The sequence below is a fragment of the Melanerpes formicivorus genome, unplaced genomic scaffold (genome assembly GCF_026170545.1).
Source record: "Melanerpes formicivorus ecotype bairdi unplaced genomic scaffold, bMelFor1.0.p_v2 SCAF_37, whole genome shotgun sequence".
Lineage (NCBI taxonomy): Eukaryota > Metazoa > Chordata > Aves > Piciformes > Picidae > Melanerpes > Melanerpes formicivorus.
The window spans coordinates 1,757,961-1,873,571 of record NW_027142389.1 but is presented as its reverse complement, the minus strand read 5'-3'; the positions used below and the strand labels follow the sequence as shown (position 1 = coordinate 1,873,571).

Genomic DNA, 115,611 nt, shown 5'->3' with positions numbered 1-115,611 from the left:
GAGGGGGTATCCCCAGAGAGGTGGTGAGAACCAGCTCCATTCTGAGTGAGGGCAACAGAGAGCCATCACCAACCCCATAGACATGGGGTGCTCCTGCACAGAGAGCCCATGGGGCTGGGATGCTCTCAAGGACATTGCCAGGCTGGGCTGTGCTGCACAGGGCAGTGAGACACTGGGTTCCTGCATTCTCTGGGATTGCTCCTACCCAGAGGGCTCAGCTCCTATTTTCTGTCCAATCCCCTACCAGTCCCATCTGCCCCACACTAAGGATTCATGTCTGGAACCCCCAAACACCTCTCTCTCCACTGTCCCCACCATCTGCCTCTGTTGCCCAGGCACCAAGAGCTGTCACACAGATGGCTCTGCACACACTGGGACTGTCACCCCAGGGGTCACCACCCCCCCTGCACTCTTCCTGCCCTCCAGCAGCATTGATAGGACATTTCCCCATCTTGCCTGCCCAGCGGATGCCCCTGTTACAGGAAGGATCTGGAGGTGCTGGAAGGTGTCCAGAGAAGGGCCATGAGGATGAGCAGAGGGCTGGAGCTGCTCTGCTCTGAGGACAGGCTGAGGGAGTTGGGGCTGTTCAGTCTGGAGAAGAGAAGGCTCTGAGGAGACCTCATTGTGGCCTTGCAGTATCTGAAGGGGGCTACGAGAAAGCTGGGGAGGGACTTTTGAGGGTGTCAGGGAGTGATTAGGATGGGGGGAATGGAATAAAACTAGAAATGGGTAGATTGAGATTGGATGTTAGGAAGAAGTTCTTCCCCATGAGGGTGGTGAGAGCCTGGCACAGGTTGCCCAGGGAGGTGGTGGCAGCCTCATCCCTGGAGGTGTTTGCAGCCAGGCTGGATGTGGCTGTGAGCAACCTGCTGTAGTGTGAGGTGTCCCTGCCCATGGCAGGAGGGTTGGAGCTGCCTGAGCCTTGAGGTCCCTTCCAACCCTGACAGCTCTGTGATTCTAAAGCATTCCTCCTCATCTTCCTGCCTTCTGGAGCCGAGGGACAGGCACTTGCTGGCGTGTGTGTGAGCACAGCTGTGCCTTTGGGGCAGAGGGGAGCAGGACTTCCTGGGCTTTTCAAAAGAGATCACTGAAAATCTCTGAGTTTAAAATGGGAGAACTATGTAAAAAGGTTTCACTGCCTCTTCTCTGAGCTGGGCTGCAGGACCCTGGGAGCAGAAGAGTGAGGAGCAGCTGGTGGGAAGGGGACTCCCCAGAGATCACTTCAATCCCCTTCCTCCCATGTGGCTCAAAGCAATGGTGTATGGCTAAACCATCACAGCTTGGGGTGTAGGCACCCAGGGAAGAGGGATATACCCCACCTGTGTACATGCCTGGGGGCATCCCTGGCTCTTTGCCCATTCCAGCCCTGTTCCTGCAGATGGAAAGCGCTCTGCAGGCTCCCAGCAGTAGGGGCTCCTGCTTTGTAGCAATAATCCATCTGCATCCTGGAGGCACATTTTCCACTAAATCACCATTCCCACATGCTGCACAGGGCTAGCAGGGACAGAAGGCAGCTACTGGCTCCCTGGTGGGCTTCAGCCCCAGGTACGAGGGCAGACTGACCTGCTGGGAAAATAAAAGCTGCTGTAGTCTGAGCAGCAGCAGGGTGCTGGCCTGCAGCTCGCTCTCCTCCTTCCCTTCTGCAGTGAGAGGGAAGGTGGGACCAGGCAGAGACCGCACCTAAATTCCCCTTCCTCTGCAACCCTCCCTTTCCCCACCTCACTCCCGGACAGGGGCCAGAACACAGAGCCAGCTGAGTCCTGCAGGAGAGCTTACTACTGCGCTTGCCCTCCCTTTCCTTTTGTTTTTTCCTCTCCTCTTGTCACTGCCACCCCAGAGGAAGAGAGGGAGAGTCCATTGTTTGCATTAGTCTGCTCGAGCAGTTCCTCTCCTGATGTTTTTGAGGCATTCTCCAGCACTCTGACGGAGCCTGTGGGTACTGCCTTTAAACCATCCTCTCCTGTGGATTACAACAGCTGGATGAGAAGATAAAGACTTTTCTTCCTCCTCTTTCCTTTCTCATTCCTTCCTTTTCACTTCTCCTTCTGAAGCCAGAGCGGCTCCAAGCCGGCAGGCACGATGCTACTGGGAGCCTTGCACAGCCTGCTGCTCTTCTGCCTGGTTGAGGAGAGCATCAGCAAAGTCAGAAGATACTACATTGGTGCAGTGGAAACCACCTGGGACTACATGCACAGCGACCTGCTCCCCGTGCTGCAAGCACCTGCAGGGTAAAGCTCTTTCTATTGCGATTCTATCGTCCTGCTGTGGGTGTTCTCCCACCCTGGCATCGCAGCACTGCGAGCTTGGGTGCGGGCAGGCAGGTGCCTGGGGACAGCCTGACAGAGTGGGTGCACTGAGCTGCTGGTACAGCTGGTAGTGGAAGTTTCAGTGCAGTGAGGAGTCATTAAGGGCAGCCCTGGGTAAAGCACAGGTGGAATAAATCTGCAGAGGGAGATGCAGACCTCCACTGCTCTCTGCTGCTTTATCTTAATGTGGTTGGCCTGGGATGCTTTAAGGGCTGTGCCCAGTGCCAAGAGCTGGTCCTCCATCTTCTGCTTTTTCTTCTGCTCTTCATCCTGGAAGCTTTGGGGAAATGCAAGGGTCCTGTGCCTCTCTGCCTGGGGACTGCAGAAGGAGGTTGGCTGTGCTCCCCTGACATAACTCAGAGCAGCAAAGGCTCTCCACTGCCTGCCCCAGGTAAAATCCAGCTTTAATCATTTACATCTTTGTGTATGTTAGGTTGCTGGGGCTGGAATTTTTCATTCAGGGCATTACAGCAATGTTTAGTGTTTGGGCAAGGAAAGGTGCTTGCACACAGTGCACAGGAGAGGAGGGCATGGTGGTTTTGTCAAAGTACTTGGGAGTTGGAAGGAAAAGTGGCAGGTTCATTGCTCAGGTATCAGGATGGTGTCTGGAGGCTCGGCTGGCTTGGACACATGGCAGTGGCTGGGCTCTTCTGAGCTCAGCATGGGGAGCACAGCTGGACAGCTACATCCCCTGCCTTGCTTTCACCTGCCCTTCCCCAGGCTCTGTGCTGGGGCAACGTCAGCCCACATCTCCATCTCAGACCCACGCTGGCTTGAGCGGCAAAGAGCTGCGGTCAGGCCCTGGCAGCCAGGCTCTGGGGATGAACCAGGTCAGCTCAAACACTGCTGTGGTTGCTGTATCACAGCTACTGCCCAGTTTTCCTCCCTTTGGCTACCTCAGTGAGAAAACTGCATCCAGCACCCCCTAATGTTACTAATGCCCCCTGCCCCCACACACTTTTACTAATGCTGCACTCTGCTCCATTCAGCTGTGGTGAAGGCAGAGTCACTCACGCTGTTAATTCAAGGCTGTGGCTTTCCATTCCAGCATTGGCTTTACTGACACACTTGAACAACGTTTCTGACCTGGGAGTGACTCAGGGCCTGGGCTGTGCTCTGGGGATGGGCAGGGCAGCAGCAGGCATTCTGAGGGCCCTTGTTCTCCCTTAAAATGGGGAAATTGATTTCTCAGAGGGACTTCGTGGCATGAGCCATCCTAGAAAGGCAGAGCATGCCTGGGCACCCTTGCTCAGCCTGCCTGCTGCCAGCTGGATAATTGTGCCACTTTCCTGGCCCTGCAGCCTTGGCTTGGTTCCCCTCCTGTGGGGAGGGCACAGGAAAACAGCTGGGCTGAGAATAAGTGGCATGCAGGAGCAAGCCAGGAGAGCATGGCAGGAGCACAGCCATTGGCGGGACTGGGGTGCCTCTGAGCTGTGTGCAGGGTGTCTTCAGCTCCACCTCTTCTAACCTTCTGATACCAGCATCTTAATGGCAGCCCCCAAGGGTGCACCTCCAGGCAGGACCTCCAACCCCCTTGCTTGTATCCAGTGGTCTCTCTGGCACGTGTGTGGAAAGCTTTGCCAAATTAAGGGGCTATGGCACACCAGGCAGAGCTGCTGACACCTTCCCCATGATTTCAGTCTCTCTACCTCCCAAACACAGCCCTGCTCACGGTGTGGGAGTCAGGACAAGCAAGTCCTGCTATGGCCATAGGGATCTCGGCTCCAGCTTGGAACTGGTGGCCACATAGCTGCAGCCTGTGTGAGAGAGCTCCAGCAGCACAGGGTGTTTACCTTGGCTGCCTCCCTGCTTGGGAGATGAGACGATAGTGCAGCTAACAATGCTGATGGAAGGCGCCAGGATCTTATCTCCCTGCCTCGGCTTCAGCTTGGGGTAGGAAGTTCACGGGGACCCCAAGTGCAGAGGCCAGAAGCACTTGAATTAGATGTCCCTGTGCCAAACTCTGCCTCCTCAGCTCCTGCAAAGGCTGTCAGGCTCTTCCATGCCAGCTGGAAGCAAGTGCTGAGCCCCAGTGTCACTAAGTCTTCTCCCAGCCATGCCTCTGCATGCCAGCAAAAACCCCCTGGCTCCAGAGGAGTTCTGCTTTGTTTACTGCAGAACTAGCAGGACCAGACCCTCCTATCTCAGGGGTGTTTTCCTGAAAGCTGGGGGGTGCAGACAATTAGAGGTTAAGGTGCAGCTTCCCAACAGTGACGAACCCAGTGCCAGTGACCCTGCAGCAGTGCCATTGCCCAGCATGGGGTCACCCTGGAGAGCAAAGCATGGCCCAGAACTTCTGCCATTGAGCCAGGAATGGCTAACAACTCATGGGCAAAGTCATCTGAATGCAGTGGCCCTGCTCACTGGGGCTGTGTCTGCTGGAGGCTTCCTGCCAGCCTTCATGTGGGTTTATAGCTGTGGAAGGAAAGGCACACATGGGGTTTTCATAGCTGCCTGTCCTGCTCTGTCCCAGAGAGGGTGAACCCCTCTCTACCCACAGCACAGTCCAGGTGCAGGTGGCTCCCAGCCAGCAGCAAGGGGATGAATGTCCATCACTCTTTCCTAAATTTGAGTCACTCTGGCTCCTTCCTCTTCCTTTTGAGGAAAAGTCACAAAAGGAACCTTGAATTAAGGTTTAGTCAGAGAGGGACAGCAATCCTCCCCACTTCTTCACAGGGAAGAAAATACCACCTGGCTTTTGCTCCAAAACAAGGCTGGAAGCAGTGCTGTGTGGTTACTGGAAGTGGTCTCAGTCCTGGGACTGATAAGTCAGCCTCTGAAACCTCTGGAGAAATTCATGGGCTTGTCATCCTGATAAACCAGCTGCTGACTGCAGCAGGGTACAGCACTGTGACTCCTGCTCCTGCATCAGGGCAACAAAGCTGGGGAGGGGTCTGGAGCACAGCCCTGTGAGGAGAGGCTGAGGGAGCTGGGGTTGCTTAGCCTGGAGAAGAGGAGGCTCAGGGCAGACCTCATTGATGTCTACAACTACCTGAAGGGAGGTTGTAGCCAGGTGGGGGTTGGTCTCTTCTCCCAGGCAACCAGCACCAGAACAAGAGGACAGAGTCTCAAGCTGTGCCAGGGGAGGTTTAGGCTGGATGTTAGGAAGAAGTTCTTCACAGAAAGAGAGATTGGCCATTGGAATGTGCTGCCCAGGGAGGTGGTGGAGTCACCATCTCTGGAGATGTTTAGGAAGAGCCTGGATGGGGTGCTTGGTGCCATGGTTTAGTTGATTAGATGTTGGATGATAGGTTGGACTTGATGATCCCAAAGGTCTTTTCCAACCTGGTCTGGTCTATTCCATTCCATTCCATCCCATTCATCATGGCTAAAGTGGTGACATCAATCACTGCTATACTGTCATCTATGAGCGAAGCAAAACAGTTACCTGGGGGTGTCAGGAAACCCAAAGGCCACAACAGGGTGGGTGATCCCTGGGGCTGGCAAGCTGGTGGGGAGGGGATGGGGCTGCACAATCAGCTTTGGTTTTTCACAGAATCAAGTTAGGGGTTGGAAGGGACCTCGAAAGCTCATCCAGTCCAAGCCCCCTGCCAGAGCAGGGTCACCTAGAGCAGATCACACAGGAACTCAACCAGGTGGCATTTGAATGTCTCCAGAGAAGGAGACTCTGCAGCCCCTCTGGGCAGCCTGTCCCAGGGCTCTGCCAGCCTCACAGTGACAAAGCTTTTCCTTCTGTTTATGTGTTCCTTCTGCAGCACATCGAGGCACCCAGGCTCACAGCCCCCCGTGCCTGCTGTGGCCCCCCGCTACAGGAAGGCCGTGTTTGTGGAGTACCCTGATGGCTCCTTCACACAGCCCAAGCCCAAGCCAGCATGGATGGGTAAGATGAACCCTCAGCTCTCCTTGTCAGTGGCCAGATTCATCCTGGGCTGGGTGCTGGCAGCTCCTCAGTCAGGGATGGTGAAGCACCTGGGTAGGGTCCCAGTATGGCGGAGCTGCTGGGGATGCAGGGAGCCTCGCTGGTGCTGGAGCAGCTGTGGTGTTTTCCTTGGGAGATGCACCCAAGAGAAGTGTCTGCAGATTTCACAGACCCTTGCTTGATGCTGGATGGAACCACACTGGCAGGAAGGCAGTGATGGTTCTAACCCCCAAAAGTGGCAATCTGAGCTGCTCACGGGGAGGCAGCACTGCTGTGAAAAGGGAGGCACTGGAGCACCTCCCAGCTCAGGTCTCTGTGGGAGGGCAGAAGCTAGGTTCCATCTGCCCCACAGAACACAGAGCTGGAAATTCAGCTGGAGATGAGCCAGCTCAGCTGTGAGATGTCTCTCTGTTTCCCCTTCCAGGTCTCCTGGGCCCCACCATCCGAGCAGAGGTCTATGACAAAGTGGTCATCACATTTAAAAACCTGGCCTCTCGCCCATACAACCTCCATGCTGTTGGGGTATCCTACTGGAAGGCATCAGAAGGTGAGTCAGATGTTGCAGACCCTTGTGCAGCACTCCTTGCTCTGCTGCCTGCCTGCCAGGATGGAGCAGGTCCCTCCCTGACCTTGCTGTTCATGTCCCTCTCTGAGGACAGATGATCACAGAGATGGCTTGGCCTGAGGGAAGAACAAAGCCATGCCCAGCTCAGCAATGGCCTGAGCTGAGCCAACAGCCCAGAGCAAGTCCATATTAGTTATGGAGGTGATCCATAAGTGTTATGGAGGCTGGGGTGGAGAAAGGCTGTGCTCTGGGGTGGGGGAAGAGGCATTTCTTCAGCTGTGGTGCCTTGGGGGTGAACTCTCAGTGACATCTGGTTGTTCTTTGCCTTTAGGTGCAGGTTATGAGGATGAGACCAGCCAGCCAGAGAAGGAGGGCGACAGGGTGGATCCAGGGAAGACACACACATACATCTGGGAAATCCAGCAAAACCAAGGCCCAACAGATGGTGACTCACCATGCCTGACCCACTCCTACTCCTCCAACACAGACAGCGTGAAGGACATCAACTCTGGTTTGATTGGAGCCCTGCTTGTGTGCCGACCTGGTAAGGAGGGCACAGGATGGGGACAGGTCACAGACAGTTGTGAACTGCAGAGCAGGAGAATCAGACACCTTACAGCAAGCTGTGGTCACCAACAGCACTTCTGTGGTTTGACATTTTCCTTGAAGAGCCTTTTCCCAGTGCAGGACCCAAATGTGCTTTGGATTTCCCTGCTGGAAGGGCAGGAGTGCTTCTTGCCTTCGCAAGACTTAAGACCACAGATGAAATCTCCCTTGTATCTGAACCTTATCTATCCATAGTAAGGTGAATGGGCACATAAATGGTGTTTGTCTTTCCTTCACCAAGCTGTGATTGCTCAGTGCCAGACAGGGTGATTGTCAAACAGGGTTTTATCAGAAGAACTCGAGGGAAGTTTGTGTCAGAAAGGGAAGAGGCAGGACATCAGGAACACTGCCTGCTCCACAGTACCTATGCCTGCCCTCCTTCCTTCAGTAGACATGGAGGTGATGGAATCCTGACTTAACAGGCACTAAGAAGTGTACCTGGGGTGGGATTGGTCATCCCTGGCTCACCCATCTCCTGGATGTAGTTGTCCTTCTGTAGTCACTGAAGAGGAATGGGTAGGAGTCACCTCCTTCCAGGCCACTGTCTGCAGGCTCCAGTGATTCACCATGAGCAGTTCCTCCACTGAGCAATGTCTAGACGATTGTGCTGATGAGGGGGCTAAATACAATAGGCTCATCCAGGTGACTAAATGGGTCCTGAGAGCCTGCAGGGGGAAGGTAGCACAAACTGACCTTGTGATGCCTTCTAGGGGCAGCTGCCTCTCAACCCTGGGCTTTTGGGGATGACAATGCTGGAAACAGGGCTGTGACAAAAACAACCCACAGCCTGGCCTTGATCTACCAGCTCTTGGAGGGCATAAAGGGGATTTGCTGGGTAGATGGGCATGGTGCTTGCTAACCTTTAAAGAGATCCATCCCATGGCATCTTGCAGGGACTCTGCTGAGTGATGGGAATGAGGACAGGCAGCAAGAGTTTGTGATGCTCTTCGCAGTGTTTGATGAAGGTAACTATCCTGTTGCCTGGTGTCAGACCCTGAATTCAGCCTGGCCCGGGGTGCATGCTTTGGCCATGGTGTGAGTGCAGCTGCTCAGCTCCCACACTGCCTCCCAGCAGTCTGAGCCTCATACAGCTCCCCCAGCCACTGTGCTCCTCGTGCAGCACTGCCACTCCTGTTCCCTGGGTGCCAGGAGCTTCTACCTGCCCCTGCCAGCTCTCCCATCCCGTGCTCAGGCCTTGTTCCCACCACACAGGCTGCAGGGGAGTAATGTCCTGGCACAAGCACTGGTCACCACCACATTCATGCAAAGCTGTGGCTGTGGCTTTCCAACAGCCACCACATATCTGGGCTCCCTGGGGTTTACTTCCATTCTGTTTCCCCTCAAGTGGGAACATTTTCTTTTGCTTTCAAATGCTCTCAAGTGAAAGCTGACTGCCTCCTCCTTTCTGCACAGGGAAAAGCTGGTACTCTGAGCCTGGCTCTTCAGCAGCTCCTCAGCCCCTGCCTCACAACAGAACAGAGCTGCACACCATCAATGGCTACATCAATGGCTCACTGCCTGGTGAGTGCTGGTGTGCTGGGAACACAGGCAGAGGTCAGGGGAGGTGTGAGGTGTGGCCAGGTCTGGAAACTCAAGGCAGGTTGTGAAAGGATGTGAGAACAAACATCAAGAGAAGTTTCCAGGTGATGGATCTGTCAAGCTGTGTTCACCTCAGAGGAACTATCACAAACCCAACTCCTTGATCTGCCTTGCCCATTTACAGTGGGGCAGGACCTGTTTCTGGCTGGCTGTGTTACCAAGTGCAGCTGACCACCTCCTCCTTGGACTCCAGGAGCAGTGCTGGCAGCAGAGAGTTTCATCTCTTGTAGCCCTGTGAATGAGGCTGGAGGGAGTGTTGAGGGGAAAATTCAGCTCTGGCTCTGACAACACACCTCTGTAGGATTTGGGGAATAGGATGATGGGATGGTTTAGGTTAGGAAAGGCTTTTAAGACCATCAAATCCAATCATAAACCTACCACTGCTAAGTCCATCACACAGCTATGTCCCTAAGGGTCACATCTACACAGCTTGTAAATTCCTCCAGGGATAGTGACTCAAGCACTTTCCTGGGCAGCCTCTTCCAGTGGTTGAAAACTCTTTCAGTGAAGAAATTTTCCCTCATATCCAACTTAAATCTTCCCTGCTGCAACTTGAGGCCATTTCCTTTAGTCCTATCCCTTGCTGCTTGTGAGAAGAGGCTGAGATCCACCTCATTACAACCTCCTTTTAGGCAGTTGAGAGTGATAAGGTCTCCCTCAGCATCCTTTTTTCCCAGAAAAGCAAAAGATGAGGCCATTTCTGGTCTCAAGGAAGCCAAAAAAAAGTTGGAATTTTCTTATATTCTTCTGAAGGATGGTTCAGAGCTGCCTGAGGGTGACAACTCTCCAAGGCAAACTGGGAAACACTGTCAGGAGGGTTGTCACCATCAGAGGCCTCAGTGAACCACGCTCTGAAACACCCCTCCTTGGTCTGGCCAGTCACCAATAAATGGCAAAAGAAAACTCCCTGAATTCCCTGTCCTGGTGGGTCCATGGAGTTTAAGAGCTGAGCAGCCCTCTTGGTCAGCTGCTGTGTCTTCACAGTGGGTTTCTCCTCAAAAAGGTATTCACCTCCAGCCAGCAATCCCCTGTCTGGCCTGAGAGGTATCTGACGGAGGGGTGGCAATGGAAAGCTGAGGGCCTCAGGACAAAGTATCACAGTATCACAGTATAACTAAGGTTGGAAGAGACCTCGAGGATCATCGAGTATCAACACAGACCCCCTGACTAGGCCATGGCACCAAGTGCCACGTCCAATCCCCTCTTGAACGCCTCTAGGGACGGTGACTCAACCACCTCCCTGGGCAGCACATTCCAATGACGAACAACTCGCTCGGTGAAGAACTTCCTCCTCACCTCGAGTCTAAACCTCCCCTGGCACAGCTTGAGACTGTGTCCTCTTGTTCTGGTGCTGGTTGCCTGGGAGAAGAGGCCAACCCCTTCCCGGCTACAGGCACCTTTCAGGTAGTTGTAGAGGGCAATGAGGTCACCCCTGAGCCTCCTCTTCTCCAGGCTAAACAATCCCAGCTCCCTCAGCCTCTCCTCATAGGGCTTGTGTTCAAGGCCTCTCACCAGCCTCCACCCTGTCTCTCCTGGGCTCTTGGGATCTGTTCCACCATCACCTATCACACTCAGTGCCAAAACCAAGTGCTTGACATTGTTTGTCTCCAGCTTCCAGGAACTTGTCCTTGTTATTCACTTCCCTGCTAGATTACAGAGCCCTTCAGTGCAGGTTCGTTTCTCCCCAGGAGAAATATTTTGACAATGCAGTCAAGTCCTCTCCCATTTCCTAAGCACACTTGAGGATCTCCAAGGAAGACATTTTCTCCAGCCTTGAAAGAATCCTGGTGACCTCTCTCTGCCCTTTTTGGGGGCATTTCAACTACTGCTGAGGACTTGACGGAGCCCTGCCCCAGGATGCAATGTTTTAGTATCAGGCTTGCCAATGCTGTGAACAGAGAAAACATTCTCCCTTTTCAGTGCCCACTTCCCCTTTTCATAGAGTCATGGAGCACACCTTCCTCTTTGGCCACTGCATCCTGCTCTGAGCTCCCACCAGCAAGCTTCCCAAAGCCCTTGCCAACGGCTCCCAGTCTGTAAATCTAGTCTTGTTTTGCTTAGACTATCCACCTTCACTTGCAACTTCTGCTTGAAGCCAGCACCTTGTGGGAGCTCTACCCAGCACTTGCCAGGCTCTGAGTCAATGGCACCAAGTGTGGGCAAAGGGGATGGACGCAGTGCTGACTCCTAAGTGCTTTCCTTTCCTCCCGCCAGGTCTCACGCTGTGCCTCAAGAGGCAGGTCCGCTGGCACGTGATTGGCTTGGGCACGGGGCCAGAAGTCCACTCCATCTTCTTTGAAGGCCACACATTCCTGGTGAGGAGCCACCGGCTCAGCAGCCTGGAAATTTCCCCTGCCACCTATCTCACAGCCCAGACCACGCCAGGAACAGCTGGCTGGTTCCGGATGTTCTGCCAGTTACTGTCTCACCAGCAAGGTAACCTTATAGAGCTTGGGGGAAAGGAAGTTCAAGGGATGGTCTGGGCTCAGATCTCTGTGTAGTGCTGCAGCTCCAAGACCCCTCCTGCTCCATAGTGCTCCATCCATGTGTAACCAGGATGGCCCATTTGATGGGGACAGCAGTGGAGAGCACATCTCCCAAGCAGGGCCTGGGGGACCGTGTGCCTGTGCTGGCTTATCAATGTGATCCTTTCTGCCTGGCTTGTCCAATCCCAGCTGGCATGGAGGCCATGGTGAAGGTGGAGGAGTGTATGGAGGAGCGCCTGGTGAAGATGGGGATGGTGGCAGATGAGCCAGAGGAGGTGGATTACCCTGAGGAGTATGAGGAAGATTTTCATGTGATCCAAGTGCGCTCTTTTGCCAAGGAGAATCCTGTGACCTGGACGTACTACATCGCAGCCGAGGAGATGGACTGGGACTATGCCCCTGTGAAGCCACCATCTCTGGACAGGTGAGAGTGGGCATGTGTGTCCCTGCACCAGGGGAGGTTTAGGCTGGAGGTGAGGAAGAAGTTCTTCACAGAAAGAGAGATTGGCCATTGGAATGTGCTGCCCAGGGAGGTGCTGGAGATCCCATCACTGGAGGTGTTTAAGAGGAGACTGGATGGGGTGCTTGGTGCCATGGTTTAGTTAATCAGATGGTGTTGGGTGATAGGTTGGACTTGATGATCTTGAAAGTCTTTCCCAGCTTGGTTATTTCTGTATTCTGAGGCTGCTTCTTGAGGCAGACCAGCCAGCTTTTCCCTACCAATTTATTTCCCTTCAGCCCCACTTGGATAGTTTTGATCTTCCTTCTTAATGCTAACACCATGGACAGAAATGGTCCTGGGGAGGCCATGGGTAAGGCAGGACCTGGCTTTGCTCCATTTGCCAAAGGCATTTGTGTCCCTGTTGACCAGGACTCTGGGGTCAGCCCCTTCTTAGCAGGTAGCAAGGCTTGGTAAAACCTTCTCATCCTTCTACCAGGAGGCCCTGCACAGTGAGGGCCTGTGCCCACAGCCCCAGAGTGTGGGTGTTCTTGCCATGTCTGGGAGGACCTAGGTGTCAGAGGTGATTAGCCCCTGCTGCTGACCTGCATCTTGGAGGGAGAGGTGATGCAAGTGTGATATCTCAGCAGACATACCTATGCCATGGTGGTGACACTTGTCACCAGTCCCCCTGCTGGTGCAGGCTGTGTGAACAGATGGAGATCCCAGCCAGCAGCCGCTGCAGCAAGGCAGGCAGGGCAGAAATCCCAACCTGCATCCCTTCAGAGGGTAAGGCAAAGGAAATGTCCTCTCCAGCTCAGGGCTGGCCTTGCTCCTGGGAAGGAGCTGTGATGATCAAGGAAAGGCAGTTTGCTCTGTTGCCTTATATTCACATACTGGAGGTGTCCCTGACACAGGACAGCTTGCCATGCTCTCAGCTCTCACAGTCACCACTTCCCTGTAAGACAAGGCCCAGTGTCAGCCCAAGGCTGCTGCTGTGCAAGCTAGTTGAAGGCTTCTCCATTAAAGAAGCACTGAATCACTTGAAGCTTTACTCCCCAGGATGCATATTGTGATTGCAGGGATCAATGTCCCCTCTGTGCACTGGTAGCTCCTGATCATCTGTGTAGGTCACAGAATCACAAAGTCACAGAACCTTCTGTGTGAGGAGAGACTGAGGGAGCTGAGGGCTCTTTAGCTTAGAAGAGACTGAGAGGTGACCTCATCAATGTTTATAAATATGCAAAGGGTGAGTCCCAAAAGGATGGAGCCAGGCTCTGCATGGACAAGGGCAAGGGGCAATGGTGGAAGCTGAGGCACAGGAAGTTTCACACAAATATGATGATCTTTTTTTTCCCTGTGAGGGTGACAGAGCCCTGGAGCAGGCTGCCCAGGGAGGCTGTGGAGTCTGCTTCTCTGGAGATGTTCAAGACCTGCCTGGATGTGTTCCTGTGTGATCTGGTGTAGGTGATCCTGCTCTGTCAGGGGGGTTGGACTGGATGAGCTTTCAAGATCCCTTCCAGCCCCTGAAATTCTGTGAGAGGGACCTCAAAAGGTCATCCAGTCCAACTTCCCTGCCAGAGCAGGGTCACCTAAATTAGCTCACCCAGGAACTCATCCAGGAGGCTTTTGAATGCCTCCAGTGAAGGAGACTCCACAGCCTCTCTGGGCAGCCTGCTCCAGGGCTCTGTCACCCTCACAGGGAAAAAGTTTTCCCTTCTGCTCACATGGAACCTCCTCTGCTCCAGCCTGCACCCACTGCCCCTTGTCCTATCGTTGGACAACACTGAGCAGAGCCTGGCTCCATGCTCCTGACACTGCCCTGCACATCTTTACAAACATGAATGAAGTCACCTCTCAGTCTTCCTCCTCCAAGCTCAAGAGCCCTCAGCTCCCTCGCCCTGTCCTCAGCAGGGAGATGTTCCTCTGCCCTCAGCATCTTTGCGGCTCTGCGCTGGACTTTTTCAAGCGGTTCCCTGTCCATAGAGGATGGAAGCTCTGGTTCTGGCAGAATCATTTGGTCTTTCTCTGCCTTTCCTGCAGAAACCTGTCGAGGCTGTTGCTGGAAGCTGGCCCCCAGAGGATCGGTTCAAAGTACAAGAAGGTGATGTTTGTGGAGTACGAGGACGCAAGCTTCAAGAAGCGCAAGATGTCAGACCAGACGGACAAGGGAATCCTGGGGCCTGTCATTAAGGGGGAGGTTGGAGATCAGTTTAAGGTGAGTGAGAGGGACTGCTTGCCACAGAATGGGCCTGGAAAGGGGAACTTCAAAGCTTGATGCTCTTCCTCCTGACAGTTCTTGGCTTGTGGTTAAGATCTGGCATAAGTTCTCGAGGCACTCTACCACATTTGGTGATGTCCAAAGGTGATCAGAGAGGCAGATGCTGCTGAAATAGTCTTGGTGAGATCAGGGGAGATGTACAGCATATGGCCCTGTGTCCTTGATTGCAGACACCCTAGGAATCATGTGAATTGATCCATGACACATGGCATCAGCACCTTCCTCTGGGGCAGGAATGTCCTCTCATCCTCCACTCTTCTCCATCCGTGTGCTTTTCCCATGCAGTGCTGGGAACTGCTGCTTGTGTCTCCCCAAGTGCCTCTACTGACCACTTGACTTGTTTGCTGCTAGGAGCAATGGGGTGGTTTCCAGGGGCTTCACATTTCTGCTCCCTGCCTGGGCATCCCTGTGCAGTTGTGGGGATGGAGCTGAAGGTAATGTCTCTGGCAAAGCCCCAACAGAGCTTTTTAGAGAACTAAATGAAGGGCTTCATGCAGTGAGGTGGGAAGCACTTTAAAGCTGTTAACTGCTGTGCAGACCTAGTGCCTTGGTCCTGGGAAGCCTCCTGGACTGACAGACCTCTTCTGTCCCTATGCAAAGTGAGACTAAAGACAGCTTTCCCTTTAATAAGTCTCATTTTCATGGCCTCCCTAAAATGGGCATCTCCTGGAAAGGTGGACAGCATGGGCTAGCAGAGAAGGACACAATCGTTTCTCCTGCTCTGACTCCTGCTTTGTGGTCCCAGCTGTGTCTGGGTTCCTCCCTGCTGGGCACTGCCAGGTAGCCAACCCCAGAGTGCCGCTGCCCAGCGTCTCCTTCCCTGAGCACACTGAAGGCAGTGTGCCTTCAGCCTCGAGGGCTCAAGACATTCAGGAAGCACCAAACATTGCTGTTGGCTGTCCTCATTTCAGATCGTGTTCAGGAACCTGGCAAGCCGGCCCTACAACATCTACCCCCATGGCCTCACCAGCGTCCGTCCGTACCATGCCATGAAGGCCTCTCAAGGTAAGGCAGGCCAGGAGAGTTTGGGACACCACTTCTTTTGACTACTGCCTTTCTTCTGGGCCAGGAGAGATTCCTGCAGCCCATGGTAAGGCTGGTTGTCAAACCCATCCACCCGAGTGCCTTAGCCCTGCAGTCCCAGAAACGATGATGATGATTCATGTTCCCCTGGTGCTATGTACTCCTGTCTGTGAGGATGGCTTGGGTGATGGCTGGAAGACAGGGAGATGTCAGCTAGGGAGCTGGGGCCATGTTTGGTCCATCCTGGAGGCCTCCACTTTCTGATGAGGCTGGAACCACTTGGGTGATCCTGCCTGTGTTTGACATTTTGCTTATGGTGCTCATTCCCCAGGGTCTCCCCTGCCCTGCTTTAAAGCAGGGGCTCATTTCAGACTCACTCCCTCTCAGCTCTGGGGTTGTTGAGTTACCAGATGCCTTTCCCAGAACTGCTTTCACCTCCTGCCAGCTTGTTCCCAAGATCATGACTTGTGCAAAGCCACATCCCACCAGGGCAAAACTGTGCCCCATGTCTCCTCCTCTCTGCCCTTCTGGGTGCATCACAATGACAGCAGCAATTGCAGAGGTTAGAGTAAAACTGCTGCTGCTGCAGCAGAGCTTGGCAAAATCAGGATGACAGCTGCCAAGGAGTTCAGGGGATTAGGTCAGCTTTGTGATTTTCCTTCAGCACAGTCAGAAGGGCCAAGTGGCCCATGGGCTGGCAGAGCTGGAGGAGCCAGGCCAAACAGAGTTGCTGGGAGTCCTGTCCCTGCCCCTCTGTCAACAGCTCCCAGCCAGAAGTGGCTCACCAGCTTTGTTAACAATTCAAGCCTGTGAAAGGCAGGCAAGTTGTGGTCTTTGAGCCATGGGGACAATGCTCTTCAGGGGAGTGCAACTAAAAAGAGCTATTCCTACCCTGTCTGACACATGAGCCTTGCAGGCTATGCTTTTCACAGCAGCTCAGCTGGGCACTTGGAGCAGAGAAAAGCCTTTCCCTAAGGCTATGTCAGTGCAAGACCCTGCTAAATGCTCAGAGGATTTATTAGCATTTGAGTTTTCCTTCTGGATTTCCTCCTTGCTTTTCTCATTGTCTAGCTGCATTGTCTTGAAAATCTCACTTTCCTTGCTTTGTTTTTCACCCACTTGAGCCCTGTCCAGCTCTGTGCCTTCATCTGCAAACTCCTCTAGACTGCCCAGAACCCAGCTGACATGGGGCAAATTTCCCAGCTGGCAGGAGTTTCAGGGGCTATCAGAATTAAGCATATGCCTCTCCATCCTCCCTTGCTCCCTGGGGCTCCTTTTGCCCAGATCAGCTTTCCATGCCAGCAAGCAGCATGCCATCGTGGTGTGGGCATGGCTTTGGGTCGTTTTCCACACAGTTTGTGTGAGCAGGAAACCTCCTTCCTGAGAGGTTTAAAACGTGGGATCCACCCCTTGCAGGAGCAGCCTCAACCTAACTGATCTGCCCTTGGGTTGTGTGTTGCCAGATAAGAATGTGAAGGACATTCCTATCCCCCCTGGCCAGTCATTCACCTACAGCTGGAAGATCACTGCTGAGGATGGGCCAACACAGGCAGATCCTCGCTGCCTCACCCGGTTCTACTACAGCTCTGTCGACCCAGTCCGAGACACAGCCTCAGGCCTGATTGGGCCTCTCCTGATCTGCTTTAGGAAGTCCATGGATCAAAGGGGAAATCAGGTGGGTCCTTCCTTTGTTGCCTCAGCTGCCAGGCTGGGATAAGTGTGGCAGGTGAAATACTTCGGTCAAACCAGACTCGCCTGCTCTTTTCAAGCCTGCCATCTGTCCCAACACCTCTGTGTTCCCCATCCTCCCTCCTCTCCAAACCTGGCCCCTAACTCCTGTGAAGCAGCACTGAACTGTTCCCCATGCACCCAGGCTGGGACCTGGCAGCTGCACTAGGTCCTGTGGGCACTCTGAGCAGCCAGAAGCACAGAATCACAGAACATTAGAGGCTGGAGGGGACCTCCAGAGATAATCACGTCCAAACCAAGACAAACTTGCCAAAACAAGATCACCTAAGGGTAGTCTGTACAGGAACACACCCAGGCAGGTTTTAAATGCCTCCAAAGGAGGAGACTCCACAACCTGCCTGGGCAGCCTGTTCCAGTGCTCCAACAAGCTGCTTCTCTTGCAGATAATGTCAGACAGGACAGGGCTGCTGCTGTTTTCAGTCTTCGATGAGAACCGCAGCTGGTACCTGGAGGAGAACATCAGGAGGTTCTGCACCGATGCAGCCCATGTGGATACCCAGGACCCACAGTTTTATGCCTCCAACATGATGCACAGTGAGTGCTCAGCCAAGGGGCTCCCTGCAAAGCCCCAGCAGACACAGGCTAATCCCTGCCCCAGGCAACAAGCAGCCTGTCCACAGCCGTGGTGGAATCAGATGCTAACGAAACATTCCACCCCTGCTCTCTTCCAGCTATTAATGGCTTTGTGTTTGGCAACCTCCAATCAAATCTCTGCCTGCATGACGTTGTGTACTGGTATGTCCTGAGTGTTGGGGCCCAAACAGACTTCCTCTCCATCTTCTTCTCTGGGAACACATTCAAGCACGACATGGTCTTCGAGGACGTGCTCACCCTTTTCCCGTTTTCTGGAGAAACGGTCTTCATGAGCCTGGAGAAGCCAGGTTTGTGGCACAGGCTGTTCTGTCAAGCATGGGCAGAGAGCAGGGGGCACCCCCCAGCCAGGGCTCTGGTACCCCTGAGAGCAAAGGGATGCACAACCTGCTGGAACAGCATGAGAGAGAGGCAGGGAGGAAAGCCTTCCAGAGCTTAAATCAAAGGAATTCAATTGCTGCACTTTACTTCACTAATGGAGAGCATAAAGGTCACACAGGCTGCCAAGGCAGGAAGAGGGCTGCAAGAGTGTAAGGCCCACGGACATTGCATCTCCAGCCTTGGCTTCGTGCTTGGAAGCCAAGAGGAGCTGTCCGTGCTGCAGCTTCAGGCGCTGCCCCTGCTGCAGCTTCAGGCGCTGCCAGCGCTGCCCCTGCTGCAGGTTCGGGCGCTGTCAGCGCTGCCCCTGCTGCAGCTTCAGGCGCTGCCAGCGCTGCCCCTGCTGCAGCTTCAGGCGCTGCCCCTGCTGCAGCTTCAGGCGCTGTCAGCGCTGCCCCTGCTGCACGCTCAGGCGCTGTCAGTGCTGCCCCTGCTGCAGCTTCAGGCGCCGCCCCTGCTGCAGCTTCGGGCGCTGTCAGTGCCGCCCCTGCTGCAGCTTCGGGCGCTGTCAGTGCCGCCCCTGCTGCAGCTTCGGGCGCTGTCAGTGCCGCCCCTGCTGCAGCTTCAGGCGCTGTCAGCGCTGCCCCTGCTGCAGCTTCGGGCGCTGTCAGCGCTGCCCCTGCTGCAGCTTCGGGCGCTGTCAGCGCTGCCCCTGCTGCAGCTTCAGGCGCTGCCCCTGCTGCAGGTTCAGGCGCTGTCAGCGCTGCCCCTGCTGCAGCTTCAGGCGCTGTCAGCGCTGCCCCTGCTGCAGCTTCAGGCGCTGCCCCTGCTGCAGGTTCAGGCGCTGTCAGCGCTGCCCCTGCTGCAGCTTCAGGTGCTGTCAGTGCTGCCCCTGCTGCAGCTTCAGGCGCTGTCAGCGCTGCCCCTGCTGCAGCTTCAGGCGCTGTCAGCGCTGCCCCTGCTGCAGCTTCAGGCGCTGTCAGCGCTGCCCCTGCTGCAGCTTCAGGTGCTGTCAGTGCTGCCCCTGCTGCAGGTTCAGGTGCTGTCAGTGCTGCCCCTGCTGCAGGTTCAGGCGCTGTCAGCGCTGCCCCTGCTGCAGCTTCAGGCGCTGATGGCAGCCTCCCGTTTATCTCCACACCTTTACAAGGACACAAATTGGAGCCATGGAGGAGTTTTAGGAAGGATTGGCTCCAGAGTTCAGTCTCATTTCCCCCTGTTCGGCGTTTTGTCCACAGCAAGAGGAGATTGGACGTGGCACTTGGTGCCATGGTCTAGTCATGGGTCTGTGGTGACAGGTTGGTCTCTTCCAACCTTGGCAATACTGTGATACTTGCAGAAGCAGTGCTGTTAACCATTTCCTCCCCCAGGGGAAACACAGGATTTCCCATGTCATTGCAAGCACTGATCTGCTGGCCTTGAGTGCTGCACCCTGAGCAAAGCTGTCAGGGTTTCTAGGTGTCCCAGGAAGCTTTCTTAAAACCCAGCCAAACATTGCATCTGTTGGAGCTCTGAGCTGTGCCTGCTCCTCTGAGGCCAGCAGCAGGTAGCAGCTCTCTCCAGAGTCACAGCCTGGTCACACACCTCCCCACCCACTCTTTGGTGCTAAAGAGGCAATCCCTGCAGGGAGCAAACACATTGGCCAGGGATGTGAGCAAGAGGCAGCCTTTTCATGTCTTTCTCCTTGAGTGGGAGAGATGTGAGAGGTGTGGGAGGGAGGTGTGTTTGACAGCACCAGTGAGTGCTGCTGATTACTGCTGGCGATAATCCTGGAGGCTCTGTGGGTCCTCAGTGTATTAAATGTTCTCACCAAGCCATCCCTGGGGCCTCACAGGTGTGTGTAGCTCTCTAAGCTCTGGCAGGGAACACTGGCCCTGCTGATGGTGCTTGTCAGGGTGGGGTCTGGTGTTGTGAGCCCCGCTGTGAGGTACTCCAGAGATTGGGAAAGCAAGAAAACACTATGATGAACCAGAGACTGCCAGAAAAGATGGACTGCACTAAGCAAGAGAGCAGCATAGGGATGGTAGGTCCTCTGATTTCCCACTGTGATGGGCTGATGGTGTCCTCTTGTCATCTCTTGAAACAGGCATCTGGGCACTGGGGTGCCTGAATCCTGGTTTCAGAGACCGAGGGATGCAAGCCAAGTTCACAGTCTTGCAGTGCCAGCAGGAGCAGTACCCTGATGAGGAAGATTATATTGATGAGGACACCTTTGACTTCCAACCAAGGAGCTTCTCTAAGAGAAAGAGATGGCAGAGGCCATGTGTGAATGAGCAACTGAACAATGGGACCTCTTCCAGAAATGAGACAGGGAACCCACGACTCTGCTTGACAGAACTCAGCCATGGGGCCCTCCTGAGCAGCAGTAGGAATTTGGATCCCACTTCCAATGGCACAGCAACACCTCAAGGAACAATCCCACATCCACCTGATAGTTCCATGTCTTCTCTGCCAGAGACAAACTATGAGCCAGTGTCCTACGAATCCTTCCTGGAGGATGCAGAAGAACTGTTGAAAAGCAGCACCCAGGATGAAGGGTTTGGTGCTCTCCCACCTGGGGAGCACTTGGAGAGTGTCAGTGGAAGGGTCCATCCTACTGTCAGCTCAGAAGCAGGTCAGCAATGGTTGCACCGAGCCTCACCAGCTCCAGAAGATGTTTTGGCAGCAAAGGTGATAAAAATCCCAGAGGTGCAGGAGCCAGTAAAGAGGACCATGGTCCAGCATGGTCATACATTAGAGATCCTGGAAACAGAGCCTCAAAAGAGGACTGCTCCTACAACAAGCTTGTGGGACTCACTTGCTTCTGCTGCTAGCAGGGCTCCTCTTCAAGAGAACAGGAGCTCACCTCACCAGACTGACCTGGAGCACAATCTGGGACTTCAAGACACATCTTCTCAGGGTGCCCAGGATAAATTGCTAAGAGGCACTGATAAAATATCCTTAAGCCTAAATGAGTCAAAGGAGACAATTAATACAGAACCAGCTTTAAGTGCTGACCATCACTCTTCCTCTGCACTGGACCATCCTGCACCTTCAGATGAGAAAGAAGACAACAGAACCTCTCCCAGTCACACCAGAGAGAGCAATTACCCATCAAAGGAGCTAGATGCTAGGCTGAGGGAAAGACCTCACAAAGTGGCTTCCCAAGGCTTTTACCAATCTTTTGAAGGGAAAAACGTTTCTCTCTCAGATGTGGGACCCAGCAAACCTGTGCAAGAGCAAATCCCCACAGATGTGAGTAACTCCTTGCCTGACAAACTGGGCACAGAACAAGAGGACAGTGAGCTTGCCAAGGGCACAAGCCTTCTAGAAACCACCTCTGCACACACCAATGAACTTGAGCCTTCCAACTATGTAGTGACAGAAGAGAGGGACCAATTAGTCTTGGAGGCAGTGCTTCAGGAGGCTACAGCCACTAAGGAATTGCCAGCAATGGACAGTCTTGCCTTTCCTGAAACCAATGTTGTGGCCTATGGTGAAAGGCAGTTGCCAAATGCTTTCTTCAACAGCCCTGAACAGCCTTTGAGAGACAGAGACACAGCCCCAAGCGTGGGAAGCTCCAGCTGGAGGCCTCGACAAGCCAGGTCACTGCAGAGCACAGGCTTGAGGCACAGTTTGGGTCTTCCCAGCACCAGAGGGCCTGGCAGCAGAGAGCCTCTCTCTGAGGGTAACAGAGCAGAGCAGGAGCTGTCCACCCAGACCCCTGAGACAGCAACGAATAAGGCAGTCCCAAAGACCTGTGGACCTCGTTGCCCTTTCTGCAGCACCCTCCTCCAAAAGAGGTCCCTCCAACCCAATGACACTTTGCCTGAGGGGATGGTGGCCCAGCAAAACCTGGAAGGAAAATCAAACATGGTTGAAGAAAGACTGCACTCGGGTGGGGGTGTAGGGGGTAGCAGTGAGGGGGCCCTGCAGGGAGCACTAGGGAGCAAGGCAGGGATGGCAGCAAGCAGCTCAGAGATGCTGGCTGCTGCTGTGGCTGCTGACCTGACCTCGAACTGGAACCAAGTCTCCCTGGGGACAGAGAAACACACTGGGGGCTTGCAGAGCCCGCCTTTGGCTGAGCTGCATCCAGGCAGAGGTGCTGTCTGGGGAGCTCCTGGGAGTGAGCAAGATCAGGAGAGAAGAGAGATGGAGGAGGAGACAAACTCTGTGGAGCAGCTGGGTCAGTTCAGGCCTCAGTCTCAGCAGCTCAAGGTCAATGCCACAGAGGACTACACACCTGAGAGCATGTCTAGGCAGAGCCCAGGAGAAACCCCTCTGAGAGCAGCCTCCAAAGAGAGTTATTCCCCAACTCCAAACAGCCCTGCTCACAACCACAGCATTCCCCAAAGCCCAGGTGGATGGCAGATACTCAGTGAGGGACATGTCCAAAAAGAAACTGGGAAAAGGGAAGGGCAGAGTCTAGGAGAACCCAAAAAGGCTGAGAAAAGCAACAGCACAGCTGGGAAGAGGAGCCATGCCCCAGGACCTAGGGAGAGACCAGCTCTGAACAACAGGACCCACACCAGACCCTCAGGGCCAAGGGCTGACAAGCCAGACTACGATGAGTATGGTGAGCCAGAGCAGACCATGGAGGATTTTGATATCTATGGAGAGGAGGAGCACGACCCTCGCTCCTTCCAGGGGGAGGTCCGGCAATACTTCATTGCAGCGGTGGAGGTGATGTGGGATTATGGGGACCAGAGACCACAGCACTTCCTGAAAGCCACGTAAGTAGGACTGTTCCTCAGGTATTCCTCCAGCACTGAGGTGTGCAGCTGGCCTCTTCTGGCAGGCAGGATCACAGGTCTCTGACTGTATGATCCAGCCAGGCTCCCAGTGCCTCCCCTTCACCTGGGGAGTGTGGTAGCTCCAGCAGCGTTGAGCTTCCTTGCAAGCGGATCAAGGATGCTCTGGGCTCTGCATCACCCCTGCCCTGCAGCAGCCCTGCCACAGCTGTCCTCCCTGTGGGAGAGTATCAGCTGAGTTGCTAACTGCCCTCACCCCAGCAGGGACCCCTGGCGAGGCCGGAGGAAGGCTTTCCAGCAGTACCGCAAGGTGGTTTTCCGGGAGTACCTGGATGACTCCTTCACACAGCCGCTGCTGCGGGGAGAGCTGGATGAGCACTTGGGCATCCTCGGGCCCTACATCAGGGCAGAAGTTGAAGATGTCATCATGGTGAATTGCAAGTTCCTGTTCCCTATAAAACCTGACATCTCCTCCATTGCTGGCAGTGCTCAGCCAGAGGGAGTGCTGAGGTGGGCTCCACGGGTTCAGCTCCAGGGCTTGGGGGCAGGAGTTTCCCTCTTGGCACCTCCTGTGCTATGTGGATGGCACCAGGGGGCAGAGCCACCATTCAGAGGGCAGGAGGAACCTCAGAACGTTTATATGCAAAGCCCTGTGCCTGAGACAGACCCAACCCCTTCAATTGCACAGCCAAAGCATCTTCTGATCTCCATGGAGAGCCCTTTGGATGAGGGGATTTTAAAAAGGGAGTGAGCTAAGCAGAGTCCAGTAAAGCTTCTATGGGTCTCTATATGAGGGGAGGCCTGGGCTTCCCTCACCACCAGAGGTCCTTCAGCATCCACCTAAAAGGAAGAGGTGAAAGGCTATTCGCTAGGCTCAGGGTTTGTATGCCTGGAGAAGTTGCCCAGCTTTCACTGACATCTCCACCAGGATGGATTCAGTGCCTTTGGGCTCCAGAGGCAGTAGTACAGCTGACCTTGCTCCCATTGAGAGGGACTCATCCTGCTTTCCACTGGAGATCACACTGCACAGCCACAGCTTATGGTTCAACAGGGGTTGGCCACTGCATGGGGCTCAGCTGGAGGTGTGGGCACTGGGAACATAGCTGCCTCCTTCCCATCAGCTGTCTGGACCCAACCCCAGGGTCCGTGGCACTCTTGGCACTGCAACAAGCTTTTCCCACAGTGTCTTTGCTTTGCCTTCCTTCTGGTGCAGGTCACATTCAAGAACCTGGCCTCACGTCCCTTCTCCTTCCACTCCACGCTGCAAGCCTATGAGGAGACACAAGATGCCACACAGGGTGGAGAGGTGGTGTGGCCTGGTGAGCTCCGGAAGTACTCCTGGAAAGTCCTGCCCCAGATGGTGCCCACCACGCAGGAGTTCGACTGCAAGGCCTGGGCTTACTTCTCCAACGTGGACCTGGTAGGTGGAAGCCTGCTCCAAGTGCAGCCCGGGAAGGAGAGACAAGCAGCATGGCTGGGTCTCAGCTTTGAGGTCAAGGCTTGTCCTGGTATGCTGTGCTGAAAGCTGCCTGGAGCTGTGTGGGTTCTCAGGTGTCTGCTAGAGTGATGGATGCAAGCTGGCACTTTCCCTTCCCTTTCCTTAGCTGGGTTTCCCCTTCCCTTTCCTCAGCTGTACCAGCTGATGACACCTGTAAGGCACCAGTGTTCTGCACTTCCCTACCCCTCTGCCAAATCTGCCTGAATTTGGCCCTTGGGCTGCAGTGCTGGTGGGACAGGGACTGTAGGGCAGTTTGGCAGACAGGCACCGCTTCTCTTGGAAGCTCATGGCAGCACTTGCTGCACAGCCTGCCTTAGCTTGGGGCAGAGCAAGGGTCCCCCAGTGAACCCAGCCTGTCCTTCCCACCGTGCGTGTGCCATGCCCTGTGTGCAAGCAGGAGCCGGGCCAGGGATCAGATGAGGCCACCAGCTGCTCGTGGGCATCACTGCTGCCTCCTCCTCTGAGGCTCAACCTTCCTTCCTGACTCCCTGGCAGGAAAAGGACCTGCACTCGGGCCTCATTGGGCCGCTGATCCTGTGCCGCCGCGGGGTGCTGAACCCGGTTCTCCGGCGGCAGCTGGCTGTGCAGGAGTTCTCCCTGCTCTTCACCATCTTTGACGAGACCAAGAGCTGGTACTTCCAGGAGAACATGGAAAGGAACTGCCGCCCGCCCTGCCCCATCCAGCAGGACAGCCCTGACTTCAAGAGGAAACACTCCTTCCATGGTAAGCACCCACCTTCTTCCTCCCCCTTCTTCTTCCTCCTTCTTCCCCCCATATCAGGCTGGAGAAACTCTGGAGCCTTGAGCTGCTCCTGACTGCTGCCTTCCCCCAGCCATCAATGGCTACACGAGTGACACACTGCCCGGGCTGGTGATGGCTGAGCAGCAGCGGGTCAGATGGCACCTCCTGAACATGGGCAGCACGGAGGATATCCACTCCATCCACTTCCATGGGCAGCTGTTCAGCATGAGGACCAGCCAGGAGTACCGCATGGGAGTCTACAACCTTTACCCAGGTGAGATGTGGCACAAGCACTGCTGCTGTGGCCTCATGTCCGTGACTGTTAGGAGGAGCCAAGCCTGTGAGGGGATAGCAATGAGAGGAAATGGATCTGGAAGAGTCTGGCTCTGTGTTTGCACAGTGCTTGGTGCTGTGGCATCCCATTTACAGCCATAACTCCTCTCTGCTCTGCTTTCCATTCTTGGCCAGGTGTCTCTGGGACGGTGGAGATGTGGCCCTCGCATGCTGGGATCTGGAGGGTGGAGTGCAAAGTGGGGGAGCACCAGCAAGCTGGGATGAGTGCTCTCTTCCTCGTGTACAACCCCAGTGAGTCATCCTCCTTGCACCTTCTCCCACCTGCTGCCAGCATGGTTTTCAGCTTCCTCCTCCAGGGGTCTCAGTGTTTCCCCAGGTGGGGTCTCCCAGGCTTTCAGGCTGAAGGAAAGTTACTACTTCAGCCCTTGTCACCCTACACAGCCCAGCAGAGAGCACAGGGTCAAGAGACACAGCTGGGGAGAAAGTTGCTTTCAGAACTCTTCCTCCTTGGACCTCCTGCAAACTGCATTTTCCCCAGCACTGCATGCACAGGCTGTTGCCTGCCTGCACCTTCAGGAAGGTGCAGTGCCCAGCTGCCTAACCACATGTCAAGAGGTGAACTGAGTGATGGCAGGAGGCAGCTAACAACCTGACTACAGATTGTTCTGATAGGAAGAGCCCTAAGAGCAACTGCAAAATCCACAGGAAACCTCTGACTCCATACATTTCTGCCTCCCCTTAATTAAAGTGCTGGGGAAAAGTGGTTTGTGAGAGTAGTATTTTTGTCTCACAGTGACCATATCTTGCCTCTTCATAAATGAGTATTAAATGTCATCCAGAAAATCCTTCTTTAAGTTAAAAATCTGCTTAAGATTACAAACTGGGCCCCTCAACTTAAGAAGGACACTGAGACTCTTGAACATGTCCAGAGAAGGGCAACGAGGCTGGGGAGAGGTCTGGAGCACAGCCCTGTGAGCAGAGGCTGAGGGAGCTGGGGTTGCTTAGCCTGGAGAAGAGGAGGCTCAGGGAGACTTCATTGCTCTCTCCAACTCCCTGAAGGGAGGTTGTAGCCAGGAGGGGGTTGGTCTCTTCTCCCAGGCAACCAGCACCAGAACAAGAGGACACAGTCTCAAGCTGTGCCAGGGGAAGTTTAGGCTGGAGGTGAGGAGAAAGTTCTTCCCAGAGAGAGTTGTTAGCCATTGGAATGTGCTGCCCAGGGAGGTGGTGAAGTCACCATCCCTGGAGGTGTTCAAGAAGAGATTGGATGTGGCACTTGGTGCCATGGTTTAGTAGTCATGAGGTGTTGGGTGACAGGTTGGACTTGATGATCCTTGAGGTCTCTTCCAACCTTATTGATTCTATGAAACTCACATTACCCCTAGAAGCATTTGCCCTGCAGGGGAGACACCAAGATGTGACAAGTGGCTAATAGTAACAGTTATTTTAAGAGACAAACAGCCCTGTGCTCAGCAGGCCAGAAGGGAGATGCAGGGAGACAGGGGTGTTAAGCAGACTTCCCCTTAGCTATGTGATACTTGTTTGTAAAAGATGCTGCCTAGCAACAAAAAGGCCCAGGAGTAAGACATGGGTGTAAAGAAGAGACACTTGTCACCATTGCTGGGAGATAGGACATGGGAATGAGAGGTCAGGGCATGAGTCTGGCAAGAGGCTGCTGTTGGTTGATGCTGGGAACTCTGCTGCTGGCATCTGGGTCAGCAGCAAGAACTTCCAGCACCACTGAAATTCAGGGTTGGATGTGGAAACATCTGAAACCCACCTCTTTGTGTGAGACAAAGAAACCTGAGGGTTCCTAGAGGCTTGGGACAACCCCCCTGAGCCTGGGGGTTGCTACTCCTTCAAAAGCCTTGTTATCTAATCAGCTCTCCCTGGGTTTTGTCCCCCTTCTCCCTGTCTGGCTGCAGGTTGCCAAAATGCCCTCGGCCTGGCCTCAGGTCACATTGCAGACTCCCAGATCACAGCATCAGGGAAGTATGGTGAGTAGGAGCTGCTGCTGCAAGGAGGGCAGATGAAGCTGGGGCAGCCTCAGCCAACACAACTCACATGCTTGCCTGCTCAAGGCTCTGCTTCACCATGTCCCTAGCAGTGTCCTTCCTCCATCCATCCATGCCCATGTCAGCATCCCACTCATCCCTCCCATTGTGTCAGTGCTCTCCCACACTGTATGGGCTACTAAACCCCAGGGTGATCCTCAGGCCCCATCCTGCAGATAGGCTTCTCACCACTGTGGGCTGGGCAGCTCCTGGAGCCACCAGCAGCCTCACATCTGTGTGCTCTGCTCACAGGGCAGTGGGCTCCTTACCTGGCCAGGCTGGATAACGCTGGCTCCATCAATGCTTGGAGCACCGACCAGAGCAACGCCTGGATCCAGGTGAGAGTGGCCTGTGCCTGAAGGTACAGCTGGGGGTACTGCAAGTGCATGCTCATGGCTGAAGCACTGTGCTTAAGGATCCACATGGATGGCCCACACAGATGGCCAGTGTCTCCCTGCTGCATCCTACCTATTTCCCCTGCTTCCCCTCTGGGAGGGGAGCTGTGAGACCCTATGGCAGCTGGTCTGACCATGGCTGTTGCTGGCCTGATCCCTGCATCCATCCTCAGTGCAGCAATCACCTGGTAGCCTGGCAGCAGCATCAGATTGTGCCAAAGTCCATCAAAGACCCAGCCAAGCTCTCCAAACAGCTCTTCTCTGCCCTCTGCCAGCTGTTGGCTCTCTGTGTCCTTAACTTGTTTCACAACCTGTGCTCAGCTATGTTATGAGGAAGTGAGTTCCACAGGTCTACAGTGCACTGCCTGCACGTGGCTTGAACTTTCATCAGAAATGAATCCCTGACTTCTGTTCTCAGGTGGACCTCCTGCACCTCATGATTATTCATGGCATAAAAACCCAAGGGGCCAGACAAAAGTTCTCCAGCCTTTATGTCTCCCAGTTTGTTGTCTTCTACAGCCTTGATGGGCACAGGTGGAGGAAATACAAGGGGAATACCACCAGCACCCAGATGGTAAGGTGAACAGCATCTTGAGGAGAGTGATCCCAGAATGGGGTCTCTTGGGGGTGAGGCCTGCAGTGATAAGATGAGGAGCAATGGTTTGGAATTAAAGAGTAGATTTAGATGGGATGTTAGGAACGAGTTCTGCATCATGGGGGTGGTGGAACACCGCAACAGGTTGGTGAGACCCCATCTCTGGAGACACTCAAAGAGAGGTTTGACAGGGCTCTGGGCAACCTGGTCTAGTTGAGGATGCCCCTGATGCCTGCAGAGGGGGTTGGACTAGCTGACCTTCGGAGGTCCCTTCCAACCAGGACCCTTCTATGACTCTAGGGAGCGCTGTACAGGAGGCAGAAATCTCCTCGGCTCCTGAGATATTTGATTAGGATAGGAACAGTGAGCATTCACTGCCAGGATGACTGAATCACAGCTCACAGATCTGCAAGGGACTTGCTGTCTCTGTCCATCTGTTTCATGTTAAATTGACTGAGCTATTTCCTTCCACAGTCCCAGGTGGCTGTGACATCCCCTGCTTGATGTTATGGTACATGTTACTTGGAGCTAGCTGTAAGATTCTGCCTGCATACCTTTTTATTTTTGACCCCCAAAGCTAATCTGCCTTTCCAAAAACATTGCACAGATGCAGGTGATCTGGGAGGTCTCTACTCATTAGAAGAATCCACAGCCTAAATATACATAAGCTGATCATTCCAACAGGGAAAAAAAGTATCCAGAAAAGCCTCCACCATGTACATGAGTCGTGGCCAGGTTCAGAAGTCCCAGGACTGACTTTTTTTCCCCCTTCTTTTTCTTTCCTCTCTTCTGTAAAAATAAATATATCCCCCACATTTATAATAGCCCCCAGGTTTCTCCTCCTCCTGTTTCTCAGTGGTTCATCCTGAGCTTGCCCCATCACACTTCTTTGCTCTGAATCATAGAATTGTCAGGGTTGGAAGGGACCTCAAGGCTCAGCCAGCTCCAACCCCCCTGCCATGGGCAGGGACACCTCACACTACAGCAGGTTGCTCAGAGCCACATCCAGCCTGGTCTTAAAAACCTCCAGGGATGAGGCTTCCACCACCTCCCCGGGCAAGCTGTTCCAGTGTCTCACCACCCTTAAGGTGAAGAACTTCTTCCTGACATCTCCCATTTCTAGTTTTGTTCCATTCCCCCTAGCCCCATCACTACCCAACACCCTAAAAGTCCCTCACAGCTCACGTCATTTCCCTGGGCTGCTGTTGTCCTTGTAAGGATGGTGATAAGATATAGAAGTGCCAGACAGAGAAGTTCTTCTCCCCACTAATCCTTGACCTCTCTCTCTCTTGTGTTTTGTTTTTTTTGCCACTGGTACAACCACCTCTTTTTTTCCCTCCCTTCCCCTGCAGCTGTTCTTTGGAAACGTGGATGCAACAGGAGTGAGAGACAACCGCTTCCAGCCCCCGATCATAGCCCGCTACATCCGCATCCACCCCACGCACTACAGCATCCGCACCACGCTGCGCATGGAGCTCCTGGGCTGCGACCTCAACAGTACGTCTGGCCTCCAGGCAGCAAGCACCCACGCCAGGGCCTGACCCCCTGGGGTGCTGAGCAGCAGCTCCACGTCTTTCAGGGCTTCCCCAAGCAATTGTGCAGCGGGAAGGAGGAGGAGGAGGCTGGGGATGGCACTGAGGTGTTGGAGGGACACAACTGGAAAATCATAGAACCAGTGAGGTTGGAAAAGACCTCAGAGATCATCAAGTCCAACCTGTCACCTAACACCTCATCAGAACTAAACCATGGCACCAAGTGCCATGTCCAATCCTTTTTTGAACACTCCAGGGATGGGGACTCCAAAACCTCCCTGGGCAGCACATTCCAATGGCCAATTACTCTTTCTGTGAGGAACTTTCTCCTCACCTCCAGCCTAAACTTCCCCTGGCAGAGCTTTGAGACTGTGTCCTCTTGTTCTTGTTCTGGTTGCCTGGGAGAAGAGACCAACCCCCACCTGGCTACAACCTCCCTTCAGGTAGTCATAGAGAGCAAGAAGGTCTCCCCTGAGCCTCCTCTTCTCCAGGCTAAACAACCCCAGCTCCCTCAGCCTCTCCTCATGGGGCTTGTGGTGGTTTTAGAGATAGCAATATCAGAAGGAGACCATGGCACAAGCTCTCATCACCAGAAACCTCCAGCAGTAGCCAAGCTGATAGCTGGAGAGCTACTGCCTCAGTCTAGGGGTGCAGGGAACAAGCAGAGACAGACACTACTTGGTTTTCTTCTGTTTTTTGCTACTCCAAAGTGAGATTGCTGTAGTCTGGGGCAATGGTGCTTTGGGATCCATTCTTTAGTCTTGCACCCCAGCAGAGTGGACTCTCCAGCAGCTGCAAGCAGCAGAGACTGTGCTGATGCCCCATGCCACAAGCCTGAAGGCCAGCTGTGAGGCAGCTGTGCACATGTGCACCTGATCTCACCATGTGCAGAGTGACTTCCTGAAGGTATTCTTGTCCTTCCCATGGACACAGGTTCTCCTCATGTCCTGGTACAGGCACAAATTCTTCTCATTCCTCCTAGATAAAACCCCCAGGGAGACAAGAAGGTGAGACTAGTGGCAGGTGCAGTTTGGCACTCCCCTGTGCTGCACCTAGGGCCCCTGAGCAGTGTAGGGACGATGACAAAGCACAGGAGAAGCTGTGACCAAGAAAAGCGCAGGGAGGGTGGCTGGAGCAGTGAGCAGCCAGAAAGCATCTCCATGATGGGTGTTTTCCCTGTCTGACAAGCATCACTCCTCTCTTCCAGGCTGCTCCATGCCCTTAGGAATGGAGAACAGAGGGATCCCTGACGAGCGCGTCTCGGCCTCCTCCTACAGCACCAACGTATTCTCCAGCTGGTCGCCCGCCCACGGCCGCCTCAATCTGCAGGGGAGGACCAACGCCTGGAGGCCAAAGGTAGCCCGTGCAAGGAGATCCTCAGGCGGGCAGCTAGGGTGTGGGTGGGATCCCAGCAGGCAGGCTGGGTGATTGCAGCCTCCTCTAGCCAGGGCTGTATGGGGAGTGTGTGCAGCCACATGCACTGTGCCCTTCAGCGGCAGCGAAGGTGTCCTCCCCATTGCTGCTGAAGGGCTGAAGGCAGTCTGTCCTTCCCCAGAGCAACAGCCTCAACGAGTGGCTGCAGGTGGACTTTGAAGTAACCAAGAAAGTGACTGCAATCATAACCCAGGGAGCCAAAGCTGTCTTCACCCATATGTTTGTGAAGGAGTTTGCAGTCTCCAGCAGCCAGGATGGTGTGCACTGGAACCTGGTCCTGCAGGATGGCAAGGAGAAGGTAGGCAGAGGCAGCCCATGGCCACCCCATGGCCAGCAAGCACAGCCCTTGGCAGCAAACCTGCTCACAGGATTGCTTACAGAGCAGTGAGCTGGCCAGGCTGTGCTCATTCCTCCCTTTTCCCTCCGAGCTGATGCTGTCCTCAAGTCAGTGGACTCTCTGTGGAGCACACCCCTGATTTTTCTCTCCTCTTCAGGTTTTCAAGGCAAACCAAGACCATACCGGCACAGTGATGAACACCCTGGAGCCGCCCCTCTTTGCCCGCTACGTGAGGATACATCCCCGGCAGTGGCACAACCACATCGCCCTGCGGGTGGAGCTGCTTGGCTGCGACACTCAGCAGGAGTACTGACGGCCGTGGGGCCAGCCGCGGGCAGAGCCCTCCCGAGGACCCACATCCAACCACACACTGAACTCTCACCGGGGCTGGAGCCAGTCCTCCAGGGCCCTGGCTGCTCCTGCTGCTAGGGAGGGGAAGGGAGAGCTGTCACAGGGGCTGGCTCGTTATCAGCCTCTTCCTGCCCCTCATCCACCAGATGCCATAGTCAGACGTAATGCTGAAGAATTAAACAGTAATTTTCCAGTGTAATGCTGAAGAATTAAACAGTAATTTTCCAGTATCTCTCTGCACTTTCTCCTCTGCCACAGCCTTGGAGGCCCCAAGGGCTCAGTCAGCATTACCAGCAGCTAGTAATTAATTAGCCCTAGGGCTTCTCAGTTTTATTTTGCACAAGCTCCCACTGCCCGGGCACAGTCCTGAAGGAGGAGGAGGAGGAAGCAGCAAAGATAAGGGCTAGAGAGGAAGCCCTGCTCCAGGCCCCAGCATCGATTTCACAATCAGTGGTGAACTGTGGCTTGAGGGAGGCAGTACTCGCTCAGCCTGAATCAGCTCTGGTCTTTGACCCTCCACTTCCCTTCATCTCCTTCCCATGACGTTCCTGCTGCCATGGCTGGGCACCATCATCCTGCTTGCCATGGCTGCCCTCCTGGCTCACTCACTGGAGGAGGTGCCTTTGGCTCCCAGAGGTCCTGGTGGGACACTGACCACTGAATGAGCTGCTGCCTTGCCATAAACCCCAGAAAGATGAATCGTGGGCTGGAGCCATCCTTCTGCCACGTGTGGCTCTCCCTGTCCCTGACACCTTCCCCACTCAGTGGCAGATTATTCTTCCTCCAGGAATGGCAACAACCAGGGTGATAACTGTCTCATGCCTCTCGTGGAGTGAGGGCCTTGTAGAACAATGGCCACCTCATAAAGGCCTAGAGTTGTGGATCTGGAGCAGGGTCATGCCTGCCAGGCAGCATCTCTCCACCATGGCCCTGGTAGGGGCCAGTAACAGCCAGCAACTGCCTTGTGAATTCCCATGGCATCCCCCTGGAGTCAGTTAGCTTTTGCTCACACCTGTGAAAGATGCAGCTGGGGACAGCTCTGAGGAAATCTCTGCCAGCAGCACCAGGGGATTGCCATAGTGGGGATCCCAGGACCCTGCCAAGAGACAGAGTGGTTGTGTGAGCAACAGTTGTTCCTGAGTCACCCAGCTCCTGCCCACCCTCAGGTGGGATGGCTGTGGTACACACAGACAGTCCCCTGCATGGCCTGTGTCCAGAGGAAGCAGGGACATAATGCAGATCAGCCTGGTGGCATGACCTGTCCAGGGACACAAGCCTAGCAGAGATCAGAAGCTGGTATCTCAAATGAAGCAGGGCTGGAAAAGCCTCATGCAGCTGTCAGGCTCCATATTGCTGCAGAAGGAGCCTTTGCTGTGGCACTGGCAGTGATCACATCAGAGCCCCAAGCAGGAGATGCAATCATCCTTTGGCTTAATTGCATCCTGACAATGACCAGGCACAGATGTGAAGAGAGACTGGCCTGAAGAGAGGGATTGGAGCCGTAAACTACTCACAGGGGAGCACCCCTGCCTGGGGGTAGCCTTCAGCCTGGGAGGACAAAACTGCCACCTTGGGCCCTTCTCAAGGCAACCTTCCTCAGCTCCAAAGCAACTCCATCTCTCCTGAGCACAGTAGCCAATGCTGAACAAGGACAACCAAGGCCTTGAGCAACCTCATCTAGTGGAAGGGTTTGGAATTAAGTGATCTTTAAGGCCCCTTCCAATCTAAACCATTCTGTGAATCTATGACAGCTGGTTGCAGTCTCTGGACTAGCAGTGCAGAGGAACATCCCAGGCACAGGAGAAGAGCAGCGTTGCCAGACCTTAACAACACTTTCCATACAGCACAAGTGCTCTTGAGCCCCAGGAGTAAGGAATCCAGCAACAAAGGGAAGAGACCAGCATGGCTGAGCTGAGACCTGCTGGTCAAAGCAAAGGACAAGAAGGAGATGTGCACACACCCCTGAGGGGTTCAGACTGCAGTAAACAAGGCAGTCAGCAACCCCAGCCAAGAATGCTATTTTTGCTGCTTCAGATGACCCTCTCATCACCTCTGTGCCCTCCAGACTCACTCCTCCAGTTGCTCTGCACACAAGTAAAACCAGTTTGCACAGAGGTTTTGTCCTGGGGCTGAAGTTCCTTATGTTAGCTCTAGAGCAAGGGAAGTGGCATATGTCTGTGAGTGGAGTGAAAGGGGGCAGATGCTACACATCAGCACAGGGAAGAAGGCCTGACTCTGCCTCAAAAAACCACTCAGATCCCAGCAAAAGAAGAGTTTCTAGTGCTCTACCCATTAAGAGTTTTGCTACAAGATTCAAACAGCTTCTGGGATCAGAGGGATTCCTCCTGGCAGCATCAGGTGTGTGAAATCTGAGTCAGTTCTGCCACCAGCAAAGCCTCAGAGCCGAGCAGTCCTGACTACTGCCTGTCCCACAAAGACCTCCTGGGAGCACGAGCTCTAGCTCATATCCCTTTCCCAGTGATTATCTTGAAGATTCCATCAGAATTAATTTCCCATCCTCGAACAAAGCTCAAACTTCACCTGGGCTCTGGCGGCAGTAAGGCTTGCAGGGAGAGAACAATGAGTTTGATAAGGGCCCTTCCCACCAGGCAGAGATCTGCCATCCCACCCCAGCCTGGTGAGTCACAGGCACACAAAGAGGTGGACGAGCCAAGGCAGTCCAAGGAGAGCAGGGCCATGCCTGCCACAGCACAGAGAAACCCCTGGATCTCCTCACCCCAGAGCACAGCACACCCTGCACTGCACACCAGTGTGAACTGGGAATGCCCATCAGCTGGTGAAAGCAGCTATGCATCAGTGCTGCCTTGGGGACATGCTCCCCGTGTCACTGCCGGGTTCTGCTCTGGCTGTGAGGGCACCAAGCCTTCCTCAGGCGCAGTGTCCTGCCCTGGTTTTGGCAGCTACATGAGTGGGTGCGAGGGGCACGGCCAGTGCCTCCCATGAGGGTCCCACAAGCAGACAAATGTGGCAGCTCCTTGTCCTGCACAGGTCTGCCCAGGAAGACAAACTGGCAGCACCTTGTCCTGCACAGGTCTGCCCGGGCACACAAACTGGCAGCACCTTGTCCTGCACAGGTCTGCCCGGGCACACAAACTGGCAGCACCTTGTCCTGCACAGGTCTGCCCAGGAAGACAAACTGGCAGCACCTTGTCGTGCACAGGTCTGCCCAGGGAGACAAACTGGCAGCTCCTTGTCCTGCACAGGTCTGCCCAGGGAGACAAACTGGCAGCACCTTGTTGTGCACAGCTCTGCCCGAGCAGACAAACTGGCAGCACCTTGTCCTGCACAGGTCTGCCCAGGAAGACAAACTGGCAGCTCCTTGTGCACAGGTCTGCCCGGGCACACAAACTGGCAGCACCTTGTCGTGCACAGGTCTGCCCGGGCACACAAACTGGCAGCACCTTGTCCTGCACAGGTCTGCCCAGGAAGACAAACTGGCAGCTCCTTGTCCTGCACAGGTCTGCCCAGGAACACAAACTGGCAGCACCTTGTCCTGCACAGGTCTGCCCAGGAAGACAAACTGGCAGCACCTTGTTGTGCACAGGTCTGCCCAGGGAGACAAACTGGCAGCTCCTTGTCCTGCACAGGTCTGCCCAGGGAGACAAACTGGCAGCACCTTGTCCTGCACAGGTCTGCCCAGGAAGACAAACTGGCAGCACCTTGTCGTGCACAGCTCTGCCCGGGCACACAAACTGGCAGCACCTTGTCGTGCACAGCTCTGCCCGGGCACACAAACTGGCAGCTCCTTGTCCTGCACAGGTCTGCCCAGGAAGACAAACTGGCAGCTCCTTGTCCTGCACAGGTCTGCCCGGGCACACAAACTGGCAGCTCCTTGTGCACAGGTCTGCCCGGGCACACAAACTGGCAGCACCTTGTCGTGCACAGCTCTGCCCGGGCACACAAACTGGCAGCTCCTTGTCCTGCACAGGTCTGCCCAGGAAGACAAACTGGCAGCACCTTGTTGTGCACAGCTCTGCCCGGGCACACAAACTGGCAGCTCCTTGTCCTGCACAGGTCTGCCCAGGAAGACAAACTGGCAGCTCCTTGTCCTGCACAGGTCTGCCCAGGGAGACAAACTGGCAGCTCCTTGTCCTGCACAGGTCTGCCCAGGGAGACAAACTGGCAGCTCCTTGTCCTGCACAGCTCTGCCCGGGCACACAAACTGGCAGCACCTTGTCCTGCACAGGTCTGCCCGGGCACACAAACTGGCAGCTCCTTGTCCTGCACAGGTCTGCCCAGGAAGACAAACTGGCAGCTCCTTGTCCTGCACAGGTCTGCCCGGGCACACAAACTGGCAGCTCCTTGTGCACAGGTCTGCCCGGGCACACAAACTGGCAGCACCTTGTCGTGCACAGCTCTGCCCGGGCACACAAACTGGCAGCTCCTTGTCCTGCACAGGTCTGCCCAGGAAGACAAACTGGCAGCACCTTGTTGTGCACAGCTCTGCCCGGGCACACAAACTGGCAGCTCCTTGTCCTGCACAGGTCTGCCCAGGAAGACAAACTGGCAGCTCCTTGTCCTGCACAGGTCTGCCCAGGGAGACAAACTGGCAGCTCCTTGTCCTGCACAGGTCTGCCCAGGGAGACAAACTGGCAGCTCCTTGTCCTGCACAGCTCTGCCCGGGCACACAAACTGGCAGCACCTTGTCCTGCACAGGTCTGCCCGGGCACACAAACTGGCAGCTCCTTGTCCTGCACAGGTCTGCCCAGGGAGACAAACTGGCAGCTCCTTGTCCTGCACAGCTCTGCCCGGGCACACAAACTGGCAGCTCCTTGTCCTGCACAGGTCTGCCCAGGAAGACAAACTGGCAGCTCCTTGTCCTGCACAGGTCTGCCCAGGAAGACAAACTGGCAGCTCCTTGTCCTGCACAGGTCTGCCCAGGCACACAAACTGGCAGCTCCTTGTCCTGCACAGGTCTGCCCGGGCACACAAACTGGCAGCTCCTTGTCCTGCACAGGTCTGCCCAGGAAGACAAACTGGCAGCTCCTTGTCCTGCACAGGTCTGCCCAGGAAGACAAACTGGCAGCACCTTGTCGTGCACAGCTCTGCCCGGGCACACAAACTGGCAGCTCCTTGTCCTGCACAGGTCTGCCCGGGCACACAAACTGGCAGCAACTTGTCGTGCACAGCTCTGCCCGGGCACACAAACTGGCAGCTCCTTGTCCTGCACAGGTCTGCCCAGGAAGACAAACTGGCAGCTCCTTGTCCTGCACAGGTCTGCCCGGGCACACAAACTGGCAGCTCCTTGTCCTGCACAGGTCTGCCCAGGAAGACAAACTGGCAGCTCCTTGTTGTGCACAGCTCTGCCCGGGCACACAAACTGGCAGCTCCTTGTCCTGCACAGCTCTGCCCGAGCACACAAACTGGCAGCACCTTGTTGTGCACAGCTCTGCCCGGGCACACAAACTGGCAGCACCTTGTCCTGCACAGCTCTGCCCGAGCACACAAACTGGCAGCACCTTGTCCTGCACAGCTCTGCCCGAGCACACAAACTGGCAGCACCTTGTTGTGCACAGCTCTGCCCGGGCACACAAACTGGCAGCTCCTTGTCCTGCACAGGTCTGCCCAGGGAGACAAACTGGCAGCTCCTTGTCCTGCACAGGTCTGCCCGGGCACACAAACTTGCAGCACCTTGTTGTGCACAGCTCTGCCCGGGCACACAAACTGGCAGCACCTTGTTGTGCACAGCTCTGCCCGGGCACACAAACTGGCAGCTCCTTGTCCTGCACAGGTCTGCCCGGGCACACAAACTTGCAGCACCTTGTTGTGCACAGCTCTGCCCGGGCACACAAACTGGCAGCACCTTGTTGTGCACAGCTCTGCCCGGGCACACAAACTGGCAGCACCTTGTGGTGCACAGCTCTGCCCGAGCACACAAACTGGCAGCTCCTTGTGCACAGGTCTGTCGGTGCTTGGGCACGTCCGGGGGCTGGCAGGGGCCAGGACTGTTCGCAGCAGAGCCATGAGGGGGAGGATACTGTTGGAAAGACCCCAGGCGGGCAGCCGTGGGGGTCAGCCGGCGGTGCTGCTGTGCCGGCGGTGCTGCTGTACCGGCCGTGCGGGGCCGCCTTGCTCCTCCCTGCGGGTTCTGGCACCCTGCCCCGCGCCCCTTCCCGGGCGCCGCCCGCTCGGCACCACGCCGGCAGCGGCGGCGCGGCCGCAGCCCCCGTGAGGCGGCGCTGCCCGCAGGGTCGGCCCCGGCCCTCCCCCGGCCGGCTGGCTCCGCCCGGCGCCGCGCCGCCCGCCCGCCTGCAGGCCTCTCCCCGCTGCCACTCGGGCGGAGCGGTCGGGCCCCGCGGCGCTGCTGGAGCCGGGGCCGTGCGGTGCGGGCGGGACCGGGCCGCTCTGCTGGAGCCAGCGCAACCGGCTGCAGCTGCTGGCGGCGGCGGCGGAGCGGCAGCGGCAGCGGCAGCGCGGCGGCAGCATGACCCTCAAGTCGGGGCGCAGCGCCAGCGCCGGCAGCATGCGGACGGCGCTCTCCGACCTCTACCTGGAGCACCTCCTGCAGAACCGGGCCAAGCCCGAGGTGAGCGGCGGCTGGAGGGCAGCGCCGGCCTCCAGCCCCGGGGCGCCCCCGCGGCGGGCCCGGCAGCCCCAGCCAGAGCGCTCCCCGGCCCCCCACCCCCGTCCCTTTCCCTGCCGAGGGGCATAGTCCCCCGCGGTGCCTCCCTCCATTGTACATCCCTTGTGCCCCCCTTGCCCGCGGGCCCAGCTCGGGCCCGCACAGGGTGCCGAGGGTCCTCCTCCATCCCGGCACCCCCGCAGGCGCAGTGGGGAGCAGTGCCGCTAAGGCACAGACCCCGCGGAGGGCAGAGGGTGGGCATCCAGGTGCGTGCCCTGTGTGTGCCACCGCCGGTCCGCAGCACCACAGGAGCGGGGCTCCACGCTGGGGGACGGGGGGCGCCCGGGGCGAATGGTCAGCGAGCGTGGCTGGCACAGCATGGCCGGGCAGGGAAGAAGGAGCTGGGTGCACGGGAGGAAGCTTCAGCGCCCTGCCATAGGGGAGCTTGTGCTTGTTTTGCTGCAAAGTTATAGCTGGTCTGAACTGGAACTGCCTGTCACATGAGCTGATTCAGCTGCTGAGCAACCTCCAGGTTCACAGCACGGGCTGGAGGGGCGGTGGGTCTCAGCCCCAGAGGAGGAGGATGCGACCAGCCCTCCTCACACCTACCGCACGGCAGGGAGTGGGCTGGAGGGGACACAGTGCACCTCATCTCCAAGGGAAGGAAAGTAGGCTGTGCCAGCCTGTCCTGCTGGGAGGGCTCCTTCCCCAGACAGTGTCATTTGGGGTAGCTTGGGTGCAGCTGGGAGAAGGTCAAGAGTTCCCAGTGCTGAGCAGCTGGTGCTTTTCTCCCAGCAGAGGTTTCCAGCTTTGAGCAGGAGTCCCTGGCAGAGCCATGGCAAAACATGTCTGGGCTGAGATTGCCTTGCAGTTATGGGGAGCTTGCTTCTGGGAGCAGGGAGGAACTTTCCTAGAAGCGCTGCCCTTGGCCGATGTTGTTGGACACTCCAGCATCCAAAAGAGGCTGGTCAGATGTATCCCACACCAGTGGCTCATGCTATTTTTATGGCTCAACCCTGGTAGAGTCCTTTTAAAAGCAGCACAAAAAGCTTTTAAAGCACAGGTAGCTGCAGAGAGGAGCTCTCCCATCCCTTTGGCTTCAGGATGCAGGCAGAGAGTCTGCCTGGACTCTGGCAGAGCAGGGATAAATTGCCAGTGGCAGTAGGACATGGAAGGCGTAGGAGCTCCCTGGCATTATGGTACATGTATTCCAGCAGGGATGAAGAGAGAGTTGGTGAGCTGGGTTCTGCCCTGGCCTTTTTAAGAGGAGCTCTGTAGGGCAGGCACCCAGCTGGGGTTATGTGTCCTGGGCTTGTCAGTCACAGTGGGACATCAGCTAGCAGCACCTCTTGGGAGGGTGCTGGGCCCAGCTGGCTGCTCCTTGGCTGGCTGGGAAGTTTCTCTTCCCCATTTCCTCTGGCAGATCCACGTGCTGGGAAGTGTCGCCCTGCCTTCCTCCTGTGACAGCAGGGCATGCAAACCCTCACCAAGGGGAAGCCATTGCTAAAAAAACAAACCAAAGTGGAGGAAGCCTCTTGCTCCCTTGCCTTGAGCCCCATCACATACCTGCATATCTTTTCCTTATCTCCTGACTGGCAAACACAGATTTACCAGAGAGGTGTGGGCTATCTTTCCAGCTGTGCACCTGATTGGCAGGGTGGCCCTGGGCATGTCTCTTTATCAGCTGTGATTCAGTTCCCCAGCTGTAAAATGGGCAGCAAGTGTGACCTTTGGGAGTCCAGTGGAGAAATGAGGGTGGCTGTGGAGAGAGGTGAGCCCTAGGATGTGTAGGGGACACTGCACTTCCCTATGGGCAGCGGTTCCCAGCAGCCAACCACTGCCAGCTGCAGAGCAGACGGAGGCCACAGTCCTCAGGGACCACGTCCTAAAATGACCATGGCATGGTTGAATGCCAAGGAAAACTCCTGGGCTTGACCAAAATGAAGTGGGGAAGGCTGTTCCAACTTCTTAATCTGCAGTGTATGTTGCCATGTTCCAGTCTGTAAGAGCTGCAGGGGGAAAGCTGTTCCTGCAGGCCTTGTTGTGGGAGGTGGGGATGGAGAGGCTGGGTGGCTCCTCAGGGTTTCTCCTTTCAGTGCTGTGCTTTTACTGGCTCTCCCTTGGAGGGGACCAGTTTCACAAACACATCTGGAAGGCTGCATCAGCCTTTCCTGGTGGGGAGATCATGCCTCAGCAAAAGTGGTTTGTGTTCCCTTGACAAACCTAACCCTTCTCCATCCCAGCACTCCATGGTCTGGAGTCGGTGTGAGGGCACGCGGAGCCAGCGGCGTCTCCTGGCCTCCACCACAGCTTGCCTCCCTCCTGTTTCCCTCTTCCCCTTCCCACTACGACCTGTTGGTGTTGCCAGGCCTTTCTCCAGTGTCAGCAGTGTAATCCTATTTGATTTCTAAACGTTGCTTTTCTTTGGTTTAAGCCTGGATCATGCTGCCAGAAGGGGTCTTGCCAGGATGAATTACTTCTGAATGCTTACTTAGCTCTTCTCCAGGCTGCTTGAGCAGCTCTCAAGCTCTTTTTTTTCCCCCCTTTTTATTTTCCTTTTCCTTTCCTTTTTTTTTGGGGGGGGGAGGAAGGGCTTTTTTATTTGTTTGCTTGGGTAGGGTTTTTTGGGCTGTTTTTTGTGTGTGTGTGTGTGTTTTGGGGTTTGGTGGGGGGGTCTTTGTGTGTGTGTTTATGGGGGTTGGGGGATGTCTTTGTGTGTCTGTGTGTGTTTGTTCTTTTGGTTTACACACTGCTGTGGGTTTTTTTCTGAAGCTGTGCTGACCATGTCCACACATCTGCTGAGCAGTGGGGAGGTGAGGTTGGAGTCCTAGAGGGCAGGAGGATGCATTGCTGAGCCAGGATCTCTCTGCACCAGCATGCTCCAGCCTCCCTGTGCACGCCCGCGGTGATTAGAATGTGATGGGTGATGAGTCCTGGAGGAAGCTGTAATTATCTTGCTCACTGTGGGCAGCAGAGCACATCTCCCTGCCAGCCCAGACACCACCAGTCCCAGGGGATCCCAGCTCCAAGGTTCCTTCCTGCATCTGAGCTGCTGTACTTTGGAGTACAAAGCTGGCAGCATCCTGCCCTCTCTCCGTGTGCTCGCCAGCAGGCTCTGCCCTCCTAAGGCCACATGATACTGGGCAGAGCAGCAAGGAGAACCCAGGAACCAAACCACCTAACAGCACTACAGTGCTGCTTCCCTCAAGTGCTGCTTCAGCCTCCTGCAAACAAGCTGCCCAGTTAATGTTTGATTTGCCCAGTGGCATGCAGCCTGCCTCGGCCAGAGCAGCAGCAGAGGCAACCCTGGCAGATGAGTGTGACCCTGCCGGGGCGCAGGGTGCCAAGCCCTGGGCTCCTCTCTGAGGATTGCTCCACACTCAGCAAATTCCTTGTTGGCAAACACTGCCTGGGAAGCTGGTGCCTTCCCCTCTGCCCTGGGATATGGGGCAGAACTCTGGAGTCTGGAGGAAAAGGCAGGCAGGGAGCTGGGGTGCTCGTGGTTTCTCTGTGCGTTGCCCCCTGGAGCAGGATTTGTGTGTGAGGATTTGTACCCTCACCATGCAGCCAGCTGCAAGGCTCCTGTGGGGCTGCTGGATGCTGGGCAGCCCTTTTTGCACCCCTTGCCTGCCCCAAAGCTGTCCTCAGCTATGACCAAGCCTGGGGCTGTGCAGAACCAGCTGTGGCTAGTGACCATGGAGCCAGCTCTTGGCAGCCCTTGCAGATGTTCCCTGCAGAGCAGTGCATAAGTAGCAGGGTCTGGCCTGCTGCCAGCACGACTTGAAAGGCTCTTGAAGTCATAGGCTGGGATGGAGTGAGGCAGCTGAGAGTGTGGTGGCTGCCAGGAGAGTGCAGGGAAGGTGATCTGGCCAGCCTGCTCACTTGCATGGAGTGTGAGAGTCATGCATGCCTCCTGTCTCTGCCTTCTGGATGCCCAGCGCCGGGGCTGGGATCTGCCAGCTCGTGGGTCTGGTCCTCCTTAGGAGCCAGGCATTTTCCCATTGCTCTCCACTGGCTGCAGCGTGGTCAGCAAGAGCCCAGAGCATCCTGGAGTGGCTCTGTCTAGGGCAGGAGGAGGTGCTGAAGGACCCTGCTGGGTTCAGAGCTGCCCTCAAGTGACTGGTGGCCATGCTCAGGTAGAGCAGAGTCTCTGGCAGCAGGGCTTGCTCCCTGGGAGTCGCCAGGGTGACACTGGTGCTGCGTCAGCATCCAGAGCTGGGTGTTTTCTCCACCTCTCAGCAAAAAGTAAAGGTCAGGGCCAGGAGGCTCGTTGGCAGGGCTGGTGAGGATGGCAGGGACGGGAACTCCTAGGCCCTGGAGCACACTGTCCTGGGTCATGGGGCTCTGCTGAGCCTAGAGCTTTGGAGCTGAGGGGAAAGGACTTCCCCAAGGCACAACCCAGATAAGTGTGATCTCTGCTGACTCAGACTGCCTCGTGGGCACTTTGGCCTCAGGCAGGGCTGAAGAAGTTCCTGGTCCTCCTCTTTCTTCTCCTACTTGCTGGCTCAGCAGAGCCAGGACCACTGGCAGAGAACCAAGGGCCAGCTCTAGGCACCCACAGTGCTGGCTCTGTCTCTGTGCCCTAGGAATGGCATGGTAGAGATGGCATGGTACCCTGCTGGCACTGGCAAGCCAGGCTGAGGGGCTGCAGGTCGCTCTTCCTTCCACCCTGTGAGTCCTTGGTCTGGTTGCTGCTCTAGGCTGAGATTCAGCCTCCTCCATATTTAAGCTGTTGGCAGCTGGAGCCCACGCAGTTGCCTTTTTCCTCTGAGGAGGAGGTTGATTGGCTCTTCTGCAAGTAGTTGGCTTAAAAATAAACCACACATCTTGCCTGCCACTGCAGCATGGCTGCACAGTTCCCTGCACCCCTCCCACCCTGGCTCTGCACTGTGTCCATCACACTCTGCTTCATCCCTCTGCCAGTGCCTCTCCCACCGACCTGCCTGGTGCTGGCTCTGCTGCCTCCGGCTCCCTCCCTGCTTTTGGTCTCTCTCTGGGCCTGGCAGTGCTCTGGCACACCCCTACCAAAGCCCAGTTTGTTGTTGTTTAGTGACACAGCTGCACCCCACACAATCTGTCCCATGGCCTGGCTGGATCTTGCCTCTTGGCAGCCTTTTCTCCACGCCAGACCAGGTACAAACCGGGCATCAAAGCCAGCAGCCTGGCATCTAGTGGGGCAGCTGGGAGGGTTTGCTTTGCCTGGCTTGTCTTTCCAGTGCTGGCCAGCATGGACTGCACTCTGTCAGTTGCCCACTGATGTAGATGAGGAAAGGTTGAACTTTCAGACTGAGCAAGGGCAGACCCTGGTCCCAGCTCTCACAGCTGAGTCCCAAACAGCTCTGTGCCCTGGGTGAAGCTGTCCTGGGCAGCGTGCTCCCCACGAGCCAGCTGCAGCACACAGGTAGTGCTTTGGGACTTGCTGCTGCAGATGATGAGCTGTAAACAATTTGGCCTTCTGCTACCTGAAGCTTTTCCAAAGCTTTCTTATCTCATGTGACTCCCAGGGTGGAAAACAGCAGATCAGCTCCACATCTTCAAGGGTGAAGCTCTTCTTCTTCCCTTGCTCACACTCTCCTCTCCCATGGTTCTCACCTTCCACTGTGCCCCACCAGCACCCCAGGCACCCTCAGGCACCCTAACATAGAATCAGAATCAGTCAGGGTTGGAAGGGACCACAAGGATCATCCAGTTCCAACCCCCCTGCCATGGGCAGGGACACCCCACACTAGATCAGCCTGGCCAGAGCCTCATCCAACCTGGGCTTAAACACCTCCAGGGATGGGGCCTCAACCACCTCCCTGGACAACCCATTCCAGGGCTTCACCTGGTGAAGAACTTCCTCCTCACCTCCAGCCTGAATCTCCCCACCTCCAGCTTCATTCCATTCCCCCTAGTCTTATCACTCCCTGAGATCCTGAGCAGTCCCTCCCCAGCCTTCCTGCAGCCCCCTTCAGGCCACAATGAGGTCACCTGGGAGCCTTCTCTTCTGCAGACTGAGCAGCCCCAACTCTTTCTAACATGAAGTAGCTCAGCCCCACGGTGCAAGCTGGCATGCCAGGCCCTGTCCAGGTGGAGCCCCTGAAGGCCAGTGTTTGCTTTGCCCTGACAGGCTGTCCCTCAGGCCCAGAATGCCATGACTGAGGACATCTACACCAACGGCTCGGCGACTCCGGGCAGCCCCTCCCACAGCAGCGGCCGTGAGGTGCGGAAGATTCGCCTCATCCAGTTTGAGAAGGTCACAGAGGAGCCCATGGTGAGAGCTGGCAAGAGCCCAAGCCTGCTAGCACCCAGGGGTGGAGGGGCAGGTGGAGCTGTGCCAGCAGCCTGGCCCTGGGGGAAGCAGAAGATCAAGGGAGGCTTTGGCCATGGGAGCGAGGTGCTGCCTCCTGCCTGGGGACCCACAGTGAGCCCCATCCAAGGGCAGTGATGCTTGTGCCAAGAGGAGCTGCAGCAGGCCACCCACCAGGGGCATGGGTCTGGAGAGGACTTTGCTGGCAGCTCAGGAGCTCTCCCCTCCAGCAGGCAGTGATGGATTTTCCTGTCTTCCAGGGGATCACGCTGAAGCTCAACGAGAAGCAGAGCTGCATGGTAGCCAGGATCTTCCACGGGGGCATGATTCACAGACAAGGTAACCAGGCCCTCCCAGAGGCACTGTGTGGGCTGTACCTCTGCAGATGCTTCCAGTGCAGGGAGGAGGCAGCTCCCCAGCACTGCTGCCTTTCCCCTGGGATATGGATATCTGTGTCCATTCCTGCTCTAGGAAGATGTCAGGACCTGGCTGGCCTCTCTGCATGGAGGCACTGGGGAGAAAGGGAGGACTGGGGGAAGGGCTCTCCATCTGTCTCTGGCTCGTGGTGAGGTCACTGCAACAAGATGGATCATACCCCAGAGACTAGGTGGGAAGCTCTTCCCACTCCTGAAGTGCACAGGTGGACAGGCTTGCTGGGGACTGGCCCTGGAGACCAAACAGTGCCTAAGTAATCAATTAGGTGCTGCTTTCTGGGTTGGAGTCTTGCCAGGGGGTCATGGAAATGAGATGTTCTGTGCTCAGGAGAAGAGGCCCCTTTTCCAGCCTTGGATCCAAGTGGGAAGCATGAGCTTACCCCTGCCAAAATGACCCAGGAGGCACTCCAGTAATGCTAGTGCAGCTTGGTTTGCAGCAGTCTGTCTGAGGCTGTGGTCTGGCTGGGTGTGTGAGCTGAAAACACACATAGTCAGGAGTGCTTGTGCCAAGGGCTCTGTAAGGAGGCTGCCATGTGGCTTCAGGTGAGGTGCTTGGAGCTGGGGTGAATGGCTCTGAACCAGGCTAAAGCACTGAAGGGTGCATGGTGGAAAGAAACCTGATGACCTGCAGACTGGTGAAGTGTGTGCTGTGATGTACTCCCCTGTGCCACGGGTGGCTGCACAAGTGTTAACCCACAGTGTCCTGGGGGCACTCCCAGGGGGTAGGGAGGCCAAAGGACCTCTGTGGTTTGGGTTTAGTGCCTGGCTCTGTCCTGCATCTTGATGTTTCTCCCCTTGCTGGCAGGCTCCCTTCACGTGGGGGATGAAATCATAGAGATCAATGGGCAGAGTGTCAGCAACCACTCCGTTGACCAGCTGCAGAAGATGCTGGTAGGTGTTTGTGCTTGGTAGGGGTGTTCCCCAGGAAGGGCCTCTTTGGCCTGCAGATGTGCATGCTGCGTGAGCCTTCACCCCCTCCCAGAGCCAGCACACAGCTGTGAGGGAGGCTGTGCTGAGGTGCTGTAACACAGCCAAGGGATGGGCCCTGTGTGCAGCCTTGTGGTCCATGTTTGCTGCTCGTTTCTGACCTCCTGAGAGCAAGAGTGAAGGCTGTTGGCCGAGTTCCTGAGGTGCTGATGTGTGTGGGGCTTGGAAACCACCTCAGCCTGCCAAGGCTGGGGTGCAGCTCCAGCTCTTGCAAGGCTGAGCTGCTCCTGCAGGTCATCTTGCTGCCATTTCTCTGCTGCTGAGATCACAGCCATCCTGCCAGCTCCTTGCTAGAGACAGCTTTGGAGAGGATCTCAGACCTGCCTTGTGTTCACACTGAGGTCATCCTGATTCATGCCTAGCTTGTGGGACCTGGCAAGAGGGAGCTGGTGGTGGGGCTGAGGATGCCCACCAGCAGCTTAAGTAGGGTGCCTGGCCCTGCTGCAGTGCCATAATCCTCTTCTGCCTGGTGGCAGCATGTCTGCTCCAGACAGTGGGACCTGGGAGGGTAGTTGGCCCAGGAGGCCTCTCCAGGGCTCCAAGTGTGGTTGTGCCCATGGGAGCATGTAGGTGTCATGAAGCACATGGGGCAAAAGTGCATCTGTCCTGTGGCAGGCAAAGGAGTGTGGTGCCTCTGCTGTCACCAGGAGGGCAGGAGTGAGAGGCCAGCATGGAAGGGACCTGGCAGAGCCACCCTCTCCTCCCAGGCTCCTCACTGGGATGATACAGATGTTCATTCTGGTGAGGCTTAGCAGTGCCTCCAACCAGCCCCTCGTTGGGGTGTTGGTGTCCTCCCATGGGAATGGGACAAGCACTGCAAAGCTGTGCAGCCATGGCTCTTAGCTCCAGCACAGCTGGTTCTGGCCAGGCTGTGGTGTCCCCAGGCATCACAGCATGGCTGGGAGCACCCAGGAGCTTTGCCTTTGTGAGCCCTGGCACTCAGCAGCTCCCTGCACAGGTGGCTGCTGTCCTGCCTCTGCCTCCTCCAACATTTCTTTCTCCCCTTCCTTTGTTCACTAGAAAGAAACCAAGGGGATGGTCTCAATAAAAGTCATTCCCAACCAGCAAAGTCGCCTCCCTGCTCTGCAGGTAAGTGCAGCTGCAGGCCTGCAGGGGACAGGACCTGCCTGGGGAGGGCTGGGTGGGACCAGAGCAACCCACAGGAGTCCAGAGCTGGGGAGAGAGCTGTGCTGAGGCAGGGAAGGAGAAGGGGACAGCTGCCTGCTCGCTTTGCCTGAGCTGCTGGGGGCTGAGGGAGCCTGCCCTGTGCTTGCCCCACTGCAGAGCAGCAGGCTGGGGCTGCTCCCTGCTGTCACTGGTGGCTGTGGCTGCTCCCTGCTGTCACTGCTGCCCAGATGCAGCACTGGGCTGTGGCTGCTCCCTGCTGTCACTGCTGCCCAGGTGCAGCACTGGGCTGTGGCTGCTCCCTGCTGTCACTGCTGCCCAGGTGCAGCACTGGGCTGTGGCTGCTCCCTGCTGTCACTGCTGCCCAGGTGCAGCACTGGGCTGTGGCTGTGGCTGCTCCCTGCTGTCACTGCTGCCCAGGTGCAGCACAGGGCTGTGGCTGCTCCCTGCTGTCACTGCTGCCCAGGTGCAGCACTGGGCTGTGGCTGCTCCCTGCTGTCACTGCTGCCCAGGTGCAGCACAGGGCTGTGGCTGCTCCCTGCTGTCACTGCTGCCCAGGTGCAGCACTGGGCTGTGGCTGCTCCCTGCTGTCACTGCTGCCCAGGTGCAGCACAGGGCTGTGGCTGCTCCCTGCTGTCACTGCTGCCCAGGAGCAGCACTGGGCTGTGGCTGCTCCCTGCTGTCACTGCTGCCCAGATGCAGCACAGGGCTGTGGCTGCTCCCTGCTGTCACTGGTGCCCAGGTGCAGCACTGGGCTGTGGCTGTGGCTGCTCCCTGCTGTCACTGCTGCCCAGGTGCAGCACTGGGCTGTGGCTGCTCCCTGCTGTCACTGCTGCCCAGGTGCAGCACAGGGCTGTGGCTGCTCCCTGCTGTCACTGCTGCCCAGGTGCAGCACAGGGCTGTGGCTGCTCCCTGCTGTCACTGCTGCCCAGGTGCAGCACAGGGCTGTGGCTGTGGCTGCTCCCTGCTGTCACTGCTGCCCAGATGCAGCACAGGGCTGTGGCTGCTCCCTGCTGTCACTGCTGCCCAGATGCAGCACAGGGCTGTGGCTGCTCCCTGCTGTCACTGCTGCCCAGGAGCAGCACTGGGCTGTGGCTGTGGCTGCTCCCTGCTGTCACTGCTGCCCAGGTGCAGCACTGGGCTGTGGCTGCTCCCTGCTGTCACTGCTGCCCAGGAGCAGCACTGGGCTGTGGCTGCTCCCTGCTGTCACTGCTGCCCAGATGCAGCACAGGGCTGTGGCTGCTCCCTGCTGTCACTGGTGCCCAGGTGCAGCACTGGGCTGTGGCTGTGGCTGCTCCCTGCTGTCACTGCTGCCCAGGTGCAGCACTGGGCTGTGGCTGCTCCCTGCTGTCACTGCTGCCCAGGAGCAGCACTGGGCTGTGGCTGCTCCCTGCTGTCACTGCTGCCCAGATGCAGCACAGGGCTGTGGCTGCTCCCTGCTGTCACTGGTGCCCAGGTGCAGCACTGGGCTGTGGCTGTGGCTGCTCCCTGCTGTCACTGCTGCCCAGGTGCAGCACTGGGCTGTGGCTGTGGCTGCTCCCTGCTGTCACTGCTGCCCAGGTGCAGCACAGGGCTGTGGCTGCTCCCTGCTGTCACTGCTGCCCAGATGCAGCACAGGGCTGTGGCTGCTCCCTGCTGTCACTGGTGCCCAGGTGCAGGAGCTGGAAGGCAGGGGGCCGGGGCCGGATGCCACCAGCAGCCTTGTGGGCGGTGAGTGAGAGGAAGGAAGTGGTGAGGGAGAGGAAGGCAGCTACTTGTGCCTGCTGCCACTGCCAGGCTGGGGGTGATGTGCTGTAGCAGGGGGTGACACCTGCTGCCCTGCTGTGACTGAAATGCTCAGGAATGCTTGGGAGGATCCGCAGGAGCAGCAGCACTGAGCACTCAGGGTTCTGGAGGTCACCTGCAGTCTGCTCCCAGGTGCACATCACAGCCTTTGGAGTTTAAAGACCAGGGCCTTGTCCTGCTGGAGCCTGCTCAGCATCTGGGCTTTTAGCCTCAGAGCTGGGGGCTGGCAGCTGGCAGGCAAACAGCCTGCATGTGGAGCTGGCTCTTTGCAGTCCATGGGTGATGCCTGGAGCTGTCTGATGCTGACTCCCAGTTGGTGTGCAGGAGGAGCTTCCCAAAAGTGACCTGTGTCTGGCTGTGAGTGTAGAGAGCTGCAGGCAGTGCTTGCTGCATGTCCCTTGTGTGTTTGTGCTGCTGACCAGCTTCCTTGTGCCAGAGACTGTTTCCAAAGCAAGCATCAGTCCTCATCCTGAAAGGAAATTCCACTCTTCTTGTCTTCCATTGGGAGAGATCTCATCTCACAGCTTGACCTCCTCTGTTCTGCTTTTCTGGCAGTGAAAGGGATTGGTGTTTGTGCCCTGCTGGCCTTGAGCCTCAAGCAGCCCTGCTGAAGGAGGACATGCTGTGGGAAATGGTTTTACTGTGGAACAGGGACAGCATGCTCTGTCCTGCTCAGGGAGGATGGTGTTCCAGGCCCTGATTAACACATCTGAGGACAGGACATGGGCGTCATCCCAGAAAGGTCTCTTGCTGGTGGCACAACTGCTGGGCAGTCCCAGGCATGCTGCCAGCCTGGGGCTCAGCAGCACCCATGACTTCTGAGAGAGCCTGCAGGACTTCACACCGTGACTGGGAGCTCCCAGGAGGAGCCCACAGGCAAAGCAACAAAGAACCCAGGAGGGGAACAAGGGCAATATGAGGTCTGTGCTTAGCCACAGCCCTACTTTGTTCCCTAAACCCTGCCTTTCACTCCCTGCCCTCCATTCCCTGTCCTGACTCTCCTCTCACCCTAGTCCTGATCCTGCTGGGTGCACTGGCCAGAGGCAGGTCTCAGCTGCTGCAGCATTTCAGACAAGAAAGCATTCCTGCAGGCACTGAGAGCAAGCAGCAGTGGAGGAAGCAGTGGCTGCACACAGGGTCTGCCCTCCTCCCAGGGAGAGGTGAATCTCAGCCATCCTGTTGCTCTCTGCTGGGCTCTTCTTCCTGAACACCCTTCCTGGCAAACAAGCTCTCTGTGTCAAAGCTGTTTCTATCCTCAGCTTGCAAAGATGCCTGGGGGCAGTGGGAGCCTCAGGGGCACCCAGGTGCTTGCTGGATTAAGGAGGGCTTGAGGCCAGGCAGAGGGACCAGAGTGGTCTGCCCCAGTAGGACAGACAGTGCAGACTGCTGCCCAAAGAGCTGAGTGAGCAGAAGGGACAGGGAAAGGCCACTGTCTGGTGCTGCCTTGGCCCCCAGGGCTTCCCCAGCAGTGTGGCACAGTGGGAAGCTGCAGCAGTTGCAGTTGCAGCAAAGGTGATGTAATGGTGCAAGAGTGTAGCTGATGCTGAAGGGGCCAGGAGAGAGCCAGGCAGGGATGGACAGGGCACCACAGCCTTGGCTCCCCAAAGCCCCTGTGCCATGCAGGGGAATGCCCAGTGCTGGGGAGATGCCAAGGAATAGCAGCTGGGAGTTGAGACATGGCCCTCTCTGGGGTCCCCAGGACACTGGATAGCAGGGTGCACCCCACTGCAGGGGTGGAGAGCAGGGGGGAAGGGGCTGAGGGACCTGGGGTGGTTTAGTCTGGAGAAAAGGAGGCTGAGGAGAGACCTTACAGCCCTCTGCAACTGACTGAAAGGAGGCTGTAGCCAGGTGCATGGCAGCCTCAGTGATAGCATGGGAGGAAATGGTCACAGGTTCTACCAGGGGAGGCTTAAGTTGGATATGAGAAGGAACTTCTTCACTGAAAGGGTTCCCAAGCACTGGTTCCCCAGGGGGGTGGCTGAATCCCCATCCCTGGAGGTGTTTAGAAGAGGCAGAGTTGAGAGGACATGCTTTAGCACCAGACTGTGGGGGAGGTAGAGAATGCTTGGACTCAATCTTGCAGGTCATTTCCAACCCAAACAGTTCTCTGTTGGTCCAGGTGGTAGGACTCCCCTCCAGCTGGCTCTGCTCCTCAGCACTCAGCAAGCACCCAGGGGGGCTGTGTGTCAGGCTTCAAGCACCAGCTGTGGGTCCTGCAGGGCAGCAGCCCTTGCACTGGCTCCCAGCAGTGCCAAGATACCATCCTCCTCCCTCCCTGCCTCTGCCATGAGCATGCCCCACTGCAGGTCCCTGCCCAAGAGCTTGCCCTAAGGCTCTCTTCTGCCCACTCAGCCTCCTGGGGCCTGGCCAGCAGCAGGGGCTGGCTTTCCTCCTGGAGCAGGGCCCCTGTGCCTGGGGGCAGCTGAGCAGGCGCTGCCAGCCTTGCTTTGTGGGGCTGGGAGCTGGCCACAAGCACTTTCAGGCGCCTTGCAGGGCCGTGCTGAGGCTGCTGCTCTCTCTGCTGCAGATGTTCATGAGAGCACAGTTTGACTACGACCCCAAGAGGGACAGCCTGATCCCCTGCAAGGAGGCGGGGCTGAAGTTCCAGATCGGAGACGTCATTCAGATCATCAACAAGGACGACAGCAACTGGTGGCAGGGCAGGGTGGAGGGCTCCTGCACCGAGTCAGCAGGACTCATTCCTTCTCCAGAGCTGCAGGAGTGGTAGGTCCCTGCCTGTGGCCGGCAGGGCTGGATCTGGGCACGGGGAGCGGCGGTGACTGAACCAGCCTCCCTGCAGGGAAGGGGAGGCAAACCTCTCCTTCACCTGCTGCAGGGACAGCCTTTAGCTGTCCCAGCAGCCACCCTGCTCCTCTGGTGCCTGCATGTTGGAGGGGTCCCGCTGCTGCCCTGAGTGGGGGTGGCAGCCGGAGCGTGGCGGTGTCCTCTGTCTCGGCAGGCGTGTGGCCAGCGTCACCCAGCCCGGCCCCAGCGAATCGCCCAGCTGCAGCCCCTTCGGCAAGAAGAAGAAGTGCAAAGACAAATACCTGGCCAAGCACAGCTCCAGTGAGTGTGGGCAGGGCAGTGGGCTCCCTCCCCAGCCACAGAACTCTGCAGCTATCCTTTCTTAAAGGCACAGCCTCAGCTGCCAGGCTGCCCCTCGCTGCTGCCTCAGGGCAGAGGCAGATCTGCCTTCCGTGGGAGTCAGACCAAACAGCCCTGCTGTGTTGGCAGTGGGGCCAGACCAAACAGCCCTGCTGTGTTGGCAGTGGGGCCAGACCAAACAGCCCTGCTGTGTTGGCTGTGGGGCCAGACCAAACAGCCCTGCTGTGTTGGCAGTGGGGCCAGACCAAACAGCCCTGCTGTGTTGGCAGTGGGGCCAGACCAAACAGCCCTGCTGTATTGGCTGTGGGGCCAGACCAAACAGCCCTGCTGTGTTGGCAGTGGGGCCAGACCAAACAGCCCTGCTGTGTTGGCAGTGGGGCCAGACCAAACAGCCCTGCTGTGTTGGCAGTGGGGCCAGACCAAACAGCCCTGCTGTGTTGGCAGTGGGGCCTCAGCTTTTCTGAGTCCCTTCTCCAAAGCCCTCCTAGCCCTGAGGTGGCCACAGCTGTGTCCCCATGCAGCACACGAGGCCGGGGCTGGCTCACCCAGGGGCCAGACCCCAAGCTCCTGTGTGCTCTCCTCTTCTGACAGTCCCTGGCACTCCTGGCCCCAAGCTCCAAAGCCTCAAACCCCACAGGCTGCTCAGCACAGGGCAGGCAGTGGCCTTGCTGCTGCTCAGCAGTTGCCATCCCATGTCTGTGGTGGGGCAGGGAGTCTGCCCCTCAGCCCCCCCTGCAGACACCCCCTGCTAGGCATGCCCTGGGCCAGCAGGTGCCTGAGGACATGCTGGCTCCTAGCTCAGCCTGCAGCTCCAACCAGCAACAAACAAGGTCATAAATCAGCAAGATAAATAAAGCTCCCTGCAGCCTCCTGCCACCTCCCCACTCAGCTCCAAGGTCCTTCTGCCCTGAGCAGAATTAAGTACCCCAGCTTCTCCTTCAGTGGCTGCTGGTCCAGCTCCCCAGCACCCCCTCTGCCCTTCAGATGCTGCTTGCTGCTGAGGCTGCTGCTCTTGTCCTTGAGCAGCCAAACAGGGCTGAGCTCCCAGGCCAGTCCCAATGGCTCCCTCCACTTTTCCCAAGCCCTGGCTTCACACACAAGCAGTCCTGCTGCTGCAGAGGGGCCAGCTGTGACCATGTGCTCTGTCATTGTGTCTCCACCTCAGTTTTTGACCAGCTGGATGTGGTTTCATATGAAGAGGTGGTGAGGCTGCCTGCCTTCAAGAGGAAGACTCTGGTGCTCATTGGTAAGTCCTGCTCCAGGCACCCTCCACAGTGCAGGGGCTGGGTGTGGTGGGTCCTGCAGGGGAACCAGGACTGGACAGGGGCTGGGGCAGTGCTGCCCTTTAAAACCTACTAAGATCTGGGGAGCATTTCTTCTGCCTAGAGCAGGCACCAGGGGGGTTGACCCCTGTGTGGCATTGTGCATGGCCTGGCACCTGCACTGTGGTGCTGATCCAGGAGTTTCTAGCTCCTGAGTATCCTTAGGGCTGATTGTTGTGAAAAGCAGCCCTGGCCTGTGCAGCTGCACCTGAGCAAGGGGTCCCACCCTGCAGCTGCTGCGCTCCTGCTCTGCTCAGTGGGCACCAGTCCCCTCTCCAGCTGGGGCTCAAGGTGTGCCCAGAGCAGAGAGCAGCTTTTCCAAGGCTGAAGGACACCCTAGACAAGCTCAGAGGAGGCCTCAGGAGCGCTGCACCTTTTCTCAGAGCTGCAGAGGAGCCCCAGCACACCCTCTGTCCGTCCCTCTCTCTCCGCAGGGGCCAGCGGCGTGGGTCGCAGCCACATCAAGAATGCTCTGCTCAGCAGCAGCCCAGAGAAGTTCATGTACCCACCTCCATGTAAGTACCCAGCCAGGGTGGAGGGCACCTTCACCTTCTTGGGCCAGGATCCCCTGGCAGCAAATGGGAGGCAGGGAGACGTTCCTGCAGCACCACCAAGCCCCCGCTGTCACAGGCCATCACACAGCGCACTGCAGGGCCTCCCTGCCTGCTGTCCCACGGGCTGAACAGATGGCTGCAGAGCTGCTGCTGCCTGCATCACATTTCACAGCCCAGTGGCTCTCCTCAGGCTCCCTGAGTTCCCTACTTGTCCCAAGCAGGAAGGAGTTGAAAGGGGATAGGTAGATCCTGGCCTTGAGGTCCCCAGGTCCCCCACACCCTAGCCCCACGCTCAGCAAGGGAAGGCAGCATTCCCAGGTCAGCCAGAGCAAAGGCTGCCTGCTCCCCTCCCCAGGCCTGGGGGCCAGAACTCACCCTCTCCTTCCCTCCCCAGACACCACACGCCCCCAGAAGAAGCACGAGGTGGATGGGAAGGATTACTTCTTCGTGTCCACCGAGGAGATGACGCGGGACATCCTGGCCAACGAGTTCCTGGAGTTTGGAAGCTACCAGGGAAACATGTTTGGAACCAAGTTTGAAACAGTTCACAAGATCCACCAGCAGGACAAAGTTGCTATTTTGGACGTTGAGCCCCAGGTAGGGAGCAGGAGAAGGGGTGGGCAGGAGAGGGGCTTGAGTGTCCCTGCCTTTCCCCAGTGCACTGCCCACCTGCCCTTCCCAAAGGAAAAGCCAGGGAGTGCTGGGGTAGCAGTTGCATTCCCAAGACATGTGTGCAGTGAGGATGTTCCCCATCACTGCATCCCCCTGCCTGTGACAGCAGCAAGGCCAGGGCCAGGATGCTGTGGGATTCAGGGGCAGGGGCCCTGCACAGAGACCCTTTCCCCTCTCCAACACCAAGCGTGGGGCTGCTGCTCTGCAAAGTGGCAGCTGCATGCAGCAGCCAGCTCAGAGCAGGGCTGGGGACACCCTTACATCCTCCTACCTGAGCTGCAGAGGAAGCCATGCTGGGACCCCTCCCCCAGCTTCACCCAGCTGCTCCCACAGCACACAGCCACCCCCAGCCTCAGGAGCCCCCCGCGGCCTCAGCCTAGGGGTGGCCCCTTGAAGCCACCCCTGCACCAGGGGCAGCATCACAGCCTGGCTCAGGGCCAGCCAGCAGGCAGTGCCTGCTCCCACCCCGAGGCCTGGCCATGCTCTGGTAACTGCACTCCTCTCTCCACAGACCCTGAAGATCATCCGCACCGCCGAGCTCTCCCCGTTCATAGTCTTCATTGCCCCAACAGACAAGGCAGAGCAGGTGGGTGGCAGGACGCTGAGGCTGGGCCTGTCTGCTCCTGGCAGCAGGGCAGGGAGCCTGCTGCAGCACCTCAGGGCTCTCTCCTTGCTCCACATCAGCCTCTTCATGTCTGCTCTGATTTGTGTGGTCCACAAGAGCAGGGCAACTTCCTCAGCCCAGACCTGAGAAACAGGAATCGGTATCATAGAACCAGTCAGGGTTGGAAGGGACCACAAGGATCATCCAGTTCCAACCCCCCTGCCATGGGCAGGGACACCCCACACTAGATCAGCCTGGCCAGAGCCTCATCCAGCCAGGGCTTAAACACCTCCAGGGACAGGGCCCCAACCACCTCCCTGGACAACCCATTCCAGGGCTTCACCACTCTCATGGGGAAGAACTTCCTCCTCACCTCCAGCCTGAATCTCCCCACCTCCAGCTTCATTCCATTCCCCCTAGTCCTATCACTACCTGAGATCCTGAGCAGTCCCTCCCCAGCCTTCTTGGTGCTTCCTGCAGCCCAGCTGTAGACTCTGAACCTGACACCCCCCCCAGCAGCACCATCAGCCACTGGCATGCAGGGGGGAGCACAGCCCAGCACCCAGGGCGGTCTCCAGCTGCAGCAGAAGCATTTCTCCTGCCATCAGCTATGGAAATGAGACACAGGAACAGCAGCTCCTTTCATTCTTTGCCTCATTAAGTTGCTCATCTCTCCAAGATGAGGCTGAAAGCAGCACTGCTGCTGGAGTTAACTCATGCAGTGCCAGGCACCATCAGGCTGACAGCCACAGGCTGCCATGCCACAGCAGTGCTGCCTGCCTTGCCCTGCTGCAGTGTGCAAGCTTCCCTGAGGGCCAAGCTGAGCAGGGAGACTGGAAACCTACAGAGCTCTGCAGTTCCTGGACTCATGGCCAGCCAAGGCCAGCTCTCCCAGCCTATTAATCTTTGTAGAGCTTAACATACAGATAGCTTGCAAGGAGAGGGGGGTTATGCAGCCTTCAGGGGCATGACAGCCAGCAGAGTACTGCAAAGCCAGAGACAGCAGGCTGGGCAGGGGGGAAAGTGCCAGGGCAGAGAGGGCAGTTAGGCAACCTGCTGCCCCCACCTCCATGCCCCACCACTCACCACTGCCTCCAGACAGAGACCTCCTGCCAGAGGGGACAGGGCCAGCCCTGCTGCTGCAGGCTCTGTGCACAGCAGGCTGCCACAGCTCAGGTTTACAGGAAGGAGAGCCAGAATGGGACCCAACAGAGCTACCATGACTCAGGCAAGCTGCTTATTGCTCTCCCCTCTCCCAGAGTTGCTGGACAGAGCAGAGCTGCAACAAGTGCAGCACCCCAAACTCATCCCCCTGCAAGCACAGAAGCAGGGAGCCACCTGCATTTCAAGGTCCATCAAGGGAAGTCTGTGGAAGTTGGGCTGGGCTTTGCCATGGAGGGCAGAGCTGTCCACAGGGGCACACTCCTGGGATGTTCCTGCTAGCTGGGGAGATGTGCAGACACCAGCAAGAGGGGAGAGGCAGCTGTGAAGAAATTGAACTCCATCCTAGCCAAAACCAGTAGAGGGACAAAGCCAACAGAGTGTAAAGCTCTGCCAGCCAGTGCTGTTCTGGTTAGGAGTGAGGAGGGATTATGCTGCAGGGATCCTGCCTTGAAAAGCAGCCTTGGGACTTGAGCTACACTGCATAGCATAGTCATAAGCAGCCTGCTGCCTGGTAACCCTCCTCCCAGGGAGCTGCCACAAAGCATTTTAAAGATAAAACTGAGACCAAGCACATCTGGCCTGACCCTGGCAAGGCAACCTGATGCCCCCAGCAGTGGCCCCGAGTCCTGCAGAGCCCTAGGGACTGCACAGCAGCTCCCAGCAAGCTGCAGGGATGCTCTGTGCTCTGATACTTGCTAACCATTTGAGTTGTTTTGGGTGGTGGTGGGGAGTTTGCTGTTTGGGGTGGGCTGTGAGAGTTGCCTCCTCAGCTCTCTCTCCCATTTCTTCCAGTCAGAGGCTCTGCAGCAGCTGCAGAAGGAGTCGGAGAGCATCCGGAGCCGCTACGCACACTACTTTGACCTCTCCCTGGTCAACAATGGGGTAGAGGAAAGCCTCCAGCTGCTGCAGGAAGCCTTTGAGCAAGCCTGCAGCTCTCCACAGTGGGTGCCCATCTCCTGGGTCTACTGAAAGGGCATCTGACCCCAGCTGCTTCCCATCAACCATCCTGCAGCCACGGGGAGAAACCTTCTCTTTAGCTTCCCCCGATCCACACGCAGCCCAGCACAGCTCCCTTCCTCTGCTGCTCCATGGACATGGTCTTGGTCGACACACACACACAGACAGGGTCTTTGGATCTCCTCTCCCAGGGGAACAGAGGACAGGGACTGCCCAGGGGATGTCCACTTCCCATGGCATGGTGTAATGCAGTGCTAATTTAGGGGCTACAGCAGAGCCCAGGGCACCCCCTCAGCTCAGAGCACAGCTGCCCACCTCAGCGGGCAAGGAGAAGCACAGACCTGCTGCAGCACCTGGCTGCCCCCTGCACCAGGCCCAAGGGAAGTGGCAGAGCAGGGAGCCTTTCTGGGCAGCTGCCCCCTGCCCTCACAGGAGCACACCTTGCCACAAACACCTCAAAAGCCTGGCTGGTGTCCATGAGGCTTCAAGCAGCCCAGGGCTCAGGAAGCTTCACACAGACCACCCCTGAGCTCCTCCATCCAAGTGTCCCCCTCCCAGATGGGGAAGAGCAGAAAAAGCCAAGCCTGGATTTGACAAAGGTGGCGTGGAGCTAGCCACCCCCAGGCAAACCTCACCCTGCAGCACTGTGTTTGGAGTGCTCTCATTCACCCTGTGCAGCTGTAGTTGTGTTGACATTCTCACCGTGCAGCTTAGATTGTTACTGCCTGGCTGGAGAAGCTCAGAGCAGCTGAGGGAGCCCCGCAGACCAACCCCCAGCGGGGCCGCCTCAAGGGGCAAGCTCCATCCAGCCACCACTTACCTGTTGCATGCAGTAGAAACAGTGTCTCTATAAAGATCATCCAGGCATGTTTTCCAGAGTCTAGGGTGTCTCCCACACTGTATGCAAACATCAAGCCCACCCCACTCCAAGGGGCTCCTTCTCCAGGAGCCCCCTGATGCACAAGCCCTATGCCACGACCATGTCCAGGAAGCATTGCCGTGGCTCCTGGGCAAACCACAGCCATCACCTAGGTGGGAGACTCCCATGTGTGTGTTCAGCAGTCAGCTAGGGCAAAGAGGGAAGAAGGCTTGTGCAATCTTTTATTTTCAGGATGCCAAAAAAATACTACCAGTTGATGTGCAATAGGGACCTCTGTTCTGATCCACTGCAGGGAATCAACAAGCAGCAATAAACGTGTGCTGAAACACTGCTGTGGAAGGTGGATTTGCTTCTTAGGGTGAGCACCTGCTGGCAGCAACCAGCCTCTCCCCACCTCCCTGCTCCTAACACACCCCAAGGGTAGGCAGGTCAGGACCAAGCAGTCCCTGGAGCCACCATCACTGCTGTCCAGCAGCTCACGATGGCAAAGGGGGAAAGGGAGAGCCCAGCTTCCCGGCATGCTGCAGTGGCCTTTGCTGGAGAGGGGCCCTTAAGTACCTGGGAAGTTCTGACCAGTAACCAAGGCCCCTCTAGTGATGTTCCAGGCAACATAGTATCATACTATCAGTCAGGGTTGGAAGGGACCACAAGGATCATCTAGTTTCAACCCCCCTGCCATGGGCAGGGACACCCCACACTCGATCAGGCTGCCCACAGCCTCATCCAGCCTGGGCTTAAACACCTCCAGGGACAGTGCCTCAACCACCTCCCTGGACAACCCATTCCAGGGCTTCACCACTCTCATGGGGAAGAACTTCCTCCTCACCTCCAGCCTGAATCTCCCCACCTCCAGCTTCATTCCATTCCCCCTAGTCCTATCACTCCCTGAGATCCTGAGCAGTCCCTCCCCAGCCATCCTGTAGGCCCCCTTCAGATACTGGAAGGCCACAATGAGGTCACCTGGGAGCCTTCTCTTCTGCAGACTGAACAGCCCCAACTCCTTCAGTCTGTCCTCATAGGAGAGGTGCTCCAGCCCTCTGCTCATCCTCCTGGCCCTTCTCTGGACACCTTCCAGCACCTCCACATCCCTCTTGTAATAGGGGCTCCAGAACTGGAGGCAGTACTCCAGGTGGGGTCTCACCAGAGCTGAGCAGAGGGGGAGAATCACCTCCCTCGACCTGCTGGCCACACTTCTCCTGATGCAGCCCAGGATCTGATTGGCTTTCTGGGCTGCAAGTGCACACTGAGAGCTCATGTTGAGCTTTTTGTCCACCAGCACCCCCAAGTCTCTCTCCTCAGGGCTGCTTCCCAGCCAGTCACTGCCCAGCCTGGATTTGTGCCTGGGATTGCCTGAACCCAACTGCAGGACCCTGCCCTTATTCTTATTGAACCTCATGAGGTTGGCTTGTGCCCACCTCTCCAGCCTGTCCAGGTCCCTCTGGATGGCCTCCCTTCCCTCCAGCGTGTCTGCTGCACCACACAGCTTGGTGTCATCAGCAAACTTGCTGAGGGTGCACTCAATGCCACTGTCCATGGCACCCACAGAGATGTTGAACAAGCCTGGTCCCAGGACTGATCCCTGAGGGACTCTGCTTGTCCCTGGCCTCCTCTGGGACATGGAGCCATTGACAGCCATTCTTTGGGTGCAGCCATCAAGCCAGTTCCTTATCCATCTAGTGGTCACCCATCACACCCATGTGTCACCAGCCTGGAGACCAGGATGTGGTGCGGGACAGTGTCGAAGGCTTTGCTCAGGTCCAGGCAAACGACATCAGTTGCTCTTCCCTCAGCTATTAATTTCATGAGCACGACCAATTTCATGAACATGAGCACCTCTCTGCACCAGCAGCTTCCCCAGGAGAGCAGCACTAAGGCTGGGTGGAAGGGGCAGCTGTTTGGCTCCCCAGCTGCATCACGCCCGCGGTGGTAAGCTGCCTCCCCACTCAGCAACCTCTTGCAGGCCCTGGGTAAGCAAGACCATCAGCCACTTAAAAATAAGGCTTTTTATTTTTATGTTAAAAAGAATAAAAAAAATGGGACTTCTTGGTTGTTTTTTCCTGCTCAGGTTTAGAGTCACCAGCTGCAGGCCTCACTGCCTGCGTGCAACTGTAGCACTCAAGAGGAGAAAGGTCAGATGGGTAAAAGAAGCACAAGGCCAAGACAATCTCTACAGGGATGAAGCTAGTAAAAAAGCAACCTGGATCCTCTGTTAAAAAGGGGCTAAAACCTGGCTCAGCACTAGCCCTGTGAGAGAGGAGAGACCACCCTCCCTCAGCAATCCACCTCAGATAAGGAAACTGGGACAAGGCTCTCTGAAACCCTTCAAGCCCCCACACCCAGTGCCCCTTAGAGCTGCCCCTGGCCAAGTTCTTCCTCAGAAGGACTTCGGTCTCAACAGCCCTGCTGGCCACTTCTGGCAACTCACAAGTCAGTTCCCACACTATGAAGTGAGAGGAATTTAAGGTTCTAATTCATTTATGCAAAAGGAGTACCTGGGGTGGACTGTTTCATCTTAGCTAGCTGAGCCTCAAGCCAACATATGGTCAGATAAAAACAAAGAAGGGACCTTCAAGTAATTCCTATGTCCTCATCAACATCCCTCAGACACCAACACATTCTGCAGCTGTCAGGTAGCAGCTCCAATCTTGGAATAGAAGGAAGAAAGAGGCAGGACACAAGGGGGGATAAAAAACCATTCCTCCCTCCAGGGTGAAAATAGAGACAGCAAGGAGGAGGCAGGAGCTGCAGCTTCCCTGAAGCTAGCACTTCCAGCGGCAGCACAGCGTTCAGCTGCAGAGAGCAACGCAGCGCAGGGGCAGCCGGGCACCCCGCTCCTCTGGCAACCCTTAAAACAGGATGAGGAGGGGTATCTGAGCAAGGGCTATGGGGGCCAGACACTCCTGCTCATTCCTATGCACAGCAGCAAAAGGGACTTGGAAGTTGCTGGCCCCACTGCTGTGCGGCCAGTCCTCTTCTTCCCAAGGCCCAGGACTCCTCCCTCTCGGCCAGTGAGGCCATCTGCTGCGGGCAGGTCCAGTGGCTTACTCTGAGCTCTCTTCTGCCTCCTTTTGTTTCTTCTTCTTCTTCTTTTTCTTGGTGCTGGTCTCACAGGTCTGGGAAAAGGTTGGAAGGAGTCAAAAAAGAATGATCTCCCACTGCTCATCTCAGGAAGAACAGCCCCATTTCCGATGCAGTGCAGGCTCTCCACGGCCACAAGCCTCCCTCATGCCATACAGGCACTCAAGCACACTGAGTGAATGCCAGCACCATGCCAGGCACCATCCTCCTACCAGGGCACTTACAGGGCTGGTGGCCTGCCAGGAACACGTACCCACCAACTGCCCCAAAGCACAGATGGCTGTCCCACTGCAGATGCACCCCCACAAGTCTCACCTGCCCCATCTCCCACCACCTTCAACCAGCTCAGTTTACAAATGTCCCCACAGAGCCACCTTGCTTTTGCCTGTGGGGAGCCTGGCACCCTGGGCACATGCACAGCAGGGTGCTGAGGCACTTCTCCCAGAGGTACTCTCCTAGACTGTGAGCTGTGTCAGGGGAGGTTTAGGCTGGATGTTAGGAAGAAGTTCTTCCCAGCAAGAGAGATTGGCCACGGGAATGTGCTGCCCAGGGAGGTGGTGGAGTCACCATCACTGGAGGTGTTTAGGAAGAGCCTGGCTGGGGTGCTTGGTGCCAGGGTTTAGTTGATCAGATGGTGCTGGGTGACAGGTTGGACTCTGTGACCTCAAAGGTCTTTTCCAAGCTGGTTAATTCTATTCTATTCTCTGCCATGCCTGGAACCACACCATGGCAGCACCCAATCACATACCACTTCTATTTGCTCTCCTCCACTCTCAGCTGCCTCTTTGGCCTTCTTCTCTTTCTTCTTTTTCTTCTTTTCCTTTTTGCTCAGCTCCTCTGGGGGTGGGCTGGCAGGGGACGGGGGGGACACGGCCTCCTCGCTCTCACTCTCCACCTCTCGCTTCCTCTGTCAGGGGAACACACAGTGTCAGCCACCCCCTCTGCCCAAGCACCTCAAGGGATGGCAAAACTTTCTGCAAGCCCACTGCCAACTATTTTACCTGATTTAAGCTCTGCAGTCAGCAATGCTTTGAGTGGGGAGGTGAGCTGTTGACTGCCAGTGCTCCCCTCCAGCATACACTGCCCGGGATTAGCTCCTGCCGGAGCTGCACCCCCTACCCAAAATGCCCCAGAGTGTGAAACACTGCTGCACCCTTCCAAAGGCATGACCAAGCCCTGACTTAGAGCCTTAGATCACTGCACAAACCCTGACTTTTTACATACAAGTCTTGCATGGACATTTCTACAACCCTCTGTAGACTCCAGAGAGGTTCTCTGGTCCAACACACCTCCACTGTGGCTCCTTGCAAAGCACTTCCTTAGATGCTGCAGCTTGTGCACCACAGGTCAGACCACAGGACTCATACCCAAAGCACAGTGTCCCAGAGACTCAGGGTAAGGCCCTGAACAGGTCACCCCAGAGCTAGCTCCTGGCCACACAGCCACACCACACTGGGACACTAGGTCCCCAGAACATCCAGGTGTGTATCCACTCTTCCCCAGGGCCCCCCCAGCCCTGCAGCCAGAGGGTGCTGCTGGTACTCACTTTTGGAGTCCTCTCCACCTGTGGCACAGTTTGAGGAATGGCAGCTGCCTCTTTCTTGGAAGCATCCCTGCAAGAGAAGATCCCCAGGCTGAGCAGGACAGCTGCTGCCTCATGCTGCTCTCCACAAGTACAAAGCTCTGTCCCCCTCTCGAGGGCTCTGTAACCAGTGCCAGGCACTGGGTGGGGAGGTTGGTGTGGGGAAGACCTGCAGCCTGCACCAGGGCCAGCTGGCTGAGTGACAGCAAGGCCTCCCCTCTTTAATTTAGCAGATTGACTCCCTCTAAAACCACAAGCACAGGCTAGAAAGGGATAACTATCTGCTCAGGGCCTCTCTCTCCAGCACTGTCCCTGGAGTGCCACCACACCCCATGAGTCCAGAACAGCTGACAGCCTTGGGCCAGGCCCAACATGCTCCAAGCACAAATGGCAGCACTCAGCCCAGCCCTCCCTGCACAGGGGACTCCCTGGGAGCCACATGCCTTGCACCCACCTATAATCCACATACTCCTCCTTCCAGGTATCTGGTGTGTTCTCGTTGGGCTTTCCATGCTTGTCCAACAGACCCTTCTGGATCATCATCTTCTTCTGACTGGCCTGAGAGCAAAGTGCAACAAGTCAGACTGAAGCTCCACAGAGGAGAAATCCTTCCTGGGGCTTCAGCCCCCCAGCCTAAGAGAAGGTAACCCAGGAACAAGCCAAACCAACGATGTGCATGCATGCCCATGGCTTTCTGCACTCCTCCTGAAGCACAAGACTGGAAGAAGCCACAGCAACTTGGCAGTGAGCTTCAAGCCTGACTGCAGTGAAGGCAGCACTGCTGACCTGATTTCCATGACCACCCCATGCTTGAGATGGGAGAAGAACCCAACAACAGCTGTTCCCACTGCTCCTGCCCTCCAGGCACCACTTAGTGTCCCTCTCATAAGACAATTTGCACTTTGGCACTGTTGCAGCAGCAGCAGAAGGAAAAGCAGCTTCTTGCTCAGCCCCTCTAGAGCCATCAGTATAGGGTGATAGATAAAGGTCATCTTTGCACAGAGTGCTCATGCCATCCACTTCACATCATTTGGCTCTTTACCAGAAGAGAGCTGGTGCTGTATGGAGCAGAGGAGCCACTCACCTTGGGGCCCAGACCCCACTTGCGGGGATAGGTGTCCCTCTCCATGATCACCCTCTTGATCTTGGCCACAATGCCGTGGTCACAGGTGGAAATGACTGCTGTGGTCATCAAGGCAACAGCTGCAGGAGGAAGCAGAGTTCAGTAAGTGTAACAGAACTGCACCAGTGATGCAGGAACCTGCTGCATTCAGCCTGTTCTGCCTCTGCCAGCACATAAATGAGCAACTCCCCTCACCACACCAGTGCCATTTCACCCTAAAACCTCACTGGAGGCAAGTTGTGGACTAACCTCAGAGCTGTCCTGCTCAAAGGCAGCAAGTGCATCAGTGATTAACCCTGCCTGCCTAGCACAGGACTCTCCAGCTTAAACCAGACCAGTGCTGGATCAGTGAACACAGCAGGACTAACCATTCCCCAGAGCACCAGCAGCACCACTAGATAGGGAAGAGCTGTGAGCAGCTGCTGGAGCACTTCCAAGCAGCACAAGGAACCACACCACCACAGAAGGAAGGAGTTGCTGCTCTTTCATCAGCTCCTAAAACACTGAAGAGCCAAACTAGAGGAGATTAATCCTACCAGCAAACAATGGCTTGCTTGCCACGTCCCCGAGATGACCAGAGTGCAGGCAGTGCAAACAACAGCAAGCTTGGCTGTGTTACACTTCTAAGGCTTCTCAGTCCAGTAGGTCTGGCAGAGCATGAGGCCATGCAGCACTGAGCACTGTGACAGCCCATCTGTACAGTGTGTCAGCACCTCTCACCCACACAGCTTCTTTACAGAGCCTGGTGAGAACAAAGCAGCCTTCTGAGTCACTTCAGGGAAGCTGGCAGTCGATGAAGTAGTTGATCTTACAATGATCTGCTCAGTGTGATGTGTCAGTATGTGATCAGACATCATCCCTCATCTCAGTCAGGATGGAGGCCCCCCAGAGAGGGTCTCCAACCCTGATGGCACCACTTCACTCCTGCAGGCAGCCAGCCACAGACCACAGCAGCCCCCAGTAGGACACTGGGAGACTGGAGGAGTCTCTGGAGGCTGCACAGCACCCAGACCCTAGAACAGGAATCTGGGTGCTGCAGGAGGGCAGCACCACTGCACTCAGAGAATGGATAAACTTCATCATCACCTCACACACAGAGCACACCTGAGCATCACACAGCTGAAACAAGGCTGAGGTGCTCTTCACACCTTGTCAAGGACTGATGCAGCCACTGCTGCTTAACATGACAAGGTGTGTGAGCCCACAGTCCCCATGAGGAAGCACCCTTCAAACATTCTGCACATGGGGGCTCATTTGTGGTTCATTCACTGGAATGCAGTCAGTTACTTCTGCAGTTAGCTGGGCACAAGGAGTTCCATACCTAGGCAGATAGCTTCTCCTTTTGTGGTGATGACAACAATCTCCTGGTTAACTTCAATGCCATCTTCATACCTCAGGACACCAGGCAGCATGATCTTGGCTCCATAGCAAATGGCATTAACCTGGAAATGTAAGGAAGAGGAGAGCTTACAAACTGTTACAGAATAAAAGCAAGGCGAGAAGTGCCTGCACTGTTTTAGCTTCCCATTGCCATCACTGTCATAGAATCAATAAGGTTGGAAAAGACCTCAGAGATCATCAAGTCCAACCTGTCACCCAACACCTCCTGACTAACTAAACCATGGCTTCAAGTGCCACATCCAATCCCCTCTTGAACACCTCCAGGGATGGTGTCCCAGCAGCAACATCCCTAAGTATCTGTTTCTTACTGTCCACTATATGAAACTTGAGGGCTTTGGAAGAAGCAAGCAAAGCAAAGCATCCACCACAGCAAACAACATGGCTGGAGATCTCTTACAACCATCAGTATCCTGATGTGGGGAGATTCAGGCTGAATGTGAGGAGGAGGTTCTTCACCATGAGAGTGGTGAAACCCTGGAATGGGCTGTCCAGGGAGGTGGTCGAGGCCCTGTCCCTGGAGGTGTTCAAGCCCAGGCTGGATGAGGCTCTGGGCAGCCTGATCTAGTGTGGGGTGTCCCTGCCCATGGCAGGGAGGTTGGAACTAGATGATCCTTGTGGTCCCTTCCAACCCTGACTGATACTATGATCCTCCTAAGGTGTGGAGAGCAGCTTCTCCACCACTCAGTTCTTGGCTTTTGCATCTCACTGCTGATGTGGCAGTGGCTCACACGAGCTCCCACACAGCCATCAGGACAGTGCTGAGCAAGCAGATCCTGATGCCCCCCCCACCATTTATCACACTACCAGCGCAAGTTAGGCCAGCCTGCAGCCCCTGGCTGCAGCCCCTGAGGACTCACCGCGCTGTCCTTCATGACCAGGCGCTTGTGGGTGGTCAGCAGCTTCTCCAGGGGCAGGATGACTCTGCGCAGGTAGCTGTCGTCCTTGTTGTTGTCGTACTGCCACTGCGCGTCCAGCACGTCGTGCATCGTCACCATGTTGTCCTGCAGAGACACCACAGCCCCTCTCAACTCCAGCACCAGCCACCCAATGGCAACAGCTCAAGCCCAACAGCAAACAGAGTGCTGAAAGGCAGCAAAAAGTGCAGGTGCCCAACTCGGAAGCATCAAGAAAGCAACCTGGAAGAGCTCTGCAAGAACGCTCTCCAACAACAGCTTGAGGTGCCGCCACCAACTTCCTTCTGCCTGCCTGCTCTCACACAGCACTGGATCTAGGATACAGACTGCCCACCTTCAACTTTGAAATGAGAATAAACCCTGAGACTTCTAGACATAGACTAGAGAGCAGAAACCTAGATCATGGCACCACAGAAGGGACCTCTGAAGGTTATCTATCCCAACCCTCTCTGCAGTAAGCAGGGGCATCCTCAACCACATCACGTTGCCCACAGCCCTGTTGAGCCTCACCCTGAATAGCTCCAGGGATGGAACTTCAATTACCTCCCTGGGCAACCTGTTCCAGTGTTCTACTACCCTCAGTGGTAAAGAACTCATTCCTAACATCCAATCTGAATCTGCTCTCCTCTAGTTTGAGACCATTGCCCCTTGTCCTATCCAAAAGCTTTTCCACCTGTGACATGGAATAAATTCTTGACGCTCCCAACACCTGGAATTCAGAAACAGCTGATAGCCAGTGCTTACATCTAAGCACAGGGGCATGGGGAAGTACTTGCACTCCAACACTCCTGCTTGGCAAGGAAAAGAAACTAGTTCTGGAGTTTGGGCCAGCAGCAGGATCCAGCTATGGCCAGAGTTAAGACTGTACAAGAAGTGTTCAAGGTCCCACAAGACTGCATATCCCAGGCTCACTTCAACCAAGCAGGTTTCCTGCAGTGTGCCCTGACACCATGTGGTCACAGACTGCTAAGTAGACATCACATCTGAATCTCTGGCATATGCATGGTTTGTAGGCTGAGAATCAGAGGTGGCAGAAAAACTTTCAGCCACCATGGTGCACTTCCCAGTCACTCAGTGTCCCAAAGCTTAATTACCAGAACAAGGTGAACACCCTGAACTGAACTCAACGCTTTGGTTACAGCTCACCTACAGCAAGGGCTCCCACACTTTTGGGGCTATTCACCAAACCCCGCACCCCTGCACCTCCTCCCAACACTGCCAAAAGCAGCACCTTTCAAGGAACTCTTGCAGCTGTGACAACTTCAAAGCTGCTGGCTAAGGTTAAAGCTAGCACTCTACCATCTCTCCCAGGACGCCCGAGCGCACTCTGCGGAGCTCCTGCATCTGGCCGCCCACGCCCAGCAGTAAACCCAGGTGAACACAGAGGGTTCTGATGTATGTGCCAGCTTCACAGCTCACCCAGAAGATACCTGAAACACACAACAGGAGAGTATTTAAACACCTGTCTAGAAATGAAGCTCCCTCCAAGAGAAGCTATGCATCCAACCCTTCACAGAGCCATCAGCCTAGGGTGATAGATGAAGGTCATCTTTGCACCGAGTGCTAATGCCATCCGGTTGACATCATTTGGCTCCTGGGTGAAGGATGAAGGAGTACCAAAAAAAATAGGTGGGATCTGCTTCTCAGCACACCAAAGTCATGCATGAAGCAGTTACTGCTTGGTGGTGGTGAGACCTTAGGTCTTAAGACGTCTGCCAAAACCAGGAAGCAGCCCGTGTCACCACAAAAAGAGACAATATCAATGTATCAACTGTCAGCTTAAAAGGAAGGAAGCAGGAAAACCTTGGTTTACCTAATCTTCTTTCAGGATCATACTCCACCAGCTTGCTCTCATAGATAGTTCTGACTCTCAGTTGTCTTTTGACAGCAGCGATGAGGGGTGGTCGCTGAAACAGGGCACCTGTCAGAGTTTCTATGGCCTGAGGGCAGAAGCAGAAGTAACAGCTCACAGCTGTGCCCCAGCACAAAAGCACCCTGGGGTCTCCAGCAGCTACAACCACTTCCATAGCAAGAAACTACAGGGTTCAGCAGAATTTGGTGAGGTCATGTTTAACAAAGCAAATCTCAACCAGCAATGTGTGTGGCGGTCAGAATGCCACCCCAGCTGCCGGTGAGCAGAGCTGAGCTTTCTCATTAGGTGGCAGTATGTGATCAGACATCATCCCTCATCTCAGTCAGGATGGAGGCCCCCCAGAGAGGGTCTCCAACCCTGATGGCACCACTTCACTCCTGCAGGCAGCCAGCCACAGACCACAGCAGCCCCCAGTAGGACACTGGGAGACTGGAGGAGTCTCTGGAGGCTGCACAGCACCCAGACCCTAGAACAGGAATCTGGGTGCTGCAGGAGGGCAGCACCACTGCACTCAGAGAATGGATAAACTTCATCATCACCTCACACACAGAGCACACCTCGGGTCTGCCCCTACCCTCTCATCTCCTACCAGTGCTGAACACTGCATGGGAAGTGCCAGCATGGTTCAGTGTGCCCAGACTTACCCTGGCAAGCTGAGCCTCACTTTCAATTGCATTGTGCAGCCGAACAATTCCCACATACTCTTTGCCTGAAAGAACGACAAGAGCAGTCAGGACTGGCCACTTGCATTTACTGTTGACTTCAAGGTCCACACTGCCTCACAGCCACACATCCACACAGCCCTGACATTTGCACAACCACCTCTCCTAGAAGTGTATGCAGTTTATTATGGAGTTGGTTATTCTTCCAACAGAATTGATCTAAGACGTGTTTATTTCTTCACCAAGTGTTATTCCACTGGACTGGTAGAGGCTGCAAGCTCAGTCAGGAAATGAAAGCAGTCTGTCAGAAGCATTTTAACTGACCCAGAAAGGCAATTAAAAACCCCCTAAAAATCCTCTGAAAGCATGCAGATGCCCTCACAGCCTTGGAATGAGAAGAGTAAGCAACCTTTAAGCTCAAGGTACTGAGGGTAGTCCTTCCACAGGCTAGGAATCTCCACTGTGTCCTCAACTCCTCATCTCCCCAAGTCAGACTACCAATGGTGCCAGGCAGCAAACATACCTGCACTCTGCTGAGACTTGACCAGCCGTGTGGCCCTCTCGATGCACACAATGAGGCACCCAGTCACCTTGGGGTCCAGGGTGCCGCTGTGTCCTGTCTTCTCTACTCGGAGGATCCGCCGGATCCAGGCCACCACCTCGTGGGAAGATGGATTGGAAGGTTTGTCGAGGTTAATAAAGCCAGACCTACAGTGCATGATGACAGGAGAGTAGGGGCTAAGCTTCAGAGCTAACAGAGCAAGAGCACAACAGTTTTGACAGCATTTGCCACGGCTGCAAAGAAATGTCTCTCTGTGCCGCTAAGAGACGAGCCTCGCAGCTGCTCTCAGCAAGCACACTTCAAAAGCTGCTGTGTGCAGGTGATATGTTCCATGCTCAAAGATTTCTCTTCTCCCCAGACTGCTAACCATCAAAAGCTGCTGTGTGCAGGTGATATGTTCCATGCTCAAAGATTTCTCTTCTCCCCAGACTGCTAACCATCAAAAGCTGCTGTGTGCAGGTGGTATGTTCCATGGTCAAAGATTTCTCTTCTCCCCAGACTGCTAATCATTAAACTAAACCAAATGCTACAAACCATGAGCAGTCTCAAAGCCTAGAAGGCAAACAAAACCTTCCTGTAAGACCCCACAGAACTCCTCAAGTGTTTGCATAGCCCTTCAGAAGCCAACCACAACCCCACCACAACCCCAGGACCAAGACAACTTTACAGAAAATAATCAGGGGGTCCTCTTTAGACCTTCACTAGTTAGTAGCAAAGCACCTGAGTCAAGCAGAAAGGTACAAAGGGAATCCAGTTGGAAGATTTACTGTGCAGTAAATATCAAGCTCTCTGGCCCTTATTACACTCACCTCACATAGTCAGCAATCTCCCTCTTCAGGGGATTAGCACCAGAAGGAAGGGGGGTGTAGTGTGCAGTCAACACGTTTAACTTGTTGAAGTTCTGCAAGAGCCAAGCAAAAATCAGAGGTGTTGTTGAGCTCACCTCGATTTCAAGATTGCTTTGCCCCAGTACATCTGCCCAGTTACAAAGTCACTTGTACATTTAAGCAAGAGAGTCTCCTCCAAAATGAAAGTGACCTAACAATGAAATCACCTTTTCCAGAAAGAGAAGCAGAAGACCTGCACTGAAAGAGATGGGAAAGAAGGAGAATGCCGACATTTAAAATGCAGGATAACTCCACTGCCACAGAAACTCGGGACAGGCAATTTTTAAGCCTAAACAGGCCACAAGCCACTGTCAGAAAGAAATGGAATAGCTTAAGAAATTTGGTGTGGTCTCCACAGCAAACGGTAAATCTAGGGAGCAGGTATGCAAACGAGACTGCTGAACAAACTTTGCAACATGATTTCTCAGTGCAGGGGGCTGGCTTCTGCTTTGAGGGGCACACGTGCTAGCGCTTAGGAGAATGGTGACACAAAGAGCGAGCTCTGCACCTCCACTGCCCTGCACCGAGAGGACAAAGGAAGAAACAGGCACAGGAAGAAGCCACTAAGTTGCTCTACCTTCAGCAGCAAAGGCCACTGAGACGTGTCCAGCTGGGGGATCCGGGACTCGGGCTTGATTAAAAATTCTTCGGTATGCTGAATCTCCTAAAAAGCAGATTAAATACCTCCAGATCAGAGACGAGAAACTTGCCGGCCGGCGCTGCGTTGCGCTACCCCTACCCCCACCGCCACCACGCGGTTCTGCTGCCCGCCACGCGGGCGCGGCTTCTAGGCGCGGAGCGGCCACGCTGCCTCTGGTGAGGGCCGGGGTAACCCATCTGGGCACACTAGGTGGGCTCCGCTACACCCAGACCTCCTTCCAAGCCCCACGGACCGTGCCGCCGCAGATGGGGCTGGGGAAGCCCCCAGGCATCCCAAACAAGTCTTCCTCCAGGGCGGGCGGCCCCGTACTCACCGCCACATCCTCATCAAGCAGCACGCGCTTCTCCTTCTTCCGCCGCTTCTTTACGCTGGAACCTGCGGAAGCGACACACTAAGCGTCCCGCCGAGGGTCTGCCGATCCCGCCGCGCCGGGAGCGGGCCAGGCCCCGGGGAACGTTCGCCCCCAACCCTCCCCCACGTGGCACCACAGCGGTCTCGAGTCCCGCGCGGACGCCTCCCACCGAACCCTCTTCCGCCTCTGCACACCGCGCCCAGCGGGGCGAGGCGGCATCCCGGGGGCTCCCGCCGCTACGCACCGTCCCCGTCCGCCATGACCGCCCCGCGTGGTAGCGCCGCCGCCGCTCGAGAACCGGAAAGGACGCCCCTCGGCAGGCCCTGCCCTTCCCGACATGCTCCGCGTCACTGCGTGACCAATCCGCGCCCAGCGCCACCCGCCCCGCACGCCCGGACGCACCTCCAGATTGCAGCAGTTCCTCCCGTTCAAGAGCTGGAGATTCGTTCAGCGTCGGGGTTCACAACTGGGAGCGTGGCAGCGCACGTAGGAAACACACCAGAGTTTTGAGGTGGCTGTGGTAGAGCAACCTGATGAGGAAATCACTTGGTGCTGCTGACATTGTCTCAGGACACTTCCTACTTAGGTATCAGCAAGCACCAGCAGGGAAGAGCGAGGCAAGCGTGGAAGGAGAGGCTCGGAAATGTGTCCTCCCTTGATTTTGTTTCTGACATTCCTCAGATTCTGCAGCTGACAGTGGCTGGGGTCTGGAACCACCAGTAATGAATTCCAAAGCAGCTCTGAAAATGTGATGGCCAAGCTGAAGAGTCAGTGGGAGATTTAAAGCTCCTTTTCTCACAAGCTGCCCCAGAGGACACACACAACACCATTAGCAAACGATCCTCGGGTTTGCACTAACTTCACCGGTTACCTGCAGACAGATGTATCACCTGCAGCCGGGGCTGCTGCAGACAGAGATTCCGCTGTGTGATTAACCCTAAGCAGGTCTCCACTCCCACTGGCGTCCTTTCTGTTGGTTCGGAGGGGCCAACCTTCCTGCAGGGAACCGAGCGGTGTCCCTGGAGCGCGCCAGCAGGAAAGGGAACAGCACACGGCTGCATGCGGGCCAGCCGAGGGACCGGCAGGGGGCAGCCTGGGCCCCGACACGGACGCGCCGCTACTGCCCAACCAGTCCGGCACTGGCCGTGCCCACGCCGCGACGCACCCCGCGCCATGGCTCCGCCCTTCCCCGTCAGCTCCCCGCCCGGTGTCCCGCGTGACCCCGGACGGGGCCTCGATTTGTCGGCGGCAGGCGAGGCGGCGTAGAGCGCGCCGGGGCGCATCAGTTCCGGGCGGTGCGCGATGCTGGCGGCGGCGGGCGGCTCGGGCTCCGGCGCGGCGGGCGGCGCCGGGCAGGGCCTCGGTGGGGACGGAGACTTTCTATCGCGGTACCGGCTGGTGTCGGCTAAGCTCCGGCGGCGGTTCTTGCGGAAGCCGAACGTTGCGGAGGCGGCAGAGCAGTTCGCGGCGCTGGCGCGGGAGCTGCGCGCCCAGGAGAGCCTGCCTTACGCGGCCTGGTGCCAGCTAGCCGTAGCGCGCTGCGCCCAGAGCCTCTTCCACGGGCCCGCCGAGGCGGCCGCCCTGGCCGAGGCGGCGCGGCTCTTCCTGCGGCAGGAGCGGGACCTGCGGCAACGCCTGGGGCTGCGCGGCGGCTTCGGCGAACATGTGGCGGCGGCGCAGAGCTGCGGCGCCTTCGCGGCCCGCTTGCACCTGGAGCGGGGGCAGCCGGCGCTGGCGGCTGGGCTGTGCCTGGAGCTGGCGGCGGCGCTGCGCGACACGGGACAGCCCGCCCGAGCTGCCGCGCCTCTGCAGCGGGCGGCCGAGCTGCTGACGGCGGCGCGGCTTCCCCTGGAGGCCCTGCGCTGCTTGGCTGACCGCGCCTCCTGCTTGCTGTTGGGCCGCGACTACGCCGGCGCGCTGGCGGCGCTGACCCGGGCACAGGCGCTGGCCGGGGCCGGACTGGGTGCCGGCGGTGTACCCGGTGGTGCGTGCCTGGACGTGCTGGCGCGTTGCGAGGTGTCTCGGGTGCTGCTGCTGCTCCTGCTGCAGCCGCCCCCCGCCAAACTGCTGCCTGAGCATGCCCGGACGCTGGAACAGTACTGCTGGGAGGCGCCCGAGGGCAGCCCGGGGCCCGGGCTCGGCGGTGGCCCCGGGACCGGTGGAGGGCTGCCGCCGGCGGCGAGCTACCTACCGGCCGAGCTTTTCCTCCTGCTGCAGTCGGCGGTGCTTGCGTGCCAGGAGAAGGACGCGGAGGCGCTGAAGGCACTTCAGGCCGAGCTCTGGCCGCTGCTGAGCGCAGAACAGAACCATCTGCTTCACCTGGTGCTGCAGGAGATGCTGAGCCCCGCCGGACAGGGACTCTGAGCGTCGGCGCGGAGCTGCCTTGCCGTGCTTCCGCGGGGCGGCAGGGCCGGGGTTGGACTGGTTACTCCAGCCATGGTCTCTGTTGGCATAGCCTCTATTTCCTTATTTATTTTTAATACGATTTCTGTAACAGAAGCAAGTAACAATTGATGAGTGAATGTGTTCATCTACTCCTCCGAGTCGTAGTAAACTACTCATTGTACACAGTGGAAGTTGTCGTGCTTGAAAAAAATGAAATCCCGAAGGCAGTGGGCCAGTTCAGGGCAGAACCAGGCTGAGTGTCCTGAGGATGGATTAAACAAAAAGCAAAGCCACAAAAAAATTCACAGGTTACGACGTTGGGGTTTTTGCCTCCTCCCGAAAACAAGTCAGCGCAACCACTCTGAGACCATGTCGTGGCTGTTGTGGAGGACAAAAGGAGTTGCCACTGACCTGCAAATGGTTGCCAGGGTGCCATTGCTGGTAGCCTAATCACGTTTTCTGCAGGACAGCTGCTAACCCAGAGGCTGCGGGTTTGAGACAAAAGCGGGAGCTGGCCCAGGCTGCCTGCCAGGGAGTCTCCTAGCCTAGAGCGGTTTCTCAGCTGTAAACACTTGCACGGGGTGGCGGAAACCCAGCCCTCCTCTTGCAGAGACCGGAACCCCGACAGGCCGAGGCGGCGATGGGCGGCGAGCGGGAGGAGCGAGTTCCTCATCACGCGAGAGCTGGTGACCGGGAGCAGCGGCAGGGCCCGGGGCAGGCGGGGCGGCTGCGGCCGCAGCTGCCGGGGGCCGGTGACCTGCGGCTGAGGGAGGAAAGGCTGCTTTCCGCTAGCGGTAACCTGCCGCTTTCCGGCCGGCTCAGGGCGGGGGCCCTGGCTGCGCCGCGGGCGCTGTGCGGCAGCTCTGAGCGCCGTGAAAGCGTTCCCGCTGGCTCACACCGGCCGCGGGGTGCTTTCAACCGAGTGGTTTAGCTCCCGCAGCTGGCCAGCCGTACGCTGCCTTTCTCAAGCTGTGTCCCGAAGCGCAACTGAGAGGGGCTGGCCGCGCTGCTCGCAGGGGTGGCAGCTCCTCTCCTGCTCGCCATGGCTCTGTGCTGCGCGGTGAGGCTGCCCCGCCGGCACCTCCGCTCTTGGAGGGTTCTCTTTAGCAGCCGGGCAGATCAGGACTGCAGCCTGCTGACGGAGAAGACAGAAGTAAAGTGGAAGGAGAAGAGAAAAGCCAGGGAGGGCTGCAGCCCGCCAGGTTCCTCCTGGGAGGAGAGGTATGGCTCTTTGGAAATGAGCGCTCTTCCAAAGCCGCAAGCGCCTGAAGCGGTTAGGGCAGTGTGTTGAGCGTTTCACCTCAAAGCAGCTCTCCCCAGTTAGGAAGAGCCAGCTGGCTTTCGTGGAGCCCGGCCGGGGGATAGAAATAATGCAAAAGAGAAGAGGAAATGACCAGGAGCAGAGCAGTTGCCATAGTAGTGAGGAAAAAGTAATACTCCGTTTGATGGGCAGTTCCGTGCCTGAAAAGAGTTGGCGCTGGGTGCTTTGGAAGCAGCTTCAGGTATCCCAGTAAGCAGTAACAGCAGCTTAACCAGCCATGGGGTGAGGTTCTCCATGGGCTCAGTGAGGCAATGGTTGATGAATAGTTGCAATAGTTTGGACCATATCCACCTCACCCCTACTCTGTCTATTTGTTTGAGGGGGGGTTAATCAGCTTTTTATGTGTTTTGGCTTTGCTCACCCTACCTCAGATGCAAGTAGTGGCAAGTTCCAGGGTGTAGCTCTAAACTGCTGCTGTATGGCTGGGATAGTGAGAGTGTGCAGCTTGTAATTCCTTGCCTGCTCCACAAACTCTGCATTCACTGTGGTGGATTGCATCTAGGGCAGCATCAGCAAAAAAAAAGATGTAGTAATGGCTGGAAATGCAAGCAGGTAGAAGATGCAGGATGGGTTGCATTGAGTGATGAGAGAAGCATCTTGCTCTTTTCAGGAGAACTCCGGGGAGACAGGACTTAGGCTGTCCTTGGAGCAACAAGGAATGGCCAATGGTCATGCCTCTGATTCAGAAAGCAGCAGAGCCCATCTGAAGCTACAACATGACCTGTCTCTTTTTTTCCCTTTTCCTGCCTGCACTTGGTTTTGTATTGGTTTTGTTTGGTTGGTTTTCTTCATTTGTTTGGTTTGCTTTTTCCCTTCTGACCCCAGTAACACGTGAATGCTCATTCCCCTGGCATTGCCAGCCTGGAGTCAATGACTCTCTGGGTCTCTGTGCAGGGAAATTGCTATTCCTGGCCTTGCCCTCTAAAGAGGGATCAGAAAGAATAGCTGGGTTACCCAGGACACGCAGGCATTGCTGGTCAGTTGTCTACCCAAGGCTCAGCCTGTCCTCTGGAGAGCTGGTCGTTGTGATTTCTAGCTCTCTTTTCCAGCCACAAGTATTCTGCACCAGGATGGTACCACAAAAAGGCAGTTTGAATGTTCACAGCCAGTTCTGGTGCAGGGCCCGTACCAGAAGGGTCTTGCCCATGAAGCAGCTGGTGGGGATGTTTCACTGTATCAGGCAGAGAGCAGCTCTGAGTGGCGTTGTGCTTTCCAGGTTAGCGAACGTGGTGACTCCACTGTGGAGGCTTCCCTATCAAGAGCAGCTGCAGGTAAGGTGTGCTTACCTGGACTTGGCTTTGTCCTGGTGCCCCAACTGTTGTCCTCCCTTCTATTCCCCTTGAGCAACAGCCCCAAACAACTTTGTTGCTTAATGCTGTAAACTCTTCCAGACTCCATTTACTGCTGCTGTAAATCTTAAGTTATTGTGGAGGACACAACTGGGATGTTCTCTGGGGGTGGTGTGTGAGGTCACCAACACAAGTGGATGGGCACTCACACAATGTTCCTGTCCAGTGTGGGACAGCTGGTTCACTGGGGCTTTGGAATGGACCATGTGGTGCATGTCAGCACTTGGGGACCATGAACACAAGGTTTCTCTCTCTCCCTGTTGCTCCAAGCAGCTGGGGGTGATGAGAAAGGCTGAGCTCCTCTGGGCAATGTCCCACATGCAGTATTTCCTCCTCCTTAGAGGTGGGTGATGAAGAGCTGCCCAGCATCATGTGGTCTGTGAGAGTGTTTCTGGCTTAAGACTTCTCTGTAGGTGAAGTATGAAAATCAGAGGAAGATTTTGAAGACACTGGCATCTCATCTTGAGGAGCTGGGCATAGATATGCAGAAACCTGGTGGACTCTGCTGTCCTCTCCAGCCTGTAGTCCCTTCAGTGAGTATCCCATGGGAACACTGTCCATGCTGAGCCACTGTCACCCCACTCAAGTCTCAAAGCTTTATTGTGGGGATTACTTGCTTGCAGAGAATGTGCTTGTGGCAGTCCTTGCTAGATTCTGCTTTGCAGGCAGTGTCTGCCAGAGAGTGAAACAAGCCCAGGATTGAGGAACCCTTTTTTGTGCTTGGGCTTTCCCTAATAAACCTTTCACAGGTGGCCATTTCTTCCTCCCAAGAAGTGATACTGGGGGTCTCACACACAAGCTCCATTTCTGCATCTTGCACATTCACATGTGTCTTCCCATGCTGCCAGCAGAACAACCAGGCTGGGTTTTGGCTTTCCTCTGTTTCCTTTCCTTTTAAGCCAAGGCTTTACTTTTCCCTCTTTTCTCCCTCAGCCTGTCATTAATGGCTACCGAAACAAATCCACTTTCTCTGTGAACCGAGGACCGGACGGGGACCCCAAAACTGTGGGGATGTATGTGGGAACTGGCAGAGGTCTGTACGGGACAAGGAGCTGAGTAGAAAACTGCTGGCCTGGGCTGGGTTGGGGCAAGGCTTTGCTGTGACAACCTACACCCAAGATAGGAGCCTGAATCCCAGGAGAGGCCAATAGAAACACAACCAAGTCTGGGGCAGCAATTTGAAAACCTCAGTTCCTTAAGAAACAGCAGCTTCTAATTTGCTAAACACAGCAGAAAGGACAATAGCTGCAGTAGGAGCCCCTCCAGGATTTAGCTTTGCCATCCTTAATCACCCTCTTCCCCTGGTTTTGGTGCCTGTGCTGAGCAGAGGGAGCATGGTGGAGTGTGCACATCCACAGGCTTACGCACAGGCACGTGTGGAGCATTGGGGATGCAAGAGGCAGTTTGGGTTTGTGTGACTAAGATGTGAGACTTGTGCTCCTTGTTCAGTGGTGAACTCCTTCCTGCCATTGATACCAGATTTTGCTTGTCCACATCCATAGCAGGGGGTGCTGGGGAGGTCACTTCTTACTTCTTTCACTGAAGAAATAATTCTATGGTTGCATTTGACCTCTGACAGCAGAATGCTAAAGCATTTAAGCTGAAGTGAGAAGTGAAGTGAGGCAACTCAAACTGCTTTGCTGCAGTAAGCCTACACCATTGTTCTCCAGTTAGAAAACCAGCTTGCTCTGCTCTGGCTCCCTTAGTTTAAGAGTGCAGTGGCTCCTTTGGGAGTTGCTAGAGGACATCAAAAAAGCTGCCAGAGCTCCAGTCTCTCCATGGAAGTTACTGACAGTGATCACAAGCAGAGGGAATTCTGTTGAGTCCTGCAGACTGCCTGAACCTAGATCATCACAGGATTTAGTGGGGCACTGGGATACCAGATCCAGGTGAAAGGCATCTCCACAGTTTATCATGTCAGCTGCTACAGGGGTTTACATGCCCTGAAACAAAACAACCAACCTGTCTGTCTCTCTCCAGCTAGAAATATTGTCTGTGTGAAAGCCAACCACATGGAGAACATACCCCAAAAACACAAGCAAGTAGCCCAGGTAAAATGAATCAAGTGATATCTGTGTCTGGGCTGTGGAATAAGAGAAGCTGCCATAGCTCTTTATTTGGGGGGGGGAACATTGTAGTTACACTGAAAAGTCCCTTTTTGTGTACTGAAAAGTTTCAGGCCTGACTTCTTGATGGATAAATATATATTTAATGGGTGTGTATAGATCTAGATATATATATTATATGAATATACTTTATATGTGTGTATATATACATTATATATATATGTATACATTGTCTATGTGTATATATATATACACACATTAAACTTGTATGTTAATGTTACAGCTTCTAAACTGCCCCAAAGAGTGAAGTTAATCAAGGGGCAATGAATTCCTGCCAATCTATTAAGATATGTAAGAACCACAAACTGTGATGAGTAGAATGTCTCCCCTGAAGCTGGGAGGAGCTTGCACTCAGTGTATTGAAATCAAGCAGGGAAAAAAAAGAGATGGTACTGATGGAAAGGCCACCAGTGTGGGGTGCACTGAGTTATGCTAAGGCCAGGGCAGTTGCCTTCACTGTGCCATTTCCCCTCTGCTCAGTGCTACGAGGAGTTCATCCATGGCTCCCCCCTGGATCCCTGTCTCCTCTTCCACGAAGGGGGGCACTGGCGGGAGCTGGTGGTACGCACCACCGGCCGTGGCCACACCATGGCTATCGTCACCTTCCACCCCCAGCAGCTGGGCCAGGTGAGTACATGGAGGACAGGGCCCCTGACAAGAGGCACATCAGCATCTGGCTGACCTGAGCTTGCTGCTGGGTGTATTGCTGAGGAGGGGTGTCTAGTCAGATCAGCCCAACGCCCAGCTTTCTCCTTTCTCTCTCTTGATAGGAGGAGCTGGCTACTCATAAAGCATCGCTGAAGGAGTTCTTCACCTGTGGACCTGGAGCAGTCTGTGACTTGACTTCACTTTATTTCCAAGAGAGGTATTCTGTCTTGACACAGGGAAAGACTGGAAACAAAGCCACCTTCTTTTTCTCCCCCATCCCTGATCAAACTCTGCCAGTCCAGGGAGTTCTTGAAGAGAAAACAGACACTTGGATGCTTCTTGCAGACCTGGTTTTAAGGTGGCCACACCTTTTGCTTTTCCAGACCAGAAATACTTAAATACATTGTGGCTTTACCTCACAGGAGTTATGACCCTGGGAAACTAAAGAAAAAAGCCCTGCAGTGACCTTCCTGAGGCAGTAAATCCCATTAGCAGCAAAACTTGGGAATAGATCGTAGGACTGCTGCCGTCTGAAAAGTCATTTTGATCCCTCTAATGCGTTTTAGGCTGTTACAGATCCTTCACAAAGAATCCAAATTCTTTGATCCTGTTGAAAGACTCAGGTGACATAAAATCTGGGGGAAGTGGGGGAGAGAACTATCCTCCCCTGCACATGAACACTTTGGGATGGGAAATAAAACCTCACTCTCTCTGCTGCCTTTTAACAGCTGTCTTTTTTTGTGTGCTCTGCCAGCACCATGACACGCTGCTCCCATGAGCAGTCTCCCTTCCAGCTCCTTCATGGAGAACCACACATCTTTGAGGAAGTGCTTGGCCTCAAGTTTCGCATCTCTCCAGATGCCTTTTTCCAAGTAAACACAGGTGGAGCAGAAGTTCTGTACCAGGCAGTCAGGGAGCTGAGTCAGGCTGGTGAGGACACCATCTTCCTTGACATCTGCTGTGGGACTGGTGAGCAGTGGCTTTGTGAGCCTGCCTCCCAGGGCTGGTGCTTTGTGTGCCAGAAGTTATCTTCAGCATGGATATCTTCAGCGTGGAGTTGGTTTTGTTTCCCTCATTTCCAGGCACAATTAGCCTCTGTCTGGCTCACCAAGTGTCCAAGGTTATTGGCGTTGAGGTGGTGGAGAAGGCAATAGAGGATGCCAGGTGGAATGCAGCATTCAATGGTGAGTTGAGACTCTGCTGTGGCAGGAGGGTTGAGACTCTGCTGTGGCAGGAGGGTTGAGACTCTGCTGTGGCAGGAGGGTTGAGACTCTGCTGTGGCAGGAGGGTTGAGACTCTGCTGTGGCAGGAGGGTTGAGACTCTGCTGTGGCAGGAGGGTTGAGACTCTGCTGTGGCAGGAGGGTTGAGACTCTGCTGTGGCAGGAGGGTTGAGACTCTGCTGTGGCAGGAGGGTTGAGACTCTGCTGTGGCAGGAGGGTTGAGACTCTGCTGTGGCAGGAGGGTTGAGACTCTCCTGTGGCAGGAGGGTTGAGACTCTGCTGTGGCAGGAGGGTTGAGGCTCACTGCTGGAAAATCAGAAGGGAGCAGCAGGGTCCTAACAAGCTACCTCCACCCGGCAAGAGGTGGCACTTCATGTTGCACCTAACATCTGGGGGGCTTGACTCTGCTCACTTCATGTGGCTGCCTTTTGCTTCACAGGGATTTCCAACTGTGAGTTTCAGAGTGGAAAGGCAGAGGCTGTGTTACCACGACTGCTGTCATCGTGGGAGGATGGCCGACCTCTTGTTGCTGTGGTGAACCCGTCTCGGGCTGGCCTCCGTGAGACAATCTGCTATTTATTTGCATCTTGAAAACAGAGAGTTTTGAACAAGTTCTGTTAGACCTGTTAACACTGGCTCCAAACCCTCAGCTGGCTTAGTCTCTAGTTTTTTTTTCACCTTGTTGCTGACAGCAGCTAGAATCCCATGGAGTCTGCTGGTTTCGGTGCCTTTGTTGTGCTTTCTCTCTAAAGCAGATGGCTCCACTCTTTCCCCGCCCCCCCCCCCCCCCATATTTCATAGGCTCACAGAATTATTGAGGACTGAAGGGGCCTCTGGAGATCTGTGGTCCAATTTCCCAACTAAAGCAAGGCCAACCTCAGAGCTGTAAAAGGATGCACAGGGCTATGAAGCTCAGATGAGGTTTTAGGGTGTCCAAGGGTGGATACCCTCTCCTGAAAATGTTTTCCCTAACATATTTAATCAGAATTTCCCCTTCCTGTAGTGGATCTGTTGACTCTCATCCTCCTCTTGTGCCCTTCTGAGATTCTGGCTCTATCTTCTCTGTAGTCTCCCATGAGGCCCCTGAAGATAGGAAATGGATCCCTGCCCACCTTCTCTTTGCCCAGCTGAATAACCCCAGCCCTCACACTCTTGTCATGCATGCAGTGCCCAAGCCCTCTGTCTTGGACTCTCTCCAGTGTCTACTGGGCAGTCCCAAACTGGTCCTGAAGCCCAGATGCATCTCACAAGTGTGTGGATGGTTTCACATGCCTCTGCTTAAGTAAATTTGTTATCTCATCCTTCACCCCCACCCAGGAACACAGATTTCTCCCTCTACTCTGCCCTTCCAAACCAGCTGAGCTGTTAGCAGTGTCAGTCTTACCTCTGGCCTCCTAACAGCCTGCATCTGAGACAGGACATAGCAAAAAGCTGTTTGTTTGGGTTTCTTTCCCCCTACATTTTGACAGTTGAGTGTGGCTCTGTGCTGCTCTGCAGTCATTCCTTCTTGAGAGCTCAGAGTGGTGATGGGTCACTGGGGCAGCACAGTGTCTGTGTTCACAGATTACAGGGTTGTGCAAGCCATTCGAAACTGCACGTCCCTCCGGAGACTGCTCTACATCTCCTGCAAGCCAGAGGGTGAAGCCATGAGGAATTTTGTTGAGTAAGCACCCTCCTGCCTTCCTTTCCACTGGCCTCAGTGACAGACCCTATTATGTCCACTCAAGCACATAAATATCTGACCTTAGTTTGGCGAGATTCTTCCTGTGACCGAGTTTTCACTGGGTGAGTTCTGCAGCTGTGCTCCAGGGTTAGCCAGTGCATGGTCAGAAGTGGTTTATCCTTCTGCATTACCATGAGGTTCCCTGCAAGCTGCACTCAGGTATTCTGTAGGGTTTGTGTTCCAGAATGTGTCCAGAGAAGGGCAACAAAGTTGGTGAGGGGTCTGGAGCACAGCCCTACGAGTAGAGGTTGAGGGAGCTGGGGTTGCTTAGCCTGGAGAAGAGGAGGCTCTGAGGAGACCTTTTTGCTCTCTACAACTCCCTGAAGGGAGGTTGTAGCCAGGTGGGGGTTGGTCTCTTCTCCCAGGCAACCAGCACCAGAACAAGAGGACACAGTCTCAAGCTGCACCAGGGGAGGTTTAGGCTGGATGTTAGGAAGACGTTCTTCACAGAAAGAGAGCTTGGCCATTGGAGTGTGCTGCCCAGGGAGGTGGTGGAGTCACCATCACTGGAGGTGTTTAGGAAGAGACTGGCTGGGGTGCTTGGTGCCATGGTGTAGTTGATCAGATGGTGTTGGGTGATAGCTTGGACTGGGTAATCTCACAGGACTTTTCCAGCCTGGTTAATTCTATTCTATAAGATGCTTTAGTGCCTCAGTAAGGAATAGAAAATAATGCAAACATGCTGTAATGGCACTGTGCATCCCTCTCCCAACAAAACTGCACAGCTGGATGTGGGTATAGAGTCTGGTGGGTTCCCTGCAGGAAGGTTGGCCCTTCCTAGCCAACAAAATAGCCAAGGGGATGGGACACCTGCTTAGGGTTAATCACATAGCTGAGAGTCTGTGGCAGGCCCTGTAGCAGGTGATAAATCTGCAGGTAACCAGTGGAGCCAGTGCAAAAATGAGGATTGTTTCCTAAGGGTAGTGAGTGTCTGTCCTCTGGGGTGGCTTGTGAGAAAGGGAGCTTTAAACCTCTCACTGGCTTTTCAGGTTGCCCATCACGTTTTCAGAGCTGCTTTGGGATTCAGTAGCGATGGTTCCAGACCTCAGCCAGTGCCAGCTGCAGACTCTGAGGAATGTCAGTCACCATACCTCCTTAGGGCATCCTCTGTGCTAGTGTGCTGTTGGTCTAAGAGATGCTGCTCTTTGCTTTCCACAGGCTGTGCTGCCCACCTGACCCAAGGAAGAAGCTGTCAGGAGAGCCATTTGTCCCCAGGCTGGCTCTACCTTTTGACATGTTTCCTCATACTGTTCATTGTGAGCTGGTGTTGCTGTTCACCCGCTGACAAGGAGGCAGGGCTACCAGCTCGGAGAGCTTGGGAAGCCACCTCCTGCTGTCCTGAAGGCTGGAGCTGATGTAGCTAGGCTTTTCACTTACTTTTATTTAAAGTTGTCCAAAAATAAACAATTCTGCTTTTGTTCTTGCTTTGTGGTGCCCATCTGCACTGTTCCACAAGGAAAGGCATGGATTTTTTTGCCCCTGTACTGAGCACTGGTAAGGCCACACCTTGAGTGCTGTGTCCAGTTCTAGGCCCCTCAGTTTAAGAAGGACATTGAGACTCTTGAATGTGTCCAGAGAAGGGCAACAAGGCTGGAGAGAGGCCTCAAGCACAGCCCTGTGAGGAGAGGCTGAGGGAGCTGGGGTTGCTTGGCCTGGAGAAGAGGAGGCTCAGGGGAGACCTTCTTGCTCTCTACAACTCCCTGAAGGGAGGTTGCAGCCAGGTGGGGGTTGGTCTCTTCTTCAAGGCAACCAGAACAAGAGGACAGTCTCAAGCTGTGCCAGGGGAAGTTTAGGCTGGAAGTGAGGAGAAAGTTCTTCACAAAAAGAGTTATTTGCCTTTGGAATGTGCTGCCCAGGGAGGTGGTGGAGTCCCCATCTCTGGAGGTGCTCAGGAGGGGATTGGATGTGGCACTTGAAGCCATGGCTTAGTTAATCATGAGATGTTGGCTGACAGGTTGGACTTGATCTCTGAGGTCTTTTCTAGCCTTATTGATTCTATGATTTCCATGGTGAGAAGATTCTCTGTAGCATTTCATCACCCTTCCCTCCCCTGCAAACCTCTTCTTGGGCTGCTGGTTAAAGCAGCCTGGGAAATGCTCTCTCCCTGGTGTGGGTTTTCACCATGTGAATACCAAGTGCTAAAATCCCCTGCAATGCCATTAGCTCTCTGCACACTTCAAGGAGGTTCCAGGTGTTTTATAAGCTGCTGGTGAACTTGCTCTGCAGAAACTGCAGGAACCAGAAATCTTTGTGTTTCACTGGGAAAATGCTGGCTTTTGGAATCAGGGAAATACTTCCTGTGTGAACTTCCAGAACAATATGGAGCTGTCATCAGTCATGTGGGGAAGTTGGAGGCAAGGAGAAAGATTTTTATCCTGTGAAACAAAATCAAGGGGGGGGACACATATTTCCAAGTCTCTCCTTCCACACTTGCCTTCCTCTTCCCTGATGGTGCTTGCTGATACCTGAGGAGGAAAAATGTCAGCAGCACCAAGTGATTTCCTCATCAGGTTCCTCTGCCACAGCCAACTCAAAACTTTGTTGTGTTTTGTACCTGTGCTGCCACGCTCCCCTAAGAGGCAAGTTGTGAACCCTAATGTTGGATCCAGCTTGTAAAGAGATGGAGCTGCCACAGCCTGGTGGTGGGTCTGAGTGAGTGGAGTCCCCTTGTGCTTTGGGAATTGCATGTTCTTTTGAGGACTTCTTTTGATTTTGACTTACTTGTTTTGATGCTAACTTTTAGGTTGTCCTGGTCATCCAGGCCAGACCTGCAGCAGAACACATTTCTACAATCAGATGTGACAATGAGGTCACATCTGGAGTCCTAAGTCCAGTTCTGGGCTTTCAAGATCAAGAGAGACAGGGACCTACTGGAGGGGGTCCAGTGGAGTCTGGGAAGATGCTGAGGGGCCTGGATCACCTCTATGAGGAGGAAAGGCTTAGAGTCCTGGGGCTGTTGAATTCATCTCTCCTGCAAAAGAGAGGATCCAGTTTGAGTGAATGAAGGTTGATAAAGTCCTAAGGAAACAGGGAGAACTGCCTGTGGTTCTCAGACTTTTAACTGCACTTCCAAGGATCTCTGAGCTTGGGATAATAACAACAACCACCAATTCTCAAGCCATGGGGGCTTGAAAGAGATGGGTTTAAGAGTTGAGGTTGGCTGCCACCAGAAAGAGGTGATGGGGAGATTCCTGACGGGCATAGGAAGTGTCACTCCTGTAATACTCCATGAGTGTAAGACTTTTTGGCACACTGTTGCAGGCTCTTGTTTTCAGTGTATAGGTTGGGGTGCAGTTTTCCAGCAGTTCTGGTTTGTATTTGGATTCTCACTCACACAGATCTCACTGTGAGATCTGATTTCTTCTCTAGCCAGGCTATGCTTTTGTTAAAAAGCAATTTGTTGCAGATTAGGGGGGGAGAGAGAATGACTGCCTATCAGGAAGTAACAGGAGATCAAGAAACCTCTCTGCTGTGGAGTCTGTGGAGATCTGCACATAGCAGGACAGGTTTTATCTGCAGTGGGGGAAGGTGGCACAGTGGCCTCACTGTCCCTTTTTGGCTTGAGGTTTCAGGAGAGCCACAGGGGCAAGGCATCTTTTTTTTTCCCTTTTCTTTGCTTTTATAGGGCAAATCTATTAAGCAATGTGTTGCTTACTGTGTCTTAGTGTCTCGAGCATCTGAAACTGAAAGCTGCCTCTGTACAAGAGATCTCTGGCCACGTTTCTTCCATAGCAGGTTACTCCTGTGCCATCTGCTAATGTGTCCTCGTTTCCCAGTAGTGAGCATTTGTGCCGTGAATTTGAATGCCATCCCACATCCCCAGAACTGGCTCCGTTTCGGGGTTTCTGAGGGTAATTTATGGAACGTGCAAGGCAACAGAGGATTACTTAATGGCAGGAGCGGTAGGAACGATCATTGCTCAGCAGGTGCTGGAGCTGCCTGGCTCCGGCTGCATGGCTGCCGGGCATTAGGACCCGGAGGTTGCTCAGTGGAGGAGGCTGAAGCTCCCTCCCGCTGTCATCCTCGCTGCCTCTGCAGCTTTATTCCTCATCTCCTTCAATGGTGACTGGCTACCTCCCGCCCGGACTGGCAGCCGGAGCGACAAGGCCTCGCTACGACTAGTTCCCAGGAGCGGTTCCTGGCGGGCTCCATGGCATCTCCCAGGACTATCACCATCATCGCCCTCTCGGTGGCCCTGGGGCTCTTCTTCGTCTTTATGGGGACCATCAAGCTGACCCCGCGGCTGAGCAGAGATGCTTACAACGAGATGGTGAGTGCAGCGGCGCCAGCATGGAGGCAGAGGCGCTGGGGCTCCCTGCCCTCCACCTTGCCGCAGGAGCAGCCTTTGCGGTGGGATGCGTAGAGGGTGACCGCTCCGGAGCCCGGGGCGGGGGGCGGGAGTGGGAAGAAGCTTATCTGTCTCCTTGTTTGATGGACACAGAGAGACACAAATAATACATTGTGCCGAGAATATCCTGGCAGCCCTAACCTGGGTTACGTCTGAGCCTATACACGGAGAAACCTCTTGTGGGTACGGACGGGGAGGGGGAGGCAAGGAGACAAGGCCGGGGCGGGGGGAGAGTAGATCGATGCCTGCAAAAGATGGGGACGCGAGGGTCTCTGAAACGCAAGGGGGTCTCTCTGAAACGCAAGGGGGTCTCTCTGAAACGCGAGAGGGTCTCTGAAACGCGAGGGGGTCTCTCTGAAACGCGAGGGGGTCTCTGAAACGCGAGAGGGTCTCTGAAACGCGAGGGGGTCTCTCTGAAACGCGAGGGTCTCTGAAACGCGAGGGTCTCTGAAACGCAAGGGGGTCTCTCTGAAACGCGAGGGTCTCTGAAACTCAAGGGTCTCTCTGAAACGCAAGGGCTGAAGAAGTGCCAGGCAGATAGAAGGCAGGTACGGCTGATCCCTGGAAGAATGCCTATCCCCGGACAGAAGGTAGGGAAAGCAGATGTGCCTGCTTCGGCAGCCAGATGATCCGAGTCAAAATTCTGTGCTCTAAAGCAAGGATAATGACACTGGCTGTCCCCACCTCACCAGGCTTCTGCAGGGATTAATTCATGACCGTTGAATGCTTTGCGAGTCTTAGCTGGCAGAAAAAGATACTGTTAAAAGTAACCCTTATTATTCTCATTAGCCTGGGAAATGAACCTCTCCTCCCCTTGCCTAACGGGAAAGGGATGAGGAGAGGAAGAAGTAAGTGTGTGCATTTCCCAGGTGGTGAGCTAGTTCGTTCTGCTCTCTGCCTGGGGCCAGCCCTGCAGCAGAGCTTTGGCAGCTGCGGGGTGCAGGCAGGCAAGGGACCGGCTGTCAGGTTTTCCTTCCTTGTCTGCGTGTGTTTGTTCTCCCGCTGCCCCACCTCCCGTCCCCGTTGCATTTATTGCAGCGACTGAAAAGCATTGGTGTAATTTTTGTGCCCCTAAAAAACCCAGTGCTGGAAGTTTCCAGCACGTTCTGTTCTATCCCTGTGCTCCACCTGCTCAGCTGCTTTTCCTTACATCTCAAGTAACATCTGAATCACAGTGCCTCGTCTACAGCCCAGCCCAGGGATCTCACAGGGAAAAATCATTAAGTAACTCAAGAGCAAGAGACTAACATAACATGTCCAGAAAACAAAGCTCTTAAGATTCTGCTACCTAAGGAACAGGGGGGGAAAGCATTGAGACTTTAGAAGCATTGCAACATCCTTGCTCTGTAAAATATTTTGCTTCTCTGCCCCTTTCTGCTTTCCCAAGAGCCAAGCCTCCAGGAAGGAACGATCTCTGTTTTTACACAGAGAAAGCAGAGGTGCTTGGGTATTACACAGCCCCCATCATTCTTAATAGCCCATGTTGTATCACATTCAGGGCTCATTAGGCTCCCATGCTCTTTGCTGTGCTGCATACCAGGGTGGCCTGTCATGTAATGGAGACAGTTGGTGAAAACCTGATCTTGCCAATCAATAAGCATGGCTTCTTGCCCTGGGCAAACACAAAACCTCTGTTCCCTCCCTACAGCACCAAACTTGCAGCTTTTCATTCACCAAAACCCAGACACAGTAGTTTCTCTATTAAAATATCAGAGTACTTCAGGACATGCTAATAGTACATTTCTCTTAAAAGCTGTATTTCCCTCCCAGTTGTTTCAAAAGACTTTGCTCTGAGGTTTTTTTCTTCAATGAAGATTTAAAAGGCATCCTTACAGTGCATACACTTAATGTGTCATGAGAGCTTCAAATTAGCAGCAAAAAAAAATGACAATGCTGTATATTTTTAACCACCTGTGAGGTGTGTCAGCTCTTCTTAGAAGGAAGCATCAACATTTGAGAGAGGAGTGGGGAACTTCTGCATGCCTGTAGTGCAGGTTGCCAAAAAGCAGATGGAAGCACATCTACAATGGGATCAGTACCTGTAAGAGCTGAAACTCAGCTTTCATTTCCCTCTCCCTGAGGAGAGGAGCAGAGAACACAATAGCAAGAATATCTGCAGGGACAGTATGCTCAAGTGCAAGTGTCTCAAATAACTAGGACCTTTATGAAAATATATTAAATACTTGATTGGAAAACAGTCAAACAAACAAAACCACTAAACCCACAAGTTCCTAATGTTCAGATGCAAAAACTTGAATGTGTGTAAGGACAGAGGTTGTCTTCCCTGAAAGAGTGAGTGAGGTCATGTAAGGAGGTTGAGGCTTGCAACTGACAGTGTTTTTTTAAACCCAGCATACACCAGGGAGCAAAGGATGTCAAATGTCAGCTTGGTTTAGGCTGGATGTGAGGAGGAGGTTCTTCACCATGAGAGTGGTGAAGCCCTGGAATGGGTTGTCCAGGGAGGTGGTTGGGGCGCCGTCCCTGGAGGTGTTTAAGCCCAGGCTGGATGAGGCTCTGGCCAGCCTGATCTAGTGTGGGGTGTCCCTGCCCATGGCAGGGGGGTTGGAACTAGATGATCCTTGTGGTCCCTTCCAACCCTGACAGATACTATGATTTCATCCTAGGAAAGAAAGTACCATAGGAGTGTGTAAGCAGAGGGTGGAGTTGGTGAGTCTCAGCTTTGGGGTGTACTCTCACACTAAGATAGTACTGCCCATAAACACTGGGATACTGTAAGCTGCTTTGAGGTAGAAAGTGACTTCTGTCTAGCTGTGCCTTGACTTTTCAGGGAGTAGGTGTGTTAATTAATCATAAAGGACGAGCTACTCTTGGAGAGAGGTACTTGTTTGTATGGTTCCACAGTGCTAATTCTAGCAATTGTAACGTCAGATTTCAGGGAAAGGTGCACCTGGACTGGTCTTAACCCCAAATATGGGTGCTAGGTTCCAGAACTGTTTTCCAGCAAGGACACTACACACTGACAGTGTTACTATCCCTCCAACAGATGCTTTAGGGAGGCAGATTGGATATTGTGTCAGAGGTGTCTGTGATGACCGAAGTGATCACAGAATCACCAAGGTTGGAAGAGACCTCAGAGATTATCAAGTCCAACCTGTCACCACAGACCTCATGACTAAACCATGGTACCAAGTGCCATGTCCAGTCCCCTCTTGAACACCTCCAGGGATGGTGACTCCACCACCTCCCTGGGCAGCCCATTCCAATGACTAACAACTCTCTCAGTGAAGAACTTCCTCCTCACCTCCAGCCTAAACTTCCCCTGGCACAGCTTGAGACTGTGTCCTCTTGTTCTGGTGCCAGTTGCCTGGGAGATCTTTAGGTCTGATTGCACACCAGTATATTTCAGTATGGGAAGTCACCTTGGCCTTGACTTTCTCACATTCTGCTGTTCTGCACTGTCACTGCTTGCTTTCAGAAACGAGCATACAAAAGCTACGTGCGGGCCCTCCCCATGCTAAAGAAGATGGGAGTCAGCTCCATCCTCCTCCGCAAGAGCATCGGTGCCCTCGAAGTGGCATGTGGCATTGTCATGACACTGGTGCCCGGGCGCCCCAAAGACGTGGCCAACTTTCTCCTCCTCCTCCTTGTGCTGGCTGTGCTCTTTTTCCACCAGCTAGTGGGGGATCCGCTCAAGCGCTACGCCCATGCCCTGGTCTTTGGGATCCTGCTCACCTGCCGCCTGCTGATCGCCCGCCAGCCCGAGGAGCAGCCGCCGGAGAAGAGGATCCTCTCGGTGAACGGGGATGAGCAGCCACTCATCCACGAAGCAGCCTCTGAGAAAGGCAAAGTGAAGGTATCCTAGTAGAGTGCGTGTGCGAAATACGGACCCTCGAGGCAGCTCCCTCCAAAGTCACCCAGAAAATTTGGGGTTTATTTACTTATTTATACCTTTTCTTTTTTTTTTTCTTTTCTTTTCTTTTTTGGTCTAAATAAAGTTGCTCTTGGGGTCTGTGAGACACATGGTATGTCTACACTGTAGTCTTGCTTTTGCTGCTGCCCTGTAATCCAGAAAAACACAAGCTAGCTTTCACCAGGACAGCGTGGAGGTACAGTTGGCAGCCTGGCTGGAGTAGTGCTAGCCTCAGCAGGAGCTGTAAAACCAGCCTGAGAGCATGGGCAAAGAGTTGGGCAGGTAGTCATGCTCACTTGGTACTGCTGCAGTAGGGAGCTTCACCTCTGAACATCAGCCCTGAGCCCCATGGCAGTTGAAACCTAGCCTGGATGCACTTGTCCGGTGTGGCGGCGTCGACAACAGCAGCTGGGTAGAACATAACCAGAGTGTCCTTGTGCCAGCCTGTGCAGCCCCATCCACAAATCCACATTTCCTTTCCCATTGTCGAGGGTGGAAAGAACCCTACTGAGCACTGTAGTGCTATTTGAGAGGGATCCCTTAGCCTTTGCTGCTTCTGTGCCCAGTCCTTTCTTTGGACTGGTTATCCAGGGAAAACACTCAATGGCAAATACCATTCCGCTCCCTGTTTCCTTGTAAGAGAAAGAACCTAGAAGAACCTCCCTTTCCCACACCTACTTTATAGAGTTGTCAGTTATTGCTGATAAATGAGGGTCTTAACATGTCCAGGTACCTCACTGTTCATCCCACATACAGCTTTGGTGAGCAGGGGAAGGTGGGGGGAGAAGCCCTGCCACTAGAGCCTGAATCCCTGTGTGTTGTATCTGAAATCTTAGAGAGTGTCGTAGGAAGCATGTGTTACCTCTGCGTTTGTTTGTTTCCCTTGCTGTTTGTCTGTTTTCACTTCTTCCTTATTTTCTTAATCATTCATGACAATAAACTTTTTGAAATTTGGAGAAAAATGTCTCAAGAGAAACAGATTTCTTGGTTTGGTTTGGTTTGGTTTTTTTGAGAGGCACACCTGAAAATGTTGGGGTGGTTTTTTCCCTCTCCTGTGCTCAGAAACTGTCGCCCCCTAAACCAGGCAAAAATCTTGTCAGGGGGAATTGAGAGAAAGGCAAGGTAATGCAGGATGGAAGCCAGCTGGACACTGCTGCACAGGCTTTTAAAAGACATTTGGCCATTTTCATGAGACAGATAATGTGGCAGCAAGAAAAGCTCTGAGCACTCTCAAAGTCTCAATGTTGTCTCTATAAAAATTGATCACGGATGTTCAGGTGCAGTGCATCCTTTTCTTCTGTCAACTTTGCTGCTGAAACAGAGGGCTCTATGCTGAATATATACATGCTGAATATATACATGCTGCAGAGTCATCCTCCTAGAGCCCCCCAAAAGGCTGATTATCTCCAGAGTAATTATCTCCAACCCTCACCCCAACAATCAGCCGCTGTTGTTAAGACCATCTCCCATTCTTTACAGGCTACCTCCAGTTCATCCCAAGTGATATAGAACTTGCTTTGAATCCTGACAAAACGCTTCGTTTACCCTGCCCCCAACTTGAGTTATTGATCACGTTTTCATTCAAAAGCCAATAAACCTGCCACCAGCTGGAAGCCCGTGGTGCGCATCCCTCCCCAACGAGCTGAATCGCTGCAACCTTTGTTGGCCAGCTGCCCCTCAGCCCCTAACTCACTTTGGAAAGAAGCGCTCGGTCTTCTGGGAGGGAAACTCCAGAGACACCAAAGGAATGGATGGGGAATGTTTTGCATGGCAAAGCTTTAGCCCTGCGGAACTCTCAAGGCTGGAGATGAACTCTGAAAACGGTTCCCTCCTTTTGCACGCTGTCAAGTATGCATTCCTGATCCACAGCAGCTGCTCTGTGTTCTTCGGTACAGAGGAAGCCAGGACCGTTCTTGAAGCTCAGTAACGATGAATTCTCTATTCATCTAGATTGGGTTGACCTCCATCCTTGCCCCTCTCAGCATTAGCAAGCTATTTTTGGAAGCTGCCCGTCCTCTTCGCTTGTCACAGGCGATAAGGCGCCAAGAACTATTCCAGTCCTTTGGTACAGACCACGATGCTAATTTACTCTTCCCATCTTTTATTTCCCTGAGCTTTTATCTCCAAGACCCTCATTTCATTCCCGTCAGCCTCATTCGACCCCTGAGGGATGGCCGCGGCCGGCCTCTTCCACAGCCAGATCGCTGCTGAGGGGGCGGGAGGTTGGCGGGGGGGGAACGTCCGAGGAGTGACCCTAGCTGCGCTCTCCCTGAGCCAGCCCCTGGGGTAACAGAGGGCTGACACCGCCTACCGCCGACCCCAACCCGCTCCAACCCTCCTAAGGTAAGCCCCGCCCCGCCGCCGCCCCACCCCCGCACGCAGGCCGAGACCTCTGCGTGCACGCGCGGCCGCCCGCGCCCCGGCTGCCCGCGCCCGGCGGCTGCGCACGCGCGGCAGGCATTGCGCGCGCTTGGGGGCGGAGGCGCGGCCCCGCCCCGTGGCGAGCCGCGCATGCGCGGGCGGCGGCGCCCAGGTTTGAATTGCAGGCGGTTGGGGAGCGGCCCTGGCAGAGGTAATTGCGGTGCGGCGATGGTGGGGCGGCTTCGGCGTTGGGTCTTCCGAGGGCGGCCTCTCCCCCTGCGGCGCGGGGCTCCTGCTGCCCTTCTTGGGACTCCGCAGCCTAAGTGCCCGAGCGCGGCGGTGTGGCTGCGCCGGGCCGGGAGGGCCTCCTGTCCCCGCCTTGGGCAGCCCGTGGGGAGCCGCTGTGGGGAGAAGGATGTGCGTGCCTCGGCTGGGGCGGAGGGGAAGGGAAGGGGTGTGCGTGCCAGATATCCCTGTGGAAATGTCTAGTAGCGAAGGGCTGTGCAGCAGAGGGCTCGCTCGTTGTAGGAACCGGTGTTCCAGCCTGTTCTGTTGTCTTCCCCTCCAAACCCTTCTCGTAGAACTCCTGCAAAACAAAGAGCAAAACCAGGTAGAGCAGCTGCTAAGGAATCAGAAAGCTGTAGTTACTCCGAAGTGTGAAGAAGGGAAGAACTGTCATCTACCTGGACTTTGTATAAAGTGTTTGACACTGTCTTGCACGACATCCTGGTCACCAAACTGGAAAAGTATGGACCCGAGGCCTGGACGAGGAATTGGCTGGATGGCTGCACTCCAGAGCTGTGCTCAGCAGCTCAAGGTCCAAATGGAAACCAGTGACAAATGACTCTGTTAGGCTATGCAGGATCTCTCTAAAATCTTTGCCATGAAAATATATTTTTTTCTTTCCTTGCAAGGAACTGCCTCTGATGTTCCTCATCTGTTGGAGACTGGTCTGTTTTCTTCCCTCTTTGGAATGAAGAACTGGAACCCCCATGACAGATAGGTAACGTTTTCCAGCCTCAGCTGGGAGTCTGAAAAGATGCTCCAAGGACAGAGTCCTCAGACCCCAAAGCAGCCTCTGCAAGTTCATAAGAGTCAAACTGATCTCTCTGCATGGCGAAAAGGAGGGACAACTAACGGTGACAAAAGTGTCCAGAATCATCACTCTCCTGATGGTCAAAAAAATGACAGTGAGCAAGGCTCCCTCGAGCAAGCCCTGAGCTACTTTGAGAAAGGTAAATAGCAGTTTTAAGGTTAGCTGCTTAAGACAGAAAAGATAAGAAGTTAAGTCTTAAAGTCTAATTTTACCTGCTGTTTTCTTTCTTTAATACCTGAGCTTTGTAATATTTCCTTGATGTCTTGGAAGGTTTTCATAGAGTGGGTTGGGTTGGAAGGGACCTTAAAGATTATCCAGTTCCAACTCCCTGCCATGGACAGGGACATGTCCCACCAGCCCAGGTTGCTCAAAGCCTCATCCAACCTGGCCTGGAACACCTCCAGGGAGGGATCATCCACAGGGTACCTGGGCAACATGTTCCAGTGTCTCCCCACCCTCAGTCTAAAGATTTTTTTTCTCATCTCCAGTCTCATTCTCCCCTTTCCCAGCTCAAAGTCATTGCCCCTTGTCCTGGCACTCCAAGCCCTTGCCAGAAATCCCTCCCCAACTCTCTTCTATCCCATTCAGGTACTGGGGATCTGCCCTCTCCCCTTGCTGCATCCCCTCCTGGAGCCATCCTGCAGCCAGGGAGCCTTCACCCCAATTCCCACTTTATCCATTACTATGTAAAGAAACCCAAGAGAAAGGAATATATATGGGCAGTGCAGATAAGTTTGAAAGAGTTAACTTTCAGTTCAGAAGGTGTTTCTAATGTATATTTTCTTTCCCCTCAGTTCCAGACCGTGTCTCCCTGAGAAAGAACCCTGCTCTACAGAAGAGCTTGGCTGCTGTGGAAACCATTGCTCTGCAAAGAGGGTTACCCCCTGAAGGATTTGATGTCTTGCTAAATGTGGCCCTCAGTGGCAAACTTGGTAAAATGTTCACACCCTGCCATTTGTGTCTTCTGTGAATGTCTCTTTCCCCTCTAACCAAACCTGCTTGAGATAAGGAGTTTGTGGTGACTGTGTTGTTAGATTCTTTAGGGTAAAGTTACTTTTTCTGGCATAATTCAGTGTAATTTCTGCCTTCATCCTAAAATTAATCTCAGTTCTTGCTGGGGGGGTGGAATTAGAGCCAGAAGAATCTTATGGCTTGTCACAAGTACTTGTTGAAAAGCTTATTTCCTTTGTAGCTGCAGTTCTCTGAAAGCCTTAAAATGTGTCCTTAGCAACAGTTGTATCTTTTCCTTCTTGTAACAGTTTGTGGTGGTCTCTTTTCTCCCCAAGGTCAAAACAGTTGGAGAAACTGACATAGTTCTAGTAAGTTTGTACTGTTATGAATGCTTACAAATATGTCAGGGAAGATGGGGCCAGACTCTTCTCAGTGGTCCCCAGTGACAGGATAAGAGGCAACAGGCATAAACTTGCATAGAGGAAGCTCCATCTAAGCATGGGAAGTCACCTCTTTACTTTGAGGGTGGCAGAGAACTGGAGCAGGCTGCCCAGAGAGGTGGTGGAATCTCCATCTCTGAAGACTTTCAAGGCCCACCTGGTTGTGTCCCTGTGTGACCTTCCCTTCTTTAGTAAGTTCTCCCTAAACTTTCACAGGGTATTTCACAGAATATTTCTAGTGGGAAGAGACCTCCAAGATCATCCAGTCCAACCCTCTAAGCCAAGAGGAGTACACAGAATTCTTTCCCCACTGTGCAAGCAGTTTAGTGGTCTTCCTTGAAAATGACCTTCAGGACAGTAACCTGCTGGTGTGTTGCTGACAGTCCTGTGTGCTTTTGCTGAAGGAGTTTGGTTGCTTAATATTGCAAGAATTTTTTGTTACTTTTGGTTCCCTTGCCAAGAAACCAAAGTCTGTTTCAGTAAAACCACTCTATAGCCATACAATCACAGAATGGTTTGGGTTGGAAGGGACCTCCTAAGGTCATCCAGTCCAACCCCCCTGCAGTCAACAGGGGCATCCTTCCCTAGAGCAGGTTGCTCAGAGCCTTGTCCAGCCTGACCTTGAATAGCTCCAGGGATGAGGCCTCAACTACCTCCCTGGGCAACCTGTTGCAGTGTTCCACCACCCTCATGGTGCAGAACTTGTTCCTAACATCCAATCTAAATTTGCTCTCCTCTCATTTCAAACCACTGCCTCTCATCCTATCACAGCAGGCCTTTGCAAACAGTCCCTCTGCAGCCTTCTTGTAGCCCCCTTCAGTTACTGGAAGGCTGCTGTTAGGTCTCCCCAGAGCCTTCTCTTCTCCAGGCTGAACAACTCCAGCTCCCTCAGCCTGTCCTGGCATAGATGTTCCAGCCCCTGCTCATTTTTGTGTCTTTCCCCATGGACCTGCTCCATCAGGTCCATGTCCTTCCCATGTTGAGGGCTCCAGAGCTGGACACAGTACTGCAGGTGAGGTCTTCCCAGAGCAGAGCAAAGTGGCAGAATCACCTCTCTCCATCTGCAGGCCACACTGCTTTTGATGGAGCCTAAGCTGCCATTGTCCTGGGCTGCAAGCACACACTGTTGCTTCATGTCCAGCTTCTCATCCACCAGCCCCCCCAAATAATTTTCTGTAGGGCTGCTTTCAATTTCATCATCCCCCAGGCTGGATTGACATCTGGGATTGCCCTAGCTTAGGTGCAGGACCTTGCACATATTTTTTTTCAAGCTGGAAAGAAGTACTTCAAGTATCTTTTTGTTGTGTGGTCTAGAGAAGTTCATACTAGACTCCTGTGCACCGTTGCTTTGAGCAGTGAAGCTGTGAAAAGCCTTGTCTAGAGGGAGTTTTGACTTAAACTGCAGAACCACCTCAAGGGACCTGTTGCATAAGCACCATCTTATTTCTGAAGTGTTTGTTTTCCAGCTGATACAGTGAATGCTCGTTTACTGAAGAGCCTGGTTCCAGCCTCAGTCGTACCAGAAGGTTCTGTGGTTTCAGCTGTGTCTTGGCTCTGTGTCGGCAAATGTTCAAGCAACGTCCAGGTAACTTCATGCATGTTTACAGTAGTTGGTGCTGCTGCACAGGAATGATGAGAGGTGGTTCTCAGGACCCCAAAAAATCCTGCAGTCTTCATGTCCAAGGTTCTTCAATAAGATGCTGCCATTTAGAGAGCTTGGCAGACCTGTTGCTGGGAAAGCAGCAGGGTCTGTCAGGTTCCCGCTGGGTTCTGTCAGGTTCCCGCTGGGTTCTGTCCTTCAATGTCTTTCTTGTAATGAGGGGCCCTCAGATCATAGCTGAGTGTTAGCACATGTTCAAAACTGAGCTTTTTCCATTCTGATATGGCAGCTGGTGCTCTTCTCAGACTTCCTTCCACAGCTGAATTATCCCTTTACTGTCTATCTGTAGCTGCCTGGTTGTCCTCGAGAATGGCAGGTCCGATTGTCTCAGACTGGCCAGTGACTGTTCTGCCTTTCTGTTGCCCATCACTTCCTGTAATATGACTTTTCCTCCCCTCTCTGCAGCTGCTCTTCATAAGATGGCTGATCACAATGTTTGACTACATTGATTGCAAGGAGCAGCTTCGTGCCCTGTATGGTGTCTTCTTTTACTTACTGCAAGATGAGAAGATGGTAAGAAGAGCTGAATAAACTTAAATGTTTGCTAACAGTATGTATATCAACCCACAGAGACCATGTCCTGATGGCTGGAATTGTTTGTTTCATCTTATTTTTGCATTCTAAGGTGGCTGGATCATTTAGCTTAAGAATCAAGGGGGTACTGTTTGATGATTCTAGTTTCAGTGCTGTGGTCTAGATGTTTAAAGATGTTTCCAAGAATTATTGTTCTGCATCCCCCAGAGTGACAGTCTCTGCTGTCTGAATTCCCAAGAGTAACTGTGCTGCTGCTGCTGCAGTCTCTGGGATTGCCTTTGATGTCAGGCATTAGCAGGTGAAGGCTCCCCTGCTGGGGAGAAACTGACTTGTATACCTTGGGCTAAACCAAAAAAAGCCTTTTAGAGCATTACTTATTTAAAGGTGAGACATTCCAAATGCTGTTCTACTTAATTGTCTTGAAATGCAGCTTAAATGGAGAACAAGCCACCAGGAGATTCTTGGCTAGGTGGCAACTATGAAATCCAAGTGGTGGAATATTGAAGTGTTTGGATTCAGTTAAGATGAGCTTGACAATGATGTTAGATGGGAAGCTGTGATTATTCTTTCAGCTTATAATGTTTTGTAGCTAAGACTTTTTAGAGTTCCAGAAGCTTAGAGTTACATTTCTTGCAAAGTTTTAAAGGGGTTACAGAATCCCAGAATGTTAGGGCTTGGAAGGGACCTCAAAAGCTCATCCAGTCCAACCCCCCCTGCCAGAACAGGATCACCTGGAGCAGGTCACACAGGTAGGGTTTGAATGTCTCCAGAGAAGGAGACTCCACAACCTCTTTGGGCTCTGTCACCCTTACAAGGAAAAAGTTTTCCCCATATGTTGACATGGAACCTCCTCTGCTCCAGCTTGCACCCACTGCACATCCCTGAGCAGAGCCTGGCTCCATCCTCCCGACACTGCCCTTCAAGTCTTAATAAACATGAGCCCTTAGGCTCCTCTGCTCCAAGCTGAAGAGCCCCAGCTCCCTTAGCCTTTCCTCATAATGGAGATGTAATCTTTTCATAGAACTGAATTTCTTTGTGTTTAGAAGAGCATTTTCAGGCATGATGGGCCAATTGTGAAGTGCACCTGAGTCAGTGCGAAGCTAAGACCCTTACCACCTCAGCTGTAGTTAGAAGCTCAAATAAATGATTTCCTTTTGAAACTGTGGTTTCAATTTCACTGTTGACTCCTGAAATAGGTAGACTATGTCCCAAGATCCAAGCTCATAGAAGAGGGGTTGCTGTAGGACTGCTCATAGTGCAGATAATCACAGAAAGCCAGGTTGGAAGGGGCCTCAGGGATCATCTGGTCCAACCTTTCTAGGTAATGGTATAGTTTAAATGAGACGGCCAAGCAGCCTTCAGCCCTGCCTGAAGCAAGGATGGAAAAAAGCCTTCTTGCTAGGAGAAAATAGTTCAAGTAAGGAAAAAAAGCCACTGATTGTTTTTCTTGTAACAATATTTGCATAAGCAGAAAAACTCCCAGTTCCTCTAGCAATATTCTAATGAAAGCTTACAGTATTAGCCAGGTCAATAACACTTCTCACTGTGACAGTGACGTGTCTCTTGTCTAAAGCATGCTGCTTCCTAAGGGCAGGTAGGCATCCTCTGCCCCACTGGGCATACAGTGATGACTTGAGACAGCAGAAGAAACTATTAGCTTGTGAAGCCTCTTTGTTGCTTTGGTGCACCCTGGTTAGCAGGCTGCACTGGCAGGGTACTTCATTGCTGCCTTTTCTTTGCAGTGCCCTTATGTCTGCCACCTGCTCTATCTGCTGACCAGGAAAGAAAGTGGTGAGTCCAACTGTATTCCATTCAGACCATTTTGTTTCTTCTGTTTGCTGGCATTGCCTTTTCTACTAGTGGAGCTAATGCAGTGGCTAGCTAATATACAGATACAGAGTTAACCAGGTTGGAAAAGACCTTTGAGATCATCAGGTCCAACCTGTCACCCAACACCATCTAATCAATTAAACCATGGCACTAAGTGCTTCATCCAGTCTCTTTCTAAACACCTCCAGTGATGGTGACTCCACCACCTCCCTGGGCAGCACATTCCAATGGCCAATCTCTCTTTCTGTGAAGAATTTCTTCCTAACATCCAGCCTAAACCTCCCCTGGCACTGCTTGAAACTGTGTCCTCTTGTTCTGTCACAGGTTGCCTGGGAGTAGAACATACTGCTTTCAAGGCAAGGAAAGATGAGTGATAGTTTAGCTTGAGCTGTGGGACTTGGTGAATTGGAAACTTATCCACAAGCAAGAGTGGTTCTGCTTGCTTTGCCCTGGCTGTCTATCCTAAAAGTGCTATTGGCTTTTTGCTCAGATGTCTGAGTGTGGTTTTTTAAACACATTGTGCTCTTCATTGTATTTCCAGTCAAGCCTTTTCGGGTCAGGAGACTGCTTGAGCTCCAAGCAAAAATGGTGAGTTGCTTTCAAACCTTGGAGGGTTGGAACAGTGGTTATGAATGCAGCTGGTGAGACTGGTGCCTTTGCAGGGTGGGAAAGAGTGGCTAGTGTCCCAGGAGAGGATTAGGCTTGGAACTGCAGACTGTAGTTTTGCCTTGTCTGTCTTGAATGTGTACTCCCTACATTTAATTAGTGTTTTATGAGCCCATGCTCTGTTTTGTGGCAAGGTGTGGTTAAAAACCCTGAAGCAAGAGCTGCTTCTTTCTTTTTTTCCTATTATTACTTCTCTATTAATCTTTTCCCAGTGGACTCAAAAATGAATAGAACAGAATTAACCAGGTTGGAAAAGACCTTTGAGATCATCAAGTCCAACCCAGCACCATCTAATCAACTAAACCATGGCACCAGGTGCCTCATCCAGGCTCTTCTTAGAAACATACAATTGCAGAAGATCTTTTGGGTGTTTTGTGTCAGGAAAAACTGGTAGCTCTAATGCTTTTGGAGCATTTAGAGAGCAGAAGATGTTAGTTTTCATAGCTTAAACTGTTCCATTTACTTTTTGTTACAGTTATGAGTACAGACAGTTCCTTCTTCAATCCCCTTCCCATGGTATTTCATTGACACATTTTCTGGTTTGGGTTTTTTTCCCCCCAGTTGTTCTTCTGAGGTTACTTACTGATAGGTAACTTGAGAAGGCTTTTAGTAATCACTGCCTGGGTTTTAGCTTCTGGAAAACCTTAATCAGCTTCTAATCTAAAAGCATACCCTCACCTATTTGTTCCTCCTCTTCTGCTGTTTGACAGGGACTGCAGTGTCATCTACAGGCTCTACTATCCCTTTACAAACTCTTCTGCCCTGAGCTGGTGACCATAACCCTTCCTGGGAAAATGAAGGTAAGGATTTAGACTTTCATCTGTTTGAAACCAGTACTTAGGAGAGTATTCACAGAATGGTTTAGGTTGGAAGGGACCTTGAGGATCATCCAGCTCCAATTTCCCCCTGCCGTGGGCTGGATCAACTTCTGCTAGCCCAGGTTGCTCAAGGCCTCATCCAGCCTGGCCTTGGACACCTCCAGGGAGGGGGCATACACAGCCTCCCTGGGCAACCTGTTCCAGTATCTCAACCACCCTCACTGGCAAGAATTTCTTCCTAATCTCCAGTCTCAGTCTCCCCTCCTTGAGCTTAAAGACATTCACCCTCACCCTATCACTGTTAACCCTTGTGAAAAGTTCCTTCCCAGTTTTCTTGTAGCCCCTCAGGTACTGGAAGGCTGCTCTAAAGTCTCCCCAGAGCCTTTTTTTCTCCAGACTGAACAGCCCCAACTTTCTCAGCCTCTCCCCATAGGGGAGGTGCTCCAGACCTCTGATCATCTTCGTGCCTGCCACTGGACTCATTCTAGCAGCTTGTACCAGACTTTCCAATTCAGCTGTAGCAGAATTTAGCAGTGAAGAATTCTGTATCTTGTTTGCAGTGAGTTAAAATGAGGCTTAGATGAGGATTCTTTGCCTTGAGTTCTGTTCTCTCTTCAGCATAATGTGATGATTTGGAATGGAATGACCTCTGCCTTTGTCCTTGTGTGGATTACTTTAGTCCTCCTCTGTGCATTCTTGCTGTTGAGGTGGGGTTGTTCAGACTGGAGAAGGCCCTGGGGAGACCTAATAAGAGGCCTTCCAGTACCTGAAGTGGGCTACAAGAAGACTGCAGGGGTACTGTTTGCAAAGGCCTGCAGGGATAGGATGAGAGGCAATGGTTTGAAATTAGAGGAGAGCAGATTTAGATTGGATGTTAGGAACAAGTTCTGCACCATGAGGGTGGTGGAACACTGCAACAGATTGCCCAGGGAGGTAGTTGAGGCCTCATCCCTGGAGCTATTCAAGGTCAGGCTGGACAAGGCTTTCAGCAGCCTGCTCTAGTAGAGGATGTCCCTGCTGACTGCAGGGGGGTTGGACTTAGGTGAGTTTTGGAGGTCCTTTCCAACCCAAACCATTCTATGATTCTACAACTCTTGAAATCTAGTTCAAAGGTGAAGAATCTGCTAAGTGGTGAGTTCTGTGCTGTGACAGGGGGGACTAGGGGGAATGGAATGAAGCTGGAGGTGGGGAGATTCAGGCTGGAGGTGAGGAGGAAGTTCCTCACCATGAGAGTGGTGAAGCCCTGGAATGGGTTGTCCAGGGAGGTGGTTGGGGCACCATCCCTGGAGGTGTTTAAGCCTAGGCTGGATGAGGCTCTGGGCAGCCTGATCTAGTGTGGGGTGTCCCTGCCCATGGCAGGGGGGTTGGAACTAGATGATCCTTGTGGTCCCTTCCAACCCTGACTGATTCTATGATGACAATCCAGCCTCGTGCTCTGCCAAGCGCAGAGCGCTGCACAAACATCCCCCTGGTGACATCAGAATGCACTACTCTCAGTGTCCATTTCTCTGAGTTTGGCCTCCTGCACTGATGTCTGATTTATGTTTTCAGAATTTCTTCAAGAATTCAGAGGGCCCTTGGAAAGCAGCAATCAACACTGTAAGGAGAAGAAACTTTCCAGTCCACCAACCACTGGTTTTGGGCACAGCTCCACCTCAGTCACGAAAAAGGGTAAGTTGCAGGCCTAAGGCAGACCCCAGCCAGTGCCCAGCAGCTGTTTTTAGGATGAATATTGACAAATCATGGGAGTCAGGCTTTATTTCAGCACTGGGAAGGGTGGAGTAGCTATGTAGAAATGTAGCATTCCCATTGTATTGAAAGCCTGGAGACCTTTTTTGGCAAACAAGGTCTTTATGGGAGCACGGGTAACAAGTGTCCTTGATTGCATTGGAAACAAGAGTCATTGCTCTTCATTTATGTTTTTCTGCAGAAGTGGAATGCTCAGCTGATTGTACCTGCAAGCACTACAAGCAGAAACAATTTAGAAGAGAGCAGGGGAAACAATGTTGATTTGTACAGTACAAGTCAGTCTTTTCCAGTGGAGCAGCTGCAGACTTTTCCCCAGCTTCTACAGAATATCCACCATCTAGAGGTGAGTCTCTGTTCACTGCCTGTTTTGAGAGACCAAAAGGTGTTTGTGTGAATAGTGTGAGGGGCTACCTAGTTCTGATAGAGCATCTAGCCCTCTCTGAGGATGATGGATGAGTCTTGGAGATGGTAAAAGGATTGGGCAACTCATGCAATGAGGTTATCTGGCCATTTGCTGATGTAAGTATTTAACTTGTTCTGATTTCTCTTGCAGTTTCCTTCCCAGATGGCTTCAGTGCTAACAAACCCTTTACTGCTTCACTACATGAATTGTGTCAAAGATGAATCTGTTCACCTGAGGCTTTACTTTTGGATGAGCCAGGCTCTTCAGGAAGGTAGGTGTCTAGGATTTGCATGTTAGGGAAGTAAAGGATGCCTGAGGCTTTCCACTTTTCAAGAGTGGCACTTTGCTATTCAGATTTGTAGTGATAGTCACACAGTGTTAAAACAACTGCTGGAAGAGAACTTATTCTTGCTGGGCCCATCTTCAGACACAGTCTTCTGTCCTGTTTAGAATGCACCTGGTGTGTGGCTGATAATCACCAAAATGAAGAAGAGTTCAAGGTCTTCCTGGAAACTGTCTACAGGACAGAGTGTTTCTTGCAGGTAAGTGCCTGCTTTGTGGAAGCTCACAAGGGTTTCATAAAGCCTTCCCTTAAAGCACTTCTGGGGCTTGCCTGTTTCCAGTAGTGTCTAAGCAGTGTCTGGAGGGAATAAAATCCATACTGTTACAGCCAGTCAATAGTCTGGAGATGGCCTTGTTCTCTGCAGAAAAGAGAACCTGAGAGTGATGATATCATATCCTGGTGAACATGTATGGCAGGAAGAAGGTCTAAGCCCCTTTCTTTCTCCAGGGTGAAGTGAGAATGAAAAGCTGCAGGCATATGAGTGTTTGAATGTTCATTTTCTGCTTTGTTAGGAGGGTTTCAATTCCTGTGAAGAGTTCCTGTATAAGAGCCTTCCTCTCTGGGATGGTGTCTGCTGCCAATCACAAATCCTCAGACTTGTGAGTTGGATCCCCCTCAGCAGCTTCTCTGGTATGTGCTGCAGACCCTCTGGGTGGGGCTGGACAGGGATGGAGTTTGTGCACAGGTATCACAATGCTTTTTTTCATGTGTTTCAGAAATGAAGTCACAGCTCTATGATCCCCTGGCACAGCTCTTTTTCACATCATCACTTTATTTTAAGGTAATTTGGGTACAGTGGCAGTTTGCTTCTGGTTGATGTTGCTGTCTACACTTCTTGTCAGGTCTAACAGCTGAGGGATTTCTGTAGGGAGCTTCTCTTGAGGAAGCCTGTGCCCAAATGAGGGTCAAACATCTATCATAGTATCAGTCAGGGTTGGAAGGGACCACAAGGATCATCTAGTTCCAACCCCCCTGCCATGGGCAGGGACACCCCACACTACATCAGGCTGCCCAGAGCCTTGTCCAGCCTGGGCTTAAACACCTCCAGGAACAGGGCCTCAACCACCTCCCTGGACAACCCATTCCAGGGCTTCACCACTCTCATGGGGAAGAACTTCCTCCTCACCTCCAGCCTGAATCTCCCCACCTCCAGCTTCATTCTATTCCCCCTAGTCCTATCACTACCTGAGATCCTGAGCAGTCCCTCCCCAGCCTTCCTGTAGCCCCCTTCAGATACTGGAAGGCCACAATGAGGCCACCTCGGAGCCTTCTCTTCTGTAGACTGAACAGCCCCAACTCCTTCAGTCTGTCCTCGTAGGAGAGGTGCTCCAGCCCTCTGCTCATCCTTGTGGCCCTTCTCTGGAGACCTTCCAGCACCTCCATCTGCTTATGAAACATGGGCAGTTTGAGTGCCTTATAAGAGATTTTAGACTGGGATTAAACTGGAGCAGTGGGATTAAAAAGAGCTGCTGGTACACCAGACCCCAGTTGGTTTGTTGTACTGCCATTTCAACTCAGTGTTTGAAACTTGCCTTCTCCAGGACAAACTATTTAACACCTGCCTTCAGTTCAATGGAACAGGCACTCTGTCACCTGGAGAAACTCATTGATGTCTTCTGTGTATATCAATTCTCATGGCTCTTTCTTTTTGTTCTTGCTTAGTATTGTTGACTTCTGTAACTTGCCACCACCCTGTGTTCTTGTTGCCCCTTGCAGTGCAGTGTTCTGGAGAGCCTGACAGAGCTGCTGCAGAACTGGTTAAATTGCCATGTGTTTCATCCAGAGTCAGACTCTGAATCTCAAGTCCACTCTTTGTAAGTTTCTCTGAAAGAAATGCAATGCAGTCTTCATGAGTGGCTTTAAATGTCTGTTCCAGCCCTGTTACCCAGCATAAAGGCTGAATGGAAAGTTGAGAGTGCTGTAATGTGTCTGCCTGTGTTGTAAGCTACTTCATCAATCCTGTTCTTTCTCTTGCCTTAAAAGTGTTTCTATTGCCACTGAAAATGGCAATGTTCATAACTCAAAATCCTTGTAACAGTGGCAGCTGCCTCAGCATAGAAACATGGAAGGGTTTGGGTTGGAAAGGACCTCCATCAATCCAACCCCCCTGCAGTCAGCAGGGGCATCCTCCCCTGCAGCAGGTTGCTCAGAGCAGTTTTGAGCCTGTCTTTGAATATCTCCAGGGATGGGGGCCTCAACTACCTCCCTGGGCAACCTGTTGCAGTGTTCCACCACCCTCATGGTAAAGAAATCATAGAATCAATGAGGTTGGAAAAGACCTCAAAGATCATCAAATCCAGCCTGAGATGTTTGTAATGATGTTGGTAACCATATTTTACTGGCTGTGTGGATGAAGAAATGTTGCTGAGTGCTCAATGGGGCAGATGGATAAACATCAGGGGGTTTTCTAATCACTTCATTTTATCACTTCTTTTTACTGTTTGCAAAGAGCTGTCCCAGCTAACACTGCAGCCTGTCCTTCCTGCAGGGCTACCACCCAGTCTGGGCTGGTGAACGTGGTGGCTGAGCTGATCCACTTTGTCGGGCGGATATCTACAGTCGCCTTACGCTTGGAAAGCAGCTCTTCCTTCCTGCTGCACTTCATCCTCAGCTTCTATGAGACTGTAGGTATCCCCTTCACGTTGTCTTTCAAAAATCCCAACACTCTCAGGCTCTTTGCATGATTGTTTTCTGTGCATTTTGAAGCTGGAGCATGATACTGCCTTCCTCCTGGTGTTTTGCAGAGCTCTGCCGTTAAAGGATGTTCCAAACTGTTGCTCCACCCACAGGTGGCAGCTGCTGCATCCACAGGCAGAAGTATCACAGTATCATTCAGGGTTGGAAGGGACCACAAGGATCATCTAGTTCCAGCCCCCCTGCCATGGACAGGGACACCCCACACTAGACCAGGCTGTCCAGAGCCTCATCCAGCCTGGGCTTAAACACCTCCAGGGATGGGGCCTCGACCACCTCCCTGGACAACCCATTCCAGATAGTAAATTAAATTCCAGATAGTAAATTAAATACCCTGCTTGAAAGCAGATGCTCTTAAGTCATAGAATCATAGAAGGGTTGGGGTAGGAAGGGACCTGCAAAGGTCTAGTCCAACCCCCCTGCAGTCAGCAAGGACATGTGGTATATAGAATCATAGAATTGTTAGGGTTGGAAGGGACTTCAAGGCTCAGCCAGTTCCAACCCCCCTGCCATGGCCAGGGACACCTCACACTGCAGCAGGTTGCTCACAGCCACATCCAGCCTGGCTGCAAAAACCTCCAGGGATGAGGCTTCTACCACCTCTCTGGGAAACCTGTTCCAGTCTCTCACCACCCTCATGGGGAAGAACTTCTTCCTAACATCCAATCTCAATCTACCCACTTCTAGATTTGTTCCATTCCCCCCAGTTCTATCACTCCCTGACACCCTAAAAAGTCTCTCCCCAGCTTTCCTGTAGCCCCCTTCAGATACTGGAAGGCCAAAATTAGGTTTCTCTTCTCTAGACTGAAGAGCCCCAACTCCCTCAGTCTGTCCTCATAGGCAGACACTGAGATATGAACTCCTGAATGTGCCTCATACTGCAAAGGAAACAAATGGAATTGCCTCACCCCAGTCTTCCCTCCTAGGTGAAGTTGATAGAGCTGACTGAAATGCAGTATCATGCTCTGATTTGCTCTTAGGTGCTTCAGGGTTTGTTAATAGCAGTCATAATCCACCAGGATTTGCTTCATTCCTGCAGGTGTGTGACATATACCTGAGGTACAATCTGCCTTTGTTGATATTGCCTCCTGCTGGAGTTTTCTACCCAGCACTTCTCAGCATGAGTCCTGTCACCCTGAATCAGCTCTGCTACCTGATGTACAGGTACTACAAACCCTTGTGGGCTGTAGGGACTCCTTGTCTGCTCTTTCAGCCTTCTGGAGATTGCTTTGTAAAACCTGAAGTCTGCTTCCTCTTACCCTGCAGAACAGGAGTGAACATTCCAGCTGTGTCCTTTTCTCCTGGTGCAGGATTCTGTAGCTGTAGTTCATACTCTCTGCTTTCAGTCTCTCACCCCAAACAGCAGGATGCTGCCCTCTGTCCTGTGTCAGTTTACATATCTTTGATATGTGAAGGAGGGAGTTCCCATATTGTTTTGAGAGAACTCAAGTCAGCCAGCTGGAATGAATGGTAGTTAGCTATACAACTTAGAGATGCATAGAATGGTTTGGGTTGGAAGGGACTTCCAAAGCTCATCCAGTCCAACTCCCCTGCAGTCACCAAGGACATCCTGCACTAGATCAGGTTGCCCAGAGCCCTGACAAGGATGGGGCCTCAACTGCCTCCCTGGACAGCCTGTTCCACTGTTCTACTACCCTCATGTTAACTTATTCCTGATATCCAGCTTACATCTCCTCTTCTCTCCTTTCAAACCATTATCACTCATCCTATCACTTCAGGTCTTTGGAAACAGTCCCTCTGCAGCCTTCTTGTAGTCTCCTTCAGCCACTGGAAGCCTGCTCTTAGGTCTGCCTGGAGCCTTCTCTTCTCCAGGCTGAACATCCCCAGCTCCCTCAGCCTGTCCCCACAGCAGAGGTTCTCCTTTATATACTTTGACCACAAGACTTTTCCTTGCTGAGTGCTGGGTAGGAAGCACTTCTGCCACCTCCAGACTCTGTGGGAGGAGGGAATTTTGTGGTGCCTGCAGGTCAAAGGACAGCAGTGTTCAGCTCTCTGCAGGATCCACCATCATGGCTGCTGTTCTTGGCCTTGTTAGTTCCAGTGGTTGCATTTGAGGGGAAGAGTAGCCAACTGCTGACAGCTGGCACAGGGCTCTCCATGTGGCTTTCTGTCTAAGGAGTCTGCAGGGTAATTAATGTGACAGGATGGTCTCTGGGAAATAAGAGGAGCTAATGCTTTACTATGTAGAACAACTGTCAAGTTGCATTACTTCCAGTGGCTTCTGTTTCTCTGCCTAGTGAATGAAAGCCTCCCTCAAAAATCCCCTGCATGGTTTACTGATATTTTTTAAGGCTGCCTGTCCATTCTTCCTTGCTTCCTTCATGAAGGTGACTGTGCCTGGCAAATCACTTGTCTTAAACATTCAAGGGCTGTTTGAGTCCCCCCCTTCTTTCCCTGGAAAGGATGTGTCTATGCCATGTAACAAAGTCCCTTTGAATTCTTTTCCATCCTGTTTTTCACTGATAGATTTTGATCTCTCTCATGGAGGAAAATAATCTTAAGCATTCCTCCAGGTTTGTTTTTTTCCAGCTCTGGTAGGTAGGGGAAAAAAAAACGATTGCAGCCTCCTAACTTTCTCTCTTGTTGGGTTTGCTTTCAGGTATCGAACCAACTTGGTGGCTGCAAAGAAAAATGAGCTGAGTAAAAAGGTACTGGGGAGGGCAAGTCTGATAGAATAGAATGAACCAGGTTGGAAAAGACCTTTGGGATCATCAAGTCCCAGCCTATCACCCAACACCATCTAATCAACTAAACCATGGCACCAAGCACCCCATCCAGTCTTTTCCTAAGCACCTCCAGTGATGGTGACTCCACCACCCCCCTGGGCAGCACATTCCAATGGCCAAGCTCTCTTTCTGTGAAGAACTTCTTCCTAACATCCAGCCTAAACCTCCCCTGGTGCAGTTTGAGACTGTGTCCTCTTGTTCTGGTGCTGGTTGCCTGGGAGAAGAGACCAACCCCCTCCTGCCTACAACCTCCCTTTAGGGAGTTGGAGAGAGCAAGAAGGTCTCCCCTGAGCCTCCTCTTCTCCAGGCTAAGCAACCCCAGCTCCCTCAGCCTCTCCTCACAGGGCTGTGCTCCAGACCCCTCCCCAGCTTTGTTGCCCTTCTCTGGACACCTTCCAGCACCTCAACATCTTTCCTAAACTGAGGAGCCCAGAACTGGACACAGGACTCAAGGTGTGGCCTGACCAGTGCAGTGTACAGGGGCAGAATGACCTCCCTGCTCCTGCTGGCCACATGGTTCCTGGTGCAGGCCAGGATGCTCTTGGCCACCTGGACACATTGCTGGCTCATGTTCAGCCTACTATCAACTGCTGTCCCCAGGTCCCTTTCTGCCTGGCTGCTCTCAGCCACTCTGTCCCCAGTTTGTAGCATTGTCTGGGGCTGTGTGGCCAATGTGTAGAACCTGGCACTTAGAGGTGTTAAATTTCATGCCCTTGGACTCTGCCCATCTGTCCAGCCTGGCAAGGTCCCTCTGCAGAGCTCTCCTACCCTATAACAGATCAACTCCTGCCCCCAGCTTGGTGTCATCTACAAATTTACTGCTGATGGACTCAATGCCCTCATCCAGATCATTGATAAAGATATTGAACGGGATGGGGCCTAGCACTATATGTGCTGGAACAGACCTTAGCAAGGAGTTGGGTTGAAAGGAGGGAAAAGGGATTCTTGTGGCCTTCTGTTAAGGGCTGGAAGGAGCACACCCAGCTGCTTTGAGGATGGTTTTAATGACTCTGTTTTCTTGTCCCTCAGAAAAGCCTGCACTTCAAGATCAGTAGCCAGACATACCAGGTGTACAACCAGTATGTGATAGCTGTGGTAGGTTGTCTGTGGACATCCAATGTGTTCCAGAAGGACACTCATCCTCAGGGTCTTCATATGAGTGATGAACTGCTGGAGGCAACTGCAGTGCAGGAATTCAAAACCAGCTTTAACATTGTCTACCACCCAGCCATGATTGGCTATGCTGTCCAATTCCTGCAGCAGGTAAGGGGGCAGGCCAGCATTTGGGCCTTTGGCAGCACCAGATGTGTCCCTCTCAACATATAGGCTGACTTGTAGAGGCACCTGAGCTTTCAAAAGCTGGTGTGGGATTCTCTGCTTGTGGCACAGTCTTTGTCTGCATGGTCCAAAAGCATCAATGTTCATTTCAGGTGGGAATCTGTGCTTATGGACACTCCAATAGCTGAGCAGTGGAAGAAGTCACTTAGTAAAAGCTTCCCAACAGGTCCTCTTGCCCCACAAAATGTGGACTGACCTTAACATTTGAAACTCCAGAAAAAGAAGGGATGAGGAGTTAAATTGTGTGCAGGTGTGCCCAGGGGACCTTGTTAGCAGAGCTGTCTGGCTCTTGCAGAAGTTTTGGACAATAGTTTATTAAAGAAGTAAAAGTAGCTGCTTCAAGTGCAGCAGTGAGGTGCAGTGCTGAGTTCTGCTAGGGGCTGAGTTCTGCTAGGGGCTGTCTTCCATTCTGGGTGGTCAGTGCAGCTGTGGAATAGTGGAGGGAGCAGCTTGCCTGACTTGTTGCTGCTCTGAGGTTTGCATGCTGCTCTGAGATGGCAGCTTTTGCAGGGCAAGGGGTGCATAAAGATGGCCTTTTGGTGTGAGGAGCACTGGCAGGCTGAAGGGGTGTGCAAGGGTGGCTTCTGGAATGAAGGAAGGGGAAACCTGAGGGTCAAGTTTCAGCCAGGAATGCTGATGGGGAGCACTTCATAAATTTATCTTCCTTTTCTGTCACTTACCTTCTGCCTGAAGCCTTCTCCTCCCCAGGCTGAGCACCCCCAGCTCCCTCAGCCTGAATCTAGGTACTTTGTCTCTGAACCCCCTGTCTTGTCTTTAGCCAGAGAAGACAAGACATTGTTATAGAGAAACTTCTTTTCCTTGATCCTTCTCCTGGTGCAGCAGAATTCATTTTTCATATCTCTTTGCCTAGATCTTTTCTGATTCTTCTCTGTAGCTTTTGTAAGTAAAAAAACCCCAAACACCTTCCCCCCTCAACCAGCCAAACAAAACACCTGAGACAAGCCAGCACACAGGAAAACCTCCCCAACCCCCAAATTTGCTTAGCAGCTGTGACAGATGTGTCTTAAAACAGGGGGAAAAGGTCTTCTTAGCTGCAGTGCCATCTTTTCTTAAACCCTTGAGTGCTGAGCACCAGAGGGCACTGCTCTGCAGCATGCTCAGAGCACAAACAGCAAGCACAGGGTTGGAAAGGGCCTCAAGGATCATCCACTTCCAACCCTTCCTGCCCTGTGCAGGGACACCTCACGCTAGATCAGGCTGCCCAGAGCCACATCCAGCCTGGCCTTAAAAACCTCCAGGGATGGGGTTTCCACCACAGTAATGTTAAGTGTCAGGAGGTTCTCTCCTCTTGCTCTCTTTCTCATTGTTGGAAATGACAATGTTTTGAAGGGGTAACTCTTACACTGTAGAGAGGCAATGGTTAAAGGTATCTCTGTTGCTCTCCAGTAATGCTGCAACAGAGCAAGATGATTTCCACATTACCTTACCACTTGTAGATGCAGTCCCCTGCTGGAAGTCCATTCTGAGACATGATGAAAAGTTTCTTTGCACAGATGCAGTTCCTGATTTAGAAGCAAGCAGAGGCACAACAATGCTTTTTATCTGACTTGAGTCTGTTTGGTGTTTTTTCTCCCCTCTGCTTAAGGCTTTCCCAGATGATGCCACCTTTGACTTCAGTTTAATTAAGGTAAGACTTCTTGGTTTAAGGACATCCTCCACTAGAGCAGGTTGCTCAGAGCCTTGTCCAGCCTGACCTTGAATAGCTCCAGGTATGGAGCCTCAGCCACCTCCCTAGGCAGTCTGTTGCAGTGTTCCACCACCCTCATGGTGAATACAGTATCACAGTATCACAGTATCACCCAGGTTGGAAAGGACCTCGAGGATCATCGAGTCCAACCTGACACCGCAGACCCCATGACTAGACCATGGCACCAAGTGCCACGTCCAATCTCCCCTTGAACGCCTCCAGGGTCGATGACTCAACCACCTCCCTGGGTAACCCATTCCAATGCCGAATGACTCGCTCGGTGAAGAACTTCCTCCTCACCTCGAGTCTGAACCTCCCCTGGCGCAGCTTGAGACTGTGTCCCCTTGTTCTGGTGCTGGTTGCCTGGGAGAAGAGGCCAACTCCCTCCTGGCTACAACCACCCTTCAGGTAGTTGTAGAGGGCAATAAGGTCACCCCTGAGCCTCCTCTTCTCCAGGCTAAACAATCCCAGCTCCCTCAGCCTCTCCTCATAGGGCTTGTGTTCAAGGCCTCTCACCAGCCTTGTTGCCCTTCTCTGGACACGCTCAAGTGTCTCAATGTCCTTCTTAAACTGAGGAGCCCAGAACTGGACACAGTACTCAAGGTGCGGCCTAACCAGAGCAGAGTACAGGGGCACTATGACCTCCCTGCTCCTGCTGGCCACACTATTCCTAATGCAGGCCAGAATGCTATTGGCCCTCCTGGCCACCTGAGCACACTGCTGGCTCATATTCAGGTGGCTGTCGATCAGCACACCCAGGTCCCTCTCTGTTTGGGAGCTCTCCAGCCACTCCGACCCCAGCCTATAGCTCTGCATGGGATTGCCATAGCCAAAGTGCAGCACTCGGCACTTGGACTTGTTGAAAGCCATCCCATTGGACTCTGCCCATCTGTCCAGTCGGTCGAGGTCCCTCTGCAGAGCCTTTCTACCCTCTAATTGACTAACATCTGCCCCTAACTTTGTGTCATCTGCAAACTTGCTGATGACTGACTCTACCCCTTCATCCAGATCATCAACGAATATGTTGAAGAGGACAGGGCCCAGCACTGATCCCTGGGGGACATACCTTGTTCCTAACATCCAATCTCAATCTCCTCTAATTACAAGCCATTGCCCTCCATCCTATCACTGCAGGCCTTTGCCTTCAGGTACTGGTAGGCTGCTATTAGGTCCCCCTGGAGCCTTTTCCAGGCTGAACAACCCCAGCTCCTCAGCCTGGCCTTGTAGCAGAGGTGTTCCAGCCCCTTGATCATTATGGCTCTCCTAGACCCTCTCCATCAGGTCCATGTCCATCCTGTGTTGAGGGCTCCAAGGATGCAGCTCTCCAGGTGAGGTCTCACCAGAGCCAAGTGACAGAATCACCTCCCCATCTGCTGTCCATCCAGCCTAGGATGCCTTTGGCCTTCTGTGCTGCTTGTCATGCCCAAGTTAAGAATGTGGAACACAGAAGTGAAACATTTGGGAGCAGGAGGTGACCTTGTGTGTCTGTGGGTATTTAATAACTAGGCTGCAGACTGGCAAGCTGTGCAAGGTAATATTTGAAGACCTCCTCAGATTGGCTGTAGAAAGTGACAAAGTTATGTCATAGATTGAGAGAATGTCCTGCACATCTGACTCTTTGTTTTTATAGGGACAGAGGTGGAACTGGTATCTGGAATATCTTTATACACAAGGCTTGAAGGGCCTGAAGGCCTTCATCGAAAGCAGCATCAATCGTGTGTCCCAGCCCCCCCATGGCAAAGCAGAGGACCATGAATGAGAGGACAGAGTTTAATGAACTGTGCCACATTCTTCCTTACTCAGAGGACAGAAGCAGAGCAATTAGCCTCATCTGCATTTTTGGACTGATGCCTGTTTTAGGGAAGTGAAGACCTGGACTGCTTGGGCTGGCTTGGTTCACTCCCACTGAGCCCCCTCTTGGCCCTGCTGAACTTAATCAGTCTGAAGCTGCTGAGCTCACACTTTGTATCATCCACACTTTTTAGCCTCACTTTTCTGTTGGAGCATCTGCTCTGAGGGCCAAAAAGAACCACCCCAACAACAACATTTTTCTTCTCAAGGCTGCACTGAGCAACGCTGCTTCATCTCTAAGTGATGCTGATCCCTGACCTGCTTTCTCTTGCTCATTGCAGTGGGTAATGAGAAACAACTGCATGAATTCTTCAGGGGAGCTGTGTACCTGCTGGACTGGAGCACTGTGACTCCCCCAATTTCCTTGCACTGTGTATATATTGGCTTTTAAACAGGCTGACCCAACTGACCCTCCTGAACTCCAGCTTCCTGATGGAGCTTCCAAAAGAGACTTTGTGCTGCCATTGTTTATAGTTGCTCTCCTAAGGCAGCTGGGAAATTGGTGCTCAGCTGATGGGTTATTGATCTGAGCACTTGGAGCCAGCAGGTCACCATTTTCCTATGGATAAGTGTAAATGGGGGTGGGTGGGGATGTTCCTTTCTGTGTCTCGGGGGGTGGGGTGGGGGGGGATTTTTTTAGCTCTGTAAGTGTTGTATATTATCCATGCACATAGATCAATAATTTATATGCTGGAAAAATGCTTCCAACCTGCTGTTCTGAAGCAACTCTGATGAAAAATTTATCTTCTTCTGTCATTTCACTTTTAATGCTGGCTTAGAAGTTGGGGAGGAACAGAGCTTTAGGGCTCCAGACTTGGAGTGGACTTCATTTCCCTGCTCCCCCTGTAATTTCATTTTAATGCTGGGTTGGAAGTTGGGGAGGAACAGAGCTTTAGGGCTCCAGAGCTGGAGTGGACTTCATTTCACTGCTCTGAAATGAGGTTGGAACCACTCAAAAGATGGCTCAGAGTACAATGAGTTTTGCATCATGAATTTGTACATGGATCCAGTGAAGGAATCAGTCCTCAGAGTGACTCCAAAGCCACCAAGGATAAGTTTGGTCTCTTCATCCTCTCCAAATCAGACTTGCCTCTAGGCTGAGTACCATGCTGCTTGTCTCACATAGATGATCTGGTTAGTCTGTGTCTGTCTATTTATGTGTGTGTGTAGATCTTGCACTAAAGGCTTTGGAAGAGAGAGGTTTGCAGAGAGATCTCCTTAGACTGAAGGACTGTCCTTTCTCCTCTGGCTGGGTTATTCCAGCTACTGTCAGTGCTGCTCGCTCATTTCTAGTGTGTGTGCTGTATGGAAATGTCTTTAAGAGGCTCATGGCAGACTCCTTTGGGATCCCCTGGATGCTGGGTGGTTCCATGGCAGACTCCTTTGGGATCCCCTGGATGCTGGGTGGTTCCATGGCAGACTCCTTTGGGATCCCCTGGATGTTGTATGGTGGCTGGTCCCTGGGAGCAGCTTTCCCATGAGGTTGGTGTTTGGCTGAGAAAACAGGAGCGTGCTGTGGCAGATTGTTGCTGCAGCATCACAGGTCTCCTCTCACCCCTTGTGTTGCAAAGGTTTTTGAGCAGATCCTGTCCAGCTTTGTCATTCAAGTGCACAGGCTGGATCCTTGCAGGTGCAGCAATAAAGCAACAGGGCAGTAAATTTCCTCCAGCTTCCACTTTATTGGTCAAGATGGCTGCTTAAAGTCCTCCTTACACAGCAGTGATGTTGCCTAGCGTTCCTGGGCACTTGAAATTGCTTTTAGCTTCTCTGTCTGCCTTGGGAAGTTGTTGTCTTTCACAGCTGGATATTGTTTCTGTTTCTCCAAACACCTGCCTACACAAAGGCTCCACTGGAATAGGAGAGTGGTGAGTTGCCTGTTGATGAGGTCAGCAGGAGAGACACAAGGCACCAAGTTCAATAAACAAACTTCTCTTTATTTATAAATACAGCAGCAGGACAAGCCAAATAATGATACAGCCAGGATAAGATACAGCCAGGTAAGCCAGCTGTCAGCCTCACAGGGAAAGAGCTTTTCCTTCTCTTCATGTGGAACCTCCTAGGCTCCAGCTTGCACC

The 115,611-nt window shown here is 53.9% G+C and overlaps 7 protein-coding genes and 5 non-coding genes across 14 annotated transcripts; 6 read left to right on the top strand and 6 right to left on the bottom strand.

The window, feature by feature from the left end:
- Positions 1-1,850: 1,850 nt before the first annotated feature.
- On the top strand, positions 1,851-33,913 carry F8 (coagulation factor VIII). Of its 2 annotated transcripts, none has more exons than XM_068157556.1 (26): positions 1,851-2,228; positions 6,023-6,147; positions 6,611-6,733; positions 7,083-7,295; positions 8,251-8,322; positions 8,771-8,878; positions 11,171-11,392; positions 11,632-11,866; positions 13,925-14,099; positions 15,074-15,167; positions 16,649-16,860; positions 17,318-17,468; positions 17,606-17,815; positions 19,927-22,552; positions 22,835-23,000; positions 23,784-23,990; positions 24,564-24,792; positions 24,902-25,084; positions 25,279-25,395; positions 27,027-27,098; positions 27,408-27,493; positions 27,969-28,124; positions 29,498-29,642; positions 30,885-31,033; positions 31,233-31,409; positions 31,606-33,913. In XM_068157556.1, exons 1-26 carry the CDS (start codon positions 2,080-2,082, stop codon positions 31,759-31,761), a joined length of 6,558 nt encoding a protein of 2,185 aa, XP_068013657.1. In that variant the 5' UTR covers positions 1,851-2,079; the 3' UTR covers positions 31,762-33,913. The 2 variants fall into 2 exon arrangements, with proteins under 2 accessions (XP_068013657.1, XP_068013656.1); XM_068157555.1 differs by having other exon boundaries at positions 22,832-23,000.
- Positions 33,914-38,087: 4,174 nt separating this feature from the next.
- On the top strand, positions 38,088-58,588 carry MPP1 (MAGUK p55 scaffold protein 1). The gene is made up of 12 exons (XM_068157554.1): positions 38,088-38,346; positions 44,492-44,635; positions 44,932-45,010; positions 45,911-45,996; positions 47,113-47,181; positions 51,530-51,726; positions 51,962-52,068; positions 53,273-53,353; positions 53,864-53,944; positions 54,378-54,580; positions 55,167-55,241; positions 57,216-58,588. Exons 1-12 carry the CDS (start codon positions 38,245-38,247, stop codon positions 57,390-57,392), a joined length of 1,401 nt encoding a protein of 466 aa, XP_068013655.1. The 5' UTR covers positions 38,088-38,244; the 3' UTR covers positions 57,393-58,588.
- Positions 58,589-60,248: 1,660 nt separating this feature from the next.
- DKC1 (dyskerin pseudouridine synthase 1) lies at positions 60,249-71,695 on the bottom strand. Its single transcript, XM_068157549.1, has 15 exons — positions 71,600-71,695; positions 71,317-71,378; positions 70,920-71,006; positions 70,265-70,356; positions 69,417-69,601; positions 68,876-68,940; positions 68,172-68,298; positions 67,658-67,788; positions 66,302-66,445; positions 65,365-65,485; positions 64,005-64,123; positions 63,375-63,478; positions 62,885-62,951; positions 62,087-62,245; positions 60,249-61,373 (listed from the first exon to the last, which is right to left on the bottom strand). Exons 1-15 carry the CDS (start codon positions 71,613-71,615, stop codon positions 61,302-61,304), a joined length of 1,551 nt encoding a protein of 516 aa, XP_068013650.1. The 5' UTR covers positions 71,616-71,695; the 3' UTR covers positions 60,249-61,301.
- On the bottom strand, positions 63,880-63,955 carry LOC137450783 (small nucleolar RNA SNORD83). The gene has a single exon (XR_010989638.1). It is a non-coding gene; the product is annotated as a small nucleolar RNA SNORD83 (small nucleolar RNA).
- LOC137450787 (small nucleolar RNA SNORD17) lies at positions 64,886-65,134 on the bottom strand. Its single transcript, XR_010989642.1, has one exon. It is a non-coding gene; the product is annotated as a small nucleolar RNA SNORD17 (small nucleolar RNA).
- On the bottom strand, positions 67,364-67,495 carry LOC137450785 (small nucleolar RNA SNORA36 family). The gene has a single exon (XR_010989640.1). It is a non-coding gene; the product is annotated as a small nucleolar RNA SNORA36 family (small nucleolar RNA).
- LOC137450784 (small nucleolar RNA SNORD83) lies at positions 67,875-67,950 on the bottom strand. Its single transcript, XR_010989639.1, has one exon. It is a non-coding gene; the product is annotated as a small nucleolar RNA SNORD83 (small nucleolar RNA).
- LOC137450786 (small nucleolar RNA SNORD17) lies at positions 68,527-68,775 on the bottom strand. Its single transcript, XR_010989641.1, has one exon. It is a non-coding gene; the product is annotated as a small nucleolar RNA SNORD17 (small nucleolar RNA).
- An 860-nt stretch (positions 71,696-72,555) lies between the features above and the next one.
- Positions 72,556-74,067, top strand: LOC137450711 (40-kDa huntingtin-associated protein-like). Its single transcript, XM_068157552.1, has one exon. It carries the CDS (start codon positions 72,658-72,660, stop codon positions 73,717-73,719), a length of 1,062 nt encoding a protein of 353 aa, XP_068013653.1. The 5' UTR covers positions 72,556-72,657; the 3' UTR covers positions 73,720-74,067.
- Positions 74,068-74,397: 330 nt separating this feature from the next.
- TRMT2B (tRNA methyltransferase 2 homolog B) lies at positions 74,398-83,553 on the top strand. The gene is made up of 12 exons (XM_068157550.1): positions 74,398-74,961; positions 76,278-76,332; positions 76,824-76,943; positions 77,344-77,443; positions 78,391-78,461; positions 79,017-79,163; positions 79,307-79,401; positions 79,939-80,153; positions 80,267-80,368; positions 80,845-80,964; positions 81,969-82,068; positions 83,287-83,553. Exons 1-12 carry the CDS (start codon positions 74,783-74,785, stop codon positions 83,411-83,413), a joined length of 1,431 nt encoding a protein of 476 aa, XP_068013651.1. The 5' UTR covers positions 74,398-74,782; the 3' UTR covers positions 83,414-83,553.
- Positions 83,554-85,711: 2,158 nt separating this feature from the next.
- On the top strand, positions 85,712-91,313 carry TMEM35A (transmembrane protein 35A). Its single transcript, XM_068157553.1, has 2 exons — positions 85,712-86,398; positions 89,913-91,313. Exons 1-2 carry the CDS (start codon positions 86,279-86,281, stop codon positions 90,297-90,299), a joined length of 507 nt encoding a protein of 168 aa, XP_068013654.1. The 5' UTR covers positions 85,712-86,278; the 3' UTR covers positions 90,300-91,313.
- A 1,555-nt stretch (positions 91,314-92,868) lies between these two features.
- Positions 92,869-114,112, top strand: CENPI (centromere protein I). Of its 2 annotated transcripts, XM_068157480.1 has the most exons (21): positions 92,869-92,919; positions 93,623-93,943; positions 94,599-94,736; positions 96,662-96,780; positions 97,261-97,368; positions 99,132-99,180; positions 99,761-99,807; positions 100,596-100,685; positions 102,255-102,374; positions 102,634-102,795; positions 103,006-103,126; positions 103,306-103,397; positions 103,711-103,828; positions 103,915-103,979; positions 104,915-105,012; positions 105,687-105,822; positions 106,932-107,056; positions 108,513-108,561; positions 109,669-109,902; positions 111,584-111,625; positions 113,316-114,112. In XM_068157480.1, exons 2-21 carry the CDS (start codon positions 93,748-93,750, stop codon positions 113,442-113,444), a joined length of 2,238 nt encoding a protein of 745 aa, XP_068013581.1. In that variant the 5' UTR covers positions 92,869-92,919; positions 93,623-93,747; the 3' UTR covers positions 113,445-114,112. The 2 variants fall into 2 exon arrangements, with proteins under 2 accessions (XP_068013581.1, XP_068013582.1); XM_068157481.1 differs by lacking the exon at positions 92,869-92,919 and having other exon boundaries at positions 93,584-93,943.
- The last annotated feature ends 1,499 nt before the right edge of the window (positions 114,113-115,611 follow it).

Coding starts and splice junctions, on each gene's coding strand:
- TMEM35A (XM_068157553.1), top strand. CDS start 86,279: ATGGCATCTCCCAGGACTATCACCATCATCGCCCTCTCGGTGGCCCTG. Junction 86,399..89,912: donor GAGATGCTTACAACGAGATG/GTGAGTGCAGCG, acceptor GCTTGCTTTCAG/AAACGAGCATACAAAAGCTA.
- LOC137450711 (XM_068157552.1), top strand. CDS start 72,658: ATGCTGGCGGCGGCGGGCGGCTCGGGCTCCGGCGCGGCGGGCGGCGCC.
- TRMT2B (XM_068157550.1), top strand. CDS start 74,783: ATGGCTCTGTGCTGCGCGGTGAGGCTGCCCCGCCGGCACCTCCGCTCT. Junction 79,402..79,938: donor TCACTTTATTTCCAAGAGAG/GTATTCTGTCTT, acceptor GTGCTCTGCCAG/CACCATGACACGCTGCTCCC. Junction 80,965..81,968: donor CCCGTCTCGGGCTGGCCTCC/GTGAGACAATCT, acceptor CTGTGTTCACAG/ATTACAGGGTTGTGCAAGCC.
- MPP1 (XM_068157554.1), top strand. CDS start 38,245: ATGACCCTCAAGTCGGGGCGCAGCGCCAGCGCCGGCAGCATGCGGACG. Junction 52,069..53,272: donor CCTGGCCAAGCACAGCTCCA/GTGAGTGTGGGC, acceptor TCTCCACCTCAG/TTTTTGACCAGCTGGATGTG. Junction 53,354..53,863: donor GAAGACTCTGGTGCTCATTG/GTAAGTCCTGCT, acceptor CTCTCTCCGCAG/GGGCCAGCGGCGTGGGTCGC.
- DKC1 (XM_068157549.1), bottom strand. Junction 71,007..71,316: donor TGCTTGATGAGGATGTGGCG/GTGAGTACGGGG, acceptor TCTGCTTTTTAG/GAGATTCAGCATACCGAAGA. Junction 69,602..70,264: donor GAGATTGCTGACTATGTGAG/GTGAGTGTAATA, acceptor CATGCACTGTAG/GTCTGGCTTTATTAACCTCG.
- F8 (XM_068157555.1), top strand. CDS start 2,080: ATGCTACTGGGAGCCTTGCACAGCCTGCTGCTCTTCTGCCTGGTTGAG. Junction 11,393..11,631: donor GTTACTGTCTCACCAGCAAG/GTAACCTTATAG, acceptor GTCCAATCCCAG/CTGGCATGGAGGCCATGGTG. Junction 16,861..17,317: donor TGGATCAAAGGGGAAATCAG/GTGGGTCCTTCC, acceptor CTTCTCTTGCAG/ATAATGTCAGACAGGACAGG.
- CENPI (XM_068157480.1), top strand. CDS start 93,748: ATGCTCCAAGGACAGAGTCCTCAGACCCCAAAGCAGCCTCTGCAAGTT. Junction 103,398..103,710: donor GGACAGAGTGTTTCTTGCAG/GTAAGTGCCTGC, acceptor CTGCTTTGTTAG/GAGGGTTTCAATTCCTGTGA. Junction 103,829..103,914: donor CCCCCTCAGCAGCTTCTCTG/GTATGTGCTGCA, acceptor CATGTGTTTCAG/AAATGAAGTCACAGCTCTAT.